The following is a 144,179-nucleotide window of genomic DNA, read 5'->3' on the forward strand; positions in this document are numbered from 1 at the left end:
CGCTCGAACTGACAGCGATGCTCCTCTCTCAATGTGATAGGCAGAAACTTCTCTAGGAAGAGCTGAGAGAACTGATCCAAGTAAGAGCAGGTGACCCAGCCGGTCTAGTCAACAAATAATCTCTCCACCATTTCTTGGCGGAACCAGTCATCTGAAATGCAGCAAAATCGACCCCATTGGTCTCCACTATACCCATGTTCCGTAGCACCTCATGACAGCTATCAAGATACTCCTGGGGATCCTCTGAAGGTACACCACTGAAGTGAACTGGAAAGAGCTTGGTAAACCTGTCCAATCTCCACAAAGCCTCAGAAGACATCGCTGACCCATCACCGGTCTGTGTCGCAATATCCGGCTGAACTACTCCGACTGGATGAGCGACTGGAGTTTGATACTAGGGAGCCATCTACTCTGGAGTGTGAGTAGCAGGATTCTGGGCTCCTCCTCCAGCCCGAGAGATGACTGGTGCCATGGGAAATGCTCCAGTTTGGGCCACACTCTCCATAAGGCCCACTAAATTGACTAAGGCGTCCTAAAGCACTTGGGTGGCAATGAGCTCCTCCGGAACCTGAGCTGGCCCGGCAGGAATAGTCTGGGCTGGAACCTCCTCGTCAAATTCCCACCATCGGGACCATGATGGCACCTAACATTGCACTTGCTAGGCAAGCCAACATTAGAGAATCATTAAGACAATTCATTCACATTTCAGTAATTAACAACAAATAAGCTATAAGGAGTTAAAAATGAGTGCGAAAATTTATAACAGCCTCAATATATACATACTACTACCCGGATCTGGAGTCACAATTCACAAACTTCTAAGATTTTTCTACAAGTAAAGGTCTGAAAGAGATACAACTATTTTCGAAATGAAAGAAACAGTAGAGTGTAATGTATAGAAGGGGATGCCAGGGTCTGCGGACACCGACAGATCTACCTTGGGTCTTTTGGCAGAGGAATCCTGCAGCCAACCTCACGATTAGCTCGGACCAGCACCAAAATATGCATAGGAAGTGCAGAGTACAGTATCAGTACAACCGACCCCATGTACTAGTAAGTGCCGAGCCTAACCTCGACGAAGTAGTGACGAGGCTAAAGCGGGTCACTCACACTACAACGTGTATGCAGTATATATAATAAAAGCATGATAGGAAATGCAGAATAGAAGAGAGCAGTAAATTGCAAGAAATACGTCAACTCCCGAAGATATATCAACAGTGTTCAGAGATTACCAATCCTTAAGTTCAAAAGAGAATACCATAAGGCTAACACAGTTCAGGGAAAACATAAACACATAGGTTGTTGCGGCGCGTAACCCGATCCTACCGTATATCTCATATTCCTCCCTTATTTCCTCATAATCGCATAAATGATAGTGAATATAAATAAAAGTGTTGCGGCGTGCAACCCGATCCCACCATATCACAATAATACAATCATAGTTCACCCTTATTCCACCAAACAATCCACCCTTATTACACCTGTTGTGGCGTGTAACTCGTTCCCAACGTTCAGTATCAGATCACCCTTATTCCACCTCAATATATACCACCCTTATTCCTCCTGTTGCGGCATGCAACCTAATCCCACCATATCAATATTAATTACTCAATATGTACAGAAATTTCACAATTTAAGTCACAGAATCCTTTCACAAAACTTAAACCTCAAACTGAAACAAATAGGAATCTTGTACACCATGAAAGTTCACATAAGTAATACTACACAGCGAGACCAATTCAGAATATACAGCAGAAAGGTACCTGTAAAACAGCTTAAGCAAATAATATGAGATAATGGAACTATGGAAAGAACAATATCATGAACAAGAAAAAACAATGTCTAACAAGTAGCAATTAGGCATGGGAACACAATTGGAGCACGTAACAATTAAGACAGGGAAAGAGATAATATGAGAAAATGGGAAATCATGGAAAAATAGATAAATTGGCGGCGCATAAGTACTCGTCACCTCACATATACGCTGCTCACATGAATTTAACATAGCAAATAGTCTGAGGGTTCCTAATTCCCTCGAGTCAAAGTTAGACACAACACTTACCTTGCTCCATATGCCACTCAATGCTGAATTACATCTTTTCCTCTAGAATCCACCTCTAAACCACTCGTATCTATCCACAAATGACTTAATAATATCAAATATTACTAAAGAAATCAATTACAATGCATAAATTTAGATTCCTCAAACTTTCCCCCCAAAAGTCAAAAATCGACCCCGGGTCCGCTTGGTCAAAACCCGAGGTTCGGGCAAAATTTCATTCACCCGTTCACCCCTGAGCCCTATTATAAAATTAGTTTCGGAATCCGACCCCAAATTGAGGTCTAAATCTACACTTTGCAAAAATACCCAATTCTTCCTAAATCCATAGTTTTCTACCATGAAAGAATAAAGATTAGGGCTAGGAGTTTAATGGGTGATGATAGAAATGAAAGAAAATGAGTTAAAGAGTACAAACCTATGAATTAATGTTGAGTTTTCCTTTCCTCTAATGGAGAGTTTATGAAAAATGGGTAAAATCCCGTTTTGGTTCTGTTTTAAGGTCTGGGCATCAGGCCTTCTTCGCATTCGGGAAGGGCCTGCCGCGTTCGCGAAGTGCATCAGCCCGAATGGCTTTTGCATTCGTGAAGGATTGCACGCGTTCGCGATGGTCTATCCCCCCTGGCCATCGCGTTCGCAAGCCTTGTCTCGTGTCAGCGTAGAACAACCCACTGATTCCTAGCCCACCTCCAATGACTCTACGCGTTCGCATGTTGCCTGTCGAGTTCGCGAAGAGCAGACCCCCAATGCTCCGCGTTCGCGACCAAAACACCAAAATAATGCCTAGAACCATGAATCGGACACCAAATCAAATGAAATGTTTAAGAAAACTTTAAAATTTCTATTTTCACAACCGAACGTCCGAATCACGTCAAATCAACTCCGTTTCTCATTAAATTCAACAGACAAGTCATAAATATTATAGTGGACCTATAACGGGTGCCGAAACTAAAATACGGACCCGGTATCAATAAAACCAAATATCAGTCAATTCTTAAAATCATCAAACTTTCAAACTTTTAATTTTTCATCAAAATTCCATATCTCGAGCTAGGGATCTCGAAATTCGATTCTGGGCATACGCGCAGGTCCCAAATTATGGTACGGACCTACCGGGACCGTCAACACATGGATTCGGGTCTATTTACTCAAAACATTGACCGAAGTCAACTCAAATTATTTTTGCAGGCAAAAGTTTTATTTTTATCAGTTTTTAACATATAAGCCTTCCGGAAGAACACCCGGATTGTGCATGCAAATTGAGGAAGACTAAGATGAGGTTTTTAAGACCTCAAAACGTAGAATTAGATTGTAAAATATAAGATGACCTATCGGGTCATCACAATGGAATAATGACGTGCTCATTATTTATAGTTACTCTTAGAAAGGCTTATGACTTGTACTACCAATTTTGGGGTTATGTGACTGATGTCACTTCAGTTATGTTATTATAGAGATTATTTAATACATTGCAGTTAAGTTAGTTAAATTTCATTAATAATCAGCATGTGTTAAGCTTACCTAGTCTTAAAGACTAGGTGCCATGACGATATCATAAGGTAGGAAATTGGGGTCGTGACAAGTTGGTATCAGATTTCTAGGTTCATAGGTGCTACTAGTCATAAGCAGGTTTAGTAGAGTCTTGCGGATTGGTACGGAGACGTCTGTACTTATCTTTGAGAGGCTACAGAACTATTAGGAAACTCCACTTCTTTTATTCCTTATCGTGCGACATTAATTCAGCTTGAAGCATATATCTTATATTCCTTTGCATCCACTCGTGTATGATATTGCACACTCTATATCAGCTATGCGTCGACGGTTCATGATGCTGCGGAAGGGCTACGAGGGAGCCAGGGATGCTCAAACAATTTTCTCAACGTGTCATCCAGACTGAGGATGCGAACGTATTGAGAGATCATTCAGTTTTTCACGTGGGGGTACAACGGGTTCTGGCATCTGATTGATAAGTACGAGCTTAGAAAAGTTTAATTGGTTGCCTACTCATCACGATCATGGTAGGGTCACGGGGTGGATGTTGATTTGAGGATAGTTGGTGGTATTAGAGACTATGTGGTTCGTATGGGATTTCTAGTCAGTGAAAGGTACATATTATCATTCAAGGCACTGAAGGAATCGAGTTTTATTGTCACAAGGATGGACATGCGCTTAGTAGATGATTTGAGGTATCTTATGATTGGTATTGTACAAACGGTGAAGGTTGGTATTGTTGATCATTGGATGTTGTGTCCTAAGGCTTCAGGCCAAGTGGGGGAGTCCACTATCGACGATCAGATTGCAGGATCATGTGTTATATCAGTTTTGGCATGAGATGTATATGTGTGGTATTGAACGGTTCCCTGAAATTTGTATATGATTAAGATCTGAGATTTTCGTGGGATAATGCTTAAACTTGCGGTATTTCTGCATCATTAATAATTCTACACTTCAGTATCAGAGAGGTTAGGGAAGCAATTTCAGATTTACAGAAGGTTTCTTCAGCGTGGGAATCTCGGTTGCGGCATTATGGGTGCTTTAGAGGAATTACAGTGGTTTATCAGCTTCTGGGCTACGTGGTTCGTAATAGGATCTTCTGCATTGAGCTTTAGTTTTGGGATCATTGTATACCAACAGGGAGAAGTGTTACCCGGAAGAAAGGTCGAGGAGGATCCGCTGAAACGGGTCAGCTCGATGGTGTTGGATCAGCATAGCAATAAAGGTAATTGGTCCATTTGGGTGGTAACTCTCTACCGGTGTTTCTGGAAGTACTCTTGGGTTGGATGGTTTGCATGACTTGATTGAGTTGGGGATATTCGGCCCCGATGGTTTAGTTATGTGCGAGCGGGTCTCGGAGAGTTCTCGATGGTGTCGACCACGGCTTGAGTTGGCTGTCTGCTACGGGCATAAGGAAAAAAATGTTGTGCATTATGGTTTTCTCCTGGATGGATATTAGAAGTAAATAGAATGTTTGCATTATTGGATATCACATGTGAAGAGCGTGCATTTTAGGAAGGCACCTTGTGTTTTGACTTGCGGATGCTTGACTAATGGTACAATGATTGCCGAGTTTTGGGGCTTCTGAAGTTCAGATTTTGCTACGCGGTATGGAAGGCCTATATGGGTGTTCCCATAAGATGATGGAGTGTGAGTGATGTATCAGCCATTTGAGTAGCGCAGTTGAGAACATATATGGAAATTTTGGTATTCATAAGGTTTCGGGGCTGGATGTCCTCATAGGTGGACTATTCCTTGATTGCAGATTGTGAAGAAATGTTGAGAATTGGATAAGTGATGGCCTATATTACGGATGGGTTGCTATGGACTTTTGGAAGGTTACTTATCTATTTTGGAATGATTGGAATTAGTGTGAGGGCTATTTGAAAGCCCAATGAGAGCGTGTATTCTATATCAAATCAGGTTTGGGTACTCTTGTGAAATTGATATCGTGGGTATGTTACCGGGCAGAATGAATATTATTTTTGCCCTTGGTCTATGTTATGTTCTCCTCTCTTATTCTATGATGGGTTGTGAGGTTGTATGATTATTCTCACGCATGTTGTAACCCTGTTTAGGCCTTATGGCGGTATGGGTAAGATGGCCCTCGTGATGTTGATTTGGTCATTGCACCTTAGTTGTTCTTGCTTTTCTCCATGTTGTATTATTTCTATTCATCTTCCCACGGTTATATTTGTTCACTCAATCATGCTTGATGTTGACATATCAGTGAACCCTACCACTTTTGCTCGAAGGGTGTCCTTTTGTGGATTGATATATTTGGGATCGTGTTGCACGCCGCAATATATGTTATGTGGGATACTCTTCCTTGTGTTTATATCGTGTCTTATTTTCCCTTTGTGGGGTGAGTTAATGAAATTATACTTTTGTTGTTATAACTGTTGTACTTTTTAGACAGTCCTCGTACCTTGCTTCCTTTCTATTTTTGTTGCATATCTGAGTTATTGCTTGTTTGATGTACGGATCGTGTTGTGTGAGAATCCATGTGGTTTTGGGGTGAGTTGTCAGTTGGGCTGCTGGTATTGGCTGAGATGATGTTTCTAGACCCGAGATTTGCACTATCGTATCAACATGAGGGGAGTTTGGAAGGATGATGCTATATTTCCGCTCATAATTGGGCAATGAACCTTGACAGACGAGAGAGCTTCTTGGCTTGTTTGTTTCATGGGTGGTTATGGGTTTCTGCATGTTTCTTTTATCATAGGCAGTGTTGCAGAGGTCCAGAACAAGGTTTTATTCGATATGAAGTGTATTATCGGTACCAAGATTGTTATTGGACAACTATGGGGTCGGAAGTTATTGCTGCGGGCATCGGAGTTGTGTGGAACATCATGTGATTGTACCTTGGGTTAGGGCTGTGGCTCGATTCAGCTTGTTCAGACCTATAAATCGTATTGATGCGAGATTCAGGTCTCATTATGAGTTTCAGATGTTCAGGATTGGGTTCTGTCCTAAGGTTTATGGACTGAGGATAAAGCGAGATCTTCAATTAAGTTGCGTTGTCAAGCCTACGTAGATTGGGGTGATGTGGAATCACCCCCGGGTGTATGTATGGTGAGCTCATTCAGTGATTTAATAGATTTAGAATAAATCCTGGCACATTCGAGGATGAACTATGTTTAAGTGGGGGATGATGTAACGACCCAGATGGTCGTTTTGAGCAATTGCGTCTAGTTTGGCAGTTTGAGGTCATGAGTAACTTCACATATTGTATTATGGCTTGCGTGCATCATCGGCTCTGGTTTTTGAGTGGTTGGGGAGTGATTTTAAGGGGTGACTCTCATTTGAGATGCTTGAAGTTGAAAGAATTGACCAAGTTAGACTTTTGAATATTTGACCTCGGATTGGAGTTTGGATGGTTCCGATAAGTTCGGATGGTGATTTTGGACTTGGGTATATGCCCGAATTTGCATTTGGATGTTTCTGGAAGGTCTCAGAACCATTTGACGGAAGTTGCCAATTTAAAGGTTTGGAATTTTTCTAAGTTTGACCATTATTTGACTTTAAGGCTATCGGGTTCGGGTTTTGGTTTCGGGACTTGGAATAGGTCTGTTTCGTCATTTGGAACTTGCTTGCACAATTTGGTGTCATTTGGAGTTGATTTGATGTGGTTCGGACGATTGGTGGTAATTCTAGAAGTTCTTGAAGTTCATTGTGATTTTCATGCACTTTGGCGTCTACTTAGGGATTCTAGATGTTATTTTTGTGTTTTGATTGCGCGAGCGAGTTTGTGTTATATTTTTAGACTTGTGTGGATTGGTTTGGAGCCTCGAGGGCTCGGATGAGTTTCGGACGCGTTTCATAATGTTGGAAGAAAGTTCAAATTTGCTGGTGTTTCTAATCTTGCATTTGCGAGGTTTTTCATTGCATTTGCGATGTTGGGCTGTTGGGGAGAAAACTCGCTTTTGCGAGGAAATGATTGCTTTTGTGAAGCCTTTAGAGTTCGCATTTGCGATGAAGTCCTAGGCTGGGGTAGAGTCACTTTAGTGACCAACTGGTCGCTTTTGCGAAAGACCAGTGTCCGCATTTGCGACATTTTTGTCGCTTTTGCGAAGGCATCAGAACTGTTCAAGCTTCGCTTTTGCGAAGGATTCTTTGCTTTTACTAGGATCCTCAATTGCGAACCCTATGTCGCAAATGCGACATCTGCAGAAGGTTTATAGCTGAGTATTCCGAGACTTAGCTTCATTTTATCATATTTAGAACCCTAGACTCGGTGGGAGAAAATTTTGTGGAGAGATTTTCATACCAAACTATTGGTAAGTGATTATAATCATTTTTCAACTATATTTCATTATTATATATTAGATTTAACTTCAAATTCATGAGAATCTAAAAGAAAATTTTGGGATTTTCGTCAAAGTTTTGAAAAATGGAAATTGGGAATTTGAGAGTCGAATTGGACTTGGATTTGGAAACAAAATACGTATATGAACTCATGGGGCTATGGTTAGTCAAGACGTACCCTTGGACCCGGGTTTTGAGCGGGCGGGCCCGGGGTTGACTTTTTGGAAGTTGTATAAAAATCATAGCTTTGTTAATTGAAATTATTTTCTCTTGCATTGTTTGATGTATTTAAGTCGCCTTTGGCTAGATTGAGCCGAGCGAAGGTGAATTTGTAAAGGAAAAGCTAATTTGGGTATTGATTTGGCCGAATTGAGGTAAGTATCTTTCCTAACTTTGAGTGGGGGAAACTACCCTTTTAGGTTTTGGATTAATGGTACTATTTAGATTTTGTGGAAGGCGTGTACACGAGGTGACGAGTGTGTACATGGTCTTATATGTGGTATTTTATCGGTTTAGACTATTAGGCTTCTTTCATGCATTTAATTGATGTTATCGTTTTATATTATATCTTTTGTTGTTAGTCTTGCCCTTATATGCTTTACTTGAAGTTGTTAGTACATGTTCTATGTTTCGATTGTCAAGTTCACCCTTATATGTTTTAAATTATTAATTGTAATAACTTGTTGAATACGTGCCTTGTCTGTCACATGCCCTCATTGTTAATTGATTCTCGGAAATTGTGTCTTGGTTTATGAATTTTCGTTTCTTGTTATTTGATTTTGTGAGTTATCGTGTAACTTCTTCATCCGTTGTGATTTCTTTGTGTAGCTTCATTATTGCGTTGATTCTGTGATGTGTCGTAGTTGGTTGTAGTTTGTTTGTTTAATTCATATTGCTTGGGGAGTTGGTTGCACGCTGCAACGGTGTTGATAATGATTATATGGTAGAATAAGAGAGGACTATGATATTGATTAATTATAATACAGTGAGATCGGATTGCGCGCCACAACGGATGTATATGTGATACTTGATATTGATTAATGATAATATGGTGAAATAAGGGAGTATTATGATATTGATAAATGATAATACGGTGGGATCGGGTTTCGCAACAATGGATTGTATATGTGATACTTGGTATTGATTAATGATGATATGGTGAAATAAGGGATGATTATGATATTGATAAATGATGATATAGTGGGATAAGGTTGCGCGCCGTAACGGATTGTGTGTATTGTACTTGTTGTTGTTGTTGTTGTTGTTGTTGTTGTTGTTGTTGTTGTTGTTGTTGTTGTTGTTGTTGTTGTTGTGTCTTGTGTGAGTCATGCATCCTATGTGAACCGTTGTATTACTTCATTGCATCAATCTGTGCTCCCGTGGTTACTTGGTGAATTGATTTTCAAGATGAATTTACTACACGGAGTCATTGTCTCACACCCTATTGAGTTGTAGATAACATACCGGTTTTATTAGGAGCATGCTTAACTTATGTGGTTCTTAAGTTAAAACTCATCGTCTCATTCGAGACACTACCATTCTTATTAGCTGTCATATTTTACTTTAATTGATTTCTCGGATTAAACTACTTATCCTATCTGACATTTTTACTTTACTTAAGAATATTGTTATTACGTTTTATTTTAACAAATTCTAGATTTAATTCTATCACGACCCAAACTCCCTCCGTATAACGTCGTGACGGCGCCTAGTCTCTACGACTAGGTAAGCCTAACAAATTACGGGAAATAACAAAACGAAAGTAAAACTTGGCAACTAATAGCAGTGGACAGTTGAATAACTAGTAACAAAATCGCTCATCATGTATAATAACCAATACTCTATAAATACACAGTCTTCCCAAAACCCGAAACATCATGAGTCACAAGCTACAAAAGAAAATTAGTATCTCTATACACCAGAGTCTAACAAAAGAAGTACGGAAGGTAAATAACATATGAGAGAATAGAGGGGGACTCTGGGGTCTGCGGACGCGGCAGATGTACCCTGAAGTATCCGTACAACAACAAACACTCTTAGCTAATTGCGGGCCTGATAAGAAGTACCTGTATCTGCACACAAAACATGTGCAGAAGAGTAGCATGAGTATACCACAATGGTACCCAATAAGTGCCGAGCCTAACCTCGGTCGAGTAGTGACGAGGTCAGGTCAGGCCCACTGGTAAATAATAAATAAGGCAGGAGAATATACAGTATAATAAGAGACTAGAATTTAACAAAAGGAAATACAGCAAGGCAACAATACAACACGCAGGGTTAAACAGCAGGGGTTCTCCCGATATACCGTCTCGTAGTCCCAAAAGTAAATGTGCAGGGAGAACTCTCGAGGAACCGCCTCGTAGTCTCAAAAGTAAATGTACAGGGAGAACTCCCGAGGAACCGCCTCGTAGTCTCAAAAGTAAACACACAGCTCAAACCGATAAATACAATAGTTAACAGCAAATTTTCTATAGTTATACTGATAAAGAACAAGGAAAAGCAGGAATCAACTAGGCATGCTTCATAGAGTTCAAATAAGCAGTTAAAGCACGTAGACATGCGATATTAGACTAAACAGGATAACTACACATATTGGAATAGTTCAATTAAGAATGAAAAACAGACTAATACTCATTTAAACAGTATAACTCAAATTAAAAGTAAAATAGGTTGATACTCAGTAAAAATCAGGTTTTACAACAAATAGCCCGTGTACGTACTCGTCACCTCACGTACACGGCGCTCACATATAACAACAGTACCAAATCCTAAGGGGATTTTCCCGACACAAGGTTAGGCAAGCCACTTACCTCGAATCAAGCTCAATCAATCGGTAACAATGCCTTTTCCACGAATATCCGATTTCGAATGGCCCAAATCTAGCCAAAATCAATTACATACCATAAATACACTATAAAAAAGTAATCTAATTAATGAAATCAAAGCTAAAGCAAAAAATTAGAAAATCGCCCCAAAAATTCGACCCGGACCCACGTCTCGGAATCAGGTAAAAGTCAAAAAATATGAACACCCATTCGCTCACGAGTACACTCATACCAAAATTATCCAAATCTGATATCAAAATCACAATCAAAACCCAAAACCTTAGTTAAAGAATTGCTTCCCATTTTCCCAAAATTTGCCACACAAATATGAAATTAAAAGATGAAATTAGTGATAGATTAGTGGAATATAACTATAAATGGGTAGAATCGTTACCCAAAAGCTTCCTCTGAAAATCTCCCAAATTATCGCCTCAATCCGAGCTTCAAAGACCAAAAATGAAAATGAGATCTACCCCTCGAAATTGATCTTTTCTACCCTGCGATTCCGTATCTGCGGACCACCAGTCACACCTGCGATGCCGTACCTGCAAAAATTATCTCACAGGTACGGAAATGACTTAAGGGGATATGGGTCCGCATCTGCGAGCAAGGGGCCCCACCTGCGTGCCCGCTCGTGTGAATATCTTCCGCTTCTGCGATCCAGACGCTCCAGGCCCGTCCGCTTCTACGCTCCATCTTTCGCAGAAGCGGCTCCGCTTCTGCGGGCCAATCTCGCACCTGCACCCACAGACCAAGCTTGACCAAACCGCACATGTGCTCTTCCTTACGCACATGCGAGTCCGCACCTGTGGTCTTCCCACCGTAGGTGCGAAAACACCAGAAACCAGAAAATTTAAGCAAATTTGCATAAGTCCAAATTCAATCCGTAAAGCATCCGAAATACACCCGAGGCCCCTGGGACTTCAACCAAATATATCAACAAGTCCTAAAACACCATACAAACTTAGTTGGGCCCTCAAATCACATCAAACAATGCTAAAAACATGAATCACCCTCCGATTCAAACTTAATGGACTTGAAACTTTAAATTTCTACAACTGATGCCGAAACCTATCAAATCACATCCGATTGACCTCAAATTTTGCACAAAAGTCATAATAGACATTACGGACCTACTCCAACTTCCGAAATCGGAATCGGACCCCGATATCAAAAAGTCCACTACCGGTCAACATCTCCAAAAATTCGATTTTCGATAATTCAAGCCTAAATCAGCTACAGACCTCCAAAATACAATCCGGACATGCCCCTAAGCCCAAAATCACCAAACTGAGCTAACAGAACCGATGAAACTCCATTCCGGAGTCGTCTTCACATAGTTCCAACTACGGTAAAAAATCCTAAGACTTAAGCTTCCGTTTAGGGACTAAGTGTCCCAATTCACTCCGAAACCACAACAACAACCTCCCGGCAAGTCACATAAGCATAAAAGATATGGGGAAAGCAGTAAATAAGGGATCAGGGCTATAAATCTCAAAACGACCGGCCGGGTCTTTACAAATTCAGTGACTTATCCGATGCTTTGTTTTATTTGAAATTGATATTTTCTTTACCCAAATGACTTCTAAGCTAAGCTCATTTGATACCATATCTTGTATAAATTGTACTCGATTTCACTATATTTGGTTCCTAAATAAAAACTCATTTTCTCATTGATTACCTACTTTATTCAAAATTGTTATTATGCTTTATTGTATATAAATAGATCTCTTGGATACTTTAATTAACATTTAACACGGCTACAATGTACATGGTAGCACATGGACTTTGCCGTGTGAAAGAGATTTGGAAAATGTGGGCACGGGGTGCCATATATGTAAGAATTGGAAGTTGTGACTTATGATTTGAGATTACGGGGACTGGTACCTTGGGTAATTCTTGTTGTAATTTGTGCATTAGGAACTATTTGATTGGTTGAGTTGTCATGGGTTCCCCTTACTTAAATTTATTCATATTTCATCTGTATTCTAACTATGTTGTTGCTCTATTACCTGGTTGTTTCTTGTTGCCATTCATGCTTCGATTATTTTCACTGTTGATTGTAATTTGTGATCCTTCTGTTGTTGGTCTTACATTGATATTCTTTCCATTGTTAGCTTTATATTATATCCTGGACAGGTTTACATGTGATTTTCACTGTTGATTGTAATTTGTGATCCTTCTGTTGTTGGTCTTACATTGATATTCTTTCCATTGTTAGCTTTATGTTATATCCTGCACAGGTTTACATGTCTGTTGAAATTGATATTTTCTTTACCCAAATGACTTCTAAGCTAAACTCATTTGGTACCATATCTTGTATAAATTGTACCCGATTTCACTATATTTGGTTCCTAAATAAAAACTCATTTTCTCATTGATTACCTACTTTATTCAAAATTGTCATTATGCTTTATTTTATATAAATAGATCTCTTGGATACTTTAATTAACATTTAACACGGCTACAATGTACATGGTAGCACATGGACTTTGCCGTGCGAAAGAGATTTGGAAAATGTGGGCACGGGGTGCCATATGTGTAAGATTTGAAAGTTGTGACTTATGATTTGAGATTACGGGGACTGGTACCTTGGGTAATTCTTGTTGTAATTCGTGCATTAGGAACGATTTGATTGGTTGAGTTGTCATGGGTTCCCCTTACTTAAATTTATTCATATTTCATCTGTATTCTAACTATGCTGTTGCTCTATTACCTGGTTGTTTCTTGTTGCCATTCATGCTTCGATTATTTTCACTGTTGATTGTAATTTGTGATCCTTCTGTTGTGGGTCTTACATTGATATTCTTTCCATTGTTAGCTTTATGTAATATCCTGCATAGGTTTACATGTCTGTTAGGTGTCTTGACCTGACCTCGTCACTACTCTACCTATGTTACGCTTGAAACTTACTAGGTACCATTGTGGTGTACTCATGCTATGCTTCTGCACATTTCTGTGCATATCCAAGTACTTATGATCGAGTTTGTTTGAGACTTATGTCTACACTGCTGGAGACTTCAAAGTATACCCGCTCAACGTTCGCATGCCTCGAAATCACCTTCTGTTGTATTTTATTTCCATTGTTTTTCTATTATTCTGAAATAGTGATGTACTCATTATTTATAGTTACTCTTAGAAAGGTATAAGACTTGTACTACCATCTTGGGTTTATGTAACTGATGCTGGTTCAGTTATGTTGTTACAGATATTATTTGATGTATTGCAGTTAAGTTAGTTAAATTCCATTAATAATCAACATGTGTTAGCACCTAGTCTTAAAGACTAGGTGCCATCACGACATCCTATGTTGGGAAATTGGGGTCGTGACATAGTCTGACCTTCCCGCTTCCCTGAACCTCTGTGAAAATAGGGGCTGTATTTGACCAAAACTGACTATAGGGCCTGAGTCGGACCCCATGAACCAGAATATCCACCAGAAGAACCTGGTACCAATGAAGCCTAAATAGATAGAGCGCGATAAGAACTCTTTGGTGGAATTGCACTAAATGAAGACTGCACATAAGCTCCTCAATTGGGTGGTGGAGTATGATAAATTGGCCTGCTAAAATGGCATCTCCCAAATTGACCTCGGCCTCCAGATGAGGCACCACTGAAGCTACCTGAATGTCGAGACCTCTTGTCCCTACCCTACATCATCTTTCTAGTCTCACTGTGGATGCGCTCAACACGGCGCACTATCTCCACAGCCTGGTGAAATGAAGTCCCAGTCTCTGCCTCTCTAGTGATGGAAAGGTGAATACTATGGTGAAGACCATCAATGAATCTCCCCACTCTCTCCTCCTCAAAAGGAAACAAAATAATAACATGACGGAAAAACTTTATAAACCCCATCTCACACTCAGTGACTTACATCTGACCCTACTAAAGATGCTCAAACTACCTCCTCAGCTCCTCTTTCCTGGGCGGGGCACAAACTTCTCTAAGAAGACCCTAAAGAACTAAGACCAAGTAAGTGGAGGGGAACCCACTGCTCTACAATGCTCATATGGCTGCCACCACCTCTTTGCTGGCCTTCTAACCATGGGGATTCATCCTCCAGAACCTCTCCAACCTCTTCTGCTTATCAACAAAGAAAGCAGGCTCATCAATTTGTCCGATAGAAACTACTAGCTGCGGTGACACAACTGAACCACTCCCGATGTCTGAAAAACCAAATCAATCTGTTTGGGGGTACAAGTAGCTAGAGTCTATCCTCTGCCCCCGCCTGAGAAGTAGCCGGTGCAGTAGGAAATACCCGATTTGAGCCATACTCTCGAACAAAGCAACCATACAGACCAAAGCTGTCACGACCCAATTCCCGTTATAGGTCGTGATTGCGCCCAACGTTGCTATTAGGCATGTCAACGGTGAACTAACAACTTAGTTATTTATTTTATTACTTTTTAAATTTTGGTTTATTTAAGTTAAAGAAAGTAAGCGTAAGAAAATATGGTGATATAAAGCATTAATAAAAATATAAAAGGAAAAGGTCATAATGCTAGATAAAACCATAAACAACTACTAGGAATTTCCAAAACCCGATGTCACAAGTGCATGAGCATCTACTAGGAAGTACAATACAAATACTACATCTGTCTAGAATGTAAAATAGACAGGACAACATAAATGATGATGATGGAGACTCCATGTGCTGCCAATCGTAACATGGAATGCAGCTCACCGTAAAGTCCCCTCAACAGTTGTGCCCATGCGCCCAAATGACCAACAAAATATACTTGCACAATCAGTGCAGAAGTTTTGCATGAGTATGTAAATTTACGCGTACCGAGTAAGTATCTAGCCTAACCCCAGAGAAGTAGTGACGAGGGGCCGACATCGACACTTAATAGTGGTCTAATAAATCAAGATAATAAATTATAAATATACATGAAATACAACGGTAATAACGAGGCAAGAAATTGTAACTAACATGATCTTCCAACATAATAACAAATTGAATTCCTCAAATATTAGGTGCTATCTCAATCAAATAAGACATATCATGCAAATACCAAGTCTCAAATAAAGGGAAAATATCACGAGTATTCAGACTCCTAGCAATATTACGCACGAGTTATGTCGAGGTCATATGGACCGATCCATAAAGTCATGTACATATACTACCGAGGTAGTACGGTCCAATTCGTGGATACATATCATATTGGTTTTTCATAGCAGTGCCAAGGCATTTGGCCTGACCCCCAGGAAGAGAAGAAACTTATCGAATTACGGACTACGTATTTGCAACACAAGGGCAGTAACTTAAAGTATGCATCACTTTTACCAATAAACAAATATTCCGCCAAACAACTACAAAGTAATGAGGTTCAACCTAACATGATCTCTAATCAAATGTCCATTACAAGTTTTAGGTAATCAACTAACAAGTTTAGTTCAAGTAATTCAAGCATTGCACGATAAAGTCCTAAGTCTACCCGGACATAAGCATGATCTTAGCTACGTACGGACTCTCATCACCTCGTGTGTACGTAGCACCCACAACTAGTAGCAAACAACTTATATAACACCTACGGGGTAATTTCCCCCTCACAAGGTTAGACAGAAGACTTACCTCATTCCGAAATTCGATAACCGGCTCCAACGCTTCTCTAACACCTCAAAACGATGCCCAAACGATCCGAAACTAATCAAACAACGTGCAAACCAATAAAAATATACTCCAATACTCGTAATTCAACAAATTATAATAATTCTCAAATTCGCTGGAAAAGTCAACAAAATCAACCCCCCAGGCCCACGTGCCCGAATTTCAAAAATTTTCGAAGATAAACATTACCCGAAACACCACGAACTCAAATATATAATTTGTTCCTAATTCCATGTCCAATTGCGTGGTCAAAATCCAAAATTACCATTTCTAGGTTTTCTTCCAAAATCCCACAATTTCTACCAAATTTTCATGTTATAATCCATATATTTAGCTCACAATGAGTTGAAATCACTTACCTCAAGATAGATGATGAAAATGGCTCCTCCAAATCACCCAAATATAGCCTAAGCAAGAGGGAAATAAGTTGAAAATGAGAAAATCCCGACTTTGCAAACTTATAATCTGCCCAGGCGCCCTTCTTCGAGAACGCGGCATGTGCCTCATGTTCGCGAAGCACAAACTCAGCTCTAGTCCAAATCCTTCTACGCGATCGCGAGACCAGGCTCGCGAATGTAGTGCCTTACCTGGCCTGAGCAATGCGAATGTGACATGTCCTTCGCAAATGCGAAGGCCATGACTCCCAGGCCATGCTTCCTCTTCGTGAACGCGTGCCCCTTGTCGCGAACACGATTCACCTCTGCCCCACACCTTCGTGAATGCGAGTCCTCCATTGCGAACGCGATGAACAAACAATAAACAAGCTCAAATCCTTCTTCGCGAATGCGATCTTCCCTCAGTGTTCGCGAAGAACAAAAGCAGAACTAGCAATAGCAAATCAGTCAAATTTGGTCCATAACCATCCCGAAACACACCTGAGGCCCCCGGGACCCCGTCCAATCATGCTAACCAGTCCCAATACCTTATCCAAACCTATCCAAAAGCTCGAAACACCACGAATAACATCAAAACCAAAACTCATTGATTGAAATCCTTCTTTTGACTTTCAAACATTCAAACTTCGCTGAATGCGTCCAAATCATACTTAAACATTCCGGAATTATGCCAAATTTTACGTACAAGTCACGAATCATAATACGAACTTATTCCAAGGCTCGGAATCCCAAACGGATATCGATAACACCAAATTCCACTTCAAATCAAACTTAGGAAATTCTAAAACCTTCAAAATGCCAACTTTCCACATTAAGTGACAAAACGCTCCCGAACCATCCGATACTCAACCAGAACTTATGACCAAGTCCAAAATCGTCATACGAACCTATTGAAACCTTCAAATCCCGATTCCGAGGCCATTTACAAAAAAGGTCAAACCTTGGTCAACTCTTCCAACTTAAAGCTTCTGAATTGGGAATTATTCTTCCAAATCAACTCCGAACGCCTCAAAAATTGAAACCAATAACACATGTAAGTCATAATACATAAGGTGAAGATATTTAGGGCCTCAAACCGCTGAAAAATGTGCTAGAGATCAAAACCATCGGTCGAGTCGTTACATCCCCTACTTAAACATACATTCGTCCTCGAACGTGCCAAGAACCGCTCCAGAGTTGCCCAAAATCATTGTTCAACACCTCGTGCACCTCCCCGTGCCAGCACAACTCATGTGAGCACATTAGCTCAAGCCAAAATGATGATCCTTCCTGCTACCTTAGCCCACAAGCCTTAGGACCAAATTCCAAAATTCGAAATTCTCTACAAGGCCCGATTCCAGCATACTTACGCCGTATCAATCTCAACAAGTTGTACTAGAACATGATCATACACCCATGATATAATCACACAATGCACGCATAATTCGTACTCCCATAATAACATCCTCTAACAAAAAATAGCTGCAAATTCACGAATCCGATGCCCGCAATATACCTCATAACATATATATAAGCCATGTTCCAATCCTCGCATTACTGCAACAACAAAATAGATATGTTGAAAGTCATAACCACCTGCCAAAGCAATACCTTCCCGAGTCTCTCAGCTTGACAGGAATCATTGCTCATTCTAAACTGATTAGTGACCTTTCCCCTCTAATAAACATTATATAACTCTGATTGCGCTGATTTCAGGTCCAACAACCTCGTTTCACTCAGTACAAGCTGCTTGGAAATAAGCCTCCTCAAACACCGTCTAAAATCTCATACGACGTTATGAACATGCCAACAAGCTACAACTCGAATATGATTAATACATAAAAATGAACTCTCATAAAGTCATTTGGGAAGAGGGTGTGCCGTTATCAATGATCAAAGCTGCCTGCTATGGAACCACCTGCATCCATTAAAGATGCAGCGCCCCCGGCAAAAAGGACGTTAGTACATATGAAATAGTACTAGTATGAATGACTAAACACCCTCTCAATAGAACGAATGATAATACAAGGAAGGACAATCATAAAATCAATGAGAGACTCAAACAATACCAAAACATCAAGTTAGGAGCAAGACATATTTCAAGTAAATTTCCTTATTTTAGGTTGGGAGATCTTAGCACCGATATACCACCGTGATTTTAGCACGGAGTCCGATCATGGCCCGATCGGCTAGGCCGTCTCACCCAAAGAAATCAACCACAATCACAATCATTATCTCAGTCTCAATCATTGTTTCCATCATAATATAAAGCACAATCACCATCATGTATGCGACATGGCATCCGATCATGACCTGACCGGCTAGGTTGTCTCACCACAATGTCGTGTGGATCGACATCACTCTTTTCTAGCAATCATCTTATCCCAATAAAGGGAAATATTCTCATCACATCAATCTCATCCCAATAAAGGGTACAATCATAATTCACTCCTACACCGGCATGTGTAGTTTCGGGATTAGGTTATTTCAACCTACCCTTCCTCGGTGACTAACGATACTCCCAGGGTGTTTATTTATTTAAAGGATTGACAACTCATTTCATTATATTTTATATATCATCCATTTCATTGGAACCAATGGCCATAACACAATGTAACTCCTAGTACGTTGGTCGTATTTCATTTTCCATGCTCATCTCTTTCACCTTCAAACATCATCATGGATTATCAACAACAAAGCATTTCTATTCAAGACTTTAAGTCCACATGTGATCAAATAAGAATGTTATGCACATTGAGATTTCTTATACAATTTGGCATAATAGCTTTCATTTGAATCACGACTTGTAGTTATAATATTTAGATATGCAACCCATGCTTCGAGCACATTTTCAAATACAACATAACATAACAAGAACATTAGAATACATATTGAACATATATCTTTTGACACAAGGCTTATTCGGAATAATCAACTTATAATGAACAACTCGAGACTTACAAGGACATTGTGGGGTTCAATTCTAAGAGAGAAGTTTAGTCAACATACCTCGCTTTGAGCTTCCCTTAATTCACTACACAGTTCCGGAAATCCTAGTAACTTTGATCTATTTAGAGATATAGCAAAATTGAACACAAATTAGGAAGGGGTCCATGATTCCAGCTCATTTGAGCATTTTATCGAATACTAGGTGGGCATTATGATTTCTAGCTTCTCTATGGTGGATTTCCTTCACCCCACAACCCAAGGTCTACCCATTTGAGTTCAACTACCTTTCCACAACTCATGATTGTACATGTATGCATAGATACACTTTCACACCCAAGAATCACACCCCTCATTAACCATCTTCTACCCCAAATTCGAAATTGAGACTAGGACATGGAACCTTACCTCTTGGATGAAGAACTTGTGAGTTTCTCCTTGTGAATTCTCCAACTTTGAGCAAGAATTGATGGACAGTAATCTTAGGAAATTTCCCTCTCACTCTTTGGCACTTCCTCTCTCTAAAAATATCAGGTTTTTACCTTACAAATGGTCTTCAACGACTCTATATCGAAATATGACCGGGTTAAAAAAATTAGAAAAAATGAAGCCCCGATACAGATTTACGGTCATATATGCGATCGCATACCGCTTCTGCGGTACGTAGAATGGACTGCATAATAGCCCTTTGGAACTGGGCATTTCTGCTTCACTCTGCGACGAGTTTGCGGTCCGCAAACCAATTCTGCGGTCGCATAATGCGGCGTAAAACATCCCTCCGGAAATATTTATGTTGGATCTGCGATGGATTGTGCGGCCCGCGAAATGATTATGCGCCCGCATAATGGACTGCATAATGGTCCTAAAATTAGCTCAAGTTTCTGCTTCATTCCGCAGCAAATCTGTGGTCCGCAAATTAGTTCTGTGATCACAGAATGGACTGCATAAACGCCCTGCACTGCCAACAATTTTCTTCAACTCCCCAATGCACTGTTCAACCCAAAAAGTCAGTACCGCGGCGAGCTTATATATCTACAATCATCAATGCATAAGTCTACCTCGGCACCACGAAACCCCAGGTTTTAGGTAAACTTTTATGGGGTCTTACAAGATCTCACTATTGCGGCACGCAACCTGATCCAAACATCATTCCCGTGGCTAAGTGCCACCCGATCCGCACATAATAATCACTAAGGAGTACCCATCGAGCCATAATTCTCATACCCACTAACACACATCTATCAACAACAAGCACACCGAGTTCATAAACATAGCTCTAGGGAGACGGATAGCGCCATGCGCTACAAAATGCCAAGCACGACTAAGGTGCAATAAATAACCTGCGCCTCGAGAACCATCTCGCTCATATAGAGCCACAAGCTACGTAGGATCACAACACATGGGTGAATAATCCAGCCGTCTCACAACCCATATGGCATAAAAGAGTAGCACCTGAAATAGACGAAGGCAGTAATATCATCCACCACGTCCGAAGACTCATCCATAAGGAATGATATGCCGAATAAGCATATCCGATCTAGTATAGAATATACATTCATATTAGGCCTACCCACAGACCTCAAAGTCGATTCCGATCATTCCCAAATAGGTCTATAACCTCCCAAAGATCAATAATGACCCTATCCATGACACATATGATCAACCGTCAAATAAGGAACAAACTTCCACAATCCACAACCAAGGAACAAAGCGTCTCTTGGACAAAAACTCTCCAATTCGCGACAATACTAGAATCTTTATGCCTGATTTCAATATCTACAACATAAATGACTGACATATCATACTTATATGATCATCCCGCGGGAGATACTCCCACGACCTTCCGCATCAGGTAGGAAAATCTGCACATCCATGGCTACCAACAATACTATTTCTGCAATGCAAATCAGGAATCCGCAATTCAATACATAATGCTTCTTCCATAGAACATCATTCTTAGGCAACACTAGAATAGCATTAGCATACTTTGAACATTTGAAACTCCTTCCCCGCTCTTCTGACCCCGTGACATTCCTGTCAAAAATGGACCACAACCTTGACCCTCAAATTCTAATTTTCACACCGCTCACTGCACCTATTATGCTATTACATGAGAGTACAATAACTCCATCATAAATACTAAACCACTAGTGGAATAGCCACTCCATTGGCCAGAACCCTTTCACTTAACTCATTTCAGAAGAATAATCGCAACACACAACCAACTCTCCATAATCATAGAAGACACAGAACTCAAGTCGTGGCTGGGACCGTCATAACCCTTCGAGGCCCATTTGCACATAACCAAACCATTAGGATTAAATACCATCAAACTGCCAAATTACAGAGGTTGTTAAGCCTGCAAGTATAGCCATGAACACCTATATAACCTTACCACACTGAAGGAACCGATCATTCCCTTAACCATGCTTATTCAAACAACTACTAACTGACTCAACTTCGTTCGATTTACTCTTGACTTGCCTTCGAAGTAATACCTGTATTCATACACATAACTGACCTCAATCAACACTCATCCTGAGTGACCCAAATCACGAGACCACATCGTCTTAATACCCATAAGCCATTTTATACCCTCCTCATGCACTCAATAGTTGTCACGACCCAAAATCTACTAGTCGTGATAGAACCTAACCCAACCCGCTAGGTAATCCAACTAGAAGTCAACACAATTCAATTGAGAATAATAAAGGATCAATAAATGAATCAACTGAAACTTTATGCAATAACACAAAGACTGGTAGTACAAGTCATGAGCCTACTAAGACTTAGATTTACAAAGCTGGTATGAAGTAATACAACATCTATTTGAATATACATAAATATAACTCAAATCTAAGACTACCAAGAACAAGTGGTAGCCATGTACAGACAACGAGTACATCTTCAATGGCATCTCCTGCCATGTACAGCAACATCAGCTCCAAGATCTGCACGCAAGGTGCAGAAGTGTAGTATGAGTATAACCGACCCCATATACTCAATAAGTATCATAATTAACCTTTGTGAGGTAATATAAGAAAGATGTTTCTCTCTTGATGGTGTACACGTGGATTATGAGAAACCAATGGGTTTCTTGTTGATGTGAGCTCTGAGAGAGCTGGTTATTGGTTTGGTTCGGTTACTAAGATCCTGATATGGGCCAGAGAGCTGTGATGTGATTTCTATTGGGACTGGGTTGCGTGCCGCAATAGATTGACATTTGGTTATTGCATATCATCTTTATTTGCAATTTCCTTGATTGCTTACCTTATTTACTTGCATATCTTCCTTATATGCTGGATTGTCGATCGAGCAAAAATATTTTAAAAAAGAATTATGAGCACCAAGGTTGTTTTATCTGTGTTTTCCTGATTTGATCATATATCTGTTTTATACTTGTTGGAAATTTATGAACTTGCACATGTGACTGGTGAGTAGAGGGTGACCATAGGGGGATGGATCCATATCCACACACATGCACGTCCAATTCAACATGCTATCCGTCCAGCGTGGTTACAGGCTCAATATCATAATCCGCCAGGCGTGGTCACATGCTCAATATCATAATCTGCCCGGCATGGTCACAAGCTATATAACAATCCGCCCAGCATGGTCACAGGCATAACAACATAATCCGCTTGGTGTGGTCACGAGCATAACAACACAATCCACCCGGCGTGGTCATACGAATAACAACACAACCCGCCCGGTGTGGTCACAGGCGTCATAACATAACCCACCCGGCATGGTCACAGGCATAACAACACAACCCTCCCAGGGGGTCACATGCATCCAGTACAAATCATATCACATAGAAGCAAATATATAAGTACACATGTATTTGATAAATGAATATTAGATTTCAAGCTCCTGAACCGGTACAAATGACATGCTAAAGTGTATGCATGTGCAAAGTGTGGTATCACAGCTAAAATATGCAATTTTATCACGAAAAATAGCAAATATCAAGTTCAATCCAGAGATTGCCTCGATATAACCTCAAAACATGGATCAAATTGCTCATAACAAAGTTACAACTATGAGAAACATCATAGCTTAAAGTTTAATAATCAATTCAAGGCATGTCATATCCTAAGCACTACCCTGAGTATGGATAAATACCTTGGTGCTCGCACATGGGCTCAACCCCTACACATATGTGCACCCACATCACGTAGTTATCACAAATAATTCGGGCAACTAGAGCCTCAACCAAGTTTAGGTAAGATAATTACCTCAAGCAAGCCAAATCAAATCTCGATCAAGCCAAACAACACTCTACAAATGGCATTCCACGTGAATCGACCTCCGAACGGCTCGAAACTAGCCAATATCAAGTCAAAATCATCAAATAATTCCAAGGGAAACAAACCCAAATGAAAAAGGTCAAATCTTTAATCAAATACTCAAAGTCAAAAAAATGTCAACCCGGACATGCACCTCAAAACTCGACAAAACTTACAAATTTTGACAGTCCATTCGACTACGAGTCCAACCATATTAATTTCACTCAAATCCGACTCCGAATTGATGTCCAAAACACAACAATTCATTTAAAGAAAGTGTAGATAAAAACCCCCAATTTCTTTTCTTTAAATCCTTGATTTAGGTGTAATAATACATGGAAAAACAAAATATATAATCAAAACAAAGATAAAATTACTTACCCCTCAAGATTTGGGTGTTTATCTCCTCCACAATTGCCTTACTTGTGCTCCAAGAACTCAAAAAGTGAAGAAAATAAAATCAAAATCCCAAAATTTGATGTTTTAATGCACTTCCGGTAGTCCTTCTTCGCGATCGCGGTCACCAACCTCATGATTGCGATTCCAAAATTTTCCAGCACAATTATTACCCTTCGCGGTAGCAACCATTTCCCCGCGACCGCGATGAACAAATTCCATTAGCCCTTCCCAAACTCTTCCCCGATAGCCTGAAGTGTATCAGCGATAACATTTTGTACCTAACTCAAAATGACAAACGGTTTGAGTTTCTAAAAACTAGAAACAAAGGGCTACAAAATTCGCTTTTGTATCACCTCAAAATTCCTTATAGATTGAAAGATATAAGCTCCTAAAATTAGCTTAGTGACAACAGAAATTTCTTCATCGCGAACGCGAAGCTTCCTCCAGGTTTTCCATTTTACTCTTCGCGATTGCCTCCTAGAGCTCCGCAATCGCGATGTACACCGCTTTAGCCAAAAACCGGCAGTTGAAAGGGCCTAAAAATGGTCTTAAACCACACCGAAACTCACTTGAGGCCTTCGGGACCCCTTCCGAACCTACCAACAAGTCCCAAAACATAACACGGACCTACTCGAGGCCTCAAATTACACATAACAATATCAAAACGATAAATCGCACCTCAAATCAAACTTAATGAACCTTCGAACTTTCAACTTTCAAAATTCGTGCCGAAAGTTATCAAATCAACTCAAAATGACCTCAAATTTTGCACACAAGTTCCAAACGACATAACGAACCTATTCCAACTCCCGGAACCATAATCCGAACCCGATATCAACAAAGTTAACTCCCAGTCAAACTTATGAACATCCCAAACCTTCAAATTGCCAACTTTCGCCAAATAGTTCCCAAACCTTCTAGAAACGTCAAAATGCAAATCACCCTACTGACATAACGGAACCATCAAAACTCCGATCCGGGGCCAAATACACAAAAATCAAACTTCGTCAACTCTTCCAACTTAAAGCTTCTAAAATGAGAATCACTCTTCCAAATAAATTCCGAATCACCTAAAAACCAAATCCGATGATACACACAAGTCATAATACACCATACAAAGCTACTCATTCCCTGGAACAATCGAACGGAATGCAAATGCTCAAAATGACCGGTCGGGTCGTTATATTAGTATCTCCAACTGATACACCTGCGCTGATTGGATCTTCTGTGAATCCGAAGTTGTTTCTCCTATTTCTCTAACACTGCACCACAGACCCGATGATAACATATAAATACTCCAAGTACCCTTCACGCTCTGCCGCAAAACCCAAATCCCCAGCCGCATAACGAACTAGAAAATCTTTAAGCACCACACCTTAAATCCCAAATCCACCAGAACCATTAAAGAGAGTCGCCTACTCTAATCCAGTCCCGATTAATTAACCAAACAACTAGTGCTCCGTTAGCACATGATCACTCCAATGAAGCAATCAGATAAATCATTTCTCTTATACATCACATCCACCAGAAGTACAAAATTTGAATCATTCCACAACCCTTCTATATCAATAAGGTTACACGTAGCACACCTCCATCAAACCCCTTGCTCGAATTACCCCTGATGTTATCTTCCCTTAGTCATAACTAATCCACCAATGTACCAATAACCTGATACTGCCAAGGGACATAACCACGTGACCCAATCGTAGACGGTAGGCTCCCCACTTAGCATTAAGAAAGAATCACATAAATCTAGAACACATAATGACTCTACCAAATTTCTCGTAAGCTCTTGTTAAACTTTTCATAAACATCCCAGATTATCAGCCACGAATGCACACTCTACCTCCTGACAATCGTACCATATTCTTCAAGCGATCCAAGCCTACATCGCAGTACATGCACCCTATTCGATAGAAGGTAAAATTCTTCATAGGAACTTTACTAAAAATCACGTAACTACTAACATCCTCACAGGAGATAGCCCATCTGTGTAACCCCATATCGACATCTTCAACTTACATTGCCCTGGTTACAACCACCATGAAATCAGTTAATCCTCTTGATCCCACACATGCGCACCAACTATAAGCGCCTGTTTATTTCCATTAACATCAACTGAAGATCCAGCGATAATCAAGCATTCACGTTCCTCCTCATTCCAGCCAAACATTTTCGTCACATTCAAATTTCCTGAGTATAGAAGCCAACACTCCAGACGAAATACATAGACATAGTAATTTATCCACCATGTCCCCTAATTGATCTAAACTTTTCCAAAGCATGTGGCTATCCTACCACAGAATCCATATGACATGCTGCCACTCCCGCTCTAATTAAACCATCTTCCTAAGAAAACTACTCGGCCTCTGCTGTTCGTATTTGACCTGCTAACAATTCAACCACCGCAATACATATCTAACCATGTCCCTTCTCATCATTCACCGCAAGTCGTGCCACTGCAAATCAAGATCCATCTTGGAAGCATTCGAATAAATAGATTGCCATCAACTTTAAGCCTCCTTAAGATCATCTCCCTCGAGCCGCCAGTACTACAAACACTGATTCGACCCTAAATGCCACACACCGCCATCTCTGATAACTGCTTCTTAGGTACCATTTCACGGCACCCTAACCTGAAGAAAAACAAATGAAGACCCTCACACTGATGGGCCTTAATGCATAAAAACAAGGACGACGACACCCCATCACAAACAAGAATTCCACCAAGTTCAAAAACATCCAATCTTGCTACTCCGTCAACCAAAGCCTGAACATCCATAGTCCAATTGCCTCCCCTCTGCTGGGATTAAATGCTGAATATCTAAACCTTGAACCGAATAATCTTCTTCTCGAGTCATTCATTGTCGCAACACATAATTAAGCATCTTATATTATACACTAGCATTGCGCGATAACAATGCATGAACACTACAATGCACTGTGCATAGCCTCGAAACCGTAGGGAACACTAACACTGGGCTGAAACAATAGAACAACCTTCCACAAGACGACAGAAATAGTCCGCCCGGATACGCAGGGAAAAACATCATGCACCACATCTGCAGCACCACTGCAACTCCTCCATGCCCAATTGATAACAAGTGATCAACATCATATAAGAATGAGTAGGGAGGAATTGAAGACATAAGCTTCAATGAAATCAAATCGCACGATGAGAAATCAAGAGAGGAAGTTCTCCTAACAACCCTGTAGCCTCTCGAATATAAGTACAAACGTCTCCGTACAGATCTACAAGACTCTACTAGACTTGATCATAACTCATGAGACCTAAGTGAACCTAGTGATTTGATAACAAGCTGTCATGGCCCAATTTCCGGTATAGGTTGTGATGGCGCCCAATGTTGCCGTTAGGCAAGCAATGGTGAACTAACAACTTAATTATTTATTTTATTATTTTTGAAGTTTTTGGATTTTTTAAGTAAAGGAAAGTAAGTGTAGAAAACAATAGTGGTATAAAGAGTTAATAAAAACGTAAAAGGAAAAAGTCACAATACTAGATAAATACCATAAACAACTACTAGGAATTCCCAAAACCTGCTGTCACATGTGCACGGGCATCTACTAGGAAGTACAATACTAATACTACATCTGTCTGAAATGTAAAATTGTCAGGACAACAGAAATGATGATGATGGAGACTCCGTGTGCTGCGGATCGTAACATAAAATGCAGCTCACCGTAAAGTCCCCTCAACAGTTGCGCCCATGCGCCTAAATGACCATCAAAATATTCCTGCACAATCAGTGCAGAAGTGTAGCATGAGTACATAAATCACGCGTGCACAGTAAAGGGTCGTTTCTTTGCCGGTTAGAGAGGAGTTATCCATGTATTAAAACTAGGATAACTTTATACATTGTTTGATTAAAAGAAGGGGGAAAATAATCTTCACATAGAAGCTAGCATAAGTTATACAATGTTTGGTTATTTTTTCCTCTTTTCCACATAAAATGTAGCATTGCTAATACAATGTTTGGTTCATGTTTTTCTTTTCTGCATAACTAATACATGTATAAGTTATGAGGGAATCTATGTATTATCTATGCAAGGTAAAAGGTGGAATAACTTATACATGTATTAGTAATACTTGTATTAAAACATAAAATGACAAGAATACCCTTTAGTCAAACTTGTATTTTTTTGTTTAAAAAAATATATTTAAGCTATACTAACAATTTTAATAAAATAAAGTAAGCTAATAATAAATAACACTAATATTACATTTATATTACTAATCCTTATATAACTACCGCATAACTAATCCCCGCATAACTAATCCATGCATAACTAATGCCAACATAACTCAACCTAGCATAACTTATCCCTGCATAACTAATACATGCATAACTAATCCCTACATTACTTATTCCTGCATAACTAATACATACATAACTAATACCTGCATAACTAATACATGTATAAATAATACCTGCATAACTCTAACTGGTAACCAAACAACCCCTAAGTATCTAGTCTAACCCCGGAGAACTAGTGGCGAGGGGCCGACATTGACACTTACTAGTGATCTAATAAATCAATATAATAAATTATAAATTGACATGAAATACAACTGTAATAGTGAGGCAAGAAACTGTAACTAACATGATCTTCCAACATAGTGACAGATTGAATTCCTCAAATATCAGGTGTTATCTCAAACAAATAAGAAATACCATGTAAATACCAAGTCTCAAATCAAGGGAAAATCTCATGAGTATTCGGACTCCTAGCGATATTACACACGAGTTATGCTGAGGTCGTATGACCCGATAACTAAAGTCGTGTACATACACTGCCGAGGTCGTACGGCCCGATCATATTGCTATTTCATAGCACTGCCGAGGCATTTGGACCGACCCCTAGGAAGAGAATAATCCTATCAAATTACGGACCACGTATTTGCAACACAAGTACAGGAACATAAAGTAAGCATGACTTTTACCAATAATCAAATACTCCGCCAAACAACTCAAAGTAATGAGGTTCAACCTAACATGATCTCTGATTAAATTTCCATTACAAGTTTTAGGTAATCAAACTAATAAGTTGAGTTCAAGTAATACAAGCATTATATGATAAAGTCCTAAGTCTACCCGGACATAAGCATGATCTAGCTACGTACGGACTCTCGTCACCTCGTGCATACGTAGCACCCACAGCTAGTAGCAAATAATAATTATAACACCTACGGGGTGGTTTCCCCCTCACAAGGTTAGATAGGAGACTTACCTCACTCCGAAATTCGATAACCGGCTTCAACGCCTCTCTAACACCTCAAACCGATGCCCAAATGATCCAAAACTAATCAAAGAACCTGCAAACCAATAAAATATACTCCAATACTCGTAATTCAACAATTTGTAATAATTCTCAACTCTGCTAGAAAAGTCAACAAAGTCAATCCTCGGGCCCACGTGCCCAGATTCCGAACAATTTCGAAGATAAATATTACCCAAAATACCACGAACTCAAATATATAATTTATTCCTAATTCCATGCCCAATTTCGTGGTTAATATAAAAAATTACCATTTCTAGGTTTTCTTCCAAAATCCCACAATTTCTACCAAATTTTCATGTTATAATGCATATATAATCCATTTATTTAGCTCACAATGAGTATAAATCACTTGCCTCAAGACATATGATGAAAATGGATCCTCCAAATCGCCTAAAAATCGCCCAAGCAAGAGAGAAATGAGTTAAAAATGAGAAAATCTCGACTTTGCAAACTTATAATCTGCTGAGGCGCCCTTCTTCACGAACAAAAACTCAGCTCCAGTCCAAATCCTTCTATGCGATTGCGAGATCAGGGTCGCGAACACGATGCCTTACCTAGCCTGGCCAACACGAACGCGACTTGTCCTTCGCGAACGCGAAGACCATGACTCCCAAGCCCAACTTCCTCTTCGCGAACGCGTACCCCTTGTTGCGAACACGATTCACCTATGCACCACACTATTGCGAATGCGATGAACAAACAATAAACCAGCTCAAATCTTTCTTCGCGAACATGATCTTCCCTCTGCATTCACGAAGATCAAAACAAGAACCAGCAACAGCAAATCAGCAAACCTTGGTCCGAAACCATCCCGAAACACACCCGAGGCCCCCGGACCCCGTCCAATCATGACAACCACTCCCAATACCTTATATAAAACTTATCCAAAGGCTCGGAAGGCCACGAATAACATCAAAACTATGAATCGACGATCGAAATCCTTCTTTTAGATTTGAAACATTCAAACTTCGTCGAATGCGTCCGAATAATACTTTAACATTTCGGAATGACACCAAATTTTACGTACAAGTCACGAATCGTAATACAAACCTATTTTATAGCTCAGAATCCAAACAGACATCGATAACACCAAAGTCCACTTTAAATCAAACTTAGAAAATTCTAAAACCTTCAAAATGCCAACTTTCCACATTAAGCACCGAAACATTCCCGGACCATCTGATACTCAACCCGAACATTCGTCCAAGTCCAGAATCATCATATGAACCTATTGGAATCTTCAAATTCCGATTCCTGTGTCGTTTACTCAAAAGTCAGACCTTGGTCAACTCTTCCAACTTAAAGCTTCTAAATTGGGAATTATTCTTCCAAATTAACTTTGAACTCCTCAAAAATCGAAACCAACCATACATGTAAGTCATAATACTTAAGGTGAAGCTACTCAAGACCTCAAACCACCGAACAACGTGCTAAAACTCAAAACGATCGATCGGGTTGTTACAAAAGCATCCTGAATAACTAGTGAAGCAAGTAAACCATGGGGAATAAGATGGTCCTACTGGCTCAACATAGTCAGGAATCTGCTCCTCAACGGGAGCTAGTGGTGTCTCCACAACAGCTGCTCGAGTAGGGCCTCTAGTTACGGCACGTGCTCCACCCCTACCCCTACCTCGACCCCGGCCTCTCGCGGCCCTGGCCTAGGTTATTGGCATATGCTCGGTTGTACCGAAAGAACATGTCCTCATAATTTTTTAGAGAATAGAAAAGCAAAGATTCAGACTTAGGGATAAATAAATCTGCACGATAGAGAATGAAAGAAAGAAATTTTTTTCTGTAGCCTCTTGAAGATAAGTACAGACATATCTGTACCTATCCGCAAGATTCTACTCTACCTGCTCATGACTCGTGAGACCTATGCAACCTAGAGTTGTGATACCAACTTGTCATGATCCAAAATCTCACTGAAGCCGTGATGGCGCCTAATACTGCTTGCTAGGCAAGCCAACAGCCAATCTATTGAAATAAATTTCAACAACAATATTAAATAGTCTCAATAGCGGAATGGTTTAAATAATTAAAGTCAAAACAATGATACAACTAAAAACCACCCAAAAATATGGTGTCACCATATACATGAGCTCTATAGAATAAGTAAATACAAGATCTGAACCAAATACAATACTCTCTAAAAGACTAAACAATAATAACATAACATATGGAAAGGGACTTCAAGGCCTGCGAACGGAACAACAGTGCTACCTCGAAATCTCCATGCCAATATGGGTAATAGCTCTCTAGCAATCACTGCTACCAGTAATATGTGGATCTTCACATGTAGTGCAGTGTGTGGTATGAGTACAACCGACACCATGTACTCAATAAGTAGCAAGCCTAACCTCGGTCTAAAAGCACCGATAAGGTTGCCAAGGTCCAATTCTCATTTTCGACAGCCAACAATAACAACAATAATAGCATAAGAACTCAAGAAAGACAGTATTTTCTATTAAAAGAGTCAAGCAATCAATTTGAAAAGGAAAGAAAAAAAAATGAGAGTGTTGAAGTGTGGAATAATGAATTTGAAAAATAGTAGGTTACTCAAATAAGCATGAAATATATGCTTGCATGCTCCCATAGGCCGAATTAGATATGTAATTAATAGAAATTATTGAAGACTCAAATGTTAGATATACAAGCATAGTAACTTATATGTTTTTTGTATCTTCATGAATCTAGGATATTTTGCTTGCATTGTATTATTTTGCCTACATAATTCCTATCAGAAGCTAAAAACAGCAAGCCATTAGGCCAAAATATGTATTTGAGGGTTGAATCTCTATGATAAATATCGAGATGATTCTGGTTAAATCAAGTATTACTCAAACCATATTGCATGAAAAGATCCCTCTAGTGGCATACTTTGTGGAGAAAGGCTTTCATATACAGGCAGGTTGGCTGGCTATCTCTTCTTTCGACTGCGATGTTGACCTATATATAATCAGAGGTTTGAAATAGAAGCCGCCCATAATTAAGCACTCTTTAGAACTTATAACATCGAGATTATGCAGGTTGCTAAAGTGAAATGTGGACATAATAACTCGTGCCAGAATAAAAATAACCTCACACGCACCTTATATTAATTGTGTGAGGCATATGATAAAATGCCTCGTGTGAAGGAAGGAGCAAAGACCTTAATGAGAACAGCATAAATCCTCAGTCAACCCAACAGAAGAAGGCAAATAAAAAATTTAAAAAATAAAGTATAAAAAGCATTATACTGGAAGTAGGAATATAGTTAAGTAATCAGAGAAAAATAATTTTATGTATTTAAAGTAATTCGAAAACACTACCAACGTCGATATTATTGTCTTATCTTATTTTGTTTCATATAATTCGAAAAAGTTACATTATCTTTGAAGTGACCCGAAAAATATTGGAAGATTTTGCCACATAAAATTGTTATCTGCTACTTTCTTTGATTCATTTTATACGATATTATTCCGTCGTTCGCCTTTTTACTCTTTAAAAATAAATTTTACATTGGACAAAATTATAATTTAATTTACTTTTCTAATATTTAGGATTTTAAAATCTATTAAAATTTTGCTTATTAAATTGTTCTATATTTGAACTATAATTCAAAATATTTGAACTAAATATTTTCCTTGTGTTTAGGAATTTTAAATCAACTGAAATTTCTCATACTAAATCCTTCTTTATTTGAATTATGTAAGAACTAAAAAGTCCTAATGTTATTTACTTTGGCACTCGACCTTGGAAAATTTTCTACAGATTAGCTCTATTTTAGTAAAACAATAATTATTAGAGTGCACAAATTTCGACTTTTCTTTTGTTTAGAGAGTTTCGTTTTAGCAATAATAATATTATGCTTAGGGCCAAGTTAGTTTGTTCATAGATAAAAAACGAATTTAGTTTTACAAACATTAAGGAAGCTTTTTTACATTGAAATTGGTAAAAAATCTACAAATATGATAATGACTGAAGGAACAAATTATTATTTTATTTTACTATTACAAAAGTATGAAATTACAATACAATATATTGACCTTGTTTTTTACCCTCTAAAAATAAATTTTATATTGGACGGAATTGTTACTTAATTATTCTAATATTTAATACTTTAAAATTAACTAAAACTTTATATATTAAATTCTATATTATTTGAACTATGTAAGAAGTCCTAATATTTAAAACATTATAATCACTTAAGATTTTACTTTATAGATAATCTTACGGAAATATTAAAAATATTCTCAAACTTACCAACCTCTATCGATTAATCACAAATATCACGATCCAAAATCTAATCATAAGGGTTGTGATGACACCTAGTTCCTAAGACTAGGTAAGCTTATCATATGATGAGACCAAACAAAATATAACAACTTAAATATTAAATAAAAGCTGAAAAATACCATAACATAGCCAAAATGGGAATACAACAGTCAAAATTCCAAAATCCAGTAATACTGAGTCATAAGATCTAAGAGGAATATATGATAAATATCAAATGTACATCACTGTTTGAGAAGATATAAACAGTAGAAAAGAAGTAAAAGAGGGTGTAACGACCCAACCGGTCGTTTTGAGTATTTGCACTTCGCTCAGTAGTTTACGGGTGTGAGTAGCTCCGTATGATATATTTTGACTTGTGTAATTCGTCGGTTTTGGTTTTCAGGTTATTCGGGACTGATTTGGAAGAATGATTCTCAAGTAGGGAGCTTTTAATTTGAAAGAGTTGACCAAGTTTGACTTTTTAGGATTTGACCTCGGATTGAAATTGTGATGGTTCCGTTAGCTCCGTTGGGTGATTTTGGACGTAGGAGCGCGCCGGAATTGTGATTCGGAGGTCCGTAGTGGAATTTGGCTTGAAATAGCGAAAGTTGAATTTTTGGAAAGTTTCACCGGGGGGTTGACTTTCTGATATCGGGGTCCGAATCTGATTCTGGAAATTGGAATAGGTGTGTTATGTGAAATGTGATGTGTGTGCAAATTTTGAGGTCAATCGGACGTAATTCGATAGGTTTCGGCATCAGTTGTGGAAATTAAAGTTTCAATGTTTAGAGATTTCGATTTGAGGTACGATTCGTTGTTTCGATATTGTTATGCATGATTTGAGGCCTCGAGTAGGTCCGTGTTATGTTATTTGACTTGTTAGTATATTCGGACGGGGTCCCGAGTGGCCCGGATCAGTTTTGGATGAGGTTCAGATCATTTTCACTTCATGTGCAAAGCTGAAGGTTGCTGGTTCTGGTATGATCGCACCTGTGGTTGGTTTGCATATGTGCGATTGTCACAGAAGCGACAGAGGCGTCACAGATGCGAGATGAGAGCTGGATGAGGAAGATCGCAGAAGCGGATATTTGGGCGCATATGCGATGCCGCAGGTTCGGCAGCTCGAGCGCAGGTGCGGAGTTGGAGCAGGTGCGATGGGATTTTCGCACATGCGGGCAGGGAGTCGCAGAAGTGGAAATGGTGAGGAAGCCGGGCAGCGCAGGTACGAAGTTTTTCCGAAAAAGCGGTGGTCACATGTGCGGCGAATTGTCCGCAAATGTGGAAGTGCTGGGCAGAATGTTATATACAAGGGTTCGCGATTTTGGCTTCATTTTTACATTTTCAAGCTCGGATGGAGGCGATTTTTGGAGCAAAATTCATCACAAGGATTGGGGTAAGTGTTCTACACTTGGTTTTGATCTTATTCCATGAATCTACCTTCGTGTTTGGTAATTGGATTGTGAAATTTAAAGAGGAAATTGAGGGTTTTGGCTTAAAGTTTTATAATATGAATTTATGAGTTTTGAATATCGATCTGGAGTCAAATTTGAGTGAAACTAGTATGGTTGGACTCGTAATTAAATGGGTTGTCAGATTTTGTGAATTTTATCAAGTTCCGAGGTGCGGGCCCAGGTTAGGCTTTTGGCCGATTTTGGGCTTTTGATTCAAGATTTGATCTTTTTCAATTGGGATTGGTTCCTTTAGCATTGTTTGATGCATTTGAGTTGTTTTTTGTTAGTTTCGAGCCGTTTGGAGGTTGGAGCGCGCGGGATGGTATCTTTGGAGCATCGCTTGGCTTGCTCGGCATTGGTATTGGCTTGTTCGAGGTAAGTTACTCTTCTAATCTTAGTACTGAGGGTATAAAACCTCAAAATACATGTTATGTGATTGGTATTGAGGTGACGCACATGATAGGTGACGGGCGTGTGGGCGTGCACCCTGTGAATTGGGACGCTGTTGCTTCCATGGCATTGTATAGTGGTCCTACTTTGTTGATATCCATGTATTCACCATGTGATAAAGTAGTTAAGTTGTCAATCATGCTAGATATCATGTTTAGGCATTATGCCGATATTGTTTGGGACCATAGTGGTCATTTCTTACTGTCATCTCACTGATTTCACTGATATTTCGTACTCAGTCATATTCATGCATTCATATCATATCTCAGTCTCAGTTATTTACTAATACATCATATCATTGTTGTCTGGCTAGTTTCATGACATTGTGAGCCCGTGAGTGAGACTGGAGAGATTGATGACTGAGTGAGGTCGGGGCATGTTTGTGAGGATATTGTCACTATAGCACGTGAGTTGTCCGTGCGATTCCAGATGTTGATATTATAGCACGTGAGTTATTTGTGCAGCACGTGAGTTGTCCGTGCGATTCCAGATATAGATATAATGGCACGCGAGTTGTACGTGCAGCACGTGAGTTGTCCGTGCGGATTATAGCGCTTGGGCTGAAAGGAGCACCTCCGTAGTCTGCACACCCCAGTGAGCACAGTCGACTATATATATGTGGATCGGGTTGCACGCCACAACGGGTCTTAGGGTCATATATGAATCGGGCTGCACGCCGCAGCGGGTATTGTACAACACTGAGTGATTGAGTGTGCTGAACATAGTGAGAGAGAATGCGAGACAGTGAGATTGAGTACTCTGAAAGTATGAGTACATGAGCTCATCATCGAGATGCATTGCATTTGACATGCGTACTTGAGATATATGCATAACGGTATATTTCCTTCTGCTACCTAGTTTTGGGGACATTTATGATTTTACCTGTATCTTGACATGTAGGCATAGAGAAGTACTTTCCTCATACTATCAGAAAATGAAACATCTTACTTATTGTTGAAAGGATTTTGGGAAAAAATACAGTTTTCAAACTTACTCGTATTTTGGCTTTTTCGGTAAAAGATTTGGATTTTCATTGAGATACTTGAAAAGAAATGCCTACTTTTCTGGAACTGTGAACAAACTGAGCCTTTTATTTCTGAGATACTCTTTTGTTACTTGTACTATGCTGTTATGAACTGTTGTGGAATATTGGTGTTGGACCCGACCTTTTTGCTAGCTCGTCACTTCTTTCAACCTAAGGTTAGATTTGTTACTTATTGAGTACATGGGGTCGGTTGTACTCATACTACACTTCTGCACCTCGCGTGCAGATGTTGGCTGTTGATGTTGCTGTGATCGATGGGAACTGGATTTGAAGATGTACCTGTGTCCCGGTTGTAGATGCCTCTTATTCGTGGTAGCCTTAGATCTATAAAACTCTATTTATGTACTTTTCAAACAGACGATGTATTTATGTCACGACCCAAGACTATCCCCTGTCGTGATGGCGCCTATCGTGGAACTTGAAAAGCTGACTCATTTCCAAAACAAAATGATATTTTCATTTCAAAGATAATTTCAAGGTTATTTAATATAAAACCTCCATTTAAAGAGTTCAAATCAAAGAAAAATAGAAGTGCAGAAAAGAAAAGCCCGACATCGGGGTGTCACTAGTCATGAGCATATACTACAATCTGTCTAACAATATCAAGGCTAACTCAGCCCGAAAAATAGCTAAATGCAACTAGAGGAAGATAAGAGGGAGAAGAGCAGGGGCTACGATCGCCAAACAGCTACCTTGCTATCTCCAAGAAAATCTGCAACCAGAACACTCAATAACCGCTACCTTATCCAGCTACACCTAGATCTGCACACAAGGTGCAGGGAGTAACGTGAGTACGCCAACTCAGTAAGTAACAACAATAAATAAAGACTGAGCAGTAGTGACGAGCAATACAACATATAACGTTCATATCAGGAAATCTCAGTAGAATACCACATGCTCTTAAAAAAATCAGGATTTGAATCAAACATCTCGTTTAAACCCAGTTCCAGTAAAAATCATTTAAAGACATTTTTTCCAATAGTTTTTTTTCAAACTAATGCTCAATGCAAAGATGAGCAAAAATGATGAAATCATAAACAACCCCTCGGGCAAAACATCACTCATATACAGCCCCCCGGGCAAACCTCGCAGTCACTCGTGCCACTCGGGCATACCTCACAATCACTCTTGCCACTCGGGCATACCTCACAATCACTCTTGCCTCCCAGTCACTCAGCACTCGACACTCGCACTCAGTAGGTACCTGTGCTCACTGGGGGTGTGTACAGACTCCGGAGGGGCTTCTTCAGCCCAAGCGCTATAATCTGCACAGACAACTCACGTGCGATAATAATAAAGTATGCTGCAGGCGGGCAGCCCCGATCCACACTCATCCTCACAAATCAGGCCCTCGACCTCACTTAGTCATAAAGTATGCTGTAGGCGGGCAACCCCGATCCACACTCATTCTCACAAATCAGGCCACTCGGGCATTTCAGTAAAACAGGGCATTTGGCCCAAAATATTTATATGCATCAAAATAGAGTCATAAAACTGAGTTATGCGGTAAACAAGTATAAACATGACTGAGTATAGATTTTCAATCGAAAACAGTGAGAGGATGGTAAGAAACAGCCTTTAAGGGTCCCAACAGCATTGGCGCAAGGCCCAAACATGGCATTCAACCCAATTTACAGAAAATCTTTCTAAAACATATAAGTATCAATGGTTTCAACAAAGTATGTAACTTTACAGTTGCTACGGGGCGGACCAAGTCACAAATCCTCAACAGTGCACGCCCACACGCCCGTCACCTAGCATGTGCGTCACTAAAAATAGTAGAATGATATAAAATCCGGGGTTTCATACCCTCAGGACTAGATTTACAATCGTTACTTACCTCAAAACGTGAAATTTTTTACTCTACTATGCCTTTGCCTCGAAAATCGGCCTCTGAATGCCTCGAATCTAGACACAAATAATTCGTTACAGTCAATAAAATTCATTGGAATTAATTCCACAAGATAATAATGATTTTTCCATAAAAATCCGACAATTAGCTCAAAAGTTGCCTATGGGGCTCAGGTCTTGGAACCCAACAAAAGTTACAAAATCCGAAAGCCCATTCAACAACGAGTCTACCCATACCAATTTTACCAAAATCCGACCTCAACTCGACCCTCAAATCTACAAATCTTATTTCCAAATTTCTAAGTTCCAATTTCCGATTTACACCTCAAAATCATGTAATCTAGTCGGATTATTCGACGATAATTCAATATTATGGAGTAGAAATGATCACCAGGGACTTACCTCTAGTTTTCCTTGAAAATATATCCAAAATTGCCTCTCCTCAAGCTCCAATTTGTCAAAAATGGCAAATGGGACGAAGTCCCTGTTTTTATAATTCTGCCCAGACATCCTAGGTTCTGCCTCGATCTTGGCCTTCAATCTTGACCTTAGATCGAGGTCCTTGATCCGGGTCCTCGGTCCTGCCCCTTGATCCTGGTTCTCGATCCTGGCCCTCGATTATGTCTTTGACCCGGCCTTCGACCGTGACCCTCGACCCTGGGCTCGATCATGCCTTCGATCGTGACCCTCGACTCTGGGCTCGATCATGGCTTCGATCGTGGACCTCGACCCTGAGCTCGATCTGGGCTTCGATCGTGGCCCTCGACCCTGAGCTGGATCTGGGCTCACATTTGGGCTCAATTTCTGGGCAGAAGCAATTTCCAACAGAAGGAAATTGCAGCAGCTGTTCTAGTTCAATTTTTGATCCGTTAACAATCCGAAACTCAACCGAGGCCCTCAGGACCTCAACCAAATATACCAACAAGTCCTAAAATATCATACGAACTTAGTCGAATCCTCAAATCACCTCAAACAACGCTAAAACCATGAATTACACCCCAATTCAAGCCTAATGAACTTTGAAAATTTTAATTTCTACAAACAACTCCGGAACCTATCAAATCACGTCCGATTGACCTCAAATTTTGCACACAAGTCCTAAATGACACAACAAAGGTATTCCAATTTTCAGAATCGGATTTCGACCCCGATATCAAAAAGTCAACCCCCAGTCAAACTTCTCAAAAATAAAACTTTCGGCATTTCAAGCCTAATTCCTCTACGGACTTCCAAATAATATTCCGGACACGATCCTAAGCCCAAAATCACCATACGAAGCTATTGGAATCATCAAAATTCAAATCCGAGGTCGTTTACACATAGGTCCATATCCGGTCCACTTTTCTAACTCAATTCTTTTTTTTTAATTATGAGACTAAGTGTCTCATTTCACTCCGAGTTCCTTCCGAACTCAAACCCACTAACCCGATATAACATCTGAATAATACCAAAAAGAAGTAGGAATAGGGAAAACGGGGTTATAACTCTCGAAACGATCGGCCGGGTCGTTACATCCTCCCCCTCTTAAATATCCGTTTGTCCTCGAACTGGTCTAGAAACATACCGGGAGTCTCGAATAGGCATGGATATTTGCTCCGCATCTCCCGCTCGGTCTCCCAGGTGGCCTCCTCCATAGGCTGACCCCTCCATTGCACCTTCACTGAAGCTATATCCTTTGACCTCAACCTTCAAACCTGCCGATCCAAAATAGCCACCGGCTCCACATCATAAGTCATATCACCCTCCAACTGAACCGTGCTGAAATCCAAAACATGGGACGGATCTCCAATATACTTCCGGAGCATGGAAACATGAAACACTGGATGCACACTCGACAAGCTGGGTGGCAAGGCAAGCTTATAAGCCACCTCCCCTATTCTGTGAAGCACCTCAAAAGGCCCAATGAACCGGGGGCTCAACTTGCCTCTCTTCCCAAACCTCATAACACCCTTCATGGGTGATACCTTCAGCAAAACCTTCTCCCCAACCATAAAAGACACATCACGGACCTTCCTATCCGCGTAGCTCTTTTGCCTAGACTGCACCGTGCGAAGCCGCTCCTGAATAAATTTCACCTTATCTAATGCGTCCTGGACCAAGTCTGTACCTAAGAGCCTAGCCTCACCCGGCTCAAACCATCCAACCGGAGATCTACACCTCCTCCCATACAAAGCCTTGTACGGAGCCATCTGAATACTCGACTGATAACTGTTGTTATATGCAAACTCCGTGAGTGGCAGAAACTGGTCCCATGAACCCCCAAAGTCAATGACACAAGCACGCAACATATCCTCCAATATCTGAATAGTGTGCTCGGACTGCCCGTCCGTTTGAGGGTGAAAAGCTGTGCTTAACTCAACCTGAGTACCCAACTCTCGCTGCACGGCCCTCCAAAACTGCGATGTGAAATGAGTACCCCTATCTGAAATGATGGAAACTGGGATACCATGCAGGCGAACGACCTCTCGGATGTAAATATCAGCCAACCGCTCTGAATAGTAAGTAGTACCAACTGGAATGAAGTGCGTGGACTTGGTCAGCCAATCCACAATAACCCAAATAGCGTCGAACTTCCTCGAAGTCCCTAGGAGCCCAACTACAAAATCCATAGTGATCCGCTCCCACTTCCACTCTGGGACATCTAACCTCTGAAGCAAGCCACCCGGTCTCTGATGCTCATACTTAACCTGCTGACAGTTTAGACATCGAGCCACAAACCCAATTATATCCTTCTTCATTCGCCTCCACCAATAGTGTTCAAATCCTGGTACATCTTCGCAGCACCCGGATGGATGGAATACCACGAGCTGTGGGCCTCCTCAAGAATCAGCTCTCGAAGCCCATCTACATTAGGTACATATATCTGGCCCTGCATTCTCAACACCCTGTCATCACCAATAGTCACATCCCTAGCATCACCTCTCCGAACCCTATCCTGAAGAACGAGCAAGTGAGGGTCATCATACTGACGCTCCCTGATAAGGTCATAAAGAGAAGACCTGGAGACCACACAAGCCAATATCCGACTAGGCTCCGAAATATCCAATCTGATAAGCTGGCCTGCCAAGGTCTGAAGATCTAATGCCAAAGGTCTCTCTGCTATTGGAAGATATGCTAAACTCCCTAAACTCTCTGCCCGGCGACTCAAAGCATCGGCCACCACATTGGCCTTCCCCGGATGGTACAAAATATTGATATCATAGTCCTTAAGAAGCTCCAACCATATCCGCTGACACAAATTAAGATCCTTCTGCTTTAACAGATACTGCAGACTCCGGTGATCAGTATAGATCTCACAATGAACCCAATACAAATAATGACGCCAAATCTTCAAGGCGTGAACAATGGCTGCTAACTCAAGATCATGGATAGGATAGTTCTTCTCATGGGTCTTCAACTGGCGTGAGGCATAGGCAATCACCCTACCCTCCTGCATCAAAACACAACCAATGCCTATCCTCGAGGCATCACAATACACGGTGTAAGAACCTGAAGCTGATGGCAAAACTAACACTGGATCTGTGGTCAAAGCAGTCTTGAGCTTCTGAAAGCTCTCCTCACATTCATCCGACCACCTGAATGGAGCACCCTTTTGGGTCAATTTGGTCAAGGGCGATGTAATAAATGAAAATCCCTCCATAAAGCGACGGTAGTAACCTGCCAAACCAAGAAAGCTCCTAATCTTCGTGGCTGAGGACGGTCTGGGCCAACTCTGTACCGCCTCTATCTTCTTCGGATCCACCTGGATACCCTCACTAGACACCACATGTCCAAAGAATGCTACTGAACTGAGCCAAAACTCATATTTAGAGAACTTTGCATAAAGCTTCTCCTCCCTCAATCTCTGCAATACAACCCTCAAATGCTGAGCGTGCTCTTCCTGGCTACGAGAGTACACCAGGATGTCGTCAATGAATACAACGACGAATGAGTCCAAATAGGGCTGGAATACACTGTTCATCAGATGCATGAACGCTGCTGGGGCATTGGTCAGCCCAAAAGACATCACCAAGAACTCATAATGGCCATATCGGGTTCTGAAAGCTGTCTTGAGAATATCTGAATCCTGAATCTTCAGTTGGTGATAACCGGACCTCAAATCAATCTTGGAGAACACCCTCGCTCCCTGAAGCTGGTCGAATAAATCATCAATACGAGGCAAAGTATACTTGTTCTTGACTGTGACCTTGTTCAACTGCCTGTAATCAATACACATTCTCATGGAACCATCCTTCTTTTTCACAAATAGAACCGGTGCACCCCAAGGTGACATACTAGGCCGAATAAACCCCTTATCAAGGAGTTCCTGAAGCTGTTCTTTCAATTCCTTCAACTCCGCCGGTGCCATACGATACGGTGGAATAGAAATGGGCTGAGTGCCTGGCACCAAATCAATACCAAAGTCAATATCCCTGTCAGGCGGCATGCCCGGTAGGTCTGCAGGAAACACATCCGAAAAATCACGTACCACCAGAACAGAATAAATGACAGGAGTCTCTCCACTAACATCCCTCACAAAAGCCAAATAAGATAGGCAACCCTTCTCAACCATGCGTTAAGCCTTCAAATATAAAATCACCCTACTTGGTACATAATCTACAGAACCACTCCACTCAACCCTCGGAATTCACTGCATAGCCAACGTCACCGTCTTAGCATGACAATCTAGAACAACATGACATGGAGATAACCAATCCATACCCAATATCACATCAAAGTCAACCATACTGAGCAATAATAGATCTACTCGGGTCTCCAGACAACCAATTGTCATCGCACATGACCGATATACGCATCCACAATAATAGTATCGCCCACAGGAGTAGATACATGTACAGATGAAACTAAGGACTCACGGGGCATATCTAGAAAATGAGCGAAATACGAGAAAATATATGAATACGTGGAACCAGGGTCAAATAATACCGAGGCATCTCTGTGAAAAACTGAGACAATACCTGTAATCACAGCATCTAAAGAAATAACATCTGTTCTGGCAGGGAGAGCATAGAAATGGGCCTGACCACCCCTGATCTGCCTCCCCCTCTAGGGCGACCCCTAGCTGACTGACCTCCACCCCGAGCTGATTAGGGGGATGGCGAGGTAGCTGGTGCTGTAGTCGGAGGCTGACTCCTCTGCTAAGATAGACCTCCATGAAGACGAGGACACTGCCTCAACATATGCCCAAGCTCCCCACACTCAAAACAACTCCCTGGTGCTGGCGGCGGAAACTGAAGGGAACCCCTAGCACCGGGATGACTGGTAGAAGAACCTGGCATGGAAGAGCCCTGAACAGGTGGAGCACGGGACGAACTCTGAACTGGAAGGGCACTAAGTGGTGAGTGGCCCTGATGAGAACTGTGAGAACCATGGCCAGATGATGCACCCCGATGAAATGGCCGAGCTGACTGAGCCTGTCTGAAATGACGACCTCTACCGTGCTGGAACTGACCCCCAAAAGGAGCACCGCTGAATCCACCCTGACCATGAGGCCTCTTGGACTCCCGCTCAACCCACTACTAACCGCGAACCATCTCAATCTACCGAGCAATGTCGACAACCTCATCAAAGGTAGCATCCGAAACCCGCTCCCTGGTCATAAGCAACTATAGGTGATAAGTGAGGCCATCAATAAACCTCATGATCCTCTCTCTGTCCGTAAGAACCAACCAGATAGCATGACGGGCCAACTCAGAGAACCGCATCTCATACTGCGTCACAGACATATCACCCTGGTGGAGCCGCTCAAACTGTCTACGCAGCTCCTCTCTGTGGGATCGAGGCACGAACTTCTCCAAAAAGACCACGGAGAACTGCTGCCAAGTAAGGGGTGCTGTGCCAATAGGCCTACACCTCTTGTAAGTCTCCCACCATCTAAGTGCAGCCCTAGAAAACTGAAAGGTAGTGAATGAGACCCCACAAGTCTCCAAAATACGAGCAGTACGGAGTATCCTCTGACACCTATCCAAAAAGTCCTGAGGATCCTCTTTCTTTGTGCCACTGAAAGGCGGTGGCTAAAGTGTCCCAAACCTCTCCAACCTATGCTGATCATCCTCATGCATAGCAGGAACCATATAATCCTGAGCAACAGCAACCGACTGGGCTGGTGGTGCCTCTAGTGTCTGAAGTCCCTGAATAACCTGCTCGGGTGTGCGAGCGATGGGAGTCTGAGTGCCTCCCCTGGCTTGAGAAGTGGTTGCGGCCGTCGAAATAGAGACCGCCTGAGCAAGGCCAGTATACGCTGTCAGAATCTGAGCTAGGGCTTCCTGAAGGCCTGGAATCACAATAGGCACATGTGGTGCCTGAGCTGGTGCATCAACAACTGGAATTTGGTCCTGATCTGGGACAACTCGTGGATCTGTAGGTACTGCCCCAACTGCTGTACGGGATGCAACTCTGCCCCTACCATGGCCTCTACCACGGCCTCGGCCTCTCTCGGCCCTGGATGGTGGTACTGGTGACTGGCCCTCCTAACCGGTAGTGCGAGTCCTCACCATCTGTGAGAGAATGAAACAACAGATGTTTAGTTACTAGAATCAACAGATTCGCACGACAAGAATTCAAGAATATGGAGCTTCCTAAAGGTTTTGTAGCCTCTTAAAGATAAGTACAAACGTCTCCGTACCGATCCGCAAGACTCTATTAAACCCGCTCATGACTCGTGAGACCTATGTAACCTAGGCTCTGATACCAATCTATCACAACCCAAAACTAACACCTGTCGTGATGGCACCTATCGTGGAACTAGGCAAGCCGACTCATTTCCAAAACAAAATGATATTTTCATTTCAAAGATAATTTCAAGGTTATTTAACATAAAACCTCCATTTAAACAGTTCAAATCAAAGAAAAACAGAAGTGCGGAAAAGAAAAGCCCGACATCGGGGTGTCACTAGTCATGAGCATATACTATAATCTGTCTAACAATATCAAGGCTAACTCAGCCCGGAAAATAGCTAAATACAACTAGAGGAAGATAAGAGGGAGAAGAGCAGGGGCTGTGATCGCCAAATAGCTACCTTGCTATCTCCAAGAAAATCTGCAACCAGAATACTCAATAATCGCTACCGTGTCCAGCTACGCCTGGATCTGCACACAAGGTGCAGGGAGTAACGTGAGTACGCCAACTCAGTAAGTAACAATAATAAATAAAGACTGAGCAGTAGTGACGAGCAATAAAGCATATAACATTCATATTAGGAAATCTCAGTAAAATACCACATGCTCTTAAACAAATCAGAATTTGAATCAAACATCTCGTTTAAACCCAGTTACAGTAAAAATCATTTAAAGACTTTTTTTCCAACAGTTATTTTTCAAACAAAGGCTCAATGAAAAGGTGAGCAAAAATGATGAAATCATAAACAGCCCCTCGGGCAAAACATCACTCATATACAGCCCCCTGGGCAAACCTCACAGTCACTCGTGCCACTCGGGCATACCTCACAATCACTCTTGCCATTCGGGCATACCTCACAATCACTCTTGCCACTCGGGCATACCTCACAATCATTCTTGCCTCCTAGTTACTCAGCACTCGGCACTCGCACTCAGTAGGTACCTGCGCTCACTGGGGGTGTGTACAGACTCCAGAGGGGCTCCTTCAGCCAAAGCGCTATAATCTGCACGGACAACTCACGTGCGATAATAATAAAGTATGCTGCATGCGGGCAGCCCCAATCCACACTCATCCTCACAAATCAAGCCCTCGGCCTTACTCAGTCATAAAGTATGTTGCAGGCGGGCAGCCCCGATCCACACTCATCCTCACAAATCAGGCCACTCGGGCATTTCAGTAAAACAGGGCATTTGGCCCAAAACATTTATAAGCATCAAAATAGAGTCATAAAACTGAGTTATGCGGTAAACAAGTATAAACATGACTGAGTATAGATTTTCAATCGAAAACAGTGAGAGGATGGTAAGAAACAGCCCCTAAGGGTCCCAACAGCATTGGCGCAAGGTCCAAACATGGCATTCATCCCAATTTACAGAAAATCTTTCTAAAACAAATAAGTATCAATGGTTTCAAAAAAGTATGCAACTTTACAGTTGCTACGGGGCGGACCAAGTCACAAATCCTCAACAGTGCATGCCCACACGCCCGTCACCTAGCATGTGCATCACTAAAAATAGTAGAATGATACAAAATCCGGGGTTTCATACTCTCAGGACTAGATTTACAATCGTTACTTACCTCAAAATGTGAAACTTTTTATTCTGCTATGCCTTTTCCACAAAAATCGGCTTTCGAATACCTCGAATCTAGTCACAAATAATTCGTTTCAGTCAATAAAATTCATTGGAATTAATTCCACAAGATAATAATGATTTTTCCATAAAAATCCAAAAATTAGCTCAAATATCGCCCGTGGGGACCACATCTCGGAACCCGACAAATGTTACAAAATCCGAAAGCCCATTCAATCACGAGTCTACCCATACTAATTTTACCAAAATCCGACCTCAACTCGACCCTCAAATCTATAAATCTTATTTCCAAATTTCTAAGTTCCAATCTCCGATTAACACCTCAAAATCATGTAATCTAGTCCGATTATTCAATGATAATTCAATATTATGGAGTAGAAATTATCACAAGGGACTTACCTCAAGTTTTCCTTGAAAATATATCAAAAATCGCCTCTCCTCAAGCTCCAATTTGTCAAATATGGCAAATAGGACGAAGTCCCTGTTTTTATAATTCTGCCTAGACATCCTCGGTTTTGCCTCGATCTTGGTCTTCAATCGAGGTCCTCGATCCTGCCCCTCGATCCTAGTTCTCGATCCTGGCCCTCGATTATGTCTTCGACCCGGCCTTCGACCGTGACCCTCGACCCTGGGCTCGATCATGCCTTCGATCGTGGCCCTCGACTCTGGGCTCGATCATGGCTTCGATCGTGGCCCTCGAACCTGAGCTTGATCTGGGATTCGATCATGGACCTCGACCCTGAGCTCGATCTGGGCTCACATCTGGGCTCGATTTCTGGGCAGAAGCAATTTCCAACAGAAGAAAATTGCAGCAGCAGTTCTAGTTCAATTTTTGATCCGTTAACCATCCAAAACTCACCTGAGGCCCTCGGGACCTCAACCAAATATACCAACAAGTCCTAAAACATCATACGAACTTAGTCGAATCCTCAAATCACCTCAAACGACGCTAAAACAATGAATTACACCCCAATTCAAGCCTAATAAACTTTGAAATTTCTAATTTCTACAAACAACTCCGGAACCTATCAAATCACGTCCGATTGACCTCAAATTTTGCACACAAGTCCTAAATGACATAACATAGGTATTCCAATTTTCAGAATCCGATTCCGACCCCGATATCAAAAAGTCAACCCCCCGGTCAAACTTCTCAAAAATAAAACTTTCGGCATTTCAAGCCTAATTCCTCTACGGACTTCCAAATAATATTCCGGGCATGCTCCTAAGCTCAATATCACCATATGGAGCTATTGGAATCATCAAAATTCAAATCTGAGGTCGTTTACACATAGGTCCATATCCGGTCTACTTTTCTAACTCAAATTTTGTTTTTCAATTATGAGACTAAGTGTCTCATTTCACTCCGAGTTCCTTCCGGACTCGAACCCACTAACCCGATATAACATAATATAGCTGAATAATACCAAAAAGAAGTAGGAATGGGGAAAACAGGGTTATAACGCTCGAAACGACCGGCCGGATCGTTACAATTTATTTTATTTATGCTTTGTAAACTCTATTCTTAGAAGCTCATGATTTGTACTACCAGTTCCTGGGGAATGTATTAGATTCAGATATTTCTTTACTTAATGGATTTATTAGTTGTTATTGGAATTGGTTAGTGGTTAATTGGCTTACCTAGAGGGTTGGGTTTGGTGCCATCACGACTAGTCGGATTTTGGATCGTGACAAGTTGGTATCAGAGCTCTAGGTTCATAGGTTCTACAGGTCATGAGCAAGTGTCTAGTAGAGTCTTGCGGATGGGTATGATGTCGTCCATACCTATCTTCGAGAGGCTACAGGACATTTAGGATATACTTCTCATCTTTCTTTCCTTATCGTGCGACATTGATTCAGCTGGAAGCGTAATTCTTTGAATTCCTTCCACGCATTTGTATGCGCATGTGAGTGCTAGGTATCAGTTGTGTGCCGGCGGCTTGCGATTCTATGAACGAGGTTCGAGATGTGTATTCTGTATTTTGGTGATGGGCAAGTCTGGAGGACTTGAGGCCAGGTTTGGACCGCAGCTTAGGCTCTATAGCTTCAGTTGTAACTTGTAAATTTGGACTCATATGTCCAATAATGTTCCTACGAGTGGAATTTATGGCTCGATGAGCAGTGGAATGGCTTCGTGATGAGTATGATGTAAATGCGAGATGTGTTAAGATTGTTCGAATGTGACGGGAAGAGTTTACTTGAGATGTATCAAGGACTATGTGGTGTCTGATTTCTGTCTTGATTTGGCGTATGGTCTCGAGTATGAGTGTATTGAAGGATCCTTTCTGTTGCTTAATGCTGGAACGAAATAGGTTCTCATGTATTATTATCGAGATCAGACTCAGGGAGATTAAGTGATTGCTTAATAGTTATGGCTGTGAAAGGGTATAAAGAGATGTCAGTTTGAGGCTAAGCAGATGGATTATAACCTGTGAGGTAATCTACGGATGTATGGATTTTATAGCGTTGTGTGGGGGTTTTCTTTTCTACCAGTGGGGTATATTTGTGTGATTTGAGTTTGGATCGGTTGTAACAGTTGACCTGACTATCACGAGGATGAATGCGAGATAAGCAAATGATTTGAGGTATTATATGGTATGTGTTACATGAGCTTACGAAGGATTTAGTTAAATTTCAGTGTGGGATTTTGGAAGTAATAGAGTATGGGTATCGTGATGTTATCGAGTATTCTATTCTGTGGCTTTGAGCCAAGTGGGGGAGTCTGCTATCGACAAGTTGGTTGCATAGTTATGTGTTGTATTGGTTTCGATTCGGGGTATACTGGTGAATCCGTTATGACTTGCAGAGGTCGAGATCGAGGATGACTCAGGCAAAGGAAATTTGGGATACAGGTTGTATTACACTCTATGGGTATATGAGAATCATAAAATAATTGAGTGGTTATTCGTTAAGGGTATAGTGCACATGGAATAGGAATCTGCTCAGTTTGCTTAGGAGTGTGGGTTACTCCCTTGGGTGTTGGTGTGCTAATGGGGCACAGGTCGTTCGATCCATTTGGTCGGTTTAATTAAGATTTGAGTAGAGTGGATAACTCTCGAGAATGGTTCTAATAGTTTCAAGATTTATATGTAGCGATTTGGAATTTTCAACATTTGTATATGGCTAGAAACTGAGAGTTACATTGGATGGTGTCGAGACTTGTGGCATTTTTATACCATTGTGGATTATGCATTTAAGCATCAAAAAGGTGAAGGAAACAGTTCTAGGTTTACATAAGGTCTCTTTAGAGTGGGTGTCTCGGTTGTAGTGCTTTGGGGTGCTTAAGAGGGAAGTCAGCGGCTTAAGGGCCTTAGGGCGTTGTGGTTTTATACTAGGGTCTCTCATGTGGTGAATTTTGGTTAAGGATCGTGGTGTTCCAGCAAGAAGAAGTATCAATTTGAAGGCAATTTGGAAGGGACTTGGAGAAATAGGACAACGTGGTAGTAGGTTGAATCAGGACAATAATGGATATAATCGGTTCTTTGGGTACTTATGATATGGCTAGCCTCTACAGGTATTTCGTGGCAATGCTCTTGGGTTTTGGCAACCTATGTGGATGGGTTGAGTTAGAGAGATTCGGTTCTGATAGCTTAGTTGTGTGAAAATGGGTTTCGAAGAGTTCTCAATGGTTTTTACCATGGTTTAAGGGGTATATTTCCTACCGGCGTGAGGAATATGTTGCGTATTGGAATTTTCTCCGAGATGAGATCAAATGGAAGATTTCTAGTTGATTATGAGATTCTTGTACTCTTCGTAGGATGGCATGGTAGACGCGGTGTATTGCGTGGGATTGAGATTTGCTTATGCAAGGTCACAGTTCAGTTTTGAGGGGAAGGACATAAATTCATAGGCAGCATGGACGATTTCAGATGACTAGGCAATTGATATTACAAATCGGTATGGCCTGATGAGAGTATACATTTCAGAAGGGGCAATGTGTTTTGATTTATGGGCACTTCATTGGTATTAGAACACTCTTCTGGTTGATCAACTACTGATATATAAATTTTGCTAGGTGGCACGGAAGAATTTTAGAAGTATTCCTCGTGAGATGATCGTGTATGAGAGATATGTTAGACATTCGGGCGGTGGAGATGGAATCAGATATGGTGATTCGTGTGTTTTATGGATTTAGAGGCTGGGAGTTCTCAGGAGCAGATTATTTCATGGTTGTGGACTGTGAGGTTGTGGCCGAAGCTAGCCAGATGATAATATGTGTTATGATTCAGTCATTGTGGACTTTCAGAGGGTTATTTATCCATCTATGGGTGCCTGGAGTTGATTTGGGGGTCCATTGGTAGGCCCAATTGGGATGTGTATTCTATACCGAGCTGGATTGGTTGGCTCCATACTGCTATTGTTGAGGGATGTGCCATTAGGTTGTTGTTGAGCTTATTCGTGTTTGATATGTTCGGTGAGTTACTCTTCTATGCTACGAGGGGTTATGATTCGTTGGTTGTATGCACCCATGGTGCAATTCTATTGGGGGCCTATAGCGGAAATTGCGCGAGATGGGTATTTGGGTGATGCATGAGTGGTTGCGCATTGGTTATGTTCTTTCGGGTTTGTATGGCATTGTGTCATTTGCTTCTCCAAGTTTATGCTAATGCACTTTGAGTACTTGATGTTGGATTGCGCGTGGTTATTGATTTTGAGCATGGTGGCTGAGGTATTTCATATGGATCAGTATTTGGATGGGGTCGCGCATTGCAGTAGAGTTATGTTGAGATATGATCCTTGTGTTAGATTCGTGTGTTATAGTTCTACGGTGTGTGATGGGTTTTTAGCATTGCGTTGGGGTGGTACCCGTCGAGCATACGAGATGATTCTCTTGTTTGAGTCATTTTCGTGATTGAGTACATCTGAAATGTTGCTTATTGGTGCACGGATTGCACGAGTTGTGGCTTTAGATAGTATTGGTGTGTCATGTCAGTAGAGTAGCTGGTATTTGATAAGATGAAGTCATCAAATCTAGAAGGGTGCTATCAGATTTGATTGTGGCATATTTGGAAGGATAATATCGAAAGTCGGCTTAGAAATTTGCTATGGTTCTTATCGAAGGAGAGGGAGCTCCACAACTGGTGCATCTGATGAATGGTTGAGTCCCCGCGTGTTTTTTTCATCATCGGTAGTGTACAAAGGTTTTAGAATGGAATCTTGTTTGATATGAGGTTTATTACCGGCATGGGGTTGTTTTGGAGCAGCTACTGTGATTAGAAATCATTGCTTCGAGCATTTGAGCTATGTGGTATTTGAGTTATGGTTACGGCTTTTGGTACAACTTGTTCAGACTTATACAGTGTGTAGGTTGTGGGATTCAGATCTTATAAGAAATTCCGAATGTTAGAAATTGGATTCTAAGGCTTGTGGGCTAGGTTGAATTTAGAAATTTCAGTTATGTGGTGTTATCAGACCTATATGGGATAGGGTGACCTGGGATCACCATCGGGTATGTGCATAGCAAGGATATACGGCGGTTTGATGGCTTTGAGAACAACTCTGGACACATTCGAAAACGAACGTATGTTTAAGTAGGGGAGGATGTAATGACCCAACCGGTCGTTTTGAGCATTTGCACTTCGCTCGATAGTTTACAGGCATGAGTAGCTCTGTATGATGTATTTTGACTTGTGTGAATCGTTGGTTTTGGTTTTCAGGTTATTCGGGACTGATTTGGAAGAATGATTCTCAACTAGGGAGCTTTAAATTTGAAAGAGTTGACCAAGTTTGACTTTTTCGCACTTTACCTCAGATTGGAATTTTGATGGTTCTATTAGCTCCGTTTGGTGATTTTGGACTTAGGAGCGTGTCCGGATTGTGATTCGGAGGTCCGTAGTGGAATTTGGCTTGAAATGGCAAAAGTTGAATTTTTGGAAAGTTTGACCGGCGGGTTAACTTTTTGATATCGGGGTCGGAATCCGATTCTGGAAATTGGAATTGGTCTGTAATGTGAAATGTGACGTGTGTGCAAAATTTGAGGTCAATCGGACGTAATTTGATAGGTTTCGGCATCGGTTGTGGAAGTTGAAGTTTCAAAGTTCATAGATTTCGATTTGAGGTGCGATTCGTCATTTCGATATTGTTATGCAAGATTTGAGGCCTCGGGTAGGTCCGTGTTATGTTATTGTACTTGTTAGTATATTCGTACGGGATCCCGAGTGGCCCAGATAAGTTTTGGATGAGGTTCAGATCATTTTCACTTCATGTGCAAAGCTGAAGGCTGTTGGTTCTGGTATGATCGCACCTACGGTTGGTTTGCGTAGGTATGATAGCCGCAGAAGCGACAGAGGCATCGCAGATGTGAGATAGAGCTGGATTCGGAAGACTGCAAAAGCGGAGATTTTGGCGGATATGTGATGCCGGAGGTGCGGCAGCTCGAGCGCAGGTGCGGAGTTGGAGGGTGTCAGCAGAGGTCGCAAGTGCGATGGGATTTCTGCACTTGCGTTTGAGCATATGCGGGCAGGGAGTCACAGAAGAGGAAATGGTGAGGAAGCCGGGCAGCGCAGGTGCGAAGTGTTTCCGCAATAGCAGTGGTCGGAGGTGCGACGAATTGTCCGCAAATGCGGAAGTGCTGGGCAGAATGTTATATACAAAGGTTCGCAATTTTGGCTTCATTTTTACATTTTCAAGCTCGGATGGAGGCGATTTTTGGAGAAAATTTTATCACAAGGATTAGGGTAAGTGTTCTACACTTGGTTTTGATCTTATTCCATGAATCTACCTTCGTTTTTGGTAATTGGATTGTGAATTTTAAAGAGGAAATTGGGGGTTTTGGCCTAAAGTTTCATAATATGAATTTTTGAGTTTTGAACATCGAATTGGAGGCAAATTTGAGTGAAACTAGTATGGTTGGACTCGTAATTTAATGAGTTGTTAGATTTTGTGAATTTTGTCAGGTTCCAAGATGCGGGCCCGGGTTGGGCATTTTGCCGATTTTGTGCTTTTGATTCAAGATTTGATCTTTTTCGATCGGGATTGATTCCTTTAGTATTGTTTGATGCATTTGAGTTATTTTTGGTTAGTTTCGAGCCGTTCGGAGGTCGGAACACGTGGGATGGCATCTTTGGAGCATTGCTTGGCTTGCTTGGGATTGGTATTGGCTTGTTCGAGGTAACTAACTCTTCTAATCTTAGTATTGAGGGTGTGAAACCCCAAAATACGTGTTATGCGATTGGTATTGAGGTGAGGCACATGCTAGGTGACGGGCGTGTGGACATGCACCCTGTGTATTGGGACGCTGCTGCTTCCATGGCACTGTATAGTGGTCCTACTTTGTTGATATCCGTATTTTCACCATGTGATAAAGTAGTTAAGATGTCAATCATGCTAGATATCATGTTTAGGCATTTTTCCGATATTGTTTGGACCCATAGTGGTCGTTTCTTACTTTCATCTCACTGATTTCATTGATATTTCGTACTTAGTTATATTCATGCATTCATATCATATCTCAGTCTCAGTTATTTACTGATACATCATATCATGATTGTCGGGCTAGTTTCATGACATTGTGAGCCCGTGAGTGAGACTGGAGAGATTGATGACTGAGTAAGGCCAGGGTCTGTTTGTGAGGATATTGTCACTATGGCACGTGAGTTGTCCGTGCGATTCCAGATGTTGATATTATAGTACGTGAGTTGTCTGTGCGATTCCAGATGTTGATATTATAGCACGTGAGTTGTCCGTGCGGCACGTGAGTTGTCCGTGCGGCATGTGAGTTGTCCGTGCGATTTCAGATATTGATATTATGGCACGTGAGTTTTCCGTGCGGATTATAGCGCTTGGGCTGAAAGGATCCCCTTCGGAGTCTGTACACCCCCAGTGAGCGCAGTCGAATATATATATGTGGATCGGGTTGCATGCCGCAACGGGCCTTATGGTCATATAAGGATCGGGCTGTACGCCGCATCGGGTATCGTACAATGCTGAGTGATTGAGTGTGCTGAGCATAGTGAGAGGGAATGCGAGATAGTAAGATTGAGTACTCTGAAAGTATGAGTACATGAGCTCATCATTGAGATGCATTGCATTTGACATGCGTACTTGAGATACATGCATAGAGGTGCATTTCCTTCTGCTACCTAGTTTTGGGGACATTTATGATTTTACCTGTATCTTGACATGTAGGCATAGAGAAGTACTTTCCTCATGCTATCAGAAAATGAAACATCTTACTTATTGTTGAAAGGATTTTGGGAAAAATCACAGTTTTCAAACTTACTCGTATTTTGGCTTTTTCGGTAAAAGATTTAGGTTTTCACTGAGATACTTGAAAAGAAATGCCTACTTTTCTGGAACTGTGAACAAACTGAGCCTTTTATTTTTGAGATACTCTTTTGTTACTTGTACTATGCTGTTATGAACTGTTGTGGAATATTGGTGTTGGACCCGACTTTTTTGCTAGCTCGTCACTACTTTCAACTAAAGGTTAGGTTTGTTACATATTGAGTACATGGGGTCGGTTGTACTCATACTACACTTCTGCACCTTGCGTGCAGATGTTGGCTGCTGATGTTGCTATGATTGATGGGAGTTGGATTTGAAGATGTACCTGCATCCCGGTTGTAGCTGCCTCTTGTTCATGGTAACCTTAGATCTATAAAACTCTGTTTATGTACTTTTCAAACATACGATGTATTTATTTCATTTCCACTTTGTAAACTCTATTCTTAGAAGATCATGATTTGTACTACTAGTTCTTGGGGAATGTATTAGATTCAAATATTTCTTTACTTAATTGCTTTATTAATTATTATTGGAATTGGTTAGTGGTTAATTGGATTACCTAGCGGGTTGGGTTAGGTGCCATCACAACTAGTCGAATTTTGTGTCGTGACAGAGGGTAACTCCGAGGCTTGCGAGCGGAACAACAGATATACCTTGAAATGTTCAATAGCTCGGCACCACTCCCTAATGACCAGCATAATATGAGATACTTGGATCTACACAAAGAATATGCAGAAGCGTATTATGAGTACACTACAGTCAGTACCTAATAAGTATCAAGACTAACCTTGATGGAGTAGTGACGAGGTTCAAGTCAAGCACTCACTAGTCAAATAACCTGCGCAAGATATCAATATAAAACTGACAACGAAAAACATAACAGAATAAATATCAACCAGGAGTGGGGCATGTGATAACATGGCAACTCAACCAACAACTCATAAAACACAAAGTGAAATCATTTAAGGAAAACAAGGATATGTTCAAAACATCAACTCGTTCCAACACTTGAATAACATCAAGGATCACCCCAAAATACCACATAACATCATCAACAAGCCACCCTTATGTGGCCGCGTGAACTTCACAATGAAATATTTCCCCTTATATAGCTACATGTGGATAAGCCCCCTTATCTCGCCGCATGTGCATTAATAAACACCACCCTTATGCCGCCACATGCGCAATCGCCACCCTTATACTCCACACAACAATAATCAACCCGCACAACAAGCCCACATGTGCCACAATATCACAAAAATAATAAAATCCCAAAGTCACATCAAGATATAGCCTACGACTCACAACAAAATACAATAACATGACAATAGTATAAGAGTGCGGGGAAATATTCAACAATAAAGCATGTTCATATATAAAACAACCCCAATTCAAGGCATATTAATAGCCTAAAATCTAATTCGTTCACAAATTACCCATACACCTGTGTACACACTCGTCACCGCATGTACACATTGCTTCACATAGCACAAGTAATGCAAATGTCACGACCCAAAATCCAACTAGTCATGATGGCACCTGACTTAACCCGTCAGGTAAGCCAATTAACAACTATCCAATTTAATGAGATTTATTAAGAAAGAAATTATAATACAACTACATTTATACAAGAATTTCCCAAGAACTCGTAGTACAAATCATGAGCTTCTAAGATTTAGAATTTACAAAGCTGGTATGAAATAAAGTACATCATCTGTCTGAAATATACATGAACAGATTAAAATTTTAAAGCTACCAAGATCGAGAGGCAGCTATGACTGGAAAGCAGGTACATCTTCAGATCCAGCTCCCGCCCTGCATAGCAACATCAACATCCAACATCTGCACGCAAGGTGCAGAAGTGTAGTATGAGTATAACCGACCCCATGTACTCAATAAGTAACAGACCTAACCTTAGGTTGAAAGTAGTGACGAGATGGGACAAGGGTTAGAGTCCAACTCCAATAACCAATAGCATCTTATAACAACACAATTTAAAGCACCACAAGTAATAACTCAACAAATAAATACTCAGCTCGTATACAATTCCGGAAAAATAACATTTTCTTTTCAAGTATAACAGTAAAACTCAAATCTTTTGCCGAAATCACCGAAAATATGAGTAAGTCTGAAATCTGCAATTTTTCTCAAAAATTTAACGACTGAAATACCTCAAGCCACAATTCTCAAAATGAACAACCACACGTAATTTGACGCCTAGTACCAAAAGTGCAGGACCATAACCAGTGAGAAGCAAACAACACCGTACATCATAACCGGACAAATGCCATAACCAAGGCGCAATCAACCATTCCGCACCCCAATAACCATTCCGCTCGAATTTCGCTATAAGGCCCAAACAGAACCGCACCATATGTGCATATAACCAAGAAATCACAACCCCTCGTAGCATAGAGGAGCAACACATAGATCATATTAGAACACGAATAAGCTCAACTCTAAATGAATGGCACATCCCTCAACACTAGCAGTACGGAGTCAACCAATCCGACCCGGTGTAGAATACACATCCTCATTGGGCCTACCAATGGACCCCAAATCAACTCTGGTCACCCACAAATAGATAAATAACCCTTCGAAAGTTCACAATGACTAAATAATAACACATACTATTTTCTGGCTAGCTTTGGCCACATTTTTCATAGTCCACAACCACGAAACAATCTGCTACCGAGAACTCCCAGTCTCCAAATCCATAGAGCATACGAATCACCCTGTCTGATCCCAACTCCATCGCCCGAATGTCTAACACATCTCTCATACACGATCATCCCATGAGGAATACTTTGATAATTCTTCCATGCCACATAGAAAAATCTGAATATCAGCAGTAGATCAACCAGGTGAGTACCTCAATACCAATGAAGCATCCGTAAACAATGCGCCTTCTGATATTGAGGTATTTAAGTTGAAATGTATGAGAATCTCATAATCAACTCTGAGTCACCAACAAAATACATTATTAATTAGCCAGGAACCTTCCATTTGATCTCATCCAAGAGAAAATCACAACACGTAACATGCTCCCCATGCCAGTAGGAAATATACACATCGAACCGTGGTAGAAACCATTGAGAACACTTTGAAATCCATTTGCACATAACCAAGCCATCAGAACTGCATATCTCTAACACAACCAAGTCGCACATGTCACCAAACCTAAGCGTATTGACACCAAAACATTTGTAGAGCCTCACTACATCACAAGTACCCAAAGAACCGATCATATCCATTACCGTACTATTCGAACCTACTACCAAGCTGTCCCATTTTCTCTGAGTTCCTTCCGAATTACCCTCAAGTTGACACTCATCTTGGCCATAATACCATGATCCTCAACCAAAACTCACCCCACAAGATCCTAGAATAATACCACACCGCCCTAAGGCCCATAAGCCGATGTATTCCCTCTTAAGCACCCCAAAAGTACCACAACCGAGACACCCACTCTGAAGAGACCTTCTGTGAATCCAAAACGTCCTTCACCCTCTTGACGCTGAAATGTAAAATCCATAATGATATAGAAATGCCACAAGTCTCGATACCATTCAACTTAAATCTCAGATTCTAGCTATATACAAATTCGCAAAATTCTCAATTGCTACATATAAATCTTCAATCCATTAGAACCTTCTCGAGAGTTATCCACTCTGCTCAAATCTCAATTGCACCGACCAAACAGATCGAACGACCTGTGCCCTATCAGCACAACAACACCCAAAGAAGTAACCCACACCTCTAAACAACAGAGTGAACCCTACTTCATGCACACTATATCCGTCACGAATAGCAAACTCAAATCATCCATAATTTCCATATACCCATAAAGTATAACACACCCCGTATCCAAATTCCCTTACTCGAGTCATTCTCAAATCAACCTCTGTAAGTCATATCTGATTCACAAGTATGCCTCTAACCGAAACCAGTACCACTTTACCGCGCAATTAAATTGTTGATTGCAGATTCCCCCACTTGGATCAAATCCATAGAACAAAACACTTGACTACTCATAAGGCCTACACTCTATCACTGACATGATCTCGCACCGAAATTCAACTCAATCCTTCATAAGCCCATGTAACACAAACCCTTTAATACCTCAAATCATCTGCAAACCTCGTATTTATCCTCGTGACGGTCAAGTCAACTATTACAACCGATCCAACTCAAATCACACAAGTATAACCCACTGGTAGAAAAGAAAGTCTCCACACAACATCATAAGGATCACACATCCGTAGATTACCCCGCAAGTGATAACCCACCTGCTTAGCCTCAACTGACATCTCTCAATTCCCTTTCACATTCACAACTTCTACGCAATCACCTACTCTTCTTGAGTTTGAACTCATCAACAAGACAAGAAAATCTAATTCGTTCCATAATTAAACAACATGAAAGATCCTTCAACACACTCATAACTCGAGACTATACAACACATTAAGACATAAATCAAGAACCAAATAGTCCTTTCTTTACATCTCAAGCAAACTATTCTCATCACAATCAAACCATCTGGACACATCCCGCTGTCCCATCATACTCATCATATAGCCATCCAGCCATTCATCGAGTCACAAATTTCACTCATAGTGACGCTACCGGACATATAAGTCCAAAAGCACATGCTCACACAACTGAAATCCCCGTGCTCAAGCTACAGTCATAACCTGGCCTCAAGTCCTCCAAACTGGCCCATCATCAGCACACAGAAATCATATCTCACTCCTCATCCATGGAATCACAAGTCGACGATGCACAGTTGATACCGAGTTCTTACATGTGCACACGAATGCGTGGAGGGAATTCAAAGAGTTATGTTTCAAGCTAAATCAATGGCGCACGATAAGGAAAAAAGATAGGAAGTTTATCCTAAATGCCCCGTAGCCACACGAAGATAGGTATGGACGTCATCATACTGATCCGCAAGACTCAACTAGACACTTGCTCATGACTTGTAGAACCTATAAACCTAGAGCTCTGATACCAACTTGTCACGACCCAAAATTCAACTAGTCGTGATGGCACCTGACCTAACCCATTAGGTAAGCAATATCAGCATCCAACATCTGCACTCAAGGTGTAGAAGTGTAGTATGAGTACAACCGATCTCATGTACTCAATAAGTAATAGACCTAACCTTAGGTTGAAAGTAGTGACGAGCTGGGACAAGGGTCAGAGTCCAACTCCAATAACCAATAACATCTCATAACAACACAATTTAAAGCGGCACAAGTAATAACTCAATAAATAAATGCTCAGCTCGTATACAATTTTGGAAAATAATATTTTCTTTTTAAATATAACAGTAAAACTCAAATATTTTGCCGAAATCACCAAAAATATGAGTAAGTCTGTAATTTGTGATTTTTCTCAAAATCTTTAACGATATATAAGAAATTCGATTATCAGATGGCATGAGGAAAAACACTTCTCTATGCTTACATATCAAGTATGCATGTCTAATGCAATGCAACACAGTGATGAACTCATATACTCACACTCTTAGAGTACTCAATCTCACTGTCTCGCATTTTCACTCATCACGCTCAATATTCAGCACGCTCAGTCACTTGGCACTGTACAGGGCAGATCCAGCCCAAATATAATTGACAACTCACGCACAATCACTCGATACTATATATGGCCATCCCAACCTAGGGAAGATCCATCCCAAATATATATATATATATAACATGCAGTCACTCAGTACAGCATAGGGCTAATCCAGCCCAGGGAAGATCCATCCCTCAATATAAATAATTAGACAAGATCCATGCCCAGGGAAGATCCATCCCTCAATATAAAAATTAGACAAGATCCATGCCCAGGGTAGATCCATCCCTCAATATAATATCAACTGCGCTCAATGTGGGTGTGCTGACTTCGGAGGGGCTCCTTTAGCCCAAGTGCTATAATAAGCCAAATCCAGGCATAAATCAATAAAACATGTTGCGACGTGCAGCCTGATCCCATAAATATCACTCACAATCAAGACCTCAGCCTCACTCAGTCAACAATCTCTCTAGTTTCTTGGGCTCACAATGTCATGAAACTAGCCCAAAATGATGATATGATGTATCAATAAATAACAACAGAGACTGAGATATGATATGCAATGAATGAATATGACTGAGTGCTAAATTACTATTTAAACATATAATTCGACAGCAGAAAGGACCTCAGTGGGTCCCAATAATACCACCATTTGCCTAAGTATGATTTCTAACATGTGTCAAAACTCAGTTTCTCTAACACATGAAAAATACATGGAAAATACAAGTCAATTAGCGACACAGCTCTACGGAATCGATCGAGTCTCAATTTCTATGGTGCACACCCACAAGTCCGTCACATAGCATATGCGTCACCTCTAAACAAATCACATAACATGTATAATTAGGGTTCATACCCTCAGCTCCATGTTTAGAAGTGTTACTTACCTCAAACCAGCCAAACCCAATACCGCGATGCTCCAAAATTGCCATCCCGCGCGAAACAACCTCTGAACGGCTCGAAACTAGCCAAAAGCAACTCAAATACATCAAATAAAGTCTAAGGAAACAATTCCATTTGATAGAGCTTGAATCTTTACTCAAAATCCCAAAATCAACCGAAAATCAAACCCGGGCCCGCACCTCGAAATCCGACAAAACTCACAAAATCCGACTATCCATTCAATTTCAAGTCTAACTGTCATGCCCCGACCTTGGGGAGCGCGACCGATACTCAACCGAGATACCCCGGTCAAGCAAGCCTTCACAATACCTTCTACCCAGCTCGCCCATTAATGAAGAGAAGATACATTTATATCATTAATTAAACATTGAGTGGATTCCATGAACAATGCCAATTCCATTACCATTAGTCACTTCATTTTAAAGTCTCAAAATACATACACAATCATAGTTAAAGTGCAACAAGGGATTCAAATACAACAAGGCTAGTTTGACTTTTCCAACACCCATATACAACCCATACTGTATCTACGGAGCCTCTACGGATACAAAGTACTATGATAAAGTCGGCAACAAGGCCCCGGCTATACCTCAAAATATAATACACGTGGGACAAAAGATACACGACCCTGAATAAAGTGGGGCTTACCAAATCTGTTGAGAAGAAGTGTACTGCAATCAATGATCAATGCCACCTGCTGCGGAACCACCTGCATCCATTAAAGATGCAGCGCCCCCGGCAAAAGGGACGTTAGTACATATGGAATAGTACTAATATGTAAGACTAAACACCCTCTCGCTAGAACGAATGATAACAAAAGGAAGGATAGTCATAAATCAATAGAAGCCTCAGATAATACTAAAACATCAAATTAGGAGCAAGATAAGTGTCAAGTAAATTTCCATTATTTTAGGTTGGGAGATCTTAGCACCGATATACCATCGTAATTTTAGCACAGAGTCCTATCACGGCCTGATCGGCTAGGCCGTCTCATCCAAATACATCAACTATAGTCACAATCACTATCACAATTTTAATTAATAGCTCAATCACAATTTCAAGCACAATCACCACCTTGTGTGCGGCATGGCATCCGATCACGACCCGACCGGCTAGGCCGCCTCACCACAATGCCGTGTGGATCGATATCACCCTTTTCTAGCAATCATCTCATCCCAATAAAGGAAAATTTTCTCTTCACATCATTCTCATCTCAATAAAGGGGTGCAATCACAATTCACTCCTACACCGGCACGTGTAGTTTCGAGGTTAGGTTATTTCAACCTACCTTTCCTTGGTGGCCAACGATACTCCCAAGGTGTTTATTTATTTAAAGGGGGTTGACAACTCATTTCATTATCTTATATATGTCAATTATTTCATTGGCGTCGATGGCCATAACACAGTGTCACTCTTGGCACGTTGGCCGTATTTCATACCTCATATTCATCTCTTTCACTTTCAAACATTAACACGGATCATCAACAACAGAGAATTTCTATTCAAGACTTTAAGTCCACATATTGAGCAAATAAGAATGTTAAACACATTGATATTTCTTACACAATTTGACATAATAGCCTTCATTTCAATCACGACTTAAAGATATAACATTAGGATATACAACCCATGCTTCGAGCACATTTTCAAATAGAATATAACATAACAAGAATATTGGAATACACATTGAACAGTTATCTTTCGACACAAGGCTTATTCGGAATGATCAATTCATAATGAACAACTCAGAACATACAATGATATTGTGGGGTTCAATTCTAAGAGATGAGTTTAGTCAACATACCTCGCTTCGAGCTTTTTAAATTACTACAATATTCTGAAATTCTTAGTATCTTCGATCTATTTAGAAATATAGCAAAATTAAACATAAATTAGGAGAGAATTTATGGTTCAAGCTCATTTGAGCATTTTATCAAATACTAGGTGGGTATTATGATTTCAAGGTCCTCCTATGGTGGATTCCTCCATTTCACTACCCAATTGAGCTCAACAATCTTCCCACAACCCTAGATAGGACATGCATGCATAATTAACAACTCCCACACCCAAGAATTGCTCTACTTATTACCTACTTTCAGTTAAATCTTGAAATTGAAGGCTAGGGCTAGAATCTTACCTTTTTGGTTGAAGACCTTGTGGGTTACCCTTATGAAATCTTCAAGGCTTGAGCAAAGATTGATGATCAATAACTTAGAAATTTCTTTTCTCACTCTAGACCACTTTTCTCTCTCTAAAATATAAGTTTGAACCTTAAAAAATGATCCCTAAGATTATTTTATAAGAAAGGGGTCGGGTTTATAAAACCATAAAAATGAAGCCGCGATGCATATTTACGGCCGCATATGCGACCGCATAATGCTTCTACGGTCCGCAAAATGGGCCGCATAATGGCCCTCCGGAACTGGGCATTTCTGCCTCACTCTGCGACCGGTCTTCGGTCCGCAAACCTATTCTGTTGTTGCATAATGTGCAGCAGAACTTTCCTCCGAAAATTTTTATGCTGGGTCTGTGATGGATTGTTCGGCCCGCGAAATGATTATGCGGCCGCATAATGGACCGTATAATGGTCCAAGAATTTGCCCAAATTTCTGCTTTAGTCTGCAATAGATTTGCGGTCCGCAGAAATGCCCTGCACTTCCAAAAAATAATTCTTTGACTCCCCAATGCACTGTTCAACCCAAAAAGTCTGCAAAGTCGTTCCTACAACTAATTTTTTGCTTCTGCGATAACCACTAACCAGCCGACCCCTCGCTTCTGTGATCTCCTACCCGCTTCTGCGATTGCGCTTCTGCACACATTGAACCGTGTCTGTGGTCGCGCAGATGTGCCCATGCACCCGTACCTGCGACTCTTACGTCCAGCTGTCCCTGGTCGCTTCTGCGAAGAAGACCCCGCATCTGCGACGTCACTTTTACGACCAATTGTCCGCAAATGCGGCCATATCAGAACCAACAGCCTTAGCCAAGTGCAACATGCGACAAAATGGTCCGAACCTCGTCTGAAACTCAGCCGAGCCCCTCGAGACCCTGTCTAAATATACCGACAAGTACCACTACAACAAAATGGGTCTTTAGCGGCAATAAAAAAAGGCGTTTAGCGGCGATAAAAATTGCCGCTGAAACATCTACTGACCATTAATCTTTGGCCATTGTACATGGGGTCGCTAAAGCTTTTAGAGGCCATTCACATAAGTGTTGGTAAAGGTAGATTTTATTGCCACTAAAAGTTACAAAATTTAACGGCAATTGTTTAGTGGCAATAATAATAGCCTCTAAATCCATTTCTGAAATTACTTTATTTTCTCCTTTAGCGTCTATTTTTATTGCCAACAAATCCAATTAAATTGCCGCTAAAATCACAAGCTTTTAGAACAATTGTATTAGCAACAATTGTAATGGCTGCTAAATTCTTCTCCAAAATGACTTAGTTTATACTTTTAACGTCCATTTTTATTTTCAGTAAATCCAATTAAATTGTCGGTGAAAAATAAACCTTTTAGTGGCAAATAAAAGGAACAATTTAACAATCTTTTTATTACCGTTAGAACTTTAAAGAAATTAACAAATAATAATAAAATATACTACTATTAATTGGCAAAAACATAATATATTTCATTAAATCTAGATAAAAAAAAAATCAAGTACTAATTCATAATATTAATGTATCGACAACATAAAAAATATTACATAATTTGAACTAAATAACTAATGTCATTACAACTATTACTATCGAAGATCCAAAATAACAAAATACTTGATGCATAGTCCTCAAACATTTTCTACAAATCTTCATTGTATCAAAATCTTCCATATGCTAAATTTTTCAAGCATCGTTATAGTACGACCTGAAATAATAAAAATAAGTGTGTCAAAAGATGAAATCTAATATAATGAGAATGCTCATTTAACAAAATTCACAATTGCTCAACCTTTCATTCATCATGTCCAGATCAATTAAGAGAACGAAAGAGAATGCTCATTTGACTAAGTTCACTAATCCGCACTTTGTAGCACTCAGGCCAAAATAGAAGCTGGTTCCTCTAGTTAGTCTAGAAATTTCTCTAGAAACTTCATCTTTTCAATTCTCTTTTTCAATAACAAACATATAGCACCATGGATGTACCCGACAACTAAATTTTCATCACACTATAGTTATAGATCAGCAATGCTCAAGTTTAATCATGTAATCAGTGACTACAAGAAGCATTTAGGAAAAGCTCGCACAACAATAGCAAATAAGCACATCTTAGAAGAAATAAAGATACCTAATTTGGCTAACACAAATTAAGATGCAAAACAAACACCAAGGCAAGATCACATTTGACACTTCATGTTGTAACAAATCTAATTATTCTAGGCAGTAATCAAGATATCCAGCATTGCTCTCAATCAATTTCAAATAGTTTGGAGCCATATCAACAATAGTTGCAAATTAGCTGGCTATTAGTATGTTGAACATGATGGTGGTAACTAGTAATATTTTGTGATGACCCAAAATATCATCTTTAAATTTAATAAGTAATTCTGTGTTTTAAGACCTCGAAAAGTACCATTTATTATTTCTCGACTTGCGTGCACAGTCCGTAAATTTTTTCAAAAGGTTTTCATGTAAAAAATGGATTAAAATGTGAAATAGAGCTTTAAAACTCAACTGAGTTGACTTTGGTTAACATTTTTAGTAAACGGACCCAGATCAGTGCTGTAACAGTTTCGGTAGCTCCGTATCGTGATTTGGGACTTGGGCGTATGCCCGGAATTTGATTTGGAGGTCCCTAACTCAAGTTATGACTATTTAACAAACTAGCAATTTAAAGGCTAAAGACTTCCGAGTTTGACCACGGGGTTGACTTTTTGATATCAGAGCCGAAATTCAATTCTGAAAATTTGAGTAGCTCTATTATATCATTTATGACTTGTGTGACAAATTTGAAGTCATTCTGGATTCATTTAATATGTTTTGGCACAAGATTTGCAAATTGAAAAGTTTAAAACTTAAAGGTTCGAATCGAGGTGTGAATTGAAATTTTGATGTTGTTTGGCGGGAATTGAAACCTCGAGTAAGACCGTATTATATTTCTGGACTTGTTGGTATATTCGGACGGGGTACCGAGTACCCCGAGTGTGATTCAGATCGAAATTGGATTGAATTGTGAACTTAAGCCAATTCTGGAAATTTCTGCCTCTGATGTTATGATGACCCAAAAGGTCATCTTATATTTTAGAACTCGAATCTGCTCTCTTAAGCCTTAAAAATCTCATTTTTACCCTCCTCGATTTGTGTACGCAGTCCGGACAGGTTTCCGGAAAGCTTTTATGTTAAAAACTAATGAAAATAAAAAAATTTACCTTAAAAGTTGATTTTATTTGACTTCGGTCAACTGTTTTGGTAAACGGGCCCGGATCCATATTTTGATGGTCCCGGTGGGTCCGTATCGAATTATGGGACATGGGCGTATGCCCGGAATCGAATTCAGAGGTCCCTCGCTCAAGTTATGAATTTTTAATAAAAATTAAAAGTCTGAAAATTAATTATTTTTAAGAATTGATTGATGTTTGGCATTATTAGTATCGGATCCGTATTTTAGTTTCGGAGCCCGGTACAGATTTGTTATGATATTTAAGACCTGTCGGTAAAATTTAGTGAGAAGCGGAGTTGATTTGACGTGATTCAGACTTCCAGTTGAGAAAATAGAAATTTTAATGTGTTCTTGAGAATTTTATTTGATTTGGTGCTAAATTCGTAGTTCTAGGTGTTATTTTGGCGATTTGATCACGCGATTTGGAGCCCCGAGGACTCGGGTGAGTTTTGGATAGGCCACGGGATGTTTTGAACTTTGGAAATCTGGTTTTTCTGCCTAGTCTGTGTTCTGGCATGTCCTTCTTCGCGTTCGCGAAGGTACTCTCGCGAACGTGAAGAGTAAACTGGGCAGCTGAGGATTTCTTCTTCGCGAACACGAAGGCTTGGTCGCGAACGCGAAGCGATGGGGGCGTTACCCTTCGCGAACACAACAAGCCCATTGCGAATGCGTAATGTTAGGCACTGGGGAGGGGCAGGCAGCTTTTTTCTTCATCGCGAACGCGAGCAATGACTCGCGAACGCGAAGAGCAGGGAAGGGTAGCCTACGCGAACGTGAGCACTGTCTTAAGAATGCGAAGGCTTGTCATCCCATACACTTCGCGCACGCGACAGTGCTCTCGCGAACACGATGAACACTGTCGCCCAGCACTTAACAGAACCCAAAAACGGGATTTTAGCCAAAAACTCATTTTTCTCAAAAACCAAACGATGAGAGGTGATTTTTCAAGAGTAATTTCTTTCCCAAATTATTGGTAAGTGATTCTAAACCATTTTCTTTCAATTATCCATTACATTTCTTGAATTTTCAACCAAAAATCTAGAGTTTTTATGGTAGAATTAGGGGTTAGGGTAGAAACTAGGGATTTCGGAAATTTGAGGATTCAGACCTCAATTTGAGGTCGGATTCCAAAACTAATTACATATTCGGGCTTGGGGGTGAATGGGTAAAAGGATTTTTGTCCGAACCTCGGGTTTTGACCAAGCGGGCCCGAGGTCGATATTTTCGACTTTTTGGAGGAAAATTTGGAAAATTTAATTTATGCAATATAATTGATTCCTTTAGCAATATTTGATATTATTGAGTCATTTTGAATAGATACGAGTGGTTTGGAGGTGAATTCCAAAGAAAAAGCTGTGATTGAGAATTAAGTGGCCTTCGGAGCGAGGTAAGTGTTGTGTCTAACCCTGACTTGAGGAAATTAGGAACCTTAGATTACTTGCTAAGTGAAATCCATGTGAGCGGTGTGGGGAAATGAGTACTTATGCGCCGCCAATTTATCTGTTTTCCATGTTTCTCTGTTTTTCTTATATTGTCTCTTTCCAATGCCAAATTTGCTATGTGTTATACTAGTGTTATTCAATTTATCATTCTTATCATGTTTACGGATTTTTTGGTGATAATTGAGTTTTTATTTCAAAGTTGAGATTGATATTATGGAACCAAATGTTGAAGTAAGGTTTGTACTTGTTAATCTATCTCCATATTGTTATTTATGCATTGCATTATGGTAAGGGAGAGTGTTAATGCACGAAGGGTGATGTCGTGCCATACTGTGAGTGTTAATGCACGAAGGGTGATGCCTTGCCATATTGTGAGTGTTAATGCACGAAGGGTGATGCCGTGCCATATTGTGAGTGTTAATGCACGAAGGGTGATGCCGTGCCATGATATGAGAGTTAATGCACGAAAAGTGATGCCGTGCCATTTCTATAAATTTTATGGTGAGATTGAGAGTAAAAGCACGAAGGGTGATGCCGTGCATTTTTCCTTATTGTATTCACTATTCATGTTGCTTCATGGTATATTGACTACTTCGGTGATCATTCTGTTGTAGTTCTTTATCTTGTATTCCCATCAGTATGTTCCCCTCCCGACATTTTCTGTTTAGTTCTTCATCTCTGTTATTTGTATATACACTGTTAAATTGTACAGGTTGATTTATAGGTGCCTTGCCTTAGCCTCGTCACTACTTCGTCGAGGTTAGGCTCGATACTTACCAGTACATGGGGTCGGTTGTACTGATACTGCACTCTGCACTTTCTGTGTAGATTTTGATACCGGCTCGGGTTGATCGAGATTTTTGCTATTAGTCTGCTGTCCGGAGACTCAAGGTAGATCTGTCGGCGTTCATAGACCTTGAAGTCCCCATCTATCTTTTCTGTCCTACTGTTTCTTACATTCAGACAGTTGTATTTCTTTTAGACTATTTCTTGTAGTAAATTCTAGAATGCTCGTGAATTGTGACTCCAGATCTGGGGGTAGTAATTAATACAGTTTTATAATATTCTATATTTATTATATTTTATCTTAGTTAATTATTGTTATTTACTGAATGGAAATAAGGAATTGGTTTAACGATTATTTTAACGTTGGCTTGCCTAGCAAGTGAAATGTTAGGCGCTATCACGGTCTCGTTGGTGGGAAATTTTAGGTCGTGACAGTTGGTATCAGAGCACTAGGTTGCCTAGGTCTCACGATTCACGAGCAATCTTAGTAGAGTATGGTGGATCGGTACGGAGACGTCTGTGCTTATCTTCCAGAGGTTATGAAGTTTAGGAACAAGTTTCACTTCTTTTCTTCTCTGTCGTGCGATTTTGCTTTCTCAATTGTGATTGAACTCTTCTACTCTTATTCTCTCGCAGATGGAGAGAACACGTACTGCTTCCTCAGCTGAGCAGCAACCAGAGCCTCCAGTGACAGCTCCTACGTGGGGTAGAGGTCGAGGTCGAGGCCGTGCCAGAGGCCGAGGTAGGGGCACGGCTCAGCCTAGGGCCCGAGCAGCAGCCCCAGCAGTGGAGCCTTAGATAGAGCTTGACGAGGAGGTTCCAACCCAGACTGTTCCTGCCGGACCAGCTTAGGTTCCATAGGGGTTCATTGCCACCCCAGTACTTTAGGACGCTTTGGTCCATTTTGTGGGCCTTATGGAGTGTGTGGCCCAGACTGGCGCATTTCCCATGGCACCAGCAGTCTCTCAGGATGGATGAGGAGCCCAGACTCCCACCACTCCCGCTGCGGAGCAGATAGCTCCCCAGTATCAGGCTCCAGCAGCTCAGCCAGTCGGATTAGTTCAGCCGGTTATTGCGGCACATGTCGGAGATGGGCCAGCTATGTCTTCTGAGGCTTTATGGAGATCGGACAGGTTTACCAAGCTCTTTCCTGTTCACTTCAGTGGTGCTCCTTCAGAGGATCCCCAGGAGTATCTTGACAGCTGCCACGAGGTTCTATGAAACATGGGTATAGTGGAGACCAATGGGGTCGATTTTGCTGCATTTCAAATGACTGGTTCCGCCAAGAAATGGTGGAGAGATTACTTGTTGACTAGACCAGCTGGGTCGCCTGCTCTTACTTAGGACTAGTTTTCTCAGCTCTTCATAGAGAAGTTTCTGCCTATCACATTGAGAGAGGAGCGTAGCCGTCATTTTGAGCGTCTTCAGCAGGGCAGTATGATTGTTACTCAGTATGAGACCCATTTTGTGGATTTGGCCCGTTATGCTATTCTTCTGCTTCCCACTGAGAGAGAGAGGGCGAGGAGGTTTATTGATGGACTCGCTCAGCCTATCAGATTACAAATGGCTAAGGAGACTGGGAGTGAGATTTCTTTTCAGGAGGCTGCTAATGTCTCTAGACGAGTCGAAATGGTTCTTACTCATAGAGGTCAGAGGTCTAACAAGAGACCTCGTCATTCCGGTGAGTTCAGCGATGCCTCATCTAGAGGCAGGAGTACTTTTGGTAGAGGCCATCCTCCCAGGTCATTTCATTTAGCGCTCCAGGCATCCCACGGTGCCTCAGGTGGTCGTGGCCTTCAGATGCATTATTCCGACCAGCTAGCCTACGGTGCACCACCAGCTCCTATCAGTGCACCTCCACTCCAGAGTTATCAGGGTGGTTATTCAGGTCGATAGGGTCAATTTCAGGGTTAGTAGTCACAGCAACCGAGGTTATGCTCCTATCAGTGCACCTCCACTCTAGATTTTGCCCTCGAGCAACGGGCAGCTCACAGCATCAGAGTTCTCGTGCCATGGTTCCGGCACCAGTTGCTGCACTACCTGCTCAGCCAACCAGAGGTAGGGGTCAGGCAGCCAGAGGTAGGGGCCAGACAGTTAGAGGTGGAGGTCAGGCCGTTAGAGGTAGAGACCAGCCAGCTAGAGGCCGTCCCAGAGACATAGTTCAGGGTGGTGGGGTCCAGCCCCGGTGTTATGCTTTCCCAGCCAGGCCTGAGGATGAGTCATCTGACGCTGTTATCATAGGTACTGTTTCAGTTTGCAGTAGAGATGCTTCAGTACTATTTGATCCGGGATCTACTTACTCCTATGTGTCATCCTATTTTGCTTCCTATTTGGTTGTGCCCCGTGATTCTTTGAGTGATCCTGTGTATGTGTCCACACTAGTGGGAGATGCTATTATTGTAGATCGTGTTTATCGTTCGTGTGTGGTCACCATTGGGAGTCTTGAGACTCGTGTAGATCTTCTACTTCTCGACATAGTTGATTTTGATATCATACTAGGTATGGATTGGCTGTCACCTTATCATGCTATATTAGATTGTCACGGCAAGACAGTGACCTTAGCCTTGCAGGGGTTGCCTCGATTAGAGTGAAGAGGAAATCTTGGCCATTCTGCCAACAGGGTTATCTCTTATGTGAAGGCTCGGCATATGGTCGAAAAGGGGTGTCTAGTTTATTTGGCTTATGTCCGCGATTCTAGTGCGGAGGTTCCTTCCATAGATTTGGTGCCGGTTATTCGTGAGTTTCCAGAGGTGTTTCCTGCAGACCTGTCGGGGATGCCACCCGACAGGGATATTGATTTCTCCATTGATTTGGCTCCGGGCACTCAGCCTATTTCCATTCTGCCATATCGCATGGCCCCGCCAGAGTTGAAAGAATTGAAGGAGCAGTTGCAAGATTTGCTTGATAAGGGCTTCATTAGACCTAGTGTCTCGCCCTTGGGTGCACCTGTGTTATTTGTGAAGAAGAAAGATGGATCGATGAGGTTGTGTATAGATTATCCGCAGTTGAACAAAGTCACCATCAAGAACAAATATCCATTGCCGAGGATTGATGATTTATTTGATCAGCTTCAGGGTGCCAAGGTATTTTCAATGATTGATTTGAGATCTGGCTACCGTCAGTTGAGGATTAGGGCATCCTATGTTCCTAAGACAGCTTTTCAGACTCGGTATGGACATTATGAGTTTCTAGTGATGTCATTTGGGCTGACAAATGCCCCAGCAGCATTCATGGATTGGATGAACCGGGTGTTCAAACCCTACTCAGATTCCTTTGTGGTTGTGTTTATTGATGATATCTTAATCTACTCCCACAGTCGAGAGGAGCATGAGCAGCACCTTCAGATCATTCTTCAGACTCGAAGGACAACCAGTTATATGCTATGTTCTCAAAATGCGAGTTTTGGTTGAGTTCAGTTGCTTTCTTGGGTCACGTTGTATCAACAGAGGGTATTTAGGTGGATCCTAAGAATATTGAGGCAGTCCAGAACTAGCCTAGACCAACATCAACTACAGAGATTTGTAGTTTCCTGGGTTTGGCGGGCTATTACCGTCGATTTGTAGAGGGGTTTTCATCCATAGCAGCCCCGTTGACCAGATTGACCCAGAAGGGTGCCCCGTTCAGGTGGTCAGACGAGTGTGAAGTGAGCTTTCAGAAGCTCAAGACTGCTTTGACCACGACACCAGTATTAGTGTTACCCACAGGTTCAGGATCTTATACAGTATATTGTGACACATCTCGTATTGGTCTGGGTACGGTATTGATGTAGGGTGGCAAGGTTATTCATATGCTTCACGGCAGCTGAAGGTTCACAAGAAGAATTACCTTGTTCATGATCTAGAGCTGGCAGCCATTGTTCACGCGATGAAGATTTGGAGGCACTATCTTTACGGCGTGCCATGCGAGGTATTCACTGATCATTGGAGGTTGAAGTATTTGTTCAAGCAGAAGGAACTAAATTTGAGGCAGAGAAGGTGGCTGGAGCTATTGAAAGACTATGATATCAGTATATTGTACCATCCAAGAAAGGCCAATGTGGTGGCCGATGCTTTGAGTAGAAAGTCAGTCAGTATGGGTAGCCTTGCATATATTCCAGTTGGTGAGAGACCGCTTGCATTGGATGTTCAAGCCTTGGCCAACCAGCTCGTGAGGTTAGATGTTTCTAAGCCCAGCCGTGTTCTAGCTTGAACAGTTGCTCGGTCTTCTTTCTTTGAATGCATCAGAGATCGGCAGGATGACGATCCTCATTTACTTGTCCTTTGAGACACAGTGCGGCACGGTGGTGCCAAACAGGTTACTGTTGGAGATGACGGAGTTTTGAGGATGCAAGGTCATATTTGTGTGCCTAATGTGGATGGACTTCATGAGTTGATCCTTGAGGAGTCTCATAGTTCCCGGTATTCTATTCATCCGGGCACTGCCAAGATGTATCAGGACTTGAGGCAACATTATTGGTGGAGGCGAATGAAGAAGGACATAGTTGCCTATGTAGCTCGGTGCCTAAATTGCCAGCAGGTAAAGTGTGAGCATCAGAGACCTGGTGGTTTACTTCAGAGGTTAGATATTACTGAGTGGAAGTGGGAGCGTATCACTATGGATTTTGTTTTTGAACTCCCACGGACTCAGAGGAAATTCTATGCAGTTTGGGTTATTGTGGACAGGCTGACTAAGCCAGCGCATTTCATTCCTGTGGTAGTTACCTATTCCTCGGAGAGGTTGGCAGAGATTTACATTTGTGAGATCGTCCGTCTTCACGGTGTGCCCGTGTCTATCATTTCTAATAGAGGTACGCAATTTACCTCGCACTTTTAGAGGGCAGTTCAGCGTGAGTTGGGTACACGGGTTGAGTTGAGCACAGCATTCCATCCTCAGACGGACGGGCAATCCGAGCGTACTATTCAGATCTTGGAAGATATGCTCCGCACTTATGTAATAGACTTCGGAGGATCGTGGGATTAGTTCTTTCCCCTTGCAGAGTTCGCCTACAACAACAGCTACCAGTCGAGCATTCAGATGGCTCCCTATGAGGCATTATATGGTAGGCGGTGTCGGTCGCCAGTTGGGTGGTTCGAGCCGGGAGAGGCTCGATTGTTCGGCACAGACTTAGTACAGGGTGCCTTGGATAAGGTCAAGATTATTCAGGATAAACTTCGCACAGCTCAGTCCAGGCAGAAGAGTTATGCCAACCGTAGAGTTCGTGATGTTGCGTTCATGGTCAGAGAGAGAGTGTTACTTCGGGTATCACCCATGAAGAGTGTAATGAGCTTCGAAAAGAAGGGTAAGTTGAACCTTAGGTATATCAGACCTTTTGAGATTCTGGAGAGAGTGGTAGAGGTGGCTTACAGGCTTGCGTTACCACCTAGTTTAGCAGCCGTCCATCCGGTATTCCATGTGTCCATGCTTCAAAAGTATCACGATGATCCGTCCCATGTGTTAGATTTCAGCTCTGTCCAGTTGGACAAGGAATTGACTTATGAGGAGGAGACTGTGGCAATTCTAGCCCGGCAAGTTCGCCAGTTGAGATCAAAGAGTTACCCTTCAGTTCAAGTGCAGTGGAGAGGTCAACCTATTGAGGCAGCTACTTGGGAGTCCGAGTCCGATATGCGGAGTAAATATCCCCACCTTTTCACCAGCCTAGGTACTTTTCTATGTCCGTTCGAGGACGAACAGTTATTTTAGAGGTGGAGATTGTGGTGACCCAAAAGGTCATCTTATGTTTTAGAACTTGAATCTACGCTCTTAAGCCTTAAAAATCTCATTTTTACCCTCCTCAATTTGCGTGCGCAGTTCGGGCACGTTTCTTGAAAGCTTTTATGTTGAAAAATAATGAAAATAAGAATTTTTGCCTTAAAAGTTTATTTTAGTTGACTTTGGTCAACCTTTTTGGTAAACGGACCCGGATCTATGTTTTGACGGTCTCGGTGGTTCCGTATCGAATTATGGGACCTGGGCGTATGCTCGGAATCGAATTCAGAGGTCCCTAGCTCAAGTTATGAATTTTTATTGAAAATTAAAAGTCTGAAAATTAATTATTTTTAAGAATTGATTGATATTTGCCATTGTTAGTATCGGGTCCGTATTTTTTTTCGAAGCCCGGTACAGGTTCGTTATGATATTTAAGACCTGTCGGTGAAATTTGGTGAGAAACGGAGTTGATTTTGACGTAATTCGGACGTCCAGTTGAGAAAATAAAAATTTTAAAGTGTTCTTGAGAATTTCATTTGATTTGGTGCTAAATTCGTAGTTCTAGGTGTTATATTGGCGATTTAATCGTGCGAGCAAGTTCATATGATGTTTTTAGACTTGTGTGCATATTTGGTTTGGATCTCTGAGGGCTCGAGTGAGATTCGGATAGGCCACGGGATGTTTTGGACTTTGGAAATCTAGTTTTTCTGCCGAGTCTGTGTTCTGGCATGTCCTTCTTCGTGTTCGCGAAGGTACTCTCGCGAACACGAAGAGTAAACTGGGCAGCTGAGGATTTCTTCTTCGCGAACGCGAAGGCTTGGTCGCGAACGCGAAGCGATGGGGGCGTTACCCTTCGCGAACGCCACAAGCCCATTGCGAACGCATAGTGTTAGGCACTGGGGAGGGGCAGACAGCTTTTTTCTTCATCGCGAACGCGAGTAATGACTCGCGAACGTTAAGACCGGAGAAGGGTAGCCTATGCGAACATGAGCACTGTCTCACGAACGCGAAGGCTTGGCAGCCCATACACTTTGCGAACGCGACAGTGCTCTCATGAACGCGATGAACACTGTCACCCAGCACTTAACAGAATCCAAAAACGGGATTTTAGACAAAAACTCATTTTTCTCAAAAACCAAACGGTGAGAGGCAATTTTTCAAGAGTCATTTCTTTCCCAAATTGTTGGTAAGTGATTCTAAACCATTTTCTTTCAATTACCCATTATATTTCTTGAATTTTCAACTAAAAATCTAGAGTTTTCATGGTAGAATTAGGGGTTAGGGTAGAAACTAGGGATTTTGGGAATTTGGGGATTTAGACCTCAATTTGAGGTCGGATTCCATAACTAATTACATATTCGGGCTGGGGTGAATGGGTAAAAGGATTTTGGCCCGAACCTCGGGTTTTGACCAAGCGGACCCGGGGTCGATTCTTTTGACTTTTTGGAGAAAAATTTGGGAAATTTAATTTATGCAATATAATTGATTCCTTTAGCAATATTTGATATTATTGAGTCATTTTGAATAGATACGAGTGGTTTGGAGGTGAATTCCAAAGGAAAAGCTGTGATTGAGAATTAAGTGGCCTTCGGAGCGAGGTAAGTGTTGTGTCTAACCCTGACTTGAGGGAATTATGAACCTTAGATTACTTGCTAAGTGAAATCCATGTGAGGTGACGAGTACTTATGCGCCACAATTAACCTATTTTCCATGTTTCTCTATTTTCCTTATATTGTCTCTTTCCCATGCCAAATTTGCTACGTGTTATACTAGTGTTGTTCAATTTATCATTCTTATCATGTTTACGGATTTTTTGGTAATAATTGAGTTTTTATTTCAAAGTTGATATTGATATTATGGAACCAAATGTTGAAGTAAGGTTTGTACTTGTTAATCTATCTCCCTGTCGTTATTTATGCATTGCATTATGGTAAGGGAGAGTGTTAATGCACGAAAGGTGATGCCGTGTCATACTGTGAGTGTTAATGCACGAAGGGTGATGCTGTGCCATATTGTGAGTGTTAATGCACGAAGGGTGATGCCGTGCCATATTGTGAGTATTAATGCACGAAGGGTGATGCCGTGCCATAATATAAGAGTTAATGCACGAAGGGTGATGTCATGTCGTTTCTATATATTTTATGGTGAGATTGAGAGTAAAAGCATGAAGGGTGATGCCGTGCATTTTTCCTTACTGTATTCACTATTCCTGTTGATTCATGGTATATTGACTGCTCCGGTGATCATTCTGTTGTAGTTCTTTATCTTGTATTCCCATCAGTATGTTCCCCTCCCGACATTTCCTATTTAGTTCTTCATCTCTGTTATTTGTATATACACTGTTAAATTGTACAGGTTGATTTGTAGGTGCCTTGCCTTAGCCTCGTCACTACTTCGTCGAGGTTAGGCTCGACACTTACCAGTACATGGGTTCGGTTGTACTGATACTGCACTCTGCACTTTCTATGCAGATTTTGATATCGGCTCGGGTTGATCGAGATTTTTGCTATTGGTCCGCTGTCCGGAGACTCAAGGTAGATATGTCGGCGTTCACAGACCTTGAAGTCCCCGTCTATCTTTTCTATTCTACTGTTTCTTTCATTCAGACAGTTGTATTTCTTTCACACTATTTCTTGTAGTAAATTCTAGAATGCTCGTGAATTGTAGCACCAGATCCGGGGGTAGTAATTAATACAGTTTTATAATATTCCGTACTTATTATATTTCATCTTAGTTAATTATTGTTATTTACTGAATGGAAATAGGGAATTGGTTTAACGATTTTTTTAACGTTGGCTTGCCTAGCAAGTGAAATGTTTGGCGCAATCACGGTCCAGTCGGTGGGAAATTTCGGGTCATGACAGATGTAATCGCACTTGCGAGGGTCTTGGCCATAGGTGCGATGCTTCAGGTGCGGCGGAATTGCGTAGATGCGGGACTGGGCTGGCCTGGGGTCTTCGCAGGTGCGACCATTTTGCGCAGAAGCGGATGTCGCAGGTGCGACAGGAATGTCCGCAGACGCGGAACTTCACTTGGCAGCCTGGCATCGCAAATGCGAGTCCGCAAATGTGGAACTTTTATCCACATATGCGAAAATGACTGGGCAGATCCCATAAATTCGGAAGTCGCCATTTTTACTCATTTTTTAGTTTCAAGTCTCGGATTTGGGCGATTTCAAGGGGGATTTACACGACTTTGAATTGGGTAAGTGTTCTATAACCAAAAGTGATTATATTTCACAAATCCATGTCTATATTCATCATTTATTTCGGATTTAGATGGAAGAAATTGGAATTTTTGTAAAACTTTCCAAAAAACGAAAATTTAGATTTGAAGGTCCATTTGACATCGGAATATGATAATTTTTGTATGGTTGAACTCATAGCGGAACGGGCATTCGAATTTCATGAGTTTTTCCGGGATTTGAGATGTGGGTCCTACTGTCGAATATTTTAATGAATTTTGAATTTTTATCCGAAAAATTTGTAAATTCATATGGAATTAATTCATATGATTAGTATTGAAAGGAAAAGTTATGGTTGAATAATTGATTGGAATTTGCAAAGCGAGGTAAGTATCGTGGTTAACCTTGAATTGAGGGAATAGAACCCTTAAACTATTTGTTATGTGAAATGCATGTGAACGACGTATAGGCGAGGTGACGAGTGTCTATATGTCGTCAAATAAATTGTGTGCATATTTACTTGAAAAATCATAAATTATTTTAAATCATGAAATAATTATTTCTCTCCTATTCTTTGTCAAATATTAATTCTCGAATTCCTGCATTAATTGTTACACCTTATTTGAATTATGTGTATTAATTGCTACTTGACATTTAGCATATTAAACATTAAACTGCCTATTTTATCCCTTATTTCCATAATAAATTGTTATTTGTCATTATTTGTTTCATAATTAAATCATAATTATTCTATGCTTGTTGTCTTAAAATTTTATATTAATTGTCGCATTTATTGGGAAAATTTCTTTTATAAGAATTGGTAAATGAATATTTGGGGGATCGGATTGCACGCCGCAATAGACTTATTATAAGACAATATTTGGGAAATCGGATTGGACACCGCAATAGACTTATTAAAAGTCAATATTTGGGGGATCGGATTGCACGCCACAATAGACTTATTAAAAGTCAATATTTGGGGGATCAGATTGCATGCCGCAATAGACTTATTTAAAAGTCAATATATATACTTGATTAAAAATAATTATATGAGAGGATTAAAAATGAATATATTGTGAGAGCGGGTTGCACGCTGCAACAGAATTGATGGAAATGATAATTGGTTATGACTGCTGAGTTGGCTTCAATTATTATAAATGAGTTACCTGATTTATTTCTATTATTGTTGTTGTTACTAATATTGCATACAGGTAATGTAAGTGACCCATCTTAGCCTCGTCACTATTTCATCGAGGTTAGGCTCAGCACTTACCAGTACATAGGGTCGGTTATACTGATACTACACTCTGAACTTCTTGTGCAGATTTCGGAGTTGGTCCCAGCGGCGTACCATAGACTTGCTCATATTTTAGCTACTCAGAGGAGACTTGAGGTATAACTGCACGGCGTTTGCAGTTCTGAAGTCCCCGTCTACTTTACTTTAGCTGTGTGTTTGTTTCCAAATAACTTTTTTTTTATTCAGACCTTTATTTGTATTTATTTTAGAAGCTCGTGCACTTGTGACACCAATTCTGGGATGGTATTTAGACACCGTTGTTTTTATGGATTATTCACTACATTTCAGACTTTACTTCCGCATTTGTTCTTTGATTATTAATAAATTTAAAAATTATTTTAAAAATAGATAATTTTATTCTAACGTTGGCTTGCCTAGCAAGTGAAATGTTAGGCGCCATCACGGTCCGAAGGTAGGAATTTCGTGTCGTGACAGTTGGTATCAGAGCACAAGGTTACATAGGTCTCACGAGTCACGAGCAAGCTTAGTAGAGTCTAAAAGATCGGTACGGAGACTTATCTCTCAGAGGCTATGAAGTTTAGGAACAATATCACTTCTTTCTTATTCTGTCGTGCGATTTTATTCTATCATCGATGATTGAACCATTCTACTCTTATTATCTCGCGGATGGTGAGAACACGTAATACCTCTAACGATGGTCAGGGACCAGAACCCCCGGTGAAAACTATGGCCCGGGGTAGAGGTTGAGGCCGGGGTCATGTTAGAGGTCGAGGCAGAGGCCGAGGTAGAGCTCAGTCCAGAGATCGAGCAGCTGCACCTGGTGGAGAACCTCAGGTGGACCTTCAGGAGGAGGTTCAAGTTTAGAATGTACCAGTTGGACCAGTTCAGGTCCCGAAAGGATTCATAGCCAATCCAGTACTTCAGGACGCTCTAGTCCGTTTGGTAAGTCTTATGGAGGGCGTGGCCCAGAATGGTACATTTCCAATAGCACCAGCCGTCTCACAGGCTGGGGGAGGAGCACAAACTCCCACTACTCCCGCTCCGGAGCAGATGGCTCCCCAGAATCAGGCTCCAACAGCCCCGCCAGTTAGGGTAGTTCAGCCTGTTGTTGCGGCACATATCGGTGATAGGCCCGCCATGTTTTTTAAGGCCTTATTGAGACTGGTTAAGTTTACCAAGCTCTTTCCAGTTCACTTCAGTGGTACACCTTCTGAGGACCCATAGGATTATCTTGAACATTGCTATGAGGTGCTGCAGAACATGGGTATAGTTGAGACCAATGGGGTTGATTTTGTTGTATTTCAGATGACGGGTTCCACTAAGAGGTGGTGGAGAGATTATACATTGACCCAACCCGTTGGATCGCCTGCACATACATGGGAGCAGTTCTCTTACCTATTTTTGGAAAAGTTCATCCCTATCAAACTAAGAGAGGAATTTCGCAAGCAATTTGAGCATCTACAGCAGGGCAGTATGACTGTTACTCAGTATGATTCCCGTTTTGTTGATTTGGCCCGTCATGCTCTCCTTTTACTACCTAAGGAGGGAGAGAGACTGAGGAGGTTTATTGAGGGACTCACTCACCCTATCAGACTTTAGATGGCCAAGGAGACCGAAAGTGAGATTTCTTTTCAGGCGGCTGCTAATGTCGCAAGGAGGATAGAGATGGTTCTTGCACAGGAGAGAGGGCAGAGGTCCGATAAGAGGCCTTGTCAGTTCGGTGGTTTTAGTGGTGCCTCTTCTGGAGGTAGAGGTAATTTGGGTAGGGGTCATCCTCCTAGACCGTTTCATTCAGCACTTCATGTATCTCCCGATGCTTTAGGGAATCATGGTCCTATTATGCTTTACTCTGGGCAGCCATTATTCAGTGCACATTCAGCTCCTATCAGTGCATCACCACTCCAGAGTTACTACAACAGTTATCCGGCCCATTTGGGTCAGCTTCAATAGCCACGACATCGGGATGGGTGTTATGAGTATGGAAACATTGGTCACATCAAGAGGTATTGCCCTAGATTGACGAGTAACAGATCTCAGCAAGATTCTCGTGCCATCATACCGGCACCAGTTACTTCACTGCATGCTCAGCCAGCTAGAGGTAGGGGTCAGGCAACTAGAGGGGGAGGTCAGGCCATTAGAGGTGGAGTTAAGGCCATTAGAGGTGGAGGGCAGACCGTTATTGGTGGAGGCCAGCCAGTTAGAGGCCGTCCCAGAGATGCAGTTCAGAGTGGTGGGGCCCAGCCCCAATTTTATGCTCTTCGAGCTAGGCCTGAGGCTGAGTCATTTGATGCTATGATCACAGGTATTATTCCAGTTTGCCATAGAGATGCTTCAGTTCTATTTGATCCAGGATCTACTTATTCCTATGTGTCCTCCTATGTTGCTTCATATTTGGTTGTGCCTTATGATTCTCTGAGTTCTTCTGTGTGTATCTACACCGGTGGGAGACTCTATTATAGTAGATCATGTCTATCGTTCATGTGTGGATACTAATTATAATCGTGAGACTAGTGTGGATCTTCTACTTCTTGATATGGTAGATTTTGATGTCATATTGGGTATGGACTGACTGTCCCCTTATCATGCTATATTGGATTTCCATGCCAAGATAGTGACCCTAGCTATACCGGGGTTACCTCGGTTAGAGTGGAAAAGAACTCCTGGTCATTCTGCCAGCAGGGTTATTTCTTATATGAAAGCTCGACATATGGTAGAGAAAGGGTGTCTACCCTATTTGGCTTATATTCGCGATCCCAGTGCGGATGCTCCTTCTATGGACTCAGTACCAGTTGTTCATGAATTTCCAGAAGTATTTCCTACAGATTTGCCGAAGATGCCACCCGACAGAGATATTGACTTCTGTATTGATTTGGCTCCGGGCACTCAGCCTATTTCTATTCCACCATACCGTGTGGCCCCGCTAGAGTTGAAAGAGCAGTTACAAGACTTGCTTGATCAGGGATTCATTAGACCCAATGTCTCGCCCTGGGGTGCACCGGTATTATTTATAAAAAGAAAGATGGCTCTATGTGATGTGTATAGATTATCGACAGTTCAACAAGGCCACTATCAAAAACAAATATTTGTTGCCAAGAATTGATGACTTATTTGATCAGCTTCAGGGTGCCAAGGTATTTTCTAAGATCGATTTGAGGTCTGGTTACCATCAGTTGAAGATTAGGGCATCTGATGTCCCTAAAATAGCTTTTCAGACTCGGTATGGGCATTACGAATTCCTAGTGATGTCATTTGGGTTGAAAAATGCCCCAGCAACATTTATAGATTTGATGAATCGGGTGTTCAAGCCTTATTTGGATTCTTTTGTGGTTGTATTCATTGATGATATCTTGATTTACTCCAGCAGTCGAGAGGAACATGAGCAACATTTTCGAAGTGTGCTCCACACCTTGAAGAATAATTAGTTATATGCAAAGTTTTCAAAATGTGAGTTTTGGTTAGACTCAGTTGCCTTTTTGGGGCATGTTGTATCGGCAGAAGGCATAAAGGTGGATCCTAAGAAGATTGAGGTTGTTCAGAATTGGCCAAGACCTACTTCAGTTACAAAGATCCGGAGTTTCCTGGGTTTAGCAGGTTATTATCGTCGGTTTGTGGAAGGGTTTTCATCTATATCAAGCCCATTGACCAGATTGACCCAGAAAGGTGTCCCATTTAAATGGTCAGACGAGTGTGAGTTGAGCTTTCAGAAGCTCAAGACCGCTTTGACTACGGCTCCAGTGTTGGTATTACCCATAGGTTCAGGATCGTATACGGTATATTGTGACGCATCTCACATTGGGCTTGGTGCAGTATTAATGCAAGATGGCAAGGTAATTGCATATGCATCGCGGTAGTTGAAAGTTCACGAGAAGAATTATCCTGTTCATGACTTAGAATTGGCAGCCATTGTTCATGCACTGAAGATTTGGAGGCATTACCTTTACGGTGTCTCGTGTGAGGTATTTACTGATCATCATAGCCTTCAGTTTCTGTTCAAACAAAAGGATCTTAATTTGAGGCAGAGAAGATGGTTGGAGTTGTTGAAAGACTATGATATCACCATTTTGTATCATCCCGGAAAGGCCAATATGGTGGCCGATGCTTTGAGTAGAAAGGCTGTGAGTATGGGCAGTCTTGCGTATATTCCGGTTGGTAAGAGGCCATTAGCTGCAGATGTTCAGACTTTGGCTAATCAGTTTGTGAGGTTAGATATTTCAGAACCCATTTGGGTTCTAGCTTGCACAGTCGCTCGGTCTTCTTTATATGAGCGCATCAGAGAGAGGCAGTATGATGATCCTTATTTACTTATCCTTAAGGACACGGTGCGAGACAATGATGCCAAACAGATTGCTGTGGGGGAAGATGGGGTTCTGCGAATGTATGGTCGTATTTGTGTGCCTAATATGGATGGGATTCGTGAAATAATTCTTGAAGAAGCACACAGTTCCAGGTATTCTATTCATCCAGGTACCGCCAAAATATATCAAGATTTGCGGCAACATTATTGGTGGAGGAGAATAAAAAAGGATATAGTTGCATATGTAGCTCGGTGTCTGAATTTTCAGCAAGTTAAGTATGAGCATCAGAGACCTCGTGGTTTGCTTTAGAAGTTAGAAATTCCTGAGTGGAAGTGGGAGCATATCACTATGGATTTTGTTGTTGGGCTCCCACAAACTCAGAGAAAATTTGACGCAGTTTGGGTCATTGTGGACAGGTTGACCAAGTCCGCACATTTCATTCCAGTGGCAGTTACCTATTCTTCAGAGAGGTTAGCTGAAATTTACATTCGTGAGATTGTCCGCCTTCATGGTGTGCCCGTGTCTATTATTTCAGATCGAGGTACGTAGTTTACCTCACATTTTCGGAGGGTTGTACAATGTGAGTTAGGCACACGGGTGGAGTTGAGTACAACATTTCATCCACAGACAGACGGGCAGTCAGAGTGCACTATTCAGATATTGGAAGATATGCTCCGCGCTTGTGTTATAGACTTTAGAGGTTCTTAGGATCATTTCTTGCCACTTGCGGAGTTTGCTTATAATAATAGCTACTAGTTGATCATTAAGATGGCTCCATATGAGGCACTATACGGAAGGCGATGCCGATCGCCAGTTGGTTGGTTTAAAATGGGAGAGGCTCGGTTGTTAGGTACCGATTTGGTACAGGATGCCTTGGTTAAGGTCAAGATTATTCAGGATTGACTTCACACAGCTCAGTCTAGGCAAAAGAGTTATGCCGACCGTAAAGTTTGTGATATTTCATTCATGGTTGGAGAAAGAACATTGCTCTGGGTTTCACCTAAGAAAAGTGTAACGAGGTTCAGAAAGGAGGGCAAGTTGAGCCCTAGGTATATCAGACCCTTTGAAATTCTTGAAAGGGTGGGTGAAATAGCCTACAGGCTTGCATTACCACCTAGTTTATCAGTGGTTCATCCGGTGTTCCATGTGTCTATGCTCTGGAAATATCATGGTGATCCGTCCTATATTTTAGATTTCAGCTCAGTCCAATTGGACAAAGATTTGACTTATGAGGAGGAACCGGTGGCTATTCTAGCCCGGCAGGTCCGACAGTTGAGGTGTAAGAGTTATCCTTCAGTTCGGGTGTAATGGAGAGGTCAGCCAGTAGAGGCCTCTGCCTGGGAGTCCAAGTCGGACATGCAGAGTAAATATCCACACTTATTCACCAGCTCAGGTATTTCTTTTCCTAACTTCGTTTGAGGACGAATATTTATTTTAGAGGTGGAGAATGTGATGACCCAAAATGTCATCTTTAAATTTAATAAGTAATTCTATGTTCTAAGACCTCGAAAAGTACTATTTATCATTCCTCGACTTGCGTGCGCAGTCCGTAAATTTTTTAGAAAGTTTTTATGTGAAAAATGGATTAAAATATGAAATAGAGCTTTAAAATTCAACTGAGTTGACTTTGGTCAATATTTTTAGCAAACAGACCCAGATCAGTATTTTGACAGTCCCGGTAGCTCCGTATCGTGATTTGGGACTTGGGCGTATACCCGAAATTTGATTTGGAGGCCCCTAGCTCAAGTTATGACCATTTAATAGAACTAGCAATTTTAAGGCTAAAGACTTCTGAGTTTGACCACGGGGTTGACTTTTTGATATCGGAGCCGGAATCCGATTCTGGAAATTTGAATAGCTCTATTATGTCATTTACGATGTGTGTGCCAAATTTGAAGTCATTCCAGATTCATTTAATATGTTTTGGCACAAGATTTGCAAATTGAAAAGTTTAAAATTTAAAGGTTCGAATCGAGGTGTATTAAAATTTTGATGTTGTTTGGCGGGAATTGAAACCCCGAGTAAGTCCGTATTATATTTCTAGACTTGTTGGTATATTCGGATGGGGTTCCGAGTACCCCGAGTGTGATTCAGATCGAAATCAGATGGAATTGTGAACTTAAGCCAATAATGGAAATTTCTGCTTTTGATGTAATTGCACCAGCGAGGGTCTTGGCCGCAGGTGCGATGCCGCAGGTGCGGTGGAATTGCATAGATGCAGGACTGGGCTGGCCTGCTGTCTTCGCAGGTGCGTCCATTTTGCGCAGAAGCGGATGTTGCAGGTGCGACAGGAATGTCTGCAGATGCGAAACTTCACCTGGCAGCCTGGCATCGCAAATGCGAGCCTTGTCTCGCAAATGCGAGTCCGCAAATGCGAAACTTTTATCTGCAGATGCGAAAATGACTAGGCAGAGCCCATAAATTCGGAAGTCGCCATTTTTACTCATTTTTGAGTTTCAAGTCTCGGATTTGGGCGATTTCAAGGAGGATTTTCACGACTTTGAATTGGGTAAATGTTCTATAACCAAAAGTGATTATATTTCACAAATCCATGTCTATATTCATCATTTATTTCGGATTTAGATGGAAGAAATTAGAATTTTTGTAAAACTTTCCAAAAAACAAAAATTTAGATTTGAAGGTCTGGTTGAACTCGTAGCGGAACGAGCGTTCGGATTTCATGAGTTTTTTCGGGATTTGAGGCGTAGGTCCCACTGTCGAATATTTTAATAAATTTCAGATTTTTATCCGAAAAATTTATAAATTCATATGGAATTAATTCCTATGATTAGTATTTAATATATCGAATTGTTTGTGAATATATTTGAAACTTTCGGAGATAAATTTAAAAGGAAAAGCTGTGGTTAAATAATTCATTGAAATTTGCAAAGCGAGGTAAGTGTCGTGGTTAACCTTGACTTGAGAGAATAGAACCCTTAAATTATTTGTTATGTGAAATGCATGTGAACGACGTATAGGCGAGGTGACGAGTGTCTATACGTCGTCAAATAAATTGTGTGCATATTTACTTGAAAAATCATAAATTATTTCAAATCATGAAATAATTATTTTTCTCCTATTCTTTGTCAAATATTAATTCTCGAATTCTTGCATTAATTGTTACATCTTATTTGAATTATGTGTATTAATTGCTACTTGACATTTAACATATTAAACATTAAACTGCCTATTTTCTCCCTGATTTCTATAATAAATTGCTATTTGTCATTATTTATTTCATAATTAAATCATAATTATTCTTTGCTTTTTGTCTTAAAATTTTATATTAATTATCGCATTTATTGGAAAAATTTCTTTAATAAGAATTGGTAAATGAATATTTGGGGGATCGGATTGCACGCCGCAATAGACCTATTAGAAGTCAATATTTAGGGAATCGGATTGGACGCTGTAATAGACTTATTAAAAGTCAATATTTGGGGGATCGGATTGCACGCCGCAATAGACTTATTTAAAAGTCAATATACATACTTGTGATGACCCAAAAGGTCATCTTATATTTTAGAACTCAAATCTGCACTCTTAAGCCTTAAAAATCTTATTTTTACCCTCCTCGATTTACGTGCACAGTCCGGGCAGGTTTCCGGTAAGCTTTTATGTTAAAAATTGATGAAAATAAGAATTTATGTCTTAAAAGTTGATTTTAGTTGACTTCGGTCAACATTTTTGATAAACGGGCCCGGATCCATGTTTTGACAGTCCCAGTAGGTCCGTATCGAATTATGGGACCTGGGCGTATGCCCAGAATTGAATTCAGAGGTCTCTAGCTTGAGTTATGAATTTTTGATGAAATCTAAAAGTTTGGAAATTATTTGTTTTTAAGAATTGATTGATATTTGGCATTGTTAGTATTAGGTCTGTATTTTGGTTCCAGATCCGTGTACAGATTCATTATGATATTTAAGACTTATCTGTGAAATTTGGTGAGAAACGGAGTTGATTTGACGTGATTCGGATGTCCAGTTGAGAAGATATGAATTTTAAAGTGTTCTTGAGAATTTCATTTGATTTGGTGCTAAATTCGTAGTTCTAGGTGTTATTTTGGCGATTTAATCGCGCGAGCAAGTTCGTATGATTTTTTAAACTTATGTGCATGTTTGGTTTGGAGCCCCAAGGGCTCGAGTGAGTTTCGGATAGGCCACGGGATATTTTGAACTTAAAAAATTTTGCTGGTATAACTAAACCTGTTGCAGGCCTCTGATCTCGCAATTGCGAGATAAGGCTTAGCAAATGCGAAATAAGCAGGCCTGGCTATTGCGAAGAACACCTGGGCCAGCATGTTCTCGCAATTGCGGGATTCTCTTCGCAATTGCGATGGGGGTCTGGGGAAGGGTATGTTCGCAAATGCGAATTTCTGCCTGCAAATGCGATGGGCCAATTGTCGCAATTGCGACATATTCTTCGTAAATGCGAAGGCAGCGGAAATATGAAGGATTTCGCATTTGCGATGACCCCTTCGCATTTGCGAGCTTCGCAATTGCGAAGCTCAGGTCGCAAATGCGACGTCTGCAGCTGATAACTTTGGACTTAGACTGTATTTTTCATTTCATTCTTCAATGTTTTGAACCCTAAACCTTAAGAGGCGATTTTCCAAAGACCAAATCTTTCCCAAATCGTAGGTAAATGATTCCTAACTCTTTTCTTTCAATCTTTTACATCTTATAACAAGATTTCAACCTAGAATCTAGATTTTTATGGTGAAAGTAGGATTTTTGGGTAGAACTTAGGAATTTCAGAAATTTGAGGATTTAGACCCCAATTTGAGGTCGGATTCCAAAACTAATCACATATTCGGGCTCGGGGGTGAATGGGTAAATGGATTTTGGTCCGAACCTCGGGTTTTGACCAAGTAGGCCCGGGGTCGATTTTCGACTTTTTGGAGGAAAAATTTGGGAAATCTGTAATAATTCATTAAACTTGATTCCTTTAGCAATATTTGATATTATTGATTCATTTTTCAATAGATACAAGTGATTTGAAGGTGAATTCCAAAGGAAAAGCTATGATTGAGAATTTAGTGGCCTTCGGAGCAAGATAAGTATTGTGTCTAACTTTGGCTTGAGGGAATAGGTATTGTGTGAGTATTTTCTACGTGTTTTGTTGTTGAATACGATGTATAGTTGAGGTGATGAGAATCTATGCGTTGTGGTCGAGTCATGGCATGCGAGTGAAATTCCATTCTTGCAAATTCGTAGTCTTAAATCTTGTTATCCATGCTTATTGTTGTTGTTGAAATGTTGGGAGACTTGTATCCGGTTCCACCAAGGTTGATAAAATTGTGAATATTGATTCGAGATTGAGATGTTAAATTGTGAAAGTAATCATTGATGAAATATTGATTTCTTTGTGAAACTTCTCTCTATCCGTTGTTATTGATTCTGTGAATTGGGAGGAAGAGTGTAAAGCACGAAGGGTGATGCCGTGCATGATTTATTTATATTGTGAGGAAGAGAGTAAAAGAACGAAGGGTGATGCTGTGTATATTATGAGAGGTTTAAAGCAAGAAGGGTGATGCCGTGTATATTATGAGAGGTTTAAATTACGAAGGGTGATGCCGTGTATATTATGAGAGGTTTAAAGAACGAAGGGTGATGCCGTGTATATTATGAGAGTAAAAGCACGAAGAGTGATGTCGTGCAGTTTTCCTTGCTGTTTTAATTGCTCAATTCGTTTAAGGATTTCCGGTTTAATTCTGTCTTTTCATTATTCTCACTCTTTATGTTGTATTCCCCCACTGTATGTTTTCCTCCCATTATTTCTGCGTTATTTCTTTATTTACTGTTGTTGCCACTAGCATGATTATACTGTTCAGGTTATATGTGGGTGTCTTGTCCTAGCCTCGTCACTACTTTACCGAGGTTAGGCTCGATACTTACCAGTACATGGGGTCGGTTGTACTTATGCTGCACTCTGCACTTTCTGTGCAGACTTTGATATCAGTTCGGGTTGATCGAGATTTTGCTATTGGTCCGCTGTCCGGAGACTCAAGGTAGATTTGTTGGCGTTCACAGACCTTGAAGTCCCCGTCTACTTTTTATGTCACTGTTATTTTCTTTCATTTAGACAGTTGTATTTCTTTCAGACTATTACTTGTAGTAAATTCTAGAATGCTCGTAAATTGTGACTCCAAAACCGGGTGGTAGTAATTAATACAGTTTTATGATATTCCACACTTATTATATTTCATCTTAGTTCATTATTGTTAATTACTTAATGGAAATAAGGAATTGGTTAATGATTCTCTAACGTTAGCTTGCCTAGCAAGTGAAATGTTAGGCGCCATCACGGTCCCGTGGGTGGGAAATTTCGGGTCGTGACAATACTTGATTAAAAATAATTATATGAGAGGATTGAAAATGAATATATTGTGATAGCGGGTTGCACGCTGCAACAGAATTGATGGAAATGATAATTGGTTATGACTGCTGAGTTGGCTTCAATTATTATAAATGAGTTACCTGATTTATTTCTATTATTGTTGTTGTTACTAATATTGCGTACAGGTAATGTAAGTGACCCACCTTAGCCTCGTCACTACTCTGTCGAGGTTAGGCTCAGCACTTACCAGTACATGGGGTCGGTTGTACTGATACTACACTCTACACTTCTTGTGCAGATTTCGAAGTTGGTCCCAACGACGTACCATAGACTTGCTCGGATTTCAGCTACTCAGAGGAGACTTGAGGTATAACTGCACGGCGTTTGCAGTTCTGAAGTCCCCGTCTTTTTTACTTTAGCTGTGTGTTTGTTTTCAGACAGCTTTATTTTATTCAGACCTTTATTTGTATTTATTCTAGAAACGCGTGCACTTATGACATCAATTCTGGGATGGTATTTAGACACCATTATTTTTATGGATTATTCACTACATTTCAGGCTTTACTTCCGCATTTGTTCTTTGATTATTTATAAATTTAAAAATTATTTTAAAAATAGATAATATTATTCTAACGTTGGCTTGTCTAGCAAGTGAAATGTTAGGCGCCATCACGGTCCGAATATGGGAATTTCGGGTCGTGACATATTTGTACTTCAACTTGGTGATTTAATAGCTTCAATTTCTCCGATAAATATTTTTCCTATAGAAAATCCTTTACCTGCGGGGACAATAATCCGATTAGCAAAGTGATAAACCATAACAAATCAAGTGTTTGTTTTTTAACCCTTTCTATCTATTCTCGTAGGAATTTTCTTTTAAGAATACTTAATAAAGACAAATATAGTGTAAATTCTTATAAGCATATGGTAGAGCATAACGTCTTTTATCACATAATACATACATAAAAGCTATTCCAAACATCTCCATAGGGAGGAATCTATAACACAAGAGGAATCATGAGTCAAATAGATAGTCAATCTCAGTTATAAATTCCTATACAGAGTTAGGAAGCATCTAATAAATAGTACCTATTGGAGCAGCACTTGGCTTTTTCAATCCGCCAAACTGCTTGGTTTCGTATCTGATCTGAACTTTCTTTCGGGGCAAAAAGAATAATCAAACATGTCTTACAGCATTTGAAGAAAGGCAAGATTTTTAAGAACAAATAAGGGGAGAAAAAAATTCAATTTCCTAAGGAAGGTTGCTCTAGTGGTAGAGTCCCTCAAACTACAAGGTTGGTAATTTGAGTCATAAGTAATAGTGAAACACCAATATTGTTCTTGGCAGGAGCTTAGCGTAAAAATGTTACCCAAAGAAAAAAGGAATTTCTACTAATCAAAAAGAAATTCCTTTTTCCTGAAGTCCAAAAATTGGTGTAGAAAAATAAAAAGATTAGGGAAATACAACTACAAACTTAATTCCAAAATTTCAAAAAAGCTCTACCATGGCATGACTTAACAAAGATAATAAACTATTCAAGAAAAATTTAGAAAGACTTTCAATTGTGCTAACAGGTCTTTAAAAATTCGATAAGACTCTTAAAGAAAATGCCTATAGATGGTCTCATATCAAGGAGAGGGCAGAGTCTCATTCCATCAAAAGGTATCCGCTAAACTATGATGGGAGAGGAAGAGATGAGTAAGACGATGATGGCTGTGATTATAGTATTGCAAGGTGATGAAACTATGAAAATTATTTCTAACCTATATTCACATAGACATCATGATTAACCCCCCCCCCAATAATTATATGAATCTCATGTATACCCTCAATGTGATCTGATGTATGCATTATCACAAAAATAAAGTTAATGCATGTTGTAGTAAATTAGAGCCGAGTATTACCAGCCGCAAGAAATCGCCATACTTTTTGTTCTCAACTTCAATAGCTTTGTCTGATATGCCCTCTAATGTAGCACTGCACAACAAGTTTTTAGCTTTTCAGGTGGCATGTTAAGTCTATGATGTCTAAATATCTAACACAAGAGTGGTAGAGTATACGTTCATCATGTTCGCTTGAAAACTTTCATAGCCAAACTTTCCCAACCACATCATGTCTCTAAAATGTGATGTTGCTTGCTAACTTTTGTTTTAACAGATTAGAAGAAAAATTGAGTTAGGCTTGAAAATTATGTAGAAAAATGAGGGATTATTTGCGGTGTCGATGACTTACCTTTTCAATAAAAAGAAAAATCTTTCTTAGCTATGCAACTTGAAAGTCTTCATCTTCACTTCAAAAAAATTATTAAAGAAAAATAGACCACCATAAGAATGAGATTAAGCAACAAAGTATGTAATTCTCATAAGTTATAAAGGCGAAGCGACAAATATTTGAAATTTGAGCGCTTATTTTAAAATTGCACATAAAAATGTCCTTGTACCATTGAGAAAGAGCAAGACAAGTTGCTTTGGAAAAGAAAAAATGAGCCACAAATTTTCTCACTACTAGAAATCATATGATTTCCGTCCAAGGCTTTCCGACCGAAATCGATCGGAAATAAGAGTATTTGGTCGCAAAAGTCAACAAAAATTTTTTGACAGCAAAAAAATAAAAATTATGACCGATTTTGGTCGGAAATTTGTCAAATATTTGGTGATACTTGTATATAATATACAAAAATAATTATTTATTAAAAATTTTCCAAATTTCCGACTGAATTCTGTAACGACCCGACTTGTCGTTTTAAGAATTTATGCCCCGTTCAGTGACTTAAGGTCTTGAGCAACCTCGCAATATGTATTATGACCCGCGTGTGTGGTCGAGCTTAATTTACGGATGATTCGGAGTAATTTGGAACACTTAGTCCCTAAGATGGAAGCTTAAGTCTTAGGATTTTGACCATAGTCGAAACTGCATGAAGACAACTCCGGAATGGAGTTCCGTCGGTTCCGTTAACTCCGTTGGGTGATTTTGGAATTAGAAGTGTGTCCGGACTGCGAATCTGAGGTCTGTAGCCAATTTAGGCTTGAAATGGCGAAAGTCGAATTTTTGGAGAATTGGACCGGAAATGGACTTTTTGATATCGGGGTCAAAATCTGATTTCGAAAGTTGAAGTAGGTCCATAATGTCAATTATGACTTGTGTGCAAAATTTGAAGTCATTCCGGATTGATTTGATGTGTTTCGGCACAAGTTATAGAAATTGAAAGTTCAAAGTTCATAGATTTTGATTTGGGGTGCGATGCGTCGTTTTGATGTTGTTTGAGGTGATTTGTGAATTCGACTAAGTTCGTATGATATTTTAAGACTTGTTGGTATATTTGGTTGAGGTCCCGGAGTCCTCGGGTATGTTTCGGGGTAGTTTCGGATCATTTCGGGCTGTTTCGAAACTGTTGTATCTGGTATCTGACTTCCATCTTCGCGAACGCGAACGCGAAGAGAGTCACGCGAACGCGAAGAAGAGTTTTGAGGCTGCTGTGATTTGGCCTTCGCGAACGCGAAGGAGGGCTCGCGAACGCGAATGTATGCTTGAAGAACCTACGCGAATGCGAGGGGCCAGTCGCGAATGCGTAGAAGGAAGAAGGGGACTGGGCCTGGAGTCATCAGCCTTGGCGAACGCGAAGTACTAGGACCTGAGTGCATCGCGAACGCGAACGCGATGATATGCAAGGCAGGCCTTCGCGAATGCGACGCTAGTAACGCGAACGCGAACGCGAAGAAGAATTTGAGGCAGCGAGTTTTTGGCCTTTGCAAACGCGAGACTGAGGTCGCGAACGCGAAGAAGGCCTATCTGGGCAGAATTAAAAGTCACAAAAATGGGAGTTTCAGTTCATAACTCAAAATCTAATTTGGAGCTCGGTGGAAGGCGATTTTTTGAGAGATTCTTGCGTGGGTGTTTGGGGTAAGTGATTCTTATCCAGTTTTGATTAATTTCCATGATTATGTCTTTGAATCCATCATTTAATTCGAATTTAATGGAGGAAAAATCAAAATTTTTGTAAAATCTTCCAATAACAAAAATTTAAGATTTGGAAGTCGAGTTGTTATTGGAATTCGATAAAATTGGTATGCTTGAACTCGTATCGAAATAGGTGTTCGGATTTAATAAAAATTATGTCGGGTTCCGAGAGGCAAGTCCCGCGTTGACTTTTGTTGTCTTTTTGGAATAAATTTTTAAGTCGACGTATTATTATCCGAAAATATTTTTGATGAATTTTAATGAAGTTATACAATTAATTTGGATAGATTTGAGCTGTCAGGAGGTCAATTCAAGCAAGAAGGCAATTTTGGAATATCGGCATAACTTCAAAGAGGTAAGTGTCTTGCTTAACCTCGAGTGAGAGAATTACCCCTTAGGCATCGAGTCTTTTGTGCCATTTATGAAATATGAAAAGCCGTGTACGCGAGGTGACGAGTACATACTCGGCTTATATGTGTAAATTTTTATTGAGTTAAAGTCTTGAGCATATTGTGTTGTAAAGTAGGTAATTGTTGATATATATTTAATCATCTATTTGTCGTACCTAAATCCTCGTTGTTGTTGAATCTGTTGTTATATGACAATTTGTTGTGATTGTTACTTGATTATTTATGTAAATCCGTGAATTTATTGGTTTGATAATTATTGTAATTTAATTTCATTATGGATTTTTTCTCTGCAAATAATTAATTAAACGATCTTAAGAAGAGGTGTTTATATAATTATTAAAAATTTGAATTTAATGAAGACTTTGCTTTATGTTATGTAATTTCTATCTATATTGATTGTTTTTGGGTGTTGTACACATTTTGTGGAGCTTTTGACTATTTGTTGTGAAATTAATTGACTTGGTTGTAACTTTGAAATTTGGTTGTGGCCATTGGGCAAATTGTGATATGAATTAATTTTTGTTATGTTGCTGTGATAATTTTTCGTGTAAATTGTTGTGTTGTGTGAGTTGTTATTTTGGGGAGATAAGGGTGGCATTTCACCGTTGATATTATGTAGTTATAAGGGTGGCATTTCACTGTTGTTTTGTTGGTTGGAATATTGTTTGGGCGGAGCGATAAGGGTGGCAATAGGAGCGATAAGGGTGGCTATTGATATTGTCTGGGCAGAGCGATAAGGGTGGCTATAGGAGTGATAAGGGTGGCAATAGGAGCGATAAGGGTGGCTATTGTCAGGGACGATATGTGATAATGTGGGGTTGTGGTGTTGATGATTTTTATGTGATGTTGTGATTTTTCTTGTATTTATTTTTATGCCTTGTGCAATTGGTCTTGTTGATAGTAAATTGATAACAATCTGTTTTATGTTGAAATTGAGAACCTATGGCTATTGCCAGGCGGATTTTAAATTGAAATGTGGGCACGAGATGTCGTGAGTAAATAATGACAATATTTGGCACCTTAATTGTCAGTACAGTTGTGATATGAAATGTGGACACGAGGTGCCGTAGAAATATAAAAATAGGCTGAGACCCGTATTTACGAAAAATATGAAAATGGGCTGAGACCCGTACTTTTATGATTATGAAATGAGGTGTCACATGGTGAGTTTTTAATTGAAAGAATTATATTCAAACTATTTATTTGGGAAGATATTTACTTAGAAAGTATTAAATGAAAGAATTGTATTTGAAAGATATTTATTCGAGGAAATTATATTTGAAAAGATTTATTGAAAGAATTATATTTAAAAAATAATTATTTCAGAAAATTATATTTAAAAGAGAGTTATCTGGAAGAATTATATGTGAAAGATATTTATTTGAAAGACTTGATTTAATTGGGTGAAATTTTGTTTATTAATTGTTAAGTATTATTAATGGTATTCTTGTTGTCTGTTGTGCATGTAACTGGTTGCTTTATCCTGCCCTTATTATTATTTATTTTCTATTATTTTGTAAATTATATTGCACAAATTATTAGGCTAGTGAGTGTCTTGAGTGTACCTCGTCTCTACTCCATTGAGGTTAGTCTTGATACTTACTGGGTACTGACTGTGGCGTACGCATACTACACTTCTGCACATTTTTGTGCAGAGCCAGGTATTGAAGGGAACGGACTTGAGCGGAGTTAAAGCGGGATCGTAAGGATTCAAGGTAGAGCTGCTTGGTCGTCGCAGTCCCTTGAAGTCTTTTCATTTCATTGTACTATTAACTTGTAATCAAACAGTATTGTATATTCGGTCCTCGTGATCATTCTATGTATCCAGTTAGAGTTCGTGACTCAGTACTACCAGTCTTGGGAGGTTGTATATCGTAATTATTTCCGCTGTTAGTTTAAAAAAAATGGCTTCAAAATGTAATTGAAATCGGCTTACCTAGTCTTAAAGACTAGGTGCCATCACGACGCTTGTGGTGAGATTTTGGGTCGTGACAAGTTGGTATCAGAGCCCTAGGTTTATAGGTTCTATGAGTCATGAACGAGTCTAATAGAGTCTTGCGGATCGGTACGGAGACGTCTGTACTTATCTTCGAGAGACTACATAACTGTTAGGAAATTTCCATTTCTTTCATTCTTGTTGTGCGGAATTTGTTGAATTTGGAATTTGAACCTTTGTATCTCCATTCTCTCACAGATGGTGAGGACACGTGCTACTGGGTTAGCTGAGCAGGCATCCGCACATACTACTAGGGCTGCAAGAGGCTGGGACCGAGGTGGAGGTCGAGGAAGGGCACATGCTGCTACTAGAGCACCTGTCAGAACAACAGTTGAGGAGCAACTAGTAGCTCCAGTTGGGGGACAGGTACCAGAAGCACCTGTTGTTACCCCAGGACTTCAGGAGACTTTAGCACAGTTCCTGAGTATGTTTGGTACATTAACTAAAACGGGATTGATCTCTGTTGCACCAAACATTCCGCAAATTGGGGGAGTAGCTCGGACTCCTACCACAACTGCAGAGCAGCAGGTTCACATTGGATTGGTTTCGGGTATAGTACCGATACAACCTGTTATTCCGGTTCGGCCTGAGGCCAGGCGCGAGGCATCAGAAGAAGAACAAAAGAGACTTGAAAGGTTTAAGAAATATGTTCCACCAACTTTCAGTGGCACAGCTACAGAGGATGCCCAAGGATTTCTGGAAAATTGTCACTGTATTCTCTGCACCATGGGTATTGTGGAAGTTAGCAGAGTTTCCTTTACTATATTTCAACTATCGGTAGTGGCAAATCTATGAAGAAGGTAGACCAGCCGATGCCACACCATTAACTTGGGCTCAATTTTTGGAAATGTTCTTGAAAGAGTTTCTTCCCCAGACTCTCAGATATGCGTGGCGCACCGAGTTTGAACGATTGCGTCAGGGCACTAAGACAGTGTCAGAATATGCTATCAGGTTCAGTGAGTTAGCCCGTCATGCACCTATCTTAGTTCCTACAATCAGAGAACGAGTCCGCAGATTCATTGAGGGGCTCGATTATGATATTAAAATATGTATGGCTCGAGAGTTGCAAACTGATGCTCCATTTCAACAAGTAGTGGAGATTGCAAGGAAGATTGAGGGTGTTTTAGGTGAGGAAAGGGAGTCTAAGGAGGCCAAAAGGTCTCAAAGATCTAGAGGGTTCAGTGGATTTTACTCTTCAGCTAGAACCTATTATAGCGGAGGCTCGAGCAGCCGGTCAGCTCAGTCCGCACATCTGATTACTCGGAGTGATCCAGTTTATAGTGCACCATCGGCACGAGATTCTTACAGCGGTTATTTCAGTTATCCGGCACAGACTCAGTACGAGTAGCCGCGACCTCAGAAGGGTTGTTATGAGTGTGGTGATACTAGGCATATCATGAGAGATTGTCCCAGACTTGGGAGGGGTGGATTTCATCAGAACACTCCAGCTACAAGCTTTATTCCAGTTGATACTCCACGTGCACAGTCATCTAGAGGTGGAGGAAGGGCGGGTAGTGGGTGCCTAAGAGGTAGAGGCCCGACACTTTGATATAATCACTATGATTTGGCTGGGGCCAATACACCAGTTGGTGTCGTTACAGGTACGATCCTGATTTTTATTATAAAGGATAATTTCCCTTAATTTGATTCGGTTCTGAATATTGAGGTGAGTCCTTCTATTATGCTCCACTTATGGGTGAGCTTCATAAATTGGTGACCCACTTATATGTTATCCATGTTGGGAGATTTGAAGGTGTGAGCCCGTGTCTGTCATTTTAGTTTTGGTACACCATTGAGGGCTATAAGCCCAAAAGTAATTTTTATTATTCATTACAGTGGGTTTAATGTGTTTCGGAATAATTGATTCCAATTTTTATGAATTATATGCCCTACCGGTAGGAGGGTTCATTATATGTTGTGAAAATTATTTATGAAATATATTGAAAAGAAGAAAGAAAGGAAATTAAAAATTTTAGTTGGCACAATGTGCAACATACTTGTGATTCGGAGTTGAGGACGAAATCCTCACATTTTTATACATGATGTGAAATATTTAAACTGGGCTGCAAGCCGCGATGGAAGTTATGTAAGGTCGAGGACCTTGTGGTGAAATATTTATGAGTTTAAAATTTTTCCTTTGTGAAATTTAATTGTACAATAGTATTAATAGGGAGTCATGCCTTTTAGGCTTATTTGATAATTCTTGTATATTATTTTGTGCATATTCAGCCATTTTGGTGCTGTAAACATTGAGTTTTAACCTATGAGATGAGTGCCCATGTGGCGTTAAATGTGACTCATTAATCCAAGTAAGCAATCATGAGGTCTTCATGCCTCACATTCTGTTGTAAGTGTTGTGAAAATTTGAAATGAGGTGGTAGTTAATATGAGATTAATTGATGATGCTGGAATTAATTATGAACAGCTTTTAAGACCAGAGATGTGGTGATGAGCATACATATGATGTGCTTCATGTCCTGATATCATTATTATAATGCAATGCTTGTAATGCTGAGATTGGTGTTATTAATATATACCTTGTGGTTTGTGTTGGGTTGTGGATGTGTTGTTAGGAGTTGTTTTGGTGTTACTATGGCAGGTGGATAGGCCATATTACAGGGGAGACTTTGCCGAAATTTCTGAAAAATTTGGGAGTTAGTAAAATTTGAAGGATTGAGAATTGCAAAAGAAGAGATAAATATGTTATGTGTTTGAGGGAAAATAATCCTAAGCGGGGAATAATGTAGCACCCTAGAGAAAGTTTTGAATTACTTCAACACTATCGAAAAAATTAATGTGTGCATAGGCACGAGTTGCTATAGCCAGTTGAGTCTAATACTGTGTGTTGTTGTGAAAGATCAGGTCTTTTGAAAATATTGGAGCATAAGAAAATGGCCTTCAAGATTTTAAGTATGGATAAAAGAAATAATCTCAAATGAGATGATGTTGTCACGCTTATCTCAAATGCGGTAGCATGGAATCAACCGTGAGTATATGTGTAAAAGTAAAATCATCAATTTGGTAACCTCAGAATAATTCTTAGCACGTTCGAGGACAAACGTTTGTTTAAGAGGTGGAGAATGTAACGACCCGACTTGTCGTTTTAAGAATTTATGCCCCGTTCAGTGACTTAAGGTCTTGAGCAGCCTCGCAATATGTATTATGACCCGCGTGTATGGTCGAGCTTGATTTACGGATGATTCAAAGTGATTTGGGACACTTAGTCCCTGAGATGGAAGCTTAAGTCTTAGGACTTTTACTGTGGTCAAAACTGTGTGAAGACGACTCCGGAATAGAGTTTTGTCAGTTCTGTTAGCTCCGTTGGGTGATTTTGAACTTAGGAGCATGTCCGGACTGTGAATCTGAGGTCTATAGCCAATTTAGGCTTGAAATGGCGAAAGTCGAATTTTTGGCAAGTTTGACCGGGGGTTGACTTTTTCATATCGGGGTCGGAATGCGATTCCGAGAGTTGGAACAGCTCCGTTATGTTATTTGGAACTTGCCTGCAAAATTTGACGTCATTCCTGGTTGGTTTGATAGGTTTCGGCAAGAACTATAAAAATGTCCTTGTACCATTGAGAAAGAGCAAGACAAGTTGTTTTGGAAAAGAAAAAATGAGCCACAAAATTTCTCACTATTAGAAATCAGGTGATTTCCGTCAAGGCTTTCCGACCGAAATCGGTCGGAAATAAGAGTATTTGGTCGCAAAAGTCAACAAAAATTTTCTGACAGCAAAAAAATAAAAATTCTAACCGATTTCGGTCGGAAATTGGTCAAATATTTGGACATACTTGTATATAATGTACAAAAATAATTATTTATTAAACATTTTCAAAATTTCCGACCGAATTCTATAACGACTCGACTTGTCATTTTAAGAATTTATGCCACGTTCAGTGACTTAAGGTCTTGAGCAGCCTCGCAATATGCATTATGATCCGCGTGTGGTCGAGCTTGATTTACGGATGATTCGGAGTGATTTGGGACACTTACTCCCTAAGATGGAAGATTAAGTCTTAGGATTTTGACCGTAGTCAGAACTGTGTGAAGACAACTTCGGAATGGAGTTCCGTCGATTCCGTTAGCTCCGTTGGGTGATTTTGGACTTAGGAGCATGTCCGGACTGCGAATCTGAGGTCTGTAGCCAATTTAGGCTTGAAATTACGAAAGTTGAATTTTTGGAGAATTGGATCGAAAGTGGACTTTTTGATATCAGGGTCGGAATCTGATTCAGGAAGTTGGAGTAGGTCCATAATGTCAATTATGACTTGTGTGCAAAATTTGAAGTCATTCCGGATTGATTTGATGTGTTTCGGCACAAGTTATAGAAATTGAAAGTTCAAAGTTCATAGATTATAATTTGAGGTGCGATTCATCGTTTTGATGTTGTTTGAGGTGATTTGAGAATTTGACTAAGTTCGTATGATGTTTTAGGACTTGTTGGTATATTTGGTTGAAGTCCCGGGGGCCTCGGATGTGTTTCGGGGTGGTTTTGGATGATTTCGGGGTGGTTTCGGATGATTTCGGGCTGTTTCGAAACTGCTGTATCTGGTATCTGACTTCCTTCTTCGCGAACGCGAACGCGAAGAGAGTCACGCGAATGCGAAGAAGAGTTTTGAGGCTGCTGGGATTTGGCCTTCGTGAATGCGAAGGAGGGCTCGCGAACGCGAGGGGCCAGTCGCGAATGCGTAGAAGGAAGGAGGGGACTGGGCCTGGAGTCATCAGCCTTCGCGAACGCGAAGCTTCAATCGCGAATGCGAAGCAGTAGGACCTGAGTGCATCACGAACGCGAGAGCTTGAACGCGAACGCGATGATATGCATGGCAGGCCTTCGCGAACGCGACGTTGGTAACGCGAACGCGAAGAAGAATTTGAGGCAGCGAGTTTCTGGCCTTCGCGAACGTAAGACAGAGGTCGCGAACGCGAAGAAGGCCTATCTAGGCAGAATTAAAAGTCCCAAAAATGGGGGTTTGAGTTCATAACTCAAAATCCAGTTTGGGGAAATTCTTGTGTGGGTGTTAGGGGTAAGTGATTCTTATCCAGTTTTGATTAATTTCCATGATTATGTCTTTGAATCCATCATTTAATTCGAATTTAATGGAGAAAAAATCAAGATTTTTGTAAAATCTTCCAATAACAAAAATTTAAGATTTGGAAGTCGAGTTGTTATTGGAATTCGATAAAATTGGTATGCTTGAACTCGTATCGAAATAGGTGTTCGGATTTAATAAAAATTATGTCGGGTTCCGAGAGGCAAGTCCCGCGTTGACTTTTGTTGTCTTTTTGGAATAAATTTTTAAGTCGACGTATTATTATCCGAAATTATTTCCGATGAATTTTAATGAAGTTATAAAATTAATTTGGATAGATTTGAGCAGTCAGGAGGTCAATTCAAGCAAGAAGGCGATTTTGGAATATCGGCATAACTTCAAAGAGGTAAGTGTCTTGCTTAACCTCGAGAGGGAAAATTACCCCTTAGGCATCGAGTCTTTTGTGCCATTTGTGAAATATGAAAAGCCGTGTACGCGAGGTGACGAGTACGTACTCGGCTTATATGTGTAAATTTTTATTGAGTTAATGTCTTGAGCATATTGTGTGATAAATTGGGTAATTGTTGGTATATATTTAATCATCTATTTGTCGTGCCTAAATCCTCGTTGTTGTTGAATCTGTTGTTATATGACAATTTGTTGTGATTGTTACTTGATTATTTATATAAATCCGTGAATTTGTTGGTTTGATAATTATTGTAATTTAATTTCATTATGGATTTTCCCTCTGCAAATAATTAATTAAATGAGCTTAAGAAGAGGTGTTTATATAATTATTAAAAAGTTAAATTTAATGAAGACTTTGCTTTATGTTGAGTAATTTCTATCTCTATTGATTGTTTTTGGGTGTTGTACACATTTTGTGGAGCTTTTGACTATTTGTTGTGAACTTAATTGACTTGGTTGTAGCTTTGAAATTTGGTTGTGCCCATTAGGCAAATTGTGATATTAATCGATTTTTGTTATGTTGCTGTGATAATTTCCCGTGTAAATTGTTGTGTTGTGTGAGTTGTTATTTTGGGGAGATAAGGGTGGCATTTCACCGTTGATATTATGTGGTTATAAGTGTGGCATTTCACCGTTGTTGTGTTTGTTGGAATATTATCTGGGCGGAGCGATAAGGGTGGCTATAGGAGCGATAAGGGTGGAAATAGGAGCAATAATGGTGGCTATTGATATTGTCTGGGTGGAGCGATAAGGGTGGCTATAGGAGTAATAAGGGTGGCAATAGGAGCGATAAGGGTGGCTATTGTCAGGGACGATATGTGATAATGTAGGGTTGTGGTGTTGATGATTTTTATGTAATGTTGTGATTTTTCTTGTGTTTATTTTTATACCTTGTGCAATTGTTCTTTTTGATAGTAAATTGATAACAATTTATTTTATGTTAAAATTGAGAACCTGTGGCTATTGCCAGGCGGATTATAAATTGAAATGTGGGCACGAAATGCCGTGAGTAAATAATGATGATATTTGGCACGTGAATTGTCCGTGCAGTTGTGATATGAAATGTGGGCACGAGGTGCTGTGATGAAATGGTAATGATATTTGGCACGTGAATTGTCCGTGCAGTTGTGAGATGAAATGAGGGCACGAGGTGCCGGAAAAATATGATGATTTAATTATGGGCACGAGGTGCCGTGAAAATATGAAAATGGGTAGAGACCCGTGTTTACGAAAAATATAAAAATGGGCTGAGACCCGTACTTTTATGATTATGAAATGAGGTGTCACATGGTGACTTTTTAATTGAAAGAATTATATTCAAAATATTTATTTGGAAGGATTTTTACTTATAAAGTAATATATGAAAGAATTATATTTGAAAGATATTTATTCAAGGAAATTATATTTGAAAAGATTTATTGAAAGAATTATATTTGAAAAATAATTATTTCAGAAAATTATATTTAAAAGAGAGTTATCTGGAAGAATTATATGTGAAAGACATTTATTTGAAAGACTTGATTTAATTGGGTATAATTTTATTTATTAATTGTTGAGTGATATTAATGGTATTCTTGTTGTCTATTATGCATGTAACTGGTTACTTTATCCTACCCTTATTATTATTATTATTATTATTATTTATTTCATATTATTTTATAAATTATATTGCACAAATTATTAGGCTAGTGAGTGTCTTGACTGTACCTCGTCTCTACTCCATTGAGGTTAGTCTTGATGCTTACTGGATACCGACCGTGGCGTACTCATACTACACTTCTGCACATTTTTGTGCAGAGCCAGGTATTGAAGATAATGGACTTGAGCGGAGTTAAAGCGGGATCGTAAGGATTCAAGGTAGAGCTGCTTGGTCGTCGCAGTCCCTTGGAGTCTTTTCATTTCATTGTATTGTTAACTTGTAATCAAACAGTATTGTATATTAGGTCCTCGTGATCATTCTATTCATCCAGTTAGAGTTCGTGACTCAGTACTACCAGTCTTGGGAGGTTGTATATCGTAATTATTTTCGCTGTTAGTTTCAAAAAAAAAATGGCTTCAAAATGTAACTGAAATCGGTTTACCTAGTCTTAGAGACTAGGTGCCATCACGACGCCTGTGGTGGGATTTAGGGTCGGGACAAATTCGATCGGAAATTGGTCAAATATTTGGTCATACTTGTATGTAATGTACAAAAATAATTATTTATTAAAATATTTCCAACTTTTCGACCGATTTCGGTCGGAAATTGGTCTAATATTTGATCATACTTGTATATAATGTACAAAAATAATTATTTATTAAAATGTTTCCAACTTTCCGACCGATTTCAATCGGAAATTGGTCAAATATTTGGTCATACTTGTATATAATGTACAAATCAACTCCGTTTCTCATCAAACTTCATAGACAAGTCTTAAATATTACAAAGAACCTGTACCGGGCTCCTGAACCAAAATACGGACCCGGTACTAACAATGCCAAACATCAATCAATTCTTAAAACAAATAATTTCCAGACTTTTAATTTTCATTAAAAATTCATAACTTGAGCTAGGGACCTCCAAATTCGAATCCGGGCATACGCCCAAATCCCATAATTCGATACGGACCCACCGGGACCGTCAAAATACGGATCCAGACCCTTTTACCAAAAATGTTGACCCAAGTCAACTAAAATTAAATTTTAAGGCATAATTCTTATTTTCATCAATTTTTAACATAAAAGCTTTCCGGAAACCTGCCCGGACTTTGCATGCAAATCGAGGAGGGTAAAATTGAGATTTTAAGGCTTAAGAGAGCAGATTTGAGTTCTAAAACATAAGATGACCCTTTTGGGTCATCATATTCTCCACCTCTTAAACAACCGTTCATCCTCGAACGGACATAGAAAAGTACCTGGGCTGGTGAAAAGGTAGGGATATCTACTCCACATATCGGACTCGGACTCCCAAGTAGCTGCCTCAATAGGCTGACCTCCCCACTGCACTCGAACTGAAGGGTAACTCTTTGATCTCAACTGGCAAACTTGCCGGGCTAGAATTGCCATCGGCTCCTCCTCGTAAGTCAAATCCTTGTCCAATTGGACAGAGCTAAAATCTAACACATGGGACGGATCGTCGTGATACTTTCGAAGCATGGACACATGGAATACCGGATGAATAGCTGCTAAACTAGGTGGCAACGCAAGCCTGTAAGCCACATCTCCCACTCTCTCCAGAATCTCAAAAGGTCCGATATACCTAGGGCTCAACTTTGCCCTTCTTTTCGAACCTCATTACACCCTTCATGGGTGATACCCGAAGTAACAATCTCTCTCCGACCATGAATGCAACATCACGAACTCTACTATCGGCACAACTCTTCTGCCTGGACTGAGCTGTGCGAAGTCGATCCTGAATAATCTTGACCTTATCCAAGGCATCCTGTACTAAGTCTGTGCCCAACAATCGAGCCTCACCCGGCTCGAACCACCTAACTGGCGACCGACACTGCCTACCATATAATGCCTCATAGCGAGCCATCTGAATGCTCGACTGGTTACTGTTGTTGTAGGCGAACTATGCAAGAGGCAAGAACTGATCCCAAGAACCTCCAAAGTCTATGACACAAGCGTGGAGCATATCCTCCAAGATCTGAATTGTGCGCTTGGACTGCCCTCCAAAAGTGCGTGGTGAACTGCGTACCTCGGTCAGATATAATAGACACAGGCACGCCGTGAAGACGGACGCTCTCCCGGATGTAAATCTCTGCTAACCAATCCGAGGAATAGGTAATTGCCACAGGAATGAAGTGCGCTGACTTGGTCAGCCTGTCCATAATGACCCAAACTGCATCGAACTTCCTCTGAATCCGTGGGAGTCCAACAACAAAATCCATAGTGATACGCTCCCACTTCCACTCAGGAATTTCTAACCTCTGAAGTAAACCACCAAGTCTTTGATGCTCACACTTTACCTGCTGGGAATTTAGGCACCGAGCTACATATGCAACTATGTCTTTCTTCATCCTCCTCCACCAATAATGCTGCCTCAAGTCCTGATACATCTTGGCGGCACACGGATGAATAGAATACCGGGAACTATGGGACTCCTCAAGGATCAACTCATGAAGTCCATCCATATTAGGCACACAAATACGACTCTGCATCCTCAAAACTCCGTCATCTCCAACAGTAACCTGCTTGGAACCACCGTACCGCACTGTGTCTCTAAGGACAAGTAAATGAGGATCGTCATCCTGCCAATCTCTGATGCGCTCAAACAAAGAAGACCGAGTAACTGTACAAGCTAGAACATGGCTGGGCTTAGAAATATCTAACCTCATGAACTGGTTGGCCGGGTCCCGAACCTCCAATGCTAGTGGTCTCTCACCAACTGTAATATAAGCAAGGCTGCCCATATTCACTGCTTTTCTACTCAATGCATCGGCCACCACATTGGCCTTTCCTGGATGGTACAATATACTGATATCATAATCTTTCAATAGCTCCAGCCACCTCCTCTGCCTCAAATTTAGTTCCTTTTGCTTGAACAAATACTACAAGCTCCGATTATCAGTGAATACCTCACATGGCACGCTGTAAATATAGTGCCTCCAAATATTTAGCGCGCGAACAATGGCTGCCAGCTCTAGATCATGAACATGGTAATTCTTCTCGTGAACCTTCAGCTGCCGCGAAGCATATGCAATAACCTTGCCACCCTGCATCAACACTGCACCCAGACCAATATGATATGCGTCACAATATACTGTATAAGATCCTGAACCTGTGGGTAACACCAATATCGGTGCCGTAGTCAAAGCTGTCTTGAGCTTCTGAAAGCTCGCTTCACACTCGTCTGACCACCTGAACGGGGCACCCTTCTGGGTCAATCTGCTCAACGGGGCTGCTATGGACGAAAACCCCTCCACAAATCGACGGTAATAGCCCGCCAAACCCAGGAAACTACGGATCTCTGTAGCTGATGTGGGTCTAGGACAGTTCTGAACTACCTCAATCTTCTTAGGATCCACCTGAATACCCTGTGCTGATAAAACGTGACCCAAGAAAGCAACTGAACTCAACCAAAACTCGCATTTTGAGAACTTAGCATATAACTGGCTATCTTTCAGAGTCTGAAGAACGATCTGAAGGTGCTGCTTATGCTCCTCTCGACTGTGGGAGTAGATCAGTATATCATCTATAAACACAACCACAAAGGAATCCAAGTAGGGTTTGAACACCCGGTTCATCAAATCCATGAATGCTGCTGGGGCATTTGTCAGCCCAAATGACATCGCTAGAAACTCATAATGCCCATACCGAGTCCGAAAACCTGTCTTAGGAACATCGGATGCTCTAATCCTCAACTGATGGTAGCCAGATCTCAAATCAATCTTTGAAAACACCTTGGCACCCTGAAGTTGATCAAATAAATCATCAATCCTCGGAAATGGATTCTTTTTCTTGATGGTGACTTTGTTCAACTACCGATAATCTATACACATCCTCATCGATCCATCTTTCTTCTTCACAAACAACACAGTGCACCCCAGGGCGAGACACTAGGTCTAATGAATCCCTTATCAAGCAAATCTTGCAAATGCTCATTCAATTCTTTCAACTCTGGCTGGGCCATGCGGTATGGTGGAATGAAAATAGGCTGAGTGCCCGGAGCCAAATCAAAGAAGAAATCAATATCCCTGTCAGGTGGCATCCCCGGCAGGTCTGTAGGAAACATATCTGGACACTCACGAACAACTGGCACAGAATCCATGGAAGGAACCTCCGCACTAGAATCGTGGACATAAGCCAAATAAGCTAGACACCCCTTCTCAACCATATGCCGAGCCTTCACATAAGAGATAACCCTGCTGGCAGAATGGCCAAGATTCCCACTTCACTCTAGTCGAGGCAACCCCTGCAAGGCTAAGGTCACCTTCTTGGCGTGACAATATAATATAACATGATAAGGTGATAGCCAATCCATACCCAGTATGACATCAAAATTAACCATGTCGAGAAGTAGAAGATCTATACGAGTCTCAAGACTTCCAATGGTGACCACACACGAACGATAAATATGATCTACAACAATAGCATCTCCCATTGGTGTGGACACATACATATGAGCACTCAAAGAATCACGGGGCACAACTAAATAGGAAGCAAAATAGGATGACACATAGGAGTAAGTAGATCCTGGATCAAATAGAACTGAAGCATCTCTACTGCAAAGTGAAACAATACCAATGATAACAATGCCAGATGACTCAGCCTCAGGCCTGGCTAGGAAAGCATAACACCGGGATTGGGCCCCACCACCCTGAACTATGTCCCTAGGACGGCCTCTAACTGGTTGGTCTCCACCTCTAATGGCCTGTCCTCCACCTCTAACAGTCTGGCCTCTACCTCTGGCTGCCTGACCCCTACTTCTGGCTGGCTAAGCAGGTGGCACAGCAACTGGTGCTGGAACCATGGCACGAGAACTCTGATGTTGTGAGCTGCCCATTACTCGAGGGAAAAATCTAGCAATGTGCCTCGGATCACCACAAGTATAACATAACCTCGGCTGTTGTGACTGCTGACCCTGAAACTGACCCTGTCGACCTGAATAACCACCCTGATAACTCTGGAGTAGAGGTGCACTAATAGGAGCTGGTGGTGCATTGTAGGCTAGCTGGTCGGAATAATACATCTGAGGGCCACGACCACCTGAGGCACCGTGAGATTCCTGGAGTGCTGAATGAAACGGCCTGGGAGGATGGCCTCTACCAAAAGTACTCATGCATCTAGATGAGGCACAACTGAACTCACCGGAATGACGAGGTCTCTTGTCATACCCCTGACCTCCCTGAGTAAGAACCATTTCGACTCGTCTGGTGACATTAGCAGCCGCCTGAAAAGAAATCTCATTCCCAGTCTCCTTAGACATCTGCAATCTGATAGGCTGAGCAAGTCCATCAATAAACCTCCTCACCCTCTCTCTCTCTCGGTAGGAAGCAGAAGAATAGCATGACGGGCCAAATCCACAAAATGGGTCTCATATTGAGTAACAATCATACTACCCTGCTGGAGACGCTCAAACTGACGGCGACACTCCTCTCTCAATATGATAGGAAGAAACTTCTCTATGAAGAGCTGAGAGAACTGGTCCCAAGTAAGAGCAGGTGACCCAGCTGGTTTGGTCAACAAGTAATCTCTCCACCACTTCTTGGGGGAGCCAGTCATCTGAAATACAGCAAAATCGACCCCATTGGTCTCCACTATACCCATGTTTTGTAGAACCTCGTGATAGTTGTCAAGATATTCCTGGGGGTCCTCTGAAGGAGAACCACTGAAGTGAACAGGAAAGAGCCTGGTAAACCTGTCCAATCTCCATAAATCCTCAGAAGATATAGCTGGCCCATATCCGACCTGTGCCGTAATAACCGGCTGAACTAATCCGACTGGCTGAGCTGCTGGAGCCTGATACTGGGGAGTTATCTGCTCCAGAGCGGTAGTGGTGGGAGTCTGGGCTCCTCCTCAGGCTTGAGAGACTGCTGGTGCCATGGGAAATGCGCCAGTATAGGACACACTCTCCATAAGGCCCACCAATTGGACCAAAGCGTCTTGAAGTACTGGGTGGCAATGAACCCCTATGGAACCTGAGCTGGTCCGGCAGGAACAGTCTGGGCTGGAACCTCCTCGTCAAGCTCTATCTGAGGCTCCACTGTTGGGACTGCTACTCGGGCTCTAGGCTGAGCCCTGCCCCTACCCGGTCTCTGGTACGGCCTCGGCCTTGACCTCTGCCCCACGTAGGAGCTGCCACTGGAGGCTCTGGCTGATGCTTAGCTGAAGAAGCGGTACGTGTTCTCGCCATCTGCGAGAGAATAAGAGTAGAAGAGTTCAATCAGTATTGAGAAAGCAAAATCGCACGACAGAGAAGAATAGAAGTGAAACTTGTTCCTAAACTTCATAGCTTCTGGAAGATAAGCACAGACATCTTCGTACCGATCCTCTAGACACTACTAAGCTTGCTCGTGAATTGTGAGACCTAGGCAACCGAGTGCACTCATACTAACTGTCATGACCCGAAATTTCCCACCGACGGGACCGTGATGGCGCCTAACATTTCACTTGCTAGATAAGCCAACGTTAGAGAATCATTAAACGAATTCCTTATTTCCATTCAGTAATTAACAATAATTAACTAAGATGAAATATAATAATTGCGAAATATCATAAAACTGTATTAATTACTACCACCCGAATCTGGAGTCACAATTCACGAGCATTCTAGAATTTACTACAAGTAATAGTCTGAAAGAAATACAACTGTCTGAATGAAAGAAATAGTAGAACAAAAAAGATAGATGGGGACTTCAAGGTCTGTGAACGCCGACAGATCTACCTTGAGTCTCCGGACAGCGGACCGATAGCAAAATCTCGATCAACCCGGGCCGGTATCAAAATCTGCACAGAAAGTGCAGAGTGCAGTATCAGTACAACCGACCCCATGTACTGGTAAGTGTCGAGCCTAACCTTGATGAAGTAGTGACGAGGCTAAGGCAAGGCACCTACAAATCAACCTGTACAATTTAACAGTTTATATACAAATAATATAAATGAAGAACTAAAGAACTAAACAGGAATTGTCGGGAGGGGAACATACTTAGGGGAATACAAGATAAAGAACTACAACAGAATGATCACCGGAGCAGTCAATATACCATGAATCAACAGGAATATTGAATACAGTAAGGAAAAATGCACGGCATCACCCTTCGTGTTTTTACTCTCAATCTCACCATAAAATTAATAGAAACGGTACGACATCACCCTTCATGCATTAACTCTCATATCATGGAACGGAATGACCCTTCGTGCATTAACACTCACAATATGGCACGACATCACCCTTTGTGCATTAACACTCACAATATGGCACGACATCACCCTTCGTGCATTAACACTCACAATATGGCACGACATCACCCTTCGTGCATTAACACTCCCCCTTACCATAATGCAATGCATAAATAACAATAGGAGATAGAATAACAAGTATAAACCTTACTTCAACATTTGGTTCCTTAATATCAATCTCAATTTTGAAATAAAAAGTCAATTATCACTAGAAAATCAGTAAACATGACAAGAACGATAAATTGAACAATACTAGTATAACACGTAGCAATTAGGCATAGGAATGAGACAATATAAGAAAAATAGAGAAACATGGAAAATAGGTAAATTGGCGGCACATAAGTACTCGTCACCTCACATTTACACCGCTCACATGAATTTGACTTAGCAAGTAATCTAAGTGTAACGACCCGGCCGGTTATTTCGAGAGTTATACCCTTGTTTTCCCCATTTCTACTTCTTTTTGTGTTATTCAGCTATATTATATTATATCAGGTTAGTTGGTTCGGGACCAGAGTGGTTTTAGAGTAAATTGAGACACTTAGTCTCTTAAGTAAAAACTTAAGTTGAAAAAGTCAATCGGATGTTGACTTATGTGTAAACGATCTCGGATTTGAATTCTGATGGTTCCATTAGCTCCGTTAGGTGATTTTGGACTTTGTAGTGCATCCGAAATGTGATTTGAAGGTCTGTGGTAGAATTAGGCTTAAATTAGCGCAATTTAGAAATTTGGCGATTTCGGTTGGCAGTGGAAAATTTGATATCGGGGTCGGAATGGAATTACGGAAGTTGGAGTAGGTTCGTAGTGTCATTTGTGATGTGTGTGAAACATTTGAGGTCATCCAGACGTGGTTTAGTTGGTTTCGGCATCGGTTGCCGAATTTGGAAATTTAGAAGTTCTTAGGCTTAAATCCGAGGGTAATTTGATGATTTGATATTGTTTTGAGTGATTCGAAGGTTCGACAAAGTTTGTATATTGATATATGACTTGTTGGTATTTTTGGTTGAGATCCCGAGGGCCTCGGGGACGGATTTTTCGAAGTTGGAAAATACAGCTGAAGCTGCTGCTACTGCTATTTTCACACCTGCGGAAGAAAGAGTCGCAGGTGTGAGGCCACTGGTGTGCGTGGGGAGTTTGCAGGTACGGGAAATGCTGGGCGAGGTAGGTTGCGTACGTGCGAGTTAGAGGTCACATCTGCGAGCCCGCAGGTGTGAAACCTGCAGCGCAGATGCAGAAAGGGGGATGATGGGCAGGCTTCGCAGATGCGGCGCGCCATGCGCAGCTGCACAAGCGCAGGTGTGACGAGTTTGCCGCAGATGCAGAGACTGGGCGGATAAGTGAGTTGCACAGGTGCGGCTCCTTGGACCGCAGGTGCGGTTGCGCGGGAGCGAGTAAATGGCCGCAGGTGCGAGAAGCCTGGGCAGAGGGTACATATTGCACACTTCGCGAATTTTGGTGCATTCTTCACTATTTCTATTCGGTTTTGGAGCTTTTGGGAGAGATTTGAAGAGGGAATCAAGGGGGTTTTCATTGAGGTAAGTTACTTGAGCCCTAATACTCGTATATATGCTGATTTCCCGTTGTTTAATCATGTAATTAGTGAAAAATGACGGGTTAGGGCTTGGTATTTTTGGAGAAGTAATTTAAGGATTTGAAGGACCAAATGATGTCGTATTTTGATGAATTTGGTATGGTTAGACTCGTGAGTGAATGAGATTTCTAGTTTTGTGAATTTTGTCGGATTTCAAGATGTGGGCCGGGGGGGAGGGGGGGGGGGTTGAGCCAATTTTGGGTTTTGGTCTAATTTTGTAGCTTTTCCACTGGAATTCATTCCATTAGCGTATATTGATGATATTGTACTGATTGTGAATAGATTTGGAGCATTTATAGGCCGAGTCCAGAGGCAAGAGCATTGCAGGGTAGAGATTTGACCGGTTTGAGGTAAGTAACGATTGTAAATCTAGTCTTGAGGGTACGAAACCCCGGATTTTGTATCATTCTACTATTTTTAGTGACTCACATGCTAGGTGACGGGCGTGTGGGCGTGCACTATTGGGGATTGTTACTTGGTCCGTCCCATAGCAACTGTAAAGTTGCATACTTTGTTGAAACTATATGATACTTATATGTTTTAGAAAAAGTTTCTGTAAATTGGGCTGAATGCTATGTTTGGGCCTTGTGCCGGGCCTTTTCTTACTATCCTCTCATTGTTTTCGATTGAAAATCTGTACTCAGTCATGGTTATACTTGTTTATTGCATAACTCAGTTTTATGACTCTATTTTGATGCATATAAATGTTGTTTTGGGCCGAATGCCCTGTTTTTACTGAAATGCCCGAGTGGCCTGAGAGGTTTATGACTGAGTGAGGCCGAGGGCCTGATTTGTGAGGATATTTATGGGATCGGGCGGCACGCCGCATCATGTTGCATATTTATGGGATCGGGCTACATGCCACAACATGTTTGATATCGGCCGAGGGCTTGAGTGATTTATGCCATGATTTGGCTTGATATAGCGCTTGGGCTGAAGGAGCCTCTCCAGAGTCTGTACACACCCCCAGTGAGCGCAAGTACCTACTGAGTATGAGTGCCGAGTGCTGAGTGACTAGGAGGCATGAGTGATTATGAGGTATGCCCGAGTGGCAAAGAGTGATTGTGAGGTATGCCCGAGTGGCACGAGTGACTGTGAGGTTTGCCCGAGGGGCTGTATATGAGTGATGTTTTGCCCGAGGGGCTGTTTATGATTTCATCATTTTTCTCACCTTTGCATTTTTCCTCTGTTGAAAACTGTTGAAAAATATCTTTTAATGATTTTTACTAGAACTGGGTTTAAACGAGATGTTTTGAATCAAATCCTGATTTTAAAAGCATGTGGTATTTTACTAAGATTTCCTGATATGAATGTTATATGCTTTATTGCTCGTCACTACTGCTCAGTCTTTATTTATTGTTGTTACTTACTGAGTTGGCGTACTCACGTTACTCCCTGCACCTTGTGTGCAGATTCAGGTGTAGCTGGACACAGTAGCGGTTATTGATTGTTCTGGTTGCAGATTTTCTTGGAGATAGCAAGGTAGCTGTTTAGCGATCCCAGCCCCTGCTCTTCTCCCTCTTATCTTCCTCTAAGTTGTATTTAGCTATTTTCTAGGCTGAGTTAGCCTTGATATTGTTAGATAGATTGTAGTAGATGCTTATGACTAGTGACACTCTGATGTCGGGCCTTTCCTTCCGCACTTTTATTTTGATTGGAACTCCTTTACGAAGGTTTTGCGTTAAATAAAATTGAAATTATCTTTGAAATGAAAATATCGATTTGTTTTGGAAATGAGTCAGCTTGCCTAGTTCCACGATAGGCGCCATCACGACAGGGGTTAGTTTGGGTCGTGACACTAAGGTTCCTAATTCCCTCAAGTCAGGGTTAGACACATCACTTACCTCTCTCCGAAGGCCACTAAATTCTCAATCACAACTTTTCCTATGGAATTCACCTCCAAACCACTCGTATCTATTCAAAAATGACTCAATAATATCAAATATTTCTAAAGGAATCAATTATATTGCATAAATTAAAATTTCCCAAATTTTCCTCCAAAAAGTCGAAAAAATCGACCTCGGGCCCGCTTGGTCAAAACCCGAGGTTCGGACCAAAATCCATTTATCCATTCATCTCCGAGCCCGAATATATAATTGGTTTTGGAATCCGACCTCAAATTGAGGTCTAAATTCCCAAATTCCCGAAATCCCTAGTTTCTACCCTAACCCCTAATTCTACCATGAAAACTCTAGGTTTTAGGCTGAAAATTCAAGAAATGTAATGGGTAATTGAAAGAAAATGGTTTTGAATCACTTACCAATACTTTGGGGAAGAAATGACTCTTGAAAAATCGCCTCACACCGTTTGGTTTTTTAGAAAAATGAATTTTTGGCTAAATCCCGTATTTGGATTCTGTTAAGTGCTGGGCGACAGTGTTCATCGCGTTTGCGAGAGCACTGTCGCGTTCGCGAGACAGTGCTCACGTTCGCTTAGGCTACCCTTCCCTGGTCTTCACGTTCACGAGACAGTGTTCGCGTTCGTGATGAAGAAAAGGCTGACTCCCCCTCCCTAGTGCCTAACACTACGCATTCGCGATAGGTTTGTCTCGTTCGCAAAGGGTAACGCCCCATCGCTTCGCGTTCGTGAAGAAGAAATCCCTGCCTCATCAGTTTACTCTTCGCGTTCGCGAGAGGACCTTCGCGAACGCGAAGAAGGACATGCCAGAACCCAGACTCTGCAGGAAAAAACCAGATTTTTCCAAAGTCCAAAACATCCCGTGGCCTATCCGAAACTCACCCGAGCCCTCAGGGCTCCAAACCAAACATGCACACAAGTCTAAAAATATCATACGAACCTGCTCGCGTGATCAAATCGCCAAAATAACACCTAGAACTCTAAATTTAGCACCAAATCATATGAAGTTCTCAAGAACACTTTAAAGTTACTATTTTCTCAACCGAAGGTCCGAATCACGTCAAATCAACTCCGTTTCTCACCAAATTTCACAGACAAGTCTTAAATATCACAATGAACCTGTACCGGGTTCCGAAACCAAAATACAGACCCGGTACTAACAATGCCAAATATCAATCAATTCTTAAAAATAAATAATTTCCAGACTTTTAATTTTCATCAAAAATTCATAACTTGAGCAAGGGACCTCCGAATTCGATTCCGGGCATACGACCAGATCCCATAATTTGATACGGATCCACCGGGACCGTCAAAACATGGGTCCGGACCCGTTTACCAAACAAATTGACCGAAGTCAACTAAAATCAACTTTTAAGGCATAAATTCTTATTTTCATCAATTTTCAACATAAAATCTTTCCGAAAACCTGTGCGGACTGCGCACGCAAATCGAGGAGGGTAAAAATGAGATTTTTATGGCTTAAGAGCGCAGATTCGAGTTCTAAAACATAAGATGACCCTTTTGGGTCATCACATTCTCCACCTCTTAAACAACCGTTCGTCCTCGAATATATATATATATAGACATCCTAATATAGCTAATGTTATATCGAATATAGCCATCACAACCCAAAATCCCACCATAGTAGTCGTGATGGCACCTAGTCTCTAAGAGTAGGTAAGCCAATTTCCATTACATTTTTGAAGCCATTTTTTTAAAACTAAAAACGGAAATAATTACAATATACAACCTCCCAAGACTGGTAGTACTGAGTCACGAACTCTAACTGAATACATAGAATGATCACGAGAACCGAATATACAATACTGTTAGATTACAAGTTAACAGTACAATGAAATGAAAAGACTCCAAGGGACTGCGACGACCAAGCAGCTCTACCTTGAATCCTTACCATCCCGCTTTAACTCTGCTCAAGTCTGTTATCTTCAATACCTGGCTCTGCACAAAAATATGCAGAAGTGTAGTATGAGTACGCCACGGTCGCTACCCAGTAAGTATCAAGACTAACCTCAATGGAGTAGAGACGAGGTACAGTCAAGATACTCACTAGTCTAATAACATGTGCAATATAATATACAAAATAATAGGAAACAAATAACAATAGGGCAACATGAAACAACCAGTGATATGCACAGCAGACAACAAGAATACCATTAATATCGCTCAACAAATAATAAGTACAATTACACCCAATTAAATCAAGTCCTTCAAATAAATGTCTTTCACATATAATTCTTCCAAATAATTCTCTTTCAAACATAATTTTCTCAAATAATTATTTTTCAAATTTAATTCTTTCAATAAATCTTTTCAAATATAATTTCCTCAAATAAATATCTTTCCAATACAATTCGTTCCTATAATACTTTCTAAGTAAAAATTCTTCCAAATAAATATTTTGAATATAATTCTTTCAAATAAAAAGTCACCATGTGATACCTCATTTCATAATCATAAAAATACGGGTCTCAGCCCATTTTTATATTTTTTGTAAACACGGGTCTCGGCCCATTTTCATATTTCCACGGCACCTCGTGCCCATAATTAAATCATCATATTTCCCCGGCAGCTCGTGCCCTCATTTCATATCACAATTGTACGGACAATTCACGTGCCAATTATCATTATCATTTCATCACAGCACCTCATGCCCATATTTCATATTACAACTGCACGGACAATTCACGTGCCAAATATTCTCATTATTTACTCACGGCAACTCGTGCCCACATTTCATTTTATAATCCGCCTGGCAGTAGCCAGGCTCTCAATTTCAACATAAATCAGATTGTTATCAATTTACCAACAACAAAACAAGTTGCACAAGGTATAAAAATAAACACAAGAAAATCACAACATCACATGAAAATTATCAACACCACAACCTCACATCATCACATATCGTCCCTGACAATAGCTACCCTTATCGCTCCTATTGCCACCCTTATCACTCATATAGCCACCCTTATCACTCATATAGCCACCCTTATCGCTCCGCCTAGACAATATTAATAGCCACCCTTATCGCTCATATTGCCACCTTTATCGCTCCTATAGCCACCCTTATCGCTCCGTCCAGACAATATTCCAACAAACACAACAACAGTGAAATGCCACCCTTATACCCACATAATATCAATGGTGAAATGCCACCCTTATCTCCCCAAAATAATAACTCACACAACACAATAATTTACACGGGAAATTAATACGACAACATAATAAAAATCAATTCATATCATAATTTGCCCAATGGCCACAACCAAATTCCAAAGATATAACAAAATCAATTAAATTCACAACAAATAGCCCAAGGCTCCACACAATATATATAACACCCAAAACAATCAATAGAGATATAAATTACTCAGCATAAAGCAAAGTCTTCATTAATGTAAAATTAGATAAATTAATTATTTGCATAAGAAAATTCATATTGGAATTAATTTCCAAGAAGTATTAAACCAACAATACTCACAAAATTTCATAAATATTTCAAGTAACAATCACATCAAATTATCATATAAAAACAAATTCAACAATAAGGATTTAGGCATGGCAAACAGATGATTTAATAATTTTTCACAATTTCTCAATATACTACACAATAATGCCTAAGACTTTAATTCAATGAATTTTGCACGTATAAGCCCGAGTACGTACTCGTCACCGTGCGTACACAGCTTTTCACATTTCACAAATGACACATAAGACTCGATGCCTAAGGGGTAATTCCCTCACTCGAGGTTAGGCGAGACACTTACCTTTTTGAAGTTATGTTGATATTCCAAAATCGCCTTCTTGCTTAAATTGACCTCCTGACAGCTCAAATCTATCCAAATTATTTGTATAACTTCATTAAAATTCATCGGGAATAATTCCGGATAATAATATGTCGACTTAAAAATTTATTCCAAAAAATCAACAAAAGTCAACGCGGGACTCGCCTCTCGGAACTCGACATAATTTTCATGAAATCCGAACACCCATTCTGATACGAGTTCAACCATACCAATTTTATCGAATTCCAATAACAACTTGACTTCCAAATCTTAAATTTTTGTTTTTGGAAGATTTTACAAAAATCTTGGTTTTTCCTCCATTAAATCCAAATAGAATGATGGATTCAAAGACAAAATCATGGAAATTAATCAAAACTAGATAAGAATCACTTACCCCAAACACCCACGCAAGAATCTCTCCAAAAATTGCCTTCTACCGAGCTCCAAATTAGATTTTGAGTTATGAACTCAAACCCCCGTTTTTGGGACTTTTAATTCTGCCCAGATAGGCCTTCTTCGCGTTCGCGGCCATTGCTTCGCATTCGCGAAGGCCAAAAACTCGCTGCCTCAATTTCTTTCATGCATATCATCGCGTTCGCATTCAAGCTCTTGCGTTCGCGATGCACTCAGGTCCTACTGCTTCGCGTTCGCGATTGAAGCTTCGCGTTCGCGAAGGCTGATGACTCCAGGCCCAGTCCCCTCCTTCCTTCTACGCGTTCGCGACTGGCCCCTCGCGTTCGCGTAGGTTCTTCAGGCATACCTTCACGTTCGCGATACCTCCTTCGCGTTCGTGAAGGCTAAATCCCAGCAGCCTCAAAACTCTTCTTCGCGTTCGCGTGAATCCCTTCGCGTTCGTGAAGAAGGAAGTCAGATACCAGATACAGCAGTTCCGAAATAGCCCAAAATGATCCGAAACCACCCTGAAACACACCCGAGGCCCCCGGGACCTCAACCAAATACACCAACAAGTCCTAAAACATCATATGAACTTAATCGAATTCTCAAATCACCTCAAACAACATCAAAACGACGAATCGCACCCCAAATCAAAATCTATGAACTTTGAACTTTCAAATTCTATAACTTGTGCCGAAACACATCAAATCAATCAGGAATGACTTCAAAATTTGCAACAAGTCCCAAATAACATAACGGAGCTGTTCCAACTCTCGGAATTGCATTCTGACCCCGATATCAAAAAGTCAACCCTTAGGTCAAACTTTCCAAAAATTTGACTTTCGCCATTTCAAGCATAAATTGGCTACAGACCTCAGATTCATAGTCCGGACACGCTCCTATGTCCAAAATGACCCAACGGAGCTAACGGAACTGACATAACTCTATTGCGGAGTCGTCTTCAAACAGTTCCGACAACGGTGAAAATCCTAAGGCTTAAGCTTCCATCTCAGGGACTAAGTGTCCCAAATCTCTCCGAATCATCCGTAAATCAAACTCGACCACACACGCGGATCATAATACATATTGCGAGCCTGCTCGAGACCTTAAGTCACTGAACGGGGCATAAATTCTTAAAACAACAAGTCGGGTCATTACAATATCTTATATACTATACACTTAGTATATATACTACATTATACTATATATATATATATATATATATATATATATATATATATATATATATATATATATATATTTAACTTATAATAAATAATAAGTAGTTAACTAATTATTAAATATTAACTAAACATTTTCGATCAATTTCGGTCGGAAATGGCATAGTCAAACGGTCAAATATCACTTAATATTTCCAACCGATTTCAGTCGGAAATTTCCAATTTAGATCTGCCAGGGACGGGCTTCTTCCCCATTTCTCCATTTTCTCTATCTCTCTTCCATTTCTCATCTTCTCCTCTCCAGTTACATTTCCACCCAAAACCATACCTAAAATCAACTCTTGTCTCACTCCTCACCCAAAATCAAAGCCCCTCATCGTCTCCCTCCCCTCCCCCGTCACTGTTCGGCCGCCGGCTGCCACCACTACTTCCTCCGCCGCCACCACACACTGCTTTTAGCACCCAAAATCAAACCCCCTCTCTTCTCTTTCAAGGTTAGTTATCTACATTTTTTAATTTAAATAATTTTAGTTCTTCTATTGTATAAACGAGGGTTTAGTTAATGATTAATTAGATTTAGGGTTTACTCCTATTGATTATGTTTATGCTAGCATTATCTATGTTAGAAGATTATTATTATGCTAGGGTTAGATAATTTTATAGCTTTCAATTTTATTGATTATGATTATGCTAGGGTTTAATTCTTTCAATTTAATTCTTTCAATTTAATTCTTTCAATTATTTGTTCTATTAGTTTAATTATGATTTATGATTAAAGCTAGGGTTTAATTCTTTTAATTTAACTAATTTTAATTATGATTAATGCTAGGGTTAGCTAATTTTATGTCACGACCCAAAATTTCCCACCGACGGGACCGTGATGGCGCCTAACATTTCACTTGCTAGGCAAGCCCACGTTAGAGAATCATTAAACCAATTTCGTATTTCCATTCAGTAATTAACAATAATTAACTAAGATGAAATATAATAAGTGCGGAATATCATAAAACTGTATTAATTACTACCATCCGGATTTGGAGTCACAATTCACGAGCATTCTAGAATTTACTACAAGTAATAGTCTGAAAGAAATGCAACTGTCTGAATGAAAGAAACAGTAGAATAGAAAAGATAGATGGAGACTTCAAGGTCTGTGAATGCCGACAGATGTACCTTGAGTCTCCGGACAGCGGATCGATAGCAAAATCTCGATCAACCCGAGCCGGTATCAAAATCTACACAAAAAGTGCAGAGTGCAGTATCAGTACAACCGACCCCATGTACTAGTAAGTGTCGAGCCTAACCTCGACGAAGTAGTGACGAGGCTAAGGCAAAGCAACTAAAAATCAACCTGTAAAATATAATAGTGTATATTCAAATCACAGAAATGAAGAACTATACAAGAAATGTCGGGAGGGGAACATACTGAGGGGAATACGAGATAAAGAACTACAACAGAATGATCACCGGAGCAGTCAATATACCAGGAATCAACTTAAATAGTGAATAAAGTAAGGAAAAGTGCACGACATCACCCTTCGTGCTTTTATTCTCAATCTCACCAAACAAATAATAGAAACGGCACAGCATCACCCTTCGTGCATTAACTCTCATATCATGGTGTCACGACCCAAAATCCAAAAAGGCCGTGATGGCGTCGGACACCACTGTCAGGCAAGCCAACCATAATTAATTAACTTAATTACTCATTTAGTATTTTTGAAATCAAAATTTCTTCAATAAAATAATAAAGATAAAACTCATAGAGTAAATGATAAATATTTTTAGCAACTAAAGTTCTAAACAATTCACAACCATTCCCAAAATCCGGTGTCACAAGTGCATGAGCATTTACTAAGAAATTTAAAATAAAATATAGCATCTGTCCAGAATACAAATTAGACAGAAATATATAATAACTCTGAAGGTGACTCTGTTAGCTGCGGATCGTAATATAGAATGCAGCTCACCTATGTGCCCACAATTATTAACCACACCTCTGCGCCCACAAGGCCGCTATACATATATGTATTTGCACAATAAAATGTGCAGCAAGTGCAGTACAACGTGTACCCAATAAGTATCAAGCCTAATCTCGAAGTGGCGGAGACGGGATGGTAGACCTTGACACTCACTAAGGATCAATAATAATAAGTAACATAAAAGCAGAAATATTTTTATCAACATGATTCACAGAGTTAACAATAATTTTTATTGAACCAGCAGAAATAATTAAATTCCTTCAAATGCAACAATTCTCAATATATTAATTAAATTCCTTCAATTCAAATAATTTCCAATTTATCAATTAATCTCATTTACATGAATAATAATTAATTCCTTAACAAGCAGAGATAAATAAATTCTTTAAATCCCAATAATTTTCAATTTATCAATTAGTTTCACAAGTTATAATACATTATCAAAGTATCGTGTAATTATTATTATTAGGCATGATTTCTGCCGAAGACGTACGGCCCGATCCAGAGTGTCGTGTACACTGCCGAGGGACATGCGGCACGATCCATAGATGCATCTATCCTGCCGAGGCGTTCGGCCCGCTCCACAAGAAAGGAGGACATTTTCTTATGTACCTCCGGAAAGAGAGTATATTTATTATAGGATAAATTCGGGAGGAAGAATAATTTCTTTTAACAATTAATTAATTTAAATAGAAAATCAAGCATATGATATTTCCATCCTTTAATATCTTTATCTGACAATTCACAATATATTCATATATATATATATATATATATATATTTTTATCTAACAATTCACAGTATATATATATATATATATATCAATTAATATTAATTAAACAAAGAATACAATGTACACATGTAATTCATGCTTTGAGTCCTAAACTAGCCGGACTTTAACATTAATAGTAGCTACGCACGGACTATCATCACCTCGTGCGTACGTAGCCCCCGCAATTAGCAACAATTATTCAATATAATCCCTATGGGGTAATTTCCCCCTCACAAGATTAGACAAGAGACTTACCTTGTCTCAAAGCCCACTTCCGATCACGATGTCGTGTAAAAATTTCAATTCAATGCCGAAAAATCCGAAACTATCCAAAAGTTGTATAAAATAATTAATACATTTTCAATAATTCGAAATAGGGATATTAATTCAATTACCCAATCCAAAATGGTAATATTCTTAAAATTCACCCCGGGCCCATTAATTCAATTACCCAACCCAAAATAGTAATATTCTTAAAATTCACCCCGGGCCCACGTGCCCGGATTTCGGAAATTTCCGGAGGGAATCATTACCCATAATCTCAAGAACTCAAATATATCATTTCTATCCAATTCCATAACCATTTTCGTAGTGAAAAATCAAAAATACCAATTTCTAGGTTTTTCTTCAAAACTCCAAATTGTTTTACAAATTTTCATGTCTAAATCCATGTATAGACCTTGTATTTAACTCACAACTAGTAGGAATCACTTACCTCATGGTTGATGGTGGAAAGGGTGCTCAAACAGCGTCCCCAAAATCGGCTCCCATGAAGAAATGGAGTGGAAATGAGTCCAACCCCCGTCTTTAACAGAATACTGCCCAGAACCGTTCTTCTTCGCGTTCGCGAAGGCCAAATGTTCCTGCTCCCAGTATTTCCCCTTCGCGTTCACGTGACCAGTGTCGCATTTGCGAAGGCCTGTCCATGAAAGGCATCGCGTTCGTGTTCAAGCCATCGCGTTCGCGTAGGCCAAATAGCCTTAGGCTCGTCTCCTCCTTTCTTCTACGCGTTCGTGATTGACCCTTCGTGTTTGCATAGTTTTCTCAGTCAATCCCTCCGCGTTTGCGAACTACACCTCGCGTTCGCGAAGGCCAAAACCCAGCGGCCTCAAAAATCCTCTTCGCATTCGCGACCCACTGATCGCGTTCGCGAAGCACAAGATAGCAGCCACCATTTTCCTTCTTCGCGGACGCGGTACTCCCTTCGCGTTCGCGAAGAACAAAACCAGAACCAGCAAACCAACATCAACTTTTCATCCAAATTCTATCCGAAACCACCCCAAAATACATTCGAGGCCCCCGGGACCCCGTCCAATTATACCAACCTATCCCAAAACACAACACGAACTCGCTCGAGGCCTCAAATCGCATCAAACAATATCAAAACCATGAATTGTGCATTGATTCAAGCCTAATAAACTTCTAACTCCTACATCTGATGCCAAAACCTATAAAATCAAGTCCGATTGACCTTAAATTTTGCACACAAGTCATAATTGATATTTCGAACCTACTCCAACTTTTGGAATCGGAATCCGACCCCGATATTAAAAAGTCAACTCCTCGGTCATACGCCCAAGTCTCAAATCAAGATACGGACCTACCAAAACTATCAAAATACTGATCCGAGTCTGTTTGCTCAAAATGTTGACCAAAGTCAAACTTGGCCTTTTGAGGCTAACTTAAGGAACAAAGTGTTCCGATTTCAACCCAAACACTTCCAAATTCTGAACCAACCATCCCCGCAAGTCATAAATCAATAAAAGCACATTTGGGGAGTTTTATTTTAGGGAACGGGGTTCTAAAAGTTAAAATGACCGGTTGGGTCATTACATTCTCTCCCACTTAAATATATGTTCGTCCTCGAACGTGCGAAGGACTGTTCCTGAATTGTACAAAATCATGCACCTCGTACACCTACCCGTGCTACCACATCCAGTTGGGCACATTAACTCGAGCCAATCTGAAAATTCTCCCCTTTATTTAGGCAAATAAGCCTTAGAGCCTAATTCTAACATCCAGAATTCTCCACCATGCCTGTTTCCAACCAATGAATGTCGTATCAATCACTACACGATGCACCAATACAGGATTGTATACCTTTGTTGAATTTAGACCATGCACCGCATCATTCACATGACTATAATAACATCCCCCGATAACGATAGCCAAAATTCCACGAATCTGATGTTCACAACACACCTCATGATACCTATAATTCCTGTTCCAACTCTTAAACTGCTTTCACGATGGAAGAAATGTGTAGAAATTTATAATTAATTGTTGAGTCAACAAATTATTGAGTTTCTCCTTCTGACAAGAACCATTACCTCATTATGGACCAAATAATGGTATTTGCTCTTTATTATACTTCATATAATCCGATCGTACTGATCCCGGATCCAATAACCTCGTCTCACTTAGTATAAGCTACTCAGGCAATAAGCCACCTCAGACATGACAAAAAAAAGTCTCATATGACGCCACAATGAGCTAATAAGCTACGGACTCGATTGCGATACATAAGGAAAACAGACTATGGAAAGAATTACTCAACCCACGTGACTAATTAAACAACTGAAAAGGTGTCATGAACCTTCCTCAGAAAATGGGACACAAAACACACAAAATAGAATATAGGGAATTGTACTCAACATCACACTGTTGCAGCGTGCAACCCGACCCGCACAAAAAGAATCTATAAAAAAAATACTTACCGAGCTAGAATGCTCATTACTACAAAATATCCGAATATCGGATACAAGCACGCTCAGTGCATAATATCATTCCTGGAAGGGCCGACAGCGCCATATGCTACAAAACTCAAGCACAACTAAGGTGCGATATATGATCTGAATCTCGAGAGCCATCCTGCTCACATAACACCATCGCTACGCGGAACCTCATCACATAAGAAATTTATCAAACCGTTTCATAACTCACACGGCACAATATAGTATTACATGAAATAACCGACAACGAAACGACATCCAACGTCTGAATACTCCTCCATAGGGAGCGGTTATGCTGAAATGAACACATCCGGCCTGATATTGAGCCCATATTCATATTCAAATTTATCCGCAGACCTTAAGCCGATTTTGACCGCATCGTACTAGGCTAATAACCTTTCAAGTATCTATAATAACCCCTTTTCACATAACATACAAGAATAGCCATCATAACCGGAACAATTCTTCCACAGTCGACAACCAAATGAACCGAGCGCCCTCCAGGCATAAATTCACGAATCAGCGATATTACCACAATATTTATACTTGGTTTAAATCTTCACTCAATCAAGTGACTACATGTCACTCTTACACAATCTTTCTGTGAGACTCGCTCCCACGACCTTCCGCACCAGGTAACAAGTCTGCACATCCATGCTACCGGTTACACTAATATTGTAAAGCATATCAAGAATCCACAAATCAATACACAAGGTCTCTTACACCTACCATCGACCTTATGCGATGCCAAAAACAATACCATATTACTTTAAACATCTAAATCCTTTTCCTGCTCATCCGAGCTCATGAGATCCTTGTCAACACCGAACCGAAATCTTGAATCCTCAACTTTCGAATTCCATGCTACTTAGCGCACTTAATCACACAAGTGCGCAGGAGTACAGGAATTCCATTATAACTCCCGAACCACTAATAGGGTAAACACTTCATCATATAGAAACCTTCTACTTAACTTATTTCAAGAGAACCATTGCAACACCTGACTGACTTCCCATATCCACAGAAAATACTAGCCTTAAGTAGTGGTCTACACCACCATAACTCTTCTTGGATTCCTCTACACATAACATGTCATAATACTTGAATTCCTCCAAATAAAATCAATTACGGCGGCCGTCAAGCCTCGCACGTACCGCCACAAATCATATGCATAATTTAATGCGCTGAAGGAACTGATCATTGCCACCATCGTGTCGATTCAACCATTGTTAGGCGATCCGTCTTTTCTCAATTTACTCTCAACTTGCCTTAGAAATAATAATAGCTCCATTCATTACATCACGAACTCAAATCCGCACTCATCCCAAGTGACCTTATTTCACGAGACCACGCTATTTCAAAACCCACTAATTATCTCATATCCCTTCTTGTGCGCACTTTTTACATCTTCAACTGGTACACCAATTCTGATACTTATTTTATGAATCAGAAGTTATTTTCTTCCGTTTCTCTAATGCTACACCACAACCTGAAGATAATGCAGAGTACTCCAAGCCTCGTTTTATAATCTGTTGCAAAAGCTCGATACTCAACCATACTATAGACTCGAGGTCCTTAGATACCACACTTTAAATTTTTGAACCCACTAGGACCGTTATTGAGAGTCACTTGCTCTGACTTGTTCCCATACATGATCAACTCCAAGGCCCTGCTAGCACATGGACACTTTCTCAAGGAAACACCCAACTGTCTCACTTTCCCAGTGCATTACATCTACACGAAGCATAAACTCTGAGTCTTCCCACAAACCTGAATATGAATTGATAAGGCCAAATATGGCACACATTCCCCAAATCCTTTGCTCAAATTACCACCGATGTTTTCTTTCCTTAGTCGTAATGACCCACCAATACACCGATAACCAGAAACCGCACAAGTTAACACTACGCAATCCAATCATAGACAGTGAGGCTCTCCCACTTAGCTTGAAGCTACAAATTACAAAATTTTGGAATCCACCGAGATTCTTTCTTCATCGTCGACATGATCATGCACACACAACTTACCAAATTCCTCGAAATTCTTCTATTACCCTTTAATAAAAACTCCGAACCACTAGACACATTTACATATTAAATCTCTTATCGGGTAGCCAGTAGAATTCTTCGCAGAAGCTTCGTCAACACCACGCGGCTGCTAACCTGCTCACAGGAGATAACCCACCTGTGGAAATTACATGCTGACATATTCCAACGTCACTGCACTAGGTGCAATTACTACAAAATCAGTAGATCGTCCTGAGTCCGAGCTCATTCACCAGCTGCACCATTCCGTTCACTCCTCATAGACGTCAACTAGAGGTACGACAATACATTCCAATCCAAAGTCATGTTGTATCCTTCTTGATATCAAGCAACTCTCTCCTGTCATACCAAATCTTCCTTAATATAGCATTCAATATTCCAAATTAAGCCCGTAGACTTAGTCACTGTCCACCATGAATCCCAAATAACTTCAAACTTTCCTCAAGCCGTGTAGTTATCCTACCATGTAACCCATATGCTACTTTGCCACTCTCCCACTTTGGTCAAACCCTTCTCCTTTAAGCAACTACTTGACTTCTGTTTTCTTACACTTAGCCTTCTAGTAACTTAACCACAACAAGACACCTTCCACATGTCCTTTCTCATCCTTCGCTCCCCAGTTGTTGTCTTACTAAAAATCCGTCTCTGTAGCACTTGAACAATAGCTCGTTACCAGCTTTAAACCCTTTTGACGATCATCCTTCTCGAGACATCAATACTAGGAATGCTACTTCGATCCTGAATTACTGCACACTGCAATCTCTAACGACTGCTTCCCCTATACAAATTCCTAACACCCTGTCATGAAGGCGAGTTGAAGAAAACCATAACACCGGCGAACCTTAACATATTTTACTAGGCGATGACACCACATCAAAATTGAGAATTCTACCACACTCGAAAATATCAAGCTTCGTTACTCCATCAACCCCAAACCTGAACATTCATAGTCCCATTGCCTTTTCTCCGCTGGAATTAAAACTTGGAACCTCTGAATCATGTAATGAGAAAACCTTCTTTCATATCGTTTACTATCCTGGAACATAGACAGGCATTCTACCATTACATAAACAATGTGCGATAACAATGCACGAATCGTCATAACAATCAATGCCAAATTTCAAAACCTTAGGTAGAATTGATACTTAACTTGAAACGACAGAGCGTCCTTCCGCAAGGCGACGACAATAGCCCAATTAATTACAGAGGTAGAAGCATCCTGCACTACATCTTTAGTACCATTAAGCATTTCCTCAATCCCCAATTTATAACAAGTGCTTCGCGTCATATAAGATTGAATAAGAAGGAAATGAAGGCATAAGCCTCAGAGGAATCGAATCGCACGATGAGGAATCAAAAGGGAAGTATTCCTAAAAGCCCTGTAGCCTCTCGAAGAGAAGTACAAACGTCTCCGTACCGATCCGCAAGACTCTACTAGACTTTCTCATGACTCGGAAGACCTAAGTGAACCTAGTGCTCTGATAGCATGTTGTCACGACCCAAAATCCAAAAAGGCCGTGATGGCGCCGGGCACCACTGTCAGGCAAGCCAACCATAATCAATTAACTTAATTACCCATTTAGTATTTTTGAAATCAAAATTTCTTTAATGAAATAATAAAGATAAAACTCATAGAGTAAATGATAAATATTTTTAGCAACTAAATTTCTAAACAATTCACAACCATTGCCAAAACCCGGTGTCACAAGTGCATGAGCATTTACTAGCAACTTTAAAATAAAATACAGCATCTGTCCAGAATAAAATTTGACAGGAAAATACAATAACTCTGAAGGAGACTTTGTTAGTTGCGGATCGTAATATAGAATGCAACTCACCTATTTTCCCACAATTATTAACCACACCTCTGCGCCTACAAGGCCGCTATACATATATGTACCTGCACAATAAAATGTGCATCAAGTGCAGTATGAGTACGAAAACAACGTGTACCCAGTAAGTATCAAGACTAATCTCGAAGTGGTAGAGATGAGGTGGTCGACCTTGACACTCACTAAGGGTCAATAATAATAAATAACATAAAAGCAAAAATATTTTTATAAACATGATTCACAGAGTTAACAATAATTTTTATTGAACCAACAGAAATAATTAAATTCCTTCAAATGAAACAATTCTCAATATATTAATTAAATTCTTTCAATTCAAATAATTTCCAATTTACCAATTAATCTCATTTACAGGAATAACAATTAATTCCTTAACAAGCAGAGATAAATAAATTCTTTAAATCCCAATAATTTCCAATTTATCAATTAGCTTCACAAGCTACAATAAATTATCATAGTATCATGTAATTACTATTATTAGGCATGATTTCTGTCGAGGACGTGCGGCCCGATCAAGAGTGTTGTTGTCACGACCCAAAATTCTACCACGGGCGTTGTGATGGCACCTAGTCTCTAAGACTAGGTAAGACGATTTCAATTACCTTTTGAAGCTATTTTTTTTTTGAATTAAATAAGTAACCAAAACTAACAACGGAATAAATATGAAATATAACCTCCCAAGACTGGTAGTACTGAGTCACGAACTCTAACGAAATACATAGAATGATTACGAGGACTGAATATACAATACTGTTTGATTACAAGTTAACAGTACAATGAAATGAAAAGACTCCAAGGGACTGCGACGACCAAGCATCTCTACCTTGAATCCTTACGATCCCGCTTTAACTCTACTCAAGTCCGTTATCTTCAATACCTGGCTCTACACAAAAATGTGCAGAAGTGTAGAGTGAGCACACCACAGCAGTGCCCAATAAGTATCAAGACTAACCTCAATGGAGTAGAGACGAGGTACAGTCAAGACACTCACGAGTCTAATAACCGATGCAATATAATATACGAAATAATAGGAAACAAATAATAATAAAGGGCAACACCAATCGACTTAGTGATTTAAACAGCAAGGCAACAGGAACATCATAAATATTACTCAAACGAATAATAAACACAGGTACAACCAATTAATCAAGCCTTTCACAATATACATCTTTTATCTATAAGTTTTTCAATGAAAGTCTCTAGAATATAATCCTTTTCAATAAATATATCTCAAATATACTTTCTTCAAATAAATATATCTCTCAAATAGACTTCTTTCAAATAAATATCTTCTGAATAAAAATTCTATCCAATAAATATCTTTCGAATATAATTCCTTCAAGTAAATATCTTTCAAATATAATTATTTCAAGTAAATATCTTTCAAATATAATTCTTTCAAGTAAATGTCTTTCAAACATAATTCTTTCAAATAAAAGTCACCATGTGACGCCTCATTTAACTTTCATGGCGTGAGAAATATATTCAACACATCAAATCAAATGGCACGGCAATACCTTCATGCACTTATCTCATTCTCACCCAATATATATATGTAGATCAAATCAACTGGCATGGCAACACCCTTCGTGCATTTATATCTTTCTCACAGTACTTACATACAACAGTACCAACTAAGTTGGAGAAGTGCCAATAACAATAAAAAGAATAAAGTAGAGGCACACAGGAAACAACAACGACTACAAGTCACATAGTAAATATAGGTGCACAATAACATCTCAAGGTAAAGGCATGAATGCATACACAACAAACAATATCACAATATAATGTATGTCTCTCATCCTCTCCTGCTCGTAAACACCCTTCGTGCCATGAGTATATGATAATATAAAAATAATTACACGGCATCACCCTTCGTGCTTTTACTCTCATCCTCACCTGATAATATAAATGAAACGGCACGGCATCACCCTTCGTGCTTTACACTCTCAATGGAACGACATCACTCTTCAGGCTTTACACTCTCCCTCACATGATAATATAATTCAAATGGCACGGCATCACCCTTCGTGCTTTACACTCTTCCTCACCAAGCACACGTATATCATTAACAAGTAAGGTAGGAAGCATAAATAACGTCAAGGAGAGTGTTTAATCCACAACACAATACAACAATTCATATCACAATTTGCCACTGATCATAATCAAGTTCCAAAGCTACAACCAAGTCAATTAATTTCACAACAAATAGCCAAATGCTCCACACAATATGTACAACACCCAAAAACAATCAATAGAAATAGTATTTACTCAACATAAAGCAAAGCCTTCATAAAAGATCAAATTTTCAATAATTATATAAATACCTCTTCTTAAGCTCATTTAATTAATTATTTGCAGAGGGGAAAATCAAAAATAAAATTAAATTCCAATAATTATCAAACTAGCAAATTCACGATATTTCATAAATAATCAAATAATAATCACATCACATTGTCATATAACAACAGAATCAACAACAAGGATTTAGGCACGACAAGTAGATGATTAAATATATGCCAACAATTATCCAATTTTCTACACAATATGTTCAAGACTTTAACTCAATAAAATTTGCACATATAAACCAAGTATGTACTCGTCACCTCGCGTACATGGTTTTCAATTACCGAAGTTGCACATAAGACTCAATGCCTAAGGGGAATTTCCCCCACTCCAGGTTAAGCAAGACACTTACTTCTGTGAAGTTATGCCGATATTCCAAAATTGCCTTCTTGCTTGAATTGACCTCCGAGCCGTTCAAATCTATCCAAATTAATTGTATAACTTAATTAATATTTATCGGAAATAATTCCGAATAATAATACGTCGACTTAAAAGTTTATTCCAAAAAGTCAACAAAAGTCAACGCGGGACCCGCCTTTCGGAACCCGGCATAATTTTCATGAAATCCGAACACCCATTCCGATACGAGTTCAACCATATCAATTTTATCGAATTCCAATAACAACTCATCTTCCAAATCATAAATTTTCGTTTTTGGAAGATTTTACAAAAATCTTGATTTTTCCTCCACTAAATCTGAATTAAATGATGGATTCAAAGACATAATCATGGAAATTAATCAAAACTGGATAAGAATCACTTACCCCAAACACCCACGCAAGAATCTCTCCAAAAATCGCCTTCTACCGAGCTCCAAATTTGATTTTGAGTTATGAATTCAAACCCTCGTATTTTGGGACTTTTAATTCTGCCTAGATAGGCCTTCTTCGCGTTCGCGACTATTGCTTCGTGCTCCCGAAGGCCAAAACCCAACTGCCTCAAATCCTTCATCGCGTTCGCGACCTCCTCGTTACATTCGCGAAGGCCAACTATTTCTACCCCATCATTCCTCTTCGTGTTCTCGAACTCCTTGTCGCGTTCGCGATGACCAGCTGACCAACTCCTTCGCATTCGCGTTCCACGCTTCGCGTTCGCGAAGGCCAAATGACCCCAAGCTCCAATCTTCCTTTCTTCTTTGCGTTCGCGTTGCCAGGGCCGCATTCGCGAAGGCTTGCCCTGCTCCTTCTTCGCGTTCGCGTCCACAGCTTCGCGTTCGCGAAGACCAAACCATCAGTCCCTCAAATTCCTCTTCGCGAACGCGGGACTCCCTTCGCGTTCGCGAAGAAGGAAACCTGACTTCAGCAACAACAGTCCAAACAGCTCTAATTTGGTCCGAAACTACCCCGAAACACACCCGAGCCCCTCGGAACTTCAACCAAACATACAATCAAGTCCCAAACAATCATACAAACTTAGTCGAGGCTTCAAACCACATCAAACAATGCCGGAATTACAAATTGCGCATCGAATCGAATTATGAACTTCCAAAACTTCCAACTTCTAAAACTCGTGCCAAAACCTATCAAACCAACACGGAATTACGTCAAATTTTGCAGGCAATTCCCAAATAACATAATGGAGCTGTTCCAACCCTCAGAATCGCATTCCAACCCCGATATCAAAAAGTGAACCCCCCGGTCAAACTTCCCAAAAATTCAACTTTCGCCATTTCAAGCCTAAATTGGCTACATAACTCAGATTCACAGTCCGGACACGCTCCTAAGTCGAAAATAACTCAACGGAGCTAACAGAACTGACATAACTCTATTCCGAAGTCGTCTTTACACAGTTCCAACTACGGTAAAAATCCTAAGACTTAAGCTTCCATCTCAGGGACTAAGTGTCCCAAATCTCTCCGAATCATCCGTAAATCAAACTCGACCACACACGCGGGTCATATTACATATTGCGAGGCTGCTCGAGACCTTAAGTCACTGAACGGGGCATAAATTCTTAAAATGACAAGTCAGGTCGTTACATTCTCCACCTCTTAAATAAACGTTCGTCCTCGAACGTGCTCAGAATTATTCTGCGGTTACCACATTGATGATTTTACTTTTACACATATACTCACGGTTGATTTCACGCTACCGCATTTGAGATAAGCGTGACAACATCATCTCATTTGAGATTATTTCTTTTATTCATACTTGAAAAACTTTAAGGCCATTTTCTTACGCTCCAATATTTTCAAAAGGCCTGATTTCTCACAACAACGCATAGTATTAGTCTCAACTGGATATAGAAACTCGTGCCTATACACACATCAATTTTCTCGATAATGTTGAAGTAATTCAAAACTTTCTTTGGGGTGCTGCATTATTCCCCGCTTAGGATTTTTCGCCCTCAAACACATAACATAACTTATCTCTTCCTTTGCAAATCTCAATCCTCCAAATTTTTACTAACTCCCAAATTTTTCAGAAATTTCGGCAGAGTCTCCCTGTAATTGGTCTTATCCACCTGCTAGAGTAACACCAAAACAACTCCTAACAACACATCCACAACCCAACACAATACCACAAGGTATATATCAATAACACCAATCTCAGCATTACAAGCACTGCATTATCATAATGATATCAGTGCATGAAGCACATCATATGTATGTTCATCACCACATCTCTGGTCTTAAAAGCTGTTCATAACTAATTCCAGCATCATCAATTAATCTCATATTAACCACCACATCATTTCAAATTTTCACAACACTTACAATAGAATGTGAAGCATGAACATCTCATGATTGCTTACTCGGATTAATGAGTCATATTTAACGCCACCTGGGCACTCATCTCATAGGTTAAAACTCAATGTTTACAACACCAAAATGGCTGAATATGCACAGAAAAAAATACAAGAATTATCAAATAAGCCTAATAGGCATGACTCCCTATTAATACCATTGTACAATTAAATTTCACAAAGGAAAAATTTTTAAACTCATAAATATTTCACCACAAGGAAATCGTCCTTACATAACTTCCATCGCGGCTTGCAGCCCAATTTAAATATTTCACATCATGTAAAAATGCGAGGATATCATCCTCAACTCCGAATCACAAGTATGTTGCACATTGTGCCAACTGAAATTTTTAATTTCCTTTCTTTCTTATTTTCAATATATTTCATAAACAATTTTCACAACATATAATGAACCCTCCTACCGGTAGGGTATATAATTCATAAAAATTGGAATCAATTATTCTGAAACACATTAAACCCACAGTAATGAATAATAAAAATTACTTTTGGACTTATATCCCTCACTGGTGTACAAAAATAAAAAGACAGACACGGGTTCACATCCTTAAATCTCCTAACAGGGATAAACATATAAGTGGGTCACAAATTTACGAAGCTCACCCATAAGTGGAGCATAATAGGATGACTCACCTCAATATTTAGAACCGAATCTAATTAAGGGAAATATCCTTTTATAATAAAAATCAGGATCGTATCTATAACGACACCATCTGGTGTATTGGCCTCAGCCAAATCACAGTGATTAAATTAACGGGTCGGGCCTCCACCTCTTAGTCGCCCCCTACCCGCCTGTCCTCCACCTCTAGCTGACTGTGCACGTGGAGTATCAACTGGAATAAAGCTTGTAGCTAGAGTGTTCTGATGAAATCCACCCCTCCCAAGTCTGGGACAATCTCTCATGATATGCCTAGTATCACCACACTCATAACAACCCCTCTAAGGTCGCGACTGCTCGTACTGAGTATGTGCCGGATAACTGGAACAACCACTGTAAGAATCTTGTGTCGGTGGTGCACTATAAACTGGAGCACTCCAAGTAATATGATGTGCAGACTGAGCTGACCGACTGCTCGAGCCTCCGCTATAATGGGTTCTAGCTGAAGAGTAAAACCCACTGAATCCTCCAGATCTTCGAGACCTTTTGGCCTCCTTAGACTCCCTTTACTCGCCTAAAACACCCTCAATCTTCCTTGCAATCTTCACTACTTGTTGAAATGGAGCATCAGTTTGCAACTCTCTAGTCATGCATATTTTAATATCATAATCGTGCCCCTCAATGAATCTGCAGATTCGTTCTCTGATTGTAGGAACTACGATAGGTGAATGGCGGGCTAACTCACTAAACCTGATAGAATATTCTGACACTATCATAGTGCCCTGACGCAACCGTTCAAACTTCGTGCGCCACGCATCTCGGAGAGTCTGGGGAACAAACTCTTTTAAGAACATTTCCGAAAATTGAGTCCAAGTTGGTGGTGTTGCATCGGCTTGTCTACCTTCTTCATAGATTTTTCACCATCGATACGCTGCGCCTGACTGTTGAAATGTAGTAAAGGCAACTCCGCTTACTTCCACAATACCCATGGTGCGGAGAATACGGCGACAATTCTCTAGAAATTCTTGGGCATCCTCTGTATCTGTGCCACTGAAAGTTGGTGGATCATATTTCTTAAACCTTTAAAGTCACTTTAGTTCTTCTTCTGATGCCTTGGGCCTCACCTCAGGCAGAACCAGAATAACAGGTTGTACCGATACTACACTCGGAACCTTGCCATCGTGAACCTGCTACTCTGGAGTTGTGGTAGGAGTTTGAGCTACTGCCCCAATTAACAAAATATTTGGTGCAACAGAGATCAATCCCTCCTGAGTTAATGTACCAAACATACTCAGGAACTGTGCTAAGGTCTCCTGAAGTCCAGGGGTAACAACAGGTGCTTCTGGTACCTGTCCCCCAACTGGAGCTACTAGTGGCTCCTCAACTGTTGTTCTGACGGGTGCTCTAGTCGCAGCACGTGCCCTTCCTTGACCTCTACCTCGGTCTCTACCTCGGCCCCGCCCTCTTGCAGCCCTAGCAGTATGTGCGGATGCTTGCTCAGCTAACCCAGTAGCACGTGTCCTCACCATCTGAAAGAGAATAGATATACAAAGGTTCAAATTCCAAATTCAACAAATTCTGCACGACAGGAATGAAAGAAATGGAAATTTCCTAACAGTTCTGTTGCTCTCGAAGATAAGTACAGACGTCTTCGTACCGATCCGCAAGACTCTACTAGACTCGTTCATGACTCGTAGAACCTATGAACCTAGAGCTCTGATACCAACTTGTCACGACCCAAAATCCCACCACAGGCGTCGTGATGGCACCTAGTCTCTAAGACTAGGTAAGCCGATTTCAATGACCTTTTGAAGCTATTTTGTTTTTTGAATTAAATAAGTAACCAAAACTAACAGCGGAATAAATAAGAAATACAACCTCCCAAGACTGGTAGTACTGAGTCACGAACTCTAACTAAATACATAGAATGATCACGAGGACCGAATATACAATACTGTTTGATTACAAGTTAACAGTACAATGAAATGAAAAGATTCCAAGGGACTGCGACGACCAAGCAGCTCTACCTTGAATCCTTACGATCCCGCTTTAACTCCGCTCAAGTCCGTTATCTTCAATACCTGGCTTTGCACAAAAATGTGCAGAAGTGTAGAGTGATCACATCAGAGTGGTGCCCAGTAAGTATCAAGACTAACCTCAATGGAGTAGAGATGAGGTACAGTCAAGACACTCACGAGTCTAATAACCTGTGCAATATAATATACGAAATAATAGGAAACAAATAATAATAAAGGGCAACACCAATCGACTAGTGATTTAAACAGCAAGGCAACAGGAACATCATAAATATTACTCAAACGAATAATAAACATAGGTACAACCAATTAATCAAGCCTTTCACAATATACATCTTTTATCTATAAGTTTTTCAATGAAAGTCTCTAGAATATAATCCTTTTCAATAAATATATCTGAAATATACTTTCTTCAAATAAATATATCTCTCAAATAGACTTCTTTCAAATAAATATCTTCTAAATAAAAATTCTTTCCAATAAATATCTTTCGAATATAATTCCTTCAAGTAAATATCTTTCGAATATAATTATTTCAAGTAAATATCTTTCAAATATAATTCTTTCAAGTAAATGTCTTTCAAACATAATTCTTTCAAATAAAAGTCACCATGTGACGCCTCATTTAACTTTCATGGCATGAGAAATATATTCAACACATCACATCAAATGGCACGGCAATACCTTCGTGCACTTATCTCATTCTCACCCAATATATATATGTAGATCAAATCAATTGGTACGGCAACACCCTTCGTGCATTTATATCTTTCTCACAGTACTTACATACAACAGTACCAACTAAGTTGGAGAAGTGCCAATAACAATAAAAAGAATAAAGTAGAGGCACACAGGAAGCAACAATGACTACAAGTCACATAGAAAATATAGGTGCACAATAACATCTCAAGGTAAAGGCATGAATGCATACACAACAAATAATATCACAATATAATGTATGTCTCTCGTCCTCTCCTGCTCGGAAACACCCTTCGTGCCATGAGTATATGATAATATAAAAATAATTGCACGGCATCACCCTTCGTGCTTTTACTCTCATCCTCACCTGATAATATAAATGAAATGGCACGGCATCACCCTTCATGCTTTTACTCTCATCCTCACCTGATCACCCTTCGTGCTTTACACTCTCAATGGCACGGCATCACCCTTCGTGCTTTACACTCTCAATGGCACGGCATCACCCTTCGTGCTTTACACTCTCAATGGCACGGCATCACCCTTCGTGCTTTACACCCTCCCTCACATGATAATATAATTCAAATGGCATGGCATCACCCATCATGCTTTACGCTCTTCCTCACCAAGCACACGTATATCATTAACAAGCAAGGTAGGAAGCATAAATAATGTCAAGGAGAGTGTTTAATCCACAACACAATACAACAATTCATATCACAATTTGCCACTGACCATAATCAAGTTTCAAAGCTACAACCAAGTCAATTAATTTCACATAAAATAGCCAAATGCTCCACACAATATGTACAACACCCAAAAACAATCAATAGAGATATAGTTTACTCAACATAAAGCAAAGTCTTCATAAAAGATCAAATTTTTAATAATTATATAAACACCTCTTCTTAAGCTCATTTAATTAATTATTTGCAGAGGAGAGAATCCAAAATGAAATTAAATTCAAATAATTATCAAACTAGCAAATTCACGAAATTTCATAAATAATCAAATAATAATCACATCACATTGTCATATAACAATAGAGTCAACAAGAAGGATTTAGGCACGACAAGTAGATGATTAAATATATGCCAACAATTATCCAATTTTCTACATAATATGTTCAAGACTTTAACTCAATAAAATTTGCACATATAAACCAAGTATGTACTCGTCACCTCGCGTACATGGTTTTCAATTACCCAAGTTGCACATAAGACTCAATGCCTAAGGGGAATTTCCCCCACTCGAGGTTAAGCAAGACACTTACTTCTTTGAAGTTATGCCGATATTCCAAAATCGCCTTCTTGCTTGAATTGACCTCCGGGACGTTCAAATCTATCCAAATTGATTGTATCACTTCATTAATATTCATCGGAAACAATTCAGAATAATAATACGTCGACTAAAAATTTTATTCCAAAAAGTCAACAAAAGTCAACGCGGGACTCGCCTCTCGGAACCAGACATATTTTTCATGAAATCCGAACACTCATTCCGATACGAGTTCAACCATACCAATTTTATCGAATTCCAATAACAACTCGACTTCCAAATTATAAATTTTTGTTTTTGGAAGATTTTACAAAAATCTTGATTTTTCCTCCACTAAATCCGAATTAAATGATGGATTCAAAGACATAATCATGGAAATTAATCAAAACTGGATAAGAATCACTTATCCCAAACACCCACGCAAGAATCTCTCCAAAAATTACCTTCTACCGAGCTCCAACTTTGATTTTGCGTTATGAACTCAAACCCCCATTTTTTGGGACTTTTAATTCTGCCCAGATAGGCCTTCTTCGTGTTTGCGACCATTGCTTCGCGTTCGCGAAGGCCAAAACCCATCTGCCTCAAATCCTTCATCGCGTTCGCGACCTCCTCGTCGCGTTCAGGAAGGCTAACTGTTTCTGTCCCATCATTTCCTCTTCGCGTTCGCGAACTCCTTGCCGCGTTCGCGATGACCAGCTGACCAACTCCTTCGCATTTGCGTTCCACGCTTTGCGTTCGCGAAGGCCAAACGGACTCAGGCCCGAATCTTCCTTTCTTCTTCGCATTCGCGTTGCTAGGGCCGCGTTCGCGAAGGCTTGCCATGCTCCTTCTTCACGTTCGCGTCCACAGCTTTGCGTTCGTGAAGACCAAACCATCAGTCCCTCAAATTCCTCTTCACGAACACGGGCCTCCCTTCGCGTTTGCGAAGAAGGAAACCAGACTTCAGCAACAGCAGTCCAAACAGCTCCAATTTGGTCTGAAACCACCCCGAAACACACCCGAGCCCCTCGGGACTTCAACCAAACATACCATCAAGTCTCTAACAATCATATGAACTTAGTCGAGACTTCAAACAACATCAAACAATGCCGGAATTACGAAACGTTCATCGAATCGAATTATGGACTTCCAAAACTTCCTACTTCTAAAACCCATGCCGAAACCTATCAAACCAACCCGGAATTAGGTCAAATTTTGCAGGCAAGTCCCAAATAACATAACAGAGCTGTTCCAACTCTCGGAATCACATTCTGACCCCGATATCAAAAAGTCAACCCCCGGTCAAACATTCCAAAATTTTGACTTTCGTCATTTCAAGCCTAAATTGGCTACAGACCTCAAATTCTTAGTCCGGACACGCTCCTAAGTCCAAATTTACCCAACAGAGCTAACGGAACCTACAAAACTCTATTCCGGAGTCGTCTTCACACAGTTCCGACTACGCTAAGACTTAAGCTTCCATCTTAGGGACGAAGTGTCCCAAATCTCTCCAAATCATTCGTAAATAAAACTCGACCACACACGCGGGTCATAATACATATTGCGAGGCTGCTCGAGACCTTAAGTCACTGAACAAGGCGTAAATTCTTCAAATGATAAGTCGGGTCATTATAGTCGTATACACTGTCGAGGGACGTGCGACACGATCCATAGATGCATCTATCCTTCCGAGACGTTCGGCCCGATCCACAAGAAAGGAGGACATTTTCTTATGTACCTCCAGAAAGAGAGTATATTTATTATAGGATAAATTCGGAAGGAAGAACAATTTCTTTTAATAATTAATTAATTTAAACAGAAAATCAAGCATATGAGATTTCCATCCTTTAATATCTTTATCTGACAATTCATAATATATTCATATATATATATATATATATATATATATATATATATATATATATATATATATATATATATATCAATTAATATTAATTAAGCAAAGAATATAATGTACTCATGTAATTCATGCTTTGAGTCCTAAACTACCCGGACTTTAATATTAATAGTAGCTACGAATGGACTCTCGTCACCTCGTGCGTACGTAGCCCCCGTAATTAGCAACAATTATTCAATTTAATCCATATGGAGTAATTTTCTCCTCACAAGATTAGACAAGAGACTTACCTTGTCTCAAAGCCCACTTCCGATCACGATGTCGTGTAAAAACTTCAATTCAATGCCAAAAAATCCGAAACTATCCAAAAGTTATATAAAATAATTAATACATGTTCAATAATTCGAAATAGGGCTATTAATTCAATTACCCAACCCAAAATGGTAATATTCTTAAAATTCACCCCGGGCCCACGTGCCCCGATTTCAGAAATTTCTGGAGGGAATCGTTACCCATAATCTCAAGAACTCAAATATATCATTTCTATCCAATTCCATAACCATGTTTGTAGTGAAAAATCAAAAATAGCAATTTCTAGGTTTTTCTTCAAAACTCTAAATTGTTTTACAAATTTTCATGTCTAAATCCATGTATAGACCTTGTATTTAACTCACAACTAGTAGGAATCACTTACCTCATGGTTGATGGTGGAAAGGGTGCTCAAAAATCGTCCCCAAAAATCGGCTCCCATGAAGAAATGGAGTGGAAATGAGTCCAACCCCCGTCTTGAACAGAACCGTTCTTCTTCGTGTTCGCGACAAATGCCTCGCGTTCGCAAAGGCCAAATGTTCCTGCCCCAGTATTTCCCCTTCGCGTTCGCGTGACCAGTGTCACGTTCGCAAAGGCCTGTCCATGCAAGGCATCACGTTCGCGTTCAATCCATCGCGTTCACGTAGGCCAAATAGCCTTAGGCCCGTCTCCTCCTTTCTTCTACGCGTTCGCGAAGGACCCTTCGCATTCGCCTAGTTTTCTCAGTCAATCCCTCCGCGTTCGCGAACTGTACCTCGTGTTCGTAAAGGCCAAAACCCAGCGGCCTCAAAACTCCTCTTCGCATTCGCGACCCACTGATTGCGTTCGCGAAGCACAAGATAGCAGCCACTATTTTCCTTCTACGTGGACGCGGGACTCCCTTCGCGTTCGCGAAGAACAAAACTAGAACCAGCAAACCAGCAACAGCTTTTCATCCAAATTCAATCCGAAACCACCCCAAAACACATTCGAGGCCCCCGGGAGCCCATACAATTATACCAACCTATCCCAAAACACAACACAAACTCGCTCGAGGACTCAAATCGCATCAAACAATATCGAACCCATGAATTGTGCATCGATTCAAGCATAATAAATTATTGGACTTCTAACTCCAACATCCGATGCCGAAACCTATCAAATCAAGTCTGATTGACCTCAAATTTTGCACACAAGTCATAATTGACATTTCGGACCTGCTCAAACTTTCGGAATCGGAATCCGACCCCGATATCAAAAAGTCAACTCCCCGATCAAACTTCCAAACTTAAATTCTTGTTTTAGCCATTTCAAGCCTAATTTCACTACGGACTTCCAAATAAAATTCCTATCATGCTCCTAAGTCCAAAATCACCATACGGAGCTGTTGGAATAATCAAAATTCTATTCCGGGATTGTTTGCACATAATTCGATATCCGATCACTATTTGAACTTAAATGTTTTAATTATTTTCATCAAAATTCCATATCTCGGGCTAGGGATCTCGGAATTCGATTCCGGGCATACGCCCAAGTCCCAAATCACGATACGGACCTACCAAAACTGTCAAAATACTGATCCGAATCCGTTTGCTCAAAATATTGACCAAAGTCAAACTTGGTCCTTTAAGGCTAATTTAAGGAACCAGGTGTTCCGATTACAACCCAAACACTTCCAAATTCTGAACCAACCATCCCCGTAAGTCATAAATCAATAAAAGCACATTTAGGGAGTTTTATTTTGGGGAACGGGGTTTTAAAAGTTAAAATGACCAGTTGGGTCATTAGACATGGCACGACATCACCCTTCGTGCATTAACACTCACAATATAGCACGGCATCACCCTTCGTGCATTAACACTGTAACGACCCGGCCGGTCGTTTCGAGAGCTATAGCCCCATTTTCCCCATTTCTACTTCTTTTTGTGTTATTCAGCTATATTATGTTATAGAGGGTTAGTTGGTTCAGGACCGGAGTGGTTTCAGAGTGAATTGAGACACTTAATCTCTTAAGTAGAAACTTAAGTTGGAAAGGTCAACCGGATGTTGACCTATGTGTAAACGATGTCGGATTTGAATTCTGATGGTTCTGTTAGCTCTGTTAGATGATTTTTGACCTAGGAGTGCATCCGGAATGTGATTTGGAGGTCCGTGGTAGAATTAGGCTTGAATTGGCGAAATAGGAAATTTGGCGATTTCGGTCGGTAATGGAAAATTTGATATCGGAGTCGGAATGGAATTCTGGAAGTTGGAGTAGGTTCGTAGTGTTATTTTTGATGTGTGTGAAAAATTTGAGATCATTCGGACGTGGTTTGGTTAGTTTCGGCATCGGTTGCCGAATTTGGAAATTTAAAGGTTTTTAGGCTTAAATCCGAGGGTAATTTGATGATTTGATGTTGTTTTGAGTGATTCAAATGTTTGACTAAGTTAGTATGTTGATATATGACTTGTTGGTATTTTTGGTTGAGGTCCCAAGGGCCTCGGGGTGATTCCAGGTGGTTAACGGATTTGTCCAAGTTGGAAAATGCAGTTGAAGCTGCTGCTACTGCTATTTTCGCACCTGCGGAAGAAATACTCGCACGTGCGAGGCCGCTGGTGCACGTAGGGAGTTCGCAGGTGCGGGAAATGCTGGGCTAGGCAGGTTACGCAGGTGCAAAAACTGGGGCGCAGATGCTGAAAGGGGAATGCTGGACAGGCTTCGCAGATGCGGCGCGCCACGCGCAGGTGCGCAAGCGCATGTGCGACGAGTTTGTCGAAGATGCGAAGACTGGGCGGATAAATGAGTTGCACAGGTGCGGCTCCTTGGACTGCAGTTTTGGTCACGCGGCTGCGAGTAAATGGCCGCAGGTGCGAGAAGCATGGGCAGAAGGTACATATTGCACACTTCGCGAATTTTGGTGCATTCTTCACCATTTCTATTCGGTTATGGATCTTTTGGGAGAGATTTGAAGAGGGAATCAAGGGGGTTTCATTGAGGTAAGTTACTTGAGCCCTAATACTTGTATATATGGTGAATTTCTGTTGTTTAATCATTGTAATTAGTGAAAATGAGGGGTTAGGGCTTGGAATATTTGGAGAGTAATTTAAGGATTTGAAGGACCAAACGATGTTGGATTTTGATGAATTTTGTATGGTTAGATTCGTGAATGAATGAGCTTTCTAGTTTTGTGAATTTTGTCGTATTTCGAGACGTGGGCCTGGGGGGCGGGTTTGAGCCAATTTCGGGTTTTGGTCTAATTTTTGTAGTTTTTCTAGTGGAATTTATTCCATTAGCGCGTATTGATGGTATTGTACTGATTGTGAGTAGATTCAGAGCATTTGGAGGTCGAGTCCAGAGGCAAGAGCATTGCGGGGTAGCGATTTGACCGGTTCAAGGTAAGTAACGATTGTAAATCTAGTCCTGAGGGTATGAAACCCCGGATTTCGTATCATT

Source organism: Nicotiana tomentosiformis, chromosome 10, assembly GCF_000390325.3.
Source record: "Nicotiana tomentosiformis chromosome 10, ASM39032v3, whole genome shotgun sequence".
Classification (NCBI taxonomy): Eukaryota; Viridiplantae; Streptophyta; class Magnoliopsida; order Solanales; family Solanaceae; genus Nicotiana; species Nicotiana tomentosiformis.